The 118,145-nt window shown below is 36.7% G+C and overlaps 13 protein-coding genes across 24 annotated transcripts; 7 read left to right on the plus strand and 6 right to left on the minus strand.

Annotated features, from left to right (window-relative positions):
* Nucleotides 1-1,053: 1,053 nt before the first annotated feature.
* On the minus strand, nucleotides 1,054-43,614 carry LOC111602734 (diacylglycerol kinase eta). Of its 6 annotated transcripts, none has more exons than XR_002751632.2 (12): nucleotides 43,322-43,614; nucleotides 24,444-24,524; nucleotides 8,675-9,526; nucleotides 8,074-8,615; nucleotides 6,833-7,748; nucleotides 6,634-6,768; nucleotides 6,126-6,569; nucleotides 5,012-5,746; nucleotides 3,019-3,223; nucleotides 1,709-2,907; nucleotides 1,257-1,650; nucleotides 1,054-1,198 (listed from the first exon to the last, which is right to left on the minus strand). XR_002751632.2 is itself a non-coding variant. In XM_023319986.2 (12 exons), the coding sequence occupies exons 3-12, from the start codon at nucleotides 9,473-9,475 to the stop codon at nucleotides 1,342-1,344; spliced, it is 5,145 nt and encodes a 1,714-aa protein (XP_023175754.2). In that variant the 5' UTR covers nucleotides 9,476-9,526; nucleotides 24,444-24,524; nucleotides 43,322-43,614; the 3' UTR covers nucleotides 1,054-1,341. The 6 variants fall into 6 exon arrangements, 5 of the variants coding, with proteins under 5 accessions (XP_023175754.2, XP_023175752.2, XP_023175753.2 ...); XM_023319986.2 differs by having other exon boundaries at nucleotides 1,054-1,650; nucleotides 5,012-5,314; nucleotides 5,387-5,677; XM_023319984.2 differs by having other exon boundaries at nucleotides 1,054-1,650; nucleotides 5,012-5,314; nucleotides 5,387-5,746.
* LOC111602695 (diacylglycerol kinase eta-like) lies at nucleotides 23,271-54,086 on the minus strand. The gene is made up of 4 exons (XM_023319927.2): nucleotides 53,737-54,086; nucleotides 48,067-48,180; nucleotides 24,444-24,524; nucleotides 23,271-23,291 (listed from the first exon to the last, which is right to left on the minus strand). Exons 1-4 carry the CDS (start codon nucleotides 53,974-53,976, stop codon nucleotides 23,271-23,273), a joined length of 456 nt encoding a protein of 151 aa, XP_023175695.1. The 5' UTR covers nucleotides 53,977-54,086.
* Nucleotides 54,087-55,891: 1,805 nt separating this feature from the next.
* On the minus strand, nucleotides 55,892-56,898 carry LOC111602714 (pyridoxine/pyridoxamine 5'-phosphate oxidase). 2 transcript variants are annotated; one of them, XM_023319956.2, is made up of 2 exons: nucleotides 56,049-56,894; nucleotides 55,892-55,987 (listed from the first exon to the last, which is right to left on the minus strand). In XM_023319956.2, the coding sequence occupies exons 1-2, from the start codon at nucleotides 56,757-56,759 to the stop codon at nucleotides 55,922-55,924; spliced, it is 777 nt and encodes a 258-aa protein (XP_023175724.1). In that variant the 5' UTR covers nucleotides 56,760-56,894; the 3' UTR covers nucleotides 55,892-55,921. The 2 variants fall into 2 exon arrangements, with proteins under 2 accessions (XP_023175724.1, XP_023175725.1); XM_023319957.2 differs by having other exon boundaries at nucleotides 55,908-55,987; nucleotides 56,039-56,898.
* Nucleotides 56,899-56,993: 95 nt separating this feature from the next.
* On the minus strand, nucleotides 56,994-58,176 carry LOC111602715 (pyridoxine-5'-phosphate oxidase). Of its 2 annotated transcripts, XM_023319959.2 has the most exons (3): nucleotides 58,070-58,176; nucleotides 57,943-58,002; nucleotides 56,994-57,881 (listed from the first exon to the last, which is right to left on the minus strand). In XM_023319959.2, coding segments are annotated over exons 1-3 (741 nt in total). In that variant the 5' UTR covers nucleotides 58,071-58,176; the 3' UTR covers nucleotides 56,994-57,201. The 2 variants fall into 2 exon arrangements, with proteins under 2 accessions (XP_023175727.1, XP_023175728.1); XM_023319960.2 differs by having other exon boundaries at nucleotides 57,943-58,176.
* A 201-nt stretch (nucleotides 58,177-58,377) lies between these two features.
* Nucleotides 58,378-63,725, plus strand: LOC111602711 (arrestin domain-containing protein 17). 3 transcript variants are annotated; one of them, XM_023319949.2, is made up of 5 exons: nucleotides 58,378-59,348; nucleotides 60,411-60,763; nucleotides 60,818-61,589; nucleotides 62,442-62,624; nucleotides 63,559-63,725. In XM_023319949.2, exons 1-5 carry the CDS (start codon nucleotides 59,234-59,236, stop codon nucleotides 63,675-63,677), a joined length of 1,542 nt encoding a protein of 513 aa, XP_023175717.1. In that variant the 5' UTR covers nucleotides 58,378-59,233; the 3' UTR covers nucleotides 63,678-63,725. The 3 variants fall into 3 exon arrangements, with proteins under 3 accessions (XP_023175717.1, XP_023175718.1, XP_023175719.1); XM_023319950.2 differs by having other exon boundaries at nucleotides 62,442-62,555; XM_023319951.2 differs by lacking the exon at nucleotides 58,378-59,348 and adding an exon at nucleotides 59,800-59,822.
* A 2,014-nt stretch (nucleotides 63,726-65,739) lies between these two features.
* On the plus strand, nucleotides 65,740-68,257 carry LOC111602753. Its single transcript, XM_023320005.2, has 3 exons — nucleotides 65,740-65,961; nucleotides 66,042-66,818; nucleotides 67,764-68,257. The coding sequence occupies exons 1-3, from the start codon at nucleotides 65,847-65,849 to the stop codon at nucleotides 67,952-67,954; spliced, it is 1,083 nt and encodes a 360-aa protein (XP_023175773.2). The 5' UTR covers nucleotides 65,740-65,846; the 3' UTR covers nucleotides 67,955-68,257.
* A 1,974-nt stretch (nucleotides 68,258-70,231) lies between these two features.
* LOC111602757 (arrestin domain-containing protein 3) lies at nucleotides 70,232-73,004 on the plus strand. The gene is made up of 4 exons (XM_023320011.2): nucleotides 70,232-70,880; nucleotides 70,946-71,271; nucleotides 71,837-72,479; nucleotides 72,545-73,004. The coding sequence occupies exons 1-4, from the start codon at nucleotides 70,769-70,771 to the stop codon at nucleotides 72,853-72,855; spliced, it is 1,392 nt and encodes a 463-aa protein (XP_023175779.2). The 5' UTR covers nucleotides 70,232-70,768; the 3' UTR covers nucleotides 72,856-73,004.
* A 1,312-nt stretch (nucleotides 73,005-74,316) lies between these two features.
* Nucleotides 74,317-76,412, plus strand: LOC111602752 (arrestin domain-containing protein 17). Its single transcript, XM_023320004.2, has 3 exons — nucleotides 74,317-74,493; nucleotides 75,204-76,178; nucleotides 76,230-76,412. The coding sequence occupies exons 1-3, from the start codon at nucleotides 74,382-74,384 to the stop codon at nucleotides 76,370-76,372; spliced, it is 1,230 nt and encodes a 409-aa protein (XP_023175772.2). The 5' UTR covers nucleotides 74,317-74,381; the 3' UTR covers nucleotides 76,373-76,412.
* Nucleotides 76,413-77,060: 648 nt separating this feature from the next.
* On the minus strand, nucleotides 77,061-79,463 carry LOC111602746 (arrestin domain-containing protein 3). The gene is made up of 4 exons (XM_023319997.2): nucleotides 79,207-79,463; nucleotides 78,044-78,393; nucleotides 77,420-77,975; nucleotides 77,061-77,356 (listed from the first exon to the last, which is right to left on the minus strand). Exons 1-4 carry the CDS (start codon nucleotides 79,316-79,318, stop codon nucleotides 77,178-77,180), a joined length of 1,197 nt encoding a protein of 398 aa, XP_023175765.1. The 5' UTR covers nucleotides 79,319-79,463; the 3' UTR covers nucleotides 77,061-77,177.
* Nucleotides 79,464-80,008: 545 nt separating this feature from the next.
* LOC111602712 (arrestin domain-containing protein 17) lies at nucleotides 80,009-82,360 on the minus strand. Its single transcript, XM_023319952.2, has 3 exons — nucleotides 82,193-82,360; nucleotides 80,474-81,487; nucleotides 80,009-80,322 (listed from the first exon to the last, which is right to left on the minus strand). The coding sequence occupies exons 1-3, from the start codon at nucleotides 82,305-82,307 to the stop codon at nucleotides 80,057-80,059; spliced, it is 1,395 nt and encodes a 464-aa protein (XP_023175720.2). The 5' UTR covers nucleotides 82,308-82,360; the 3' UTR covers nucleotides 80,009-80,056.
* On the plus strand, nucleotides 81,866-85,726 carry LOC111602713 (arrestin domain-containing protein 3). 3 transcript variants are annotated; one of them, XM_023319955.2, is made up of 5 exons: nucleotides 81,866-81,921; nucleotides 83,925-84,071; nucleotides 84,136-84,344; nucleotides 84,637-85,234; nucleotides 85,348-85,726. In XM_023319955.2, the coding sequence occupies exons 2-5, from the start codon at nucleotides 83,954-83,956 to the stop codon at nucleotides 85,566-85,568; spliced, it is 1,146 nt and encodes a 381-aa protein (XP_023175723.1). In that variant the 5' UTR covers nucleotides 81,866-81,921; nucleotides 83,925-83,953; the 3' UTR covers nucleotides 85,569-85,726. The 3 variants fall into 3 exon arrangements, with proteins under 3 accessions (XP_023175723.1, XP_023175722.1, XP_023175721.1); XM_023319954.2 differs by lacking the exon at nucleotides 81,866-81,921 and adding an exon at nucleotides 82,882-83,055 and having other exon boundaries at nucleotides 84,139-84,344; XM_023319953.2 differs by lacking the exon at nucleotides 81,866-81,921 and adding an exon at nucleotides 82,884-83,055.
* Nucleotides 85,727-86,819: 1,093 nt separating this feature from the next.
* On the plus strand, nucleotides 86,820-90,162 carry LOC111602743 (arrestin domain-containing protein 2). Its single transcript, XM_023319995.2, has 5 exons — nucleotides 86,820-87,094; nucleotides 88,680-88,823; nucleotides 88,895-89,106; nucleotides 89,162-89,765; nucleotides 89,821-90,162. The coding sequence occupies exons 1-5, from the start codon at nucleotides 86,980-86,982 to the stop codon at nucleotides 90,042-90,044; spliced, it is 1,299 nt and encodes a 432-aa protein (XP_023175763.2). The 5' UTR covers nucleotides 86,820-86,979; the 3' UTR covers nucleotides 90,045-90,162.
* An 814-nt stretch (nucleotides 90,163-90,976) lies between these two features.
* On the plus strand, nucleotides 90,977-93,319 carry LOC111602747 (arrestin domain-containing protein 17). Its single transcript, XM_023319998.2, has 5 exons — nucleotides 90,977-91,191; nucleotides 91,727-91,855; nucleotides 92,164-92,381; nucleotides 92,444-93,020; nucleotides 93,083-93,319. The coding sequence occupies exons 1-5, from the start codon at nucleotides 91,077-91,079 to the stop codon at nucleotides 93,259-93,261; spliced, it is 1,218 nt and encodes a 405-aa protein (XP_023175766.2). The 5' UTR covers nucleotides 90,977-91,076; the 3' UTR covers nucleotides 93,262-93,319.
* Nucleotides 93,320-118,145: the final 24,826 nt, after the last annotated feature.

Here is a 118,145-nt window from a genome sequence, read left to right on the forward strand (position 1 = left end):
TAACATATATGCAGCTATATATATAATATCTATATATATGTGTGGGTGTGTATATATATTTATAAAGGTATATGGTATGTAGTATTCGTACATTTGCTATATTGAAAATAGGTAACTATCAAAATTTAGCACAATTTCTTAAATATTACACAGTTAGGGCTGAGTAAAAAACAATCAAAAGGTATACCAAAAAGTACTGAAACACAATATTGTGAGCTTCAATGCTAGCTAAATAATTTGTTTTTTTTTGGTTTTGTTTTTGTTTTGTATTCAAATAAATCTCGGGCGCTGGCGCCCCGCACCAGATCGAACCCAACGTACTTAATCTTAAACTTAAGAGCTAACTTTTGAATTAATATAAATTAACATATTAAAAGTTCGATTTTTTGGTTATACACAAAAATGACACATTTAACAGACTTTTCTTTGTTACTTAAAATATTTGCATGGTTAGTTTTTAGAGTGGGCAAACATTTAAATTAGTTGTATTGAACTAGAATTATGAATATGTTAAGGTTGATTTTATCTCTTTGTAAATAGATAGTATTTTTTTTACAATTGTAAAATCGAAAATTGCTTATAAATTTAGAATAATCTTTGTTTTAAGGGGAGTTCTTGCTTTGTGTTTAATGAGGGTTTACAACTTTTGCTAAGCGTAAATTGAATTTCAAACTGTACTTAAAACTAAATGCAATTTGTTTATTTGGTTTAGTGCCACTACGTTTAAATTCGTTTATCTGCCATAATTAAATAATTTTGAATTTTGACATACATATATATTGTTTATATGTATATATTTAGGTACATATTCAAAAATGAAATTCAGTTCACTTAATAATATAAATATTTAGTTATATAAATATGTATCTATATATATACATATATATATATATATATAAATATATATATATATATATATATATGGATACATATTTATATAACTATGGTTTGATAAGACTTTATATATTTATATATATATGTTTCGCTGGAAAAATAAATTATATATATATATATATATATATATATATATATATATATATATATATATGGATCTTGAGTATTAATATTTAAAGTTCTCTTTTTGTTTTTGATATTTAATTAAATACAGATAAATGTTTGCTAGGCTTCTTGCTGCTCACCCAAAATACAGGAAAAATAAACGTATTTGGGAGTTTTATACCTTTTTAGCTAAGCTAGTCTATAAATAGTGATTGTTGTATGCATTTGTCTCATATAAAACTATATCGTTTACCTACCATGCTGAATAGCCACATCTTTAACCGATAACAACTACATTCAAACACAACAAATTTCACTTTTATCTTAGCCTTTGTACCATGCTTAGTTCTCGCTTAGATCTTTAATGGCCTGCAGTATGCGTTTCACGTGGCCCACCTTGACCACGCCCAGATCCTTCAGATCTCGCCTGCCCAGCGTGAGTAGCTCCTTGCCGCGTATATCGTTTTTGAGGAAGCTATCTACGTATTCTGACAGCTGCATCGTCTCTAGCCAGGTGACCACCTCGTTGACGCTCCAATTGTTGGCTGCCTCACGGGTGTTTGTGAGCGGAGGCTTGAACTGCTGCTGGCCAGCAGTGGATCCGGAGCGCAAGCGTACCCAGAATGGACGCGATTTGCGACGTCCATCGGGCTAAGGATTATGAAACAATTATTAAGGAAACTCAATTTCACCAATAAATAATCCTTACCTCCTCGTTGGGCGCTAGTACATTAAAGTAGGCGCGCAGCTTGCCATCGATGCACTTCTGCACGGAGCACTTTTTGAGCTCCATTTCCATGTTAGCCAACGCAGCACTCAGCTTTGTCTCCAGATCCTCGCGCAGAATGAGACTATGACCACGATCTCGCAACAGGGAGCACGCATCATCGTACAGCTGGCGTGAGGAGTCGATGACTTCCACCAATTTGGTGCGCAGAGTGGGACCCTCCAATAATTTGCCCTGTGGATGTATGGACTCCAATGCTTCGCTGGCGCGGCAGGCCACCTCATATAGATCGTGCTGCAGTGCCGGATGTGAAATAATCAAGAACTTAACCCACTTGACCAATGAACTAACTGCCTCGATGAAATTCAATAGCACATAGCATTCGCGCTCTGATATGACATCATCCGTGGAGACAGCGTGCTCAGAGGCAGTCGAGGAGGTGTCGCGCTGTATGGAAATACTGTGCTGACGCTGCTTCTCCTGCCAGCTCTTGAGCGACACCTCCAGGCTGCGATTGCGGCAGAGCATCTGGACGCGATTCTTATGGAGGATGCGTATCATACCCGGTGGCTGTAGCCAGGCCTCGCCATCCACCTGAATCGGTATCTCCTCATCGCCAAGTATATTGATCTGCACGCTTTGGCACTGGGCAATGCGATGATGCTGCAGATTGATCAGACGCGAGGCAGCCATCTGCACTGATCCAAAGACAGCGACCACCTCCAACACGCGATCATCGAAGCTGGGCGGCAGGAAGATGTCCTCCTTCTTGCTGCTGTTGCCCCAGAAATTGGTGCCACCCATGAAGCTGGGTATATTTAGTATAACAATACCCTGGAGCTCTGGCAAAGGTATGCGCTGGCCATCGCACTCGAGCTGCACGCGCTGCTCTAGATTTTTGCAGGTCTTCTGCAGCAGCTGCTTGGAGCCCAGCACTCCGTACCACATATAATTTCGTGCTCGGGAGCGACATTTCTCTGGATGCTCCTCGCGCTTATTGTGAAAGTCTAGGGAGATCTTTGCATCGATGCCAATGCCAAAGTAGTTGTTCATCACACACTTCTCATAATAGCCAGCAAGCAGAGTTTCATCCGGATCCATCAACGGACTAACGGCGGCGCACAGCGTGTCGGCATTGGCCATCAGGCACTTGGATATGAAGCCAGTGCCATTGGCCAGATCTGTAGAAAGAGAAGGTTAGTTTGTAAGTAAGGCAGAAGCAAAAAGAAATAATAATTATAAAAATAAATACATCAAATATAGATGAATAATTATTAATATTATTTACTTACTGGGCCAGTTGGGCAAGCGAACTAAGGGATTGATAATGGGCAGCTTGCGATTGGTCTCTTCTGTGGGGGTCCTCTCTTTGTCCTTGCCGGGCTTCTCGTCCTTGTCGCCGGCGCTGAAGTGCTCGAAGCCGAAGAGTGTAGAGCCCATAAAGAGACTCGACTTGGAGCCCTTGAGTGTCTGGAGATTAGGCAAAGCTTCGTTCGGCTGCAAGAAAGAGTCAGCGATTAGATGTAGCTGGGTGCAATGGGTCATTGGTGTCAAAGAGCAACTGGAAAGTCAGCACTAACTACGATACAAAGAAACATGTGGGTGTGGCTGATTGAGTGTGTGTGTGTGAGCGCTTGGATTGTGGAGTTATGTGCGTGTGCCAGTGTCGTGTAATAAGAGACGCAGGTTTCATAAGTGGGGAGCTGATGGTAAGTTTTGAGCGAAAGGGAGAAAGATAGAGAGAGAGAGAGAGAGAGAAAGATAGGGCACTACTTGGAAACAAAAACGAAAAACTTATACAAAGGAGAGCGTAGTTTATATTAGCTTGTGTTATGGAAATTGTTAAGTAGTTAGTATTTGTTAACGATAGCTTATGTTAATGGGTTTTAGGCAACACTACTTTTCAAGACGACAACACGTGTGTAAATCAAGAAAATCAACTCAAACTGACGCGTGTGCTTTAATCACAAACTGAAACGAAAGCTGAGACTGGCACTTTGTACAGGGGATATTACTAGAATATTTTGTATAAATCGATATAGTTATTTCATTTGCTGGGGTTACGGATATACATCGAACGAACGAACGATCAAATGAACGAACGATCGAACGAACGAACGAGCGCATGGAACGAACGAACTCAGGAACGCAGTAGAAAGGAGAGACCCCGACCTCTGGTTAACGGGCTTACCAGCGGTATTAGCGGCCTAATAAGCGCCAGGGTTGCCAGGCGTATGTCTGGTTCGGCGACGACAAAGAAACGCACACTGAACAGTCCGTAGGTGCGTTTAGTGTTAGTTTTTTGGTTTTTCTTCTAAGAAATTGCATTTTGTTTTCGCAAAAATAAATAATATTATGTGTATGTGTGATTATATATATAAATATTTTATGTGTATATAGAATGTGTATGTGTGAGTGTGTGTTAAAAGCTTTTCAGTGTTGTGAAACTAAAAGAGAAATTCATAGAAGTAGTTGACATAATTTTGAAATACGTACCAATTGATTTGTGCTTTGTAAAACATATATTGTATTTTTATATAAGTTTGTATACATACATATATAATTCTATATATGTGGTATTAGTTGTAGTTTTTTTTTTTATTGATTTTGTGTTATTTTTTATTTAAATAAAATCTGTTTTTCTCAAACGCAACGAGCCAAATTATACTTAATGTGGCAAATTATAGTAAAAACTTATGTGGTATACATTGTTCAATTCACATGGTTCCATAAATTCGAATTTCAGTTTTAGTCGAATATTCAGTACACTTAAAGCTGATTTGATTTGTACTTAAAATCAATTTAAATTGCATTATTTTTTATGAGTAGTGATCTCCTCTAATCTTTCTTTATCAATTTTATTAAAATAAATTAAAATATGGTTGCCTTTATCTATATAAGGAGTGTTTCTTATTTATAAATAAATTGAAAATATTCAAAACAAATGTTTGCCATGTGAATCGCACAAAAAACTACAAAAGAAATTAAATGAAGTTCGTGTATGAACAGATGTAAATTTGCAGCTAGAATACCCCTGTATTCCGTACAGAACTTTTTTTAATACCGCGACAAGTATATGAGAAACAATTACCTAAAATCGCATTTGTGTGTACGAGTATTTTTGATTGGATTTCTGCGTTGCCATTGCTCGGCTGATATACATTTATTTTCGCTTGCTGATGCAGTAGTGCCAACGTAAATCATATATATATATATATATATTTTTATCTATATATATATATATGGTATATGTGGGGGAGTTAACTGTTTTGGGTCAGGACTTACCTTGAAGAGGCTGCCACAGCTAATTCTACGACTAGCCGCTGGTGAACTGCTGAGGAAGCGCGCATGTTCCGGGTCCAATGTTAGGAAATTTGGATTGAAACCGGAATGTCGTCGATCTTTATCCTTGTCAAAATCGCGTACAGCCAAGCTGGGCGCGTGGCTCGAGTGTCGTCGTATCTCCGAGGAGCTCAACGTGCGTACACCGAGCAGCGACGACGAGGTCGCCAATATGGATGATGACGATCCTGTTGGCTTTACGGAATCACCACGCAACGGTGTTGGTGGCCTTACAACAACACTTATCTGTGGATAGTTGGGATTTACATCATCAAAGGATTCTTTCTTACACGACTCATCAAAGGTAATGCGCTTTACTTCTTGTCCATGGCCCGACTTCTTCGTGGGCGATGTCGATGAGACCATTGCCGATTCAAGAGGCTTTGTTGTTGTCGTTGTCGTTGTTGTTGTTGTTGTCGTGGTTGTAGTTGCATTGTTTATATCAATTTTAATTGCAGTTTGCGTGGACAGTTCATCCAGATCGTCGCTAGTCGTAGTCGTTGTTAGATTTCGATACGTTCTTGTTGGGGCTGCGTTTGTGGGCGTATCCGCCTCTTCGTTGTTGGTGTTTTCATTGTTGTCACTGCTATTGCAATCAAGCATTAGCTGCTGTTGAGATACGATTGTTGTTGTTGTATTTGCATTCAATTTCTTGAGTGAGATGCGCTTTTTGGGACGCTTCACGTTAGAGAGTCGACAGGAGCAGGAGATATACATATTTGATATTTGTTTGGATCGATTTTGTTATATATATGTTTATATTATTAAGAGTTCGATTTGGAGATTTGGATTTGGATTTGAGGCAAGCAAGTGAACGTATTCGGTTTGTTAAATACACACGAAAAGAAAAGTTTGAAGAAAGAAGCAAACGGAGAGCAACAAAAATTTTTTACCATAAGTGGCCATGTCTGAGCACTTTCGATAAACGTAACATAGCTATAGCTCTATATATATATGTATATATATATAGATATATATATATAAATATATAAATATATATATATATTTATTTATTAAACTTTACCTACTTGTGGCCGGATCGGCGTTTAAGACGTACCTTGAAACTCTGACGCGCTATATCGTTACCTTCCACGAACTGCGCCAGGCTGCAGTAGCGCGGCGGCTCTCGTATCTTTTGATCGTCGCAACGATTATCGATCTCAAATACGATATTCTCAAAGCCAAATTGCTGTGGGTTATCGTCGCTGTCCATGCGTGCGAGCCCGGCCCTGCGTGGCGGCGAGGAGTTGCGTCGACGTGGATGCGTTTTGCTTTGGGTCAGTGTATTCAAAGATTTCTTACGCGGTGGCTTCGGCGGCCCAGCATGCTCAGAGCAGAGTGTGGTGGTGTCGTCCGTAATGGTGTTGTCTTGCAGCGCATTGGTTATGTCATGGCCCAGCACTGAGCTAATGTCATCCATCAAACTCTCGCCGTGCATGGGCTCTGTTTCATCGCTTGTCTCCGGCGAATCAATGTGCGTAAAGTTGCTCGCATCCAGGTTCTATTCAAGAAGATTCACAGATTGGTGTTAATTATAATTTGCTGGTTAGAGGCCTTCTACTCACCTGTATAATGTCGCCTAGAGTGTGACCCGGTTCGGGCTTATCGAAGATCTCGGATGCCACGCTGCATTCCTCATTGCTAATGGCGGAGAGCACATCACTCGCTTCCCCGCCCAGATCCTCTGAGGATGACTGTTCCTGTAAGAGCAAAAGAAGAGCCAGCTAAGTTTCCTTCTCGACTGATAGTTAGATAATGCCATACAGTGTTGGTCTGGGCATCGGTGTCAATGATTGTGAGGCTTTCGCTCGTATAGACATTTTGGGATTGGGGGGTTACGACAATGCCGGGTACCTGTAGATTACAAGTATGTACCAGAGCACTCTGCGGCTCCAGCGATTCGCACTTCTCATTGACATCCGCCTCCTCTTTCTCGCAATCGGCCTGACTGCTCGCAGTGCGCTCCTTATCCTTGTCCAGCTCGCGTGTCATGTAGTAGGTGCGTTCGAATACCTCGATTGGTCGATAGTTAGACAGTGGATCTACAATCGGCTCGCTTGTTATGATCGGTACACGCAGAAAGTCCACCTTGCGCTCGGTGGGCGTGTTGTCGCCTCCCTCGCTGCTTGGCGACAGACGATTGCCCGCATCATCTATGTTGGCACCGCCGCTCAACGAGAGGCGGCCAATACGATAGATTGTCTCCCCATTGGCGCCCTCCTCCATTTCTTGTATGACTTCAGGGACACCCGAGCTGCGGCGACTGTCCGCAAATTGACGTGGCGCCGGCAAATTGATGCTGTTGAAGAAATTCTCATCCACTGAATCGCGACGCGTGTCTGGCAGCGGGGAGATGCAGGTAAGGCGCGATGTCTCCATTGTTGGCGAGATAATATTGATGGGTGGTATAATTGGCAGCGGAGAGCCGCAGGGCGTCGAGTCCCCTGAGTTTGTAATAGGTATCTTAAGCGCCTCAAAGGGTGTAATTGACAGCTTACGCTGGTAGCGCTTGGGGCGACCCGGCTCCGAGTGTTCCACTACATTGTAAATGGCGCGCTTTACACTATTCGCCCGACATTGCAACGCCTCCTTCTCACTGGAGCGCAGAGAGCGGCTATTGCGTCGCTCCTTTGTGTTAATATTATCCTTTTCAGTTTTTTCAATAGATATATTTGGATTGCTAGAATGCATAAATAATAACATAATCAATATTGTCTAATGATATAAATTTAACCAATTGCATTTCAAATTCAACATTTGCTCCGCGCTACTGAGACGCAGTGCACTGCTTGGCAAGTAGTTCAGCTACACACCAAGCAGTGCAAGGTATATAAATGAAAGTGCAGTTTTTTATAAACTTAAAAGCAGTCAACACTGCTTCATAAAGCTTTCTCAAAAACTTGCAAACAGCCAACAAATTAAAAATTGATGCAATATATATTTGCAATACTGAAATGATGTAGTCTCCCTGAAATAAAATTAAATTTATTTACACTTTCACTTACAGAAACGATGGACGTCCCGATGTTAAGGGCACACTACGCGATATTAAGCTCCTTATAGTGGCTACTAGATCGTCGCCACTGTGCGTACCCAGCTCCTCCTCCTGCAAGGCGTCCAGCAGCATTGTCAGCTTCTGCCTTAGGATGTCACATTTCATAGTCAACTGCTCGTCGTCCTTGTGATGCTCACAGATGCGCGAGATCAGTTCGTCGATGGTGTCACACAAGGAGCGCGTAGATGAGATTAACGTTTGCGTATCGTTCGTCTCGACTATGAAGCGCAAGTGATGGTTGGCCGACGTGACCATGCCCGTGAGCAGAGCCTCCTGTTCCGTGGTAATGGACATCTTTGGTATCTTGGGCACAGTGATGGCTTTCTCGAATACCATAATACTCCAACGATCCAGCATTTTGGTACTGGCCGACTCGTAGCGCTCCAATATTTGGGGCAGGTGGGTGTCATCATCGCAGCTGGAGCCCCAGCCCAAGACCCGTGCCAGATCGTTGCCCGTGCCCAGAGGCATGACAGCCACCTGACATTGTTTCTGTAAGAGATTCAGATAAGCATCGATAAAGAAGCAAAGGTAAGGTAATTATAGCTTACGTGCATATTGAAGCGATCAATCTCGCTGAGCACCCAGCCGACGGAGCCATCGCCGGAGCAGACGAGTATGCGAAACATTTCAAAGTGACGAAACAGACGAAGACCCAAGCTGGGTCCCGTTGATATCAGATCAAATACTTGCGCCGGATTCAGCAGCTGCTTGAAACGTCTCAAAAACTTGACGCCCTGATTGTCGCCGGATTTGGAGTTGACAAAGACGAGCAGCGGAGAAAAGTTGCCCTTCGGACTGACCACATCCCAGGCGTCGTCCGTGCTAATGGAATGCACGCTGGTGGGCGGCACTACAGATAGTTTGGCGGGACCAATGGGACAGGCAATTGCCATTTGCGGTCGACAAGCCACGTGCACCGTGTCCCTACACCAGAGACAGCGCCAATCCTGTAACCGCAACACCGAGCCGCAGGTCTTCTTGCAAACCGCACACATGGCCGAGACGGGCAGATTGCCCTCCATCCACTGATGGGGCATGATGATGCTGCCATCGGGCTGTTCGATTATATCTTTGCCCACCGTCGCCAACGTTGTCCATTTGCAGTTGGCAATCGCTTTGGCCGCACATCGTTTGTGCACCTTGCACTTGCAAACCTCACAGCTGAGGCCATGCGACGTAACGCCAGACAGCGCATCCCGGCATACATTGCAGTAGGTGGGTCGTGCATGGGAGGTCGCATACCAGTGATGGTGATTCGAGAGTATGTCATGCTGATCGATGAGAAAGCTATCGCCACGAGGACGCTGCGGCGCCGTAGCTGTCTTCAGCGATCCTAGCCAATCCTCCATATCGCGTCTGGAGTCGGCGCACAGCACCAGAGAGCGGGTAGGTGTGATTATCTGCAAGAAGGAGAGGGAATTCCTAATTTAGAATTGCTTATGATTCCGTTTACGATTCCGGCTAACTGTCTAGCTTAAATTAGAATTATTTTTGTTTCTTGATTTCATTTCATTTCAGTAGAAAACCCATACTACACCAATATTAAGCTAAGTATTAAGATACATATGTGATACACATACATGTATATATGTATATTTGCCACATGCGAGACCTGCTCATTAGTTGTGTAATCAAAGATGGGTCTATTAGTTTCTGTTTCCTCATTAACATGCAAATAACTCTCATATTTATGTTAATATGCAGACAGGAGCGCCCGCCACGCCTTCTTAGAATGGAATGTGCAAAACAATGCGCCGAGCCCTCAAAGCAGAACAAAAGCCGTATTATTATATGCGTCGGCCACGCCGCTTCCCGCAATTACTGCCACATTTTGTCTGTACCAGCACACTAACAGTGAAGCTAATAATAATGATAACTAAAGCACATCAGTTTTCAGATTATAATTTGCTTGCCTAATTTATGGCGCGCATGTCCTTCACGCAACATGTTCTTGGCCAGCGGCAGACGATGTTGCTGCTCTTTTAGTGGCCAAGTTCATTCGAGTAATTGATGTTGGAAAACTTCGCTTCTATGTATTATTTATTAAATTAATGAGTTAGCATGACGTCTAGCCTTGGCCAAGCCTTGGCTTGGCGAGCCATGTCTGCCAGTCGAGTTTAACTATATTTTATTAGCTAAACGACCAATGAAGACGGAATGAAATTGGCGTTAACTCGAGTAAATCCAAAGAAATCAACCAACAATAGAAAACACAATATACAGCTCTTTAAAGCCTACAGCTAAGTTCATAGGTACAGTTGACCCATTTAACAGCAGGTGACATGCCATGCCACATGCCAATGCATAGTTGATACGCATTGGCATTGGCCACGCATTATCCAGCATATGCGCAAAAGGTGATGACCACGTCAACATTATAATCTACTTTCAAGAGTCGGCCACAGTCCACATGTCGGTGAACTGAGAGCAGAAATGAAATAAGCCGCTACCAGTTAACGTCCTGCGTACTGCGGTCAAGCTGATGGCAAAGGAGACAAGGCGCAGGGGCCATACCCAAGCTGGACTGCATTGTGGCTTACCTCAGAAACTCATTGAGCTAGAAGCAATCGGCTGCAGGTTTGCGCAGCGGAAATCAAAGATGAGAGAGAACTGTTCAAAAGGCTGAGCACGTGACACAACTTGACACGACTCGTCTAGACTAAGCACGACTTAACCCGACCTAACAAGATTTAACTTTGGCTTATGAAATGTGACAACTTAACACAAGCTCAACTTGATATCCAACTACAGAGCGTAACACATACATATATAAAAATATATCGTATGCGACGTTCTGCGACACGGGTCCATCGTTAGCTTGCTTTGCTCAACGTTAAGGTCAAGTGTGAATTCTGATAACAACATTAGAAAGCAATTTGAGCGCTCAAATAGCTTTAAAGCACTGGCTACAAGTAAACCTCATCACTAATTACATTCTGAGGTATTAATTAGACTTAATTCGTCTGCTGACTTTTGCAGTTGACTGCTTGATGCTTACTGGGAATGTTGCAATTAGTATTGCCATGCCACAATCTAACCGCATCAACAGATATTTGCATCAACTAAATCGCTATTCTCTGTGACATTTTGAATTTCGCCCTCTACTTGGCTTCGCCCGAGGGCTTTTGCTATTCAATTAGTGCACATTGCACGTGCCTTCGCTCTGGCCACCTGTCTGTGGCGCTTGCAACATGAATATGCTTTCATGGTTGGCTGGTACCTGCGGTTTAACTGCCAGTCACTCACATTCTCTTTTACCACATGCCAGTCTGGGTCCCTGGTTGCCAGCAGTCTTTCAATGGGGCGGAAATTATTTGCTTTTTGGCCGCTGTCTATAAGTTGGCAGGACTGCATTTTTGCACGGCATTCAATTACCTTTAGACTTTCACCTGTCGACTCTAAAGCTTCATTTCATTACATTTTCTGACCATTTTTAATTTAACTTTGCATTCTGGAAATGAACCCCAGCTTCCCTCTCACAATAGCTTAACTTAGTTTATTATATGTGAAAGATAACTTTTGCAGCTGCAAATTAATGAAATTATAAATCAGCTACTTTATGAATTCTAGATCCGGTTAAGCTTATATAAAGGAAAGGATATAAAGAACGAATGGTTTAAGTAGGTGAAGTTAACGTCATCGATAGCTGTCGAGGATGGAGATGATTCCTCAGTAGAGGGTTCAGGCATCCATTTCAGACTCCCTTTTACTTTCTTTTATTTAACTTTGTAACTTTGTGTTGCCTCTTCTTTTTTCATATGCCAACTGAACCTCTTGTTTCTCTCACCGTCCCTCAGCTGGACTCACGTTCGGTTCCTTTTTCTTTCCAATGACAAACCCTACTCTTTGTGCGAATTTCATAACGCTGAAGATAACTATTTGTGTATGCAATTGTCATTAGTCATTGAATCTCTGCTTTATTCATTCCTCTTTCATAACATGTTGCTAATTAGCAGTTCTTCGAACTAATGTTACATCAACGTTTAAAGTGATTCCAAAAAATCTCTGGTATGTATATATTCTAAATGTCTATATATAAATGGAAAACGGAAAAGTTAAGGGGAAATGTTGCATTTCGTATATTCGGATTTAATTTACTCAAATATTGATAGTCAAGTATGTTTCGTATATTTGAAGAGCTAAAGACTTAAGTTCGTTTTGAACCATTATAATTGGTAACAAACCTGTCGTAACTGAAGCATGGTACTAATATACCCGTTTTAAGATGGAAGACTTTGATGGTCAAAGAAAATGGAATTTACTAATTACTTATTTTTCAAAACTTTCAAAATGCACGTTGAAAATACTTAATTAGCTTAGATAGACCGCAGAGCGCCACAGGGCTTGCATGTGGTTATTTTAAATATTTAAATTTTGCAAAATGCTGTTTGTAACTGCAATGCACTTCAAGTTGTTGGAAATGCAGTGAGTAGCATTAAAAGGGCGAACTAATATCTATATTTAGGAAGGAAAAGTATAAATTATAAGTAACTTTGAAAATATTATAGAATGAACGAAATAAATATAGAAAGAGGTCAACGTGACAAACGAAATTCTGAGTTGCATAAATATAATGATATGAACGAGAGAAAACGACTCAGTTTTATGATTTAAAAATACTGTAATAATTTATGTATAAAGCTGCGGGAAATGTTTGTTTTTAATGAGTTTTTGCTGGAATATTTACGAGAGTTTGCAGAGCTCAAGGAAGATAACTCGAACAAAGTACTTAAATAAGCTTTAATGTATTATATTACAAATTGGGAATTAAGTATATCTGGACAAGATAAATCAACATTTCTAATGCGTTTAAATATTGTTCTTGTTCACAGTTGAGTTGAAAACAATTAGTGATTTTAAAGTATTTCAATTCTGGCAAAATTCGCTTTGCTTAGACGCTGTGGCATTAATATCGAGTGTGTATATACGTTTATCCCCTCTGTGGCAGTAAATGTTAGTATAACTGTATTTAGCTTCCGGCTACAGACACAAGCCGCGCTACGCTCCACTCCCTGTGCACTCCAATCAAAAAAACAAACAAAAAAAAAAGAAAATCAAGGCGGAGTTGGAGAGCTGGAGAGCTGCTGTCAGAATTCATTACGCAGAAGACGGGAGTACATTGGCATTGGTCGTGGCTGCTACGCATCATTTTGCCCCAAAATATTCATGAGTTGGAGCAGTTGCCTCTGAACAAGTAGCAGCAGAAGCAACAGCCATATTACGCATACGCCGAGTTGTCCCCGAACCGTGCTTGAGTCGGAGGTGGGCGGCAAGGCAGGCCGAACGAAATCATATTGAAAGACTTTAGCCCATATCCGAGTATTGCTGAAGACATTTCTCAGTATCTGGTTGTTGTATCCCCAAGTGCACGCACACGTTTCCTGCATGTACGTACATATACAAACCTACATATCTTTTTTTTTCATTATCGCTGAGCCGCCCAGCGCAATGTTGAAATTACTTTTGAAATTTTAATGGCCGTCGGCTATTTCGCCAAAATGCACACACACACAGAGAGACCCATACACATTTACATACATATATACAGATGTGTAAAAACTTTATGACGCAACGAAAGAGGCTGTCAAAATGTAGCACGTGGCGTATGAGTTACAAGCATAAATATTTACAAGTGTGAAGCTTAAAGCTTGATTTGCATTTGCCAGTTTAAGATTTTGAAAGTAATATAAGCGAATTTTAAAAGCTCAACTTGAATAAATATCAAAGCCCAGACCGAGTATCAAAAACGAATGAGAAAAAACTCCTGTAAGTCCTTGTGCCGCCATATCCACAGAACGTTATCAAGCGCATGGCAACATATTATATTTTTTTATGAATTTTAGCTGAATTTCAAAGTTCAAGGACACGACGGTGGGTGCTGGCGTGCGTTACCTGGCATAGGGCTAAACTCGTAAAGAAACAGTGTCTACGTCTCACTTGTTATTATTGTTTCAAATTTCATATACGCCAGCTGCTGTCAGCGCCGCAGGACAATTGCCCTAAGCCAAGCGTTTAAGGAACTAATAATTCCAGCGCTTTGTTCTCAACATTTTTCATGGAAATCAGCATGCGAACATGCCCACATACATATATATATATATTTATATATATAAGTGGGGGCTATATTGAGCACTTCGAAAATGAAATTTATGGCACAATAAATTGAAATAATAAATTTCAGTGTGAGCGAAAGAGATTTCAGAGGGCGAAAAATAAATGAAATGAAGAAAGATTTCGCAACGAGATATGCTAACAACAAATGCAAAATATAAAAATATATATACATTTTATATTATGTTTCGAACATATAAAAATGAAGTAAAAAGTATAATTCAATATATGAAAATTTATTTTTGAATAAAGTTTTTTCATTTCATTCATTTATTAAAAATCTGCTTTCTCTTGTAAATATATTTGTGTTCAACCAAGTTATTCATTAGAATAAAAGCTTTTACAAAACTTCACCATTTGCATTCATGAATCAAATTTGTAAGCCTTTTTGGCAGTCCTGTTTTCGCCCCTTTCCTAAATTTTGATGGCTTTGCTTCTTTATCAACCTAACAAATCTTTCATTGTGTACAAGTTTTCACTTTTATACATCAATCTTGAATCGTCAAGCGGACCCAACGATTTGCTCAGCTGCTGGAAATTGCCTTTCTCTTAGCCTCCATTGCCAGCGCTTTGTTTATTGTTGGCTTTATTCAATTTAATTATTGGAAGGGCATTATAATTATGGCCTGTCAACTACATCATGCTCGGCTATAATCCAGCCAATAATCAGAAAGAAATATTTTATGACTGTAATAATGTTGGATTATAAGTATTTGCGGTGTGAACTATTTGCATTAGACCGTCAATCAACTGTAAGAAACCGCAGCTGAGAGCCTCTGATTGAAATATAATTTACATGTAGCATTTAATACACGATTGTCAAATACAAATACATGTATGCTCCATCTTGAAGTCGGTGAACTTGTCTGAGTCAATCAAGCTGATTGATTGCCTTAACATGCGAAATTTGAGTGTGTTTCTTAAGGGAGCCAACATCAATTATGCAGGGCGGTGGCAGATGTTCGGTAACAATAAAATAAGAGCAACGTCTGTTAATTGCGCCGCCGCACATCATGTCGTATGCGTAATGCGCAATATTTGTTGAACTTCTAATTGAGCGTCAGCGGCAACAACATGCCTGCCAAAAAGTTATAATCAACAACACCAACAGCAAGAGCACACTCACGGCTCAAAGTTTTGCCAGAGCCTTGTCAAAATTGGGCTTTTGTTAATTACGAAGCCCTTGGATAAGAGAAATATTTGTCAGAGCTTCAAGAAATAATTTAAAATTGGATTTGGCTTTGCTTCGAATAGTTGCTGCATGCCAAATGTCACAGACAGCCGTTATAATTTATTTAAACTGATTGGATTTATTTTGAAATGCATCTCTTATAATAAATTCCACATTTCTCAGTTGACAGTTGTTGAAATGTCGAGCTTGGCACAGTTTGTTTGTGAACTTTTGAGGCATCTGATTTGTGTTTTTTTCTATTTTAGTGCAGCTTAGGATGCATGGTCTCAATTGTGGTTTTATTGTGTATACACAGGGGGGGTTAAACAAATTTTTATTTTACAACGTTTTTGCACAAATCTCTAACAATATACTGTTAAACATTCGCAGTCCACGGACTTGGGAAAAATAATAATAACAATCCGATTGTAATAACTTTAAAGCATTCGTCTTTATTTAACTATGCACATTCAAAGCTGCTGCAAACATCAAACAAATAAAGAAATATACAACTATTTTGCTTGCACAAGATCTACATTCTGTTTTTAAGCTGGAAAAAAGAATTTGTAAACATACACCCTCGTACAATAAGCACATGTGGCACATGTGGCACATGCACACACGAGTACAGACAAATAAATAATACTGCATTCAGGAAATGCAACCTTCTGCAGGGTCTTAGGTCGCATTGTGCAGAGTCTCCGATTTGAACGGCTGGCAATCAGAGACCGCAAAGAGCTTGTTAACAGAGCACTTAGCACAACAACAACAGCAACAGACACTCGCAAACAGAGCTCACCAAGCAACTTGAAACGAATAGCTTTATTATATTTGTGTGTGTGTGTGTGTGTGGTTGTGGGTATCTCAAAGCTTGAAGCTGTGAGCAAGCTGTCTGCTTACCTGTCACAAATTTGCAGCTTAAGCAACACGCGCAATAACGTTTCATATGGGAGTAATATATTTGATTTTTTTTTTTTTCAGTTAATATGCGTGTAAATTGGTTTTGATGGCAACAAAAACATTTTAATTAAATACCATATTTTTGCAATAAAATCTACTTTTTTAAACAAGTAAGAAAGCTATAGAAAAAGAAATTTGGAGCCGGTATCCAAAATCCAACAAAAATCAAAACTGCATAAAATATACATAAAACTAAGTACAAAATTTGGAGGCTCTAGCTTTTAAGACGTCCGAAATATAATTTATTAACTGCATTTCAATTATGTTTTTATTCGATAACAATTAAATGCAAATAGTTATCGAATATTTGAAACAAACTCGACATGCACGTGCTATACACGGACCTAAATGCTGATAATCGTATAGATGCTGAGATCGACAGACAGACAGACGGACAGGGCTCAATCACTGCTTGTCGTCCTGATCAAGAATATATATACTTTATGGGATCTGCCACGCCTCCTTCTGTCTGTTGCATATATTTGCACAAAACCATTATACCCTGATTTCCCATTTTCAATGGAATCAAGGTATAATTAATAACAGTTGAGACGCCATCGGGTGCGGCGCGTGCAAAGAACTGAAAGGTAATATATATATAAAATATATATTTCATATTCGTTTACTAGGCTTTCCAACTCCGGCAATAAAATTGTTCAAAATTACGCTCATTTTTGTTCTTTTTAATTGTTGACAAGTTGCTGGCATCAACATTGTTTTAATTGAATATTCATTTTTTTTATTCGACACAGAGCCTTTTTATTCATATATAAAATATATATTTCATATTCGTTTACTACGCTTTCCAACTCCGGCAATAAAATTGTTCAAAATTACTCTCATTTTTGTTCTTTTTAATTGTTGACAAGTTGCAGGCATCAACATTGTTTTTATTGAATATTCATTTTTTTATTTGACACACAGCATTTTTATTCATTGGCCACTCGTGGCATGTCGTGTCCAATTTATTGCTATTTACAAAACGAGAAAGGGGTCTGTGTAACTGGCATTTTCATATTGAGAGGATATCATTATATTTAAAGATATATTTTTTACGTTTCCTATTTATTATATGTATTTCATTGAAAGATATACTGCCTCAAGGAAAATCTTCGATTTATCCACATATAAATATTTAACGTTTTGTTTTTGGCCAAATACTGAAAATCTATTTAATCTTAACTCCGTATTTTGGATCTTACCTTCCAGAGGTCTGGAATACTGTAATAATTTATGTATAAAGCTGCGGGAAATGTTTGTTTTTAATGAGTTTTTGCTGGAATATTTACGAGAGTTTGCAGAGCTCAAGGAAGATAACTCGAACAAAGTACTTAAATAAGCTTTAATGTATTATATTACAAATTGGGAATTAAGTATATCTGGACAAGATAAATCAACATTTCTAATGCGTTTAAATATTGTTCTTGTTCACAGTTGAGTTGAAAACAATTAGTGATTTTAAAGTATTTCAATTCTGGCAAAATTCGCTTTGCTTAGACGCTGTGGCATTAATATCGAGTGTGTATATACGTTTATCCCCTCTGTGGCAGTAAATGTTAGTATAACTGTATTTAGCTTCCGGCTACAGACACAAGCCGCGCTACGCTCCACTCCCTGTGCACTCCAATCAAAAAAACAAACAAAAAAAAAAGAAAATCAAGGCGGAGTTGGAGAGCTGGAGAGCTGCTGTCAGAATTCATTACGCAGAAGACGGGAGTACATTGGCATTGGTCGTGGCTGCTACGCATCATTTTGCCCCAAAATATTCATGAGTTGGAGCAGTTGCCTCTGAACAAGTAGCAGCAGAAGCAACAGCCATATTACGCATACGCCGAGTTGTCCCCGAACCGTGCTTGAGTCGGAGGTGGGCGGCAAGGCAGGCCGAACGAAATCATATTGAAAGACTTTAGCCCATATCCGAGTATTGCTGAAGACATTTCTCAGTATCTGGTTGTTGTATCCCCAAGTGCACGCACACGTTTCCTGCATGTACGTACATATACAAACCTACATATCTTTTTTTTTCATTATCGCTGAGCCGCCCAGCGCAATGTTGAAATTACTTTTGAAATTTTAATGGCCGTCGGCTATTTCGCCAAAATGCACACACACACAGAGAGACCCATACACATTTACATACATATATACAGATGTGTAAAAACTTTATGACGCAACGAAAGAGGCTGTCAAAATGTAGCACGTGGCGTATGAGTTACAAGCATAAATATTTACAAGTGTGAAGCTTAAAGCTTGATTTGCATTTGCCAGTTTAAGATTTTGAAAGTAATATAAGCGAATTTTAAAAGCTCAACTTGAATAAATATCAAAGCCCAGACCGAGTATCAAAAACGAATGAGAAAAAACTCCTGTAAGTCCTTGTGCCGCCATATCCACAGAACGTTATCAAGCGCATGGCAACATATTATATTTTTTTATGAATTTTAGCTGAATTTCAAAGTTCAAGGACACGACGGTGGGTGCTGGCGTGCGTTACCTGGCATAGGGCTAAACTCGTAAAGAAACAGTGTCTACGTCTCACTTGTTATTATTGTTTCAAATTTCATATACGCCAGCTGCTGTCAGCGCCGCAGGACAATTGCCCTAAGCCAAGCGTTTAAGGAACTAATAATTCCAGCGCTTTGTTCTCAACATTTTTCATGGAAATCAGCATGCGAACATGCCCACATACATATATATATATATTTATATATATAAGTGGGGGCTATATTGAGCACTTCGAAAATGAAATTTATGGCACAATAAATTGAAATAATAAATTTCAGTGTGAGCGAAAGAGATTTCAGAGGGCGAAAAATAAATGAAATGAAGAAAGATTTCGCAACGAGATATGCTAACAACAAATGCAAAATATAAAAATATATATACATTTTATATTATGTTTCGAACATATAAAAATGAAGTAAAAAGTATAATTCAATATATGAAAATTTATTTTTGAATAAAGTTTTTTCATTTCATTCATTTATTAAAAATCTGCTTTCTCTTGTAAATATATTTGTGTTCAACCAAGTTATTCATTAGAATAAAAGCTTTTACAAAACTTCACCATTTGCATTCATGAATCAAATTTGTAAGCCTTTTTGGCAGTCCTGTTTTCGCCCCTTTCCTAAATTTTGATGGCTTTGCTTCTTTATCAACCTAACAAATCTTTCATTGTGTACAAGTTTTCACTTTTATACATCAATCTTGAATCGTCAAGCGGACCCAACGATTTGCTCAGCTGCTGGAAATTGCCTTTCTCTTAGCCTCCATTGCCAGCGCTTTGTTTATTGTTGGCTTTATTCAATTTAATTATTGGAAGGGCATTATAATTATGGCCTGTCAACTACATCATGCTCGGCTATAATCCAGCCAATAATCAGAAAGAAATATTTTATGACTGTAATAATGTTGGATTATAAGTATTTGCGGTGTGAACTATTTGCATTAGACCGTCAATCAACTGTAAGAAACCGCAGCTGAGAGCCTCTGATTGAAATATAATTTACATGTAGCATTTAATACACGATTGTCAAATACAAATACATGTATGCTCCATCTTGAAGTCGGTGAACTTGTCTGAGTCAATCAAGCTGATTGATTGCCTTAACATGCGAAATTTGAGTGTGTTTCTTAAGGGAGCCAACATCAATTATGCAGGGCGGTGGCAGATGTTCGGTAACAATAAAATAAGAGCAACGTCTGTTAATTGCGCCGCCGCACATCATGTCGTATGCGTAATGCGCAATATTTGTTGAACTTCTAATTGAGCGTCAGCGGCAACAACATGCCTGCCAAAAAGTTATAATCAACAACACCAACAGCAAGAGCACACTCACGGCTCAAAGTTTTGCCAGAGCCTTGTCAAAATTGGGCTTTTGTTAATTACGAAGCCCTTGGATAAGAGAAATATTTGTCAGAGCTTCAAGAAATAATTTAAAATTGGATTTGGCTTTGCTTCGAATAGTTGCTGCATGCCAAATGTCACAGACAGCCGTTATAATTTATTTAAACTGATTGGATTTATTTTGAAATGCATCTCTTATAATAAATTCCACATTTCTCAGTTGACAGTTGTTGAAATGTCGAGCTTGGCACAGTTTGTTTGTGAACTTTTGAGGCATCTGATTTGTGTTTTTTTCTATTTTAGTGCAGCTTAGGATGCATGGTCTCAATTGTGGTTTTATTGTGTATACACAGGGGGGGTTAAACAAATTTTTATTTTACAACGTTTTTGCACAAATCTCTAACAATATACTGTTAAACATTCGCAGTCCACGGACTTGGGAAAAATAATAATAACAATCCGATTGTAATAACTTTAAAGCATTCGTCTTTATTTAACTATGCACATTCAAAGCTGCTGCAAACATCAAACAAATAAAGAAATATACAACTATTTTGCTTGCACAAGATCTACATTCTGTTTTTAAGCTGGAAAAAAGAATTTGTAAACATACACCCTCGTACAATAAGCACATGTGGCACATGTGGCACATGCACACACGAGTACAGACAAATAAATAATACTGCATTCAGGAAATGCAACCTTCTGCAGGGTCTTAGGTCGCATTGTGCAGAGTCTCCGATTTGAACGGCTGGCAATCAGAGACCGCAAAGAGCTTGTTAACAGAGCACTTAGCACAACAACAACAGCAACAGACACTCGCAAACAGAGCTCACCAAGCAACTTGAAACGAATAGCTTTATTATATTTGTGTGTGTGTGTGTGTGTGGTTGTGGGTATCTCAAAGCTTGAAGCTGTGAGCAAGCTGTCTGCTTACCTGTCACAAATTTGCAGCTTAAGCAACACGCGCAATAACGTTTCATATGGGAGTAATATATTTGATTTTTTTTTTTTTCAGTTAATATGCGTGTAAATTGGTTTTGATGGCAACAAAAACATTTTAATTAAATACCATATTTTTGCAATAAAATCTACTTTTTTAAACAAGTAAGAAAGCTATAGAAAAAGAAATTTGGAGCCGGTATCCAAAATCCAACAAAAATCAAAACTGCATAAAATATACATAAAACTAAGTACAAAATTTGGAGGCTCTAGCTTTTAAGACGTCCGAAATATAATTTATTAACTGCATTTCAATTATGTTTTTATTCGATAACAATTAAATGCAAATAGTTATCGAATATTTGAAACAAACTCGACATGCACGTGCTATACACGGACCTAAATGCTGATAATCGTATAGATGCTGAGATCGACAGACAGACAGACGGACAGGGCTCAATCACTGCTTGTCGTCCTGATCAAGAATATATATACTTTATGGGATCTGCCACGCCTCCTTCTGTCTGTTGCATATATTTGCACAAAACCATTATACCCTGATTTCCCATTTTCAATGGAATCAAGGTATAATTAATAACAGTTGAGACGCCATCGGGTGCGGCGCGTGCAAAGAACTGAAAGGTAATATATATATAAAATATATATTTCATATTCGTTTACTAGGCTTTCCAACTCCGGCAATAAAATTGTTCAAAATTACGCTCATTTTTGTTCTTTTTAATTGTTGACAAGTTGCTGGCATCAACATTGTTTTAATTGAATATTCATTTTTTTTATTCGACACAGAGCCTTTTTATTCATATATAAAATATATATTTCATATTCGTTTACTACGCTTTCCAACTCCGGCAATAAAATTGTTCAAAATTACTCTCATTTTTGTTCTTTTTAATTGTTGACAAGTTGCAGGCATCAACATTGTTTTTATTGAATATTCATTTTTTTATTTGACACACAGCATTTTTATTCATTGGCCACTCGTGGCATGTCGTGTCCAATTTATTGCTATTTACAAAACGAGAAAGGGGTCTGTGTAACTGGCATTTTCATATTGAGAGGATATCATTATATTTAAAGATATATTTTTTACGTTTCCTATTTATTATATGTATTTCATTGAAAGATATACTGCCTCAAGGAAAATCTTCGATTTATCCACATATAAATATTTAACGTTTTGTTTTTGGCCAAATACTGAAAATCTATTTAATCTTAACTCCGTATTTTGGATCTTACCTTCCAGAGGTCTGGAATTTTCAACGCAAAAGCTTCTTGGCCACATAGCCGATAAAAGACAATAGTAAATGTCGGCTAATGCCATGTGTTGGCGCAAAGGCTTGCGGCTATATATCTTGAACACGGCTCAGAACATTTTCGATTAATATTTAAAATACATATTGGTATCTGCTTATGTATACTTTTATTAATGCATTCATGCACGCAACAGCATAGACAACAAGTAAAACAAAGATAACTAAGAAGGCCTGACTAGCAAATACCCTGAAAGCTGATATATTGACAAGCAAATAATTTAGGCATGCAGCAATTTCATTTTTGACTTGTGTTTCTCTGAGGGTATATATTTATAAGTATATGTAATATATGTTCATTGCTTTTTAAATTATATTCTTTTTACTTAATAAACCATTAATGTCTAGATATTTAATTTATATTATTAATAATTTATGTGGCCGACATATATTAAGCTACCTTTTATGTACAGAAGTCTTGGCACCAAAATTCATTTTCATAGGGTATCTGAAGTCTTTAGCCAAAGGTGAATGGCATTTTCCAAAAGCTCAACAAATAACTGCGCTAATTTTGCGCATCAAAAGCTGCGCATTCGTGTATAAAGTAATATAAATTTAAATATTTTGGCTCGATGGGCTGCTTGAGCATAGGTTTTATAGAGGTTAGATCTGGCTGGCTGGGTTAACTGTATATGCAGAAATAAGTAGCTGTATATAGGCAGTTGTGCTGCTTATGCTAATTTGGCATGCAGAGCGCGTCAGATGGAAACATTTTGCTTTGTTTCTGACAACTAATATCGATGGTATTTGTATTTGTATTGGTATCAGTGAAGAAATAAGGGTCATGTTCGCCGCTGCTGCGTCTGTAATTGGGTGTATAAAGGGATAAGATGGCGTTAGGGGATGATTTCCTCTCTCAATAAAAAAAAAGAAGAAACCAGCAAACAATATTTGCATGAGGCCAGACAATAGCAAACAGGATATGAGTTCGGTTATGTTATGTTTGACAAGGCAGACGGCTTCAAAGCCAGTCAGTAGACAGTAGGTGTGAAGCTTTATTTACTTTTGCCTTCCATCTCTTGACACGTCTGGTAAATTGTGAGAGTCTCGCAACTGGCTCTTGAATCATTTAATTTCTGTGATAGCTACAGCTGTTGGCTTCATGAAAGTAAGTCTGACATTTAATAGCGGCCAGAAGTTGCAAATAAAATTTATATGTGACGCAACTGGCAGAAGTTTGCAAATTAATTATTTATTACCATCGAGCGTTTAATTAGACGATAATCTGTGATAGGAAGGTGAAAATTAAGGGCAGGTGTTGTTTAATTACAGAGCTACAAATTTGTAATAGCTTAGGAATTCTTAGAATGTATTGAATAGGAAACATTTTTTTTATTTGATCGGACTGAGTGCAATCTTAGAATGGCTAACTATTCCATTCTGGCCGACATTGATTAAATAATCCTCTGCAAAACAATATTATCAAGAGGGAAGGCTTTGCTCAATTGAAAAAACTCTAAATTAACATGTAAATGTATACTAAACATCTCTCAAAGCAAAAGACATAACGTTGCGCACTCGAACATAAAGCCATCCTATGCTTAGATAATTGTTACACTTGATCACACTTACTTAGGTTTAACATTTACCTACTCTTGGCTTAAACATAAAATTAATCTTTAAGGCAATCATTGTAGCTCAAAAATCTAACAAAGTAAAAAGCCATAACAAAAAAAAAAGATTTCCTTTTTTTAAAAACTTGTCAAGCTGCTTAAGATTTTGCTTGTCCAATTTCATCTCAACCTTATTGCTTCGTTCAATAGAAAATGGCAATATAAATGATGCTATGTTTATATCTGATTCACCATAAAAAGTTTCGCAATGAAAGGAAAGGAATTTTCTATGGCCCATCTCTCAGTCTGACTTCTGGCTAGACTTAATTAAATTAATTTAAATATCATTTTAAACATATATATATATATATATGATAACATACTTTTGTATGTAAAACTTACCTGAAAGCTGTGATTTACGTTCTTAATGCTGCACTCGAAATAACACAGTTCCGAAAGATCAATCTCATCGAATACATCGCACTGCAAATAGCACAAAATAGGACGTAAAAAACTAAATAGTTATTGCTTTAATAGACTTTTTAATTAAATTAAATCTTTTTGTGGATAAATTGAAATTATAGAAAGTTAAATATGAAGTTATTTCTATAATGAAATGTAAATAAACTATAAAATATTCTTTGGCTTTTAACATTTTGTGTGATTTTTATTGAGGTATGAAATAGGCTGTGGCGATGACGGCATAAATGTTACTTGGCAACGTGCCAAAGTCTACTATTTTCCATTTTCTTTGCTATATTGTTGTTTTTTTTTGTCTCTGTTTGTCCTGTTCTTTGGGTTTCTGTTGCTTTCTGGACCTTGCTTTGTTGCTTTATGAAATACACAAAAGAGGAGCCAGCGGCAAATTGTTTGTTATTTTTCTCCTTCTAGCTGGCCTTGTTGTATATACATGTAAATATATATATATATATATATATATATTATTATATATATATTTATATATATATATATATTTAGATATGTGTGAAGGATACGCATACTTGCCAGTTCTTACGGAAATTGAAATGTTGTGCACAAACACACATACGAGCCCACTCATACAGACGCGAGTATTTTCGTGACAACAAAAGCCAAGAGCAACTCTTTTTTGCCATATAATAGGGGAAGTGTGACAATGGAAAACTGAATTCAACAACTTATGCCAAGTATTACATACACAAAACAGTTTTCCATTGGAAATTGGTTTTCTTCAAAAGTTTTCCACACCTTTTCAACAAGAACAGAACTGTGAAGCATGCAAACTTTTGCTTAGCAGACATTTCATTCAATTTTTTTCACCGTGATTAATATTTGAGTTTTGCTTGTTTTGCAGCTTGTTGTCTAAATTACAGTTTTTCTTTGTATTCACTTTTATTTGTTAAGAGTATTTATTTTGGCAACATTTTGAGGCTGCTAAAATCGAATATTGCGTATACACCATGTGTATTTAGATCTGTTATATGTACCTACTTTTTGTTTATATATACATAGGTATAAATAAATAATAATTGTCCCTGTATTTGTCCCTTTTGGTTTTCACTTCTTGGACTCTGCATAATTTATTTCCATTGGTATTTTGTAATGCACAATTCAGGGAAATTTTAAAGAATTTGCGGCTTTCAGGCTTTTGGTGATTACATTTTTCAAAGCTTCAAGGGGAACCTTTTTTCTGAGATGCCTGAACAAACCTTAACTAAAAGTCAACAGTAGTTGCTAGCCGGAAAAAGGTCATTATATTCAGTTATTTATTTACATTTTTCCTTACTTGAGTCTATGAAATTTGCCAAACATAATTTTCTTTAATCAGATTTTTATGCAGTTCAACCCCAACTTTTAATAAAACTGTCAAAAGCAGGAAGTTCTATGAAATGCAATTAATTTCAATTAAGTTTTCACATGATTTTATTTTCTAATGAATGAACATCAATGCGGATATTAAATCGTTTATCGTTAGACTTCTCAGCTCGCTTAAATTAAATAATTATAAATAACTACCAAATTGTGGCTTACTATTATTATTTAAGCTTCTTTTTCCAGCTATAAACATGACATTAAGTGTTCAGCATCAATAAATGACAATGTAAGTGGATATCCTAATGAAACATAATTGATTGAAAACTCTGCCGTCACTCAAACCGTGGATGCTTGAATTCCACAGGGGCAAGAAGTCAGAAACAGCGCCACCAGCAGCGTAATCCAACAGAGTGAGCATTATAATAATTATACAAATACATATGTGCGTGCATGAATGTGTGTGTGTCTTTGTGTGTGTAATGGACAGCAATTTGGAAAATTGCAGGAAAAGTGCGAGGCAGCAAACTGTCAGTGTCAGTCAAGCAGTCAGCAAGGAGTTGGCTGAGTGAATCGTTAAACGCTTCGCATGTTGAGGGAAAAATCGTTAAAAATCAGCAAGGATTTCCAGAGCTTTTCATATATATTGAGAAATGTGGGAGAGTTTGCTTTTCCTTTTTGCCATTGACATGATTGCAGCTTTAATTTCTGGAAACATTCTGTTATCCTGATATTTTGCCTTTTCGCTCTTTCCCCGGGGCCTTGCCTTCAGCTCAGACATTTTCCACTCCAGCGGCTTACATAAATCTTTGCCAAGTCCTATTGGAGTTCTTGCTGCCATCATTATGAGAGTTCACAACAAATATGCCCCGGTTTGCTTTTCTTTGTTGTGTGTGCGGCAGCTGTGGCTCAAGCGTGAAACGCAAAAGAAATCAATAAATAAATACGCGTAATTAAAAAGTAAACGAACTGTTTAAGCATCCCAGACGCAGGCATGAAATGCCAATTCAAATAAAATAAACCACAAATTGTATACCCACTAAGGCATGCGGGGTATTATAAATTTAAAGAATCCAAATGACTTGAAAAAATATAACTGAAATAAAATATATTTAATATATATATAAACAAATTTAATATTAATTGGTAAACAAATTAAATGGTTAACAAAAATATATTCAATCAATACACATATATACCCTGTGATCTTTGAAATAAATTGAAGTATATTAATAATAGTCTTCAGATGCAATGGAACATATTTGTGACCCTATGTGAGGGCTGAATGGGTTTTTATTCATTGTAATCTAACAAAACTAATTTTTTCAGTAGACGAGGAGCTTTCGAGTAGTATTTTAATTTGGCCATTTGATATTATAAAAGGTAGCCTTATACATTGCAGTGACATTCTTAAGTTCTTAAAGACCTAAAAGCAACTTATCTACGCACATCTACTGTTTTGCTTAAAGCTATTTTTGAGCTTTCTAAAATATTATTAAGCAATCTTCTATTGATGTGCATTGCAGCACTCCCCAGGGTATTAAGTAGTCAAACTTTGTTCATTTAAGTTATTTTTTTCTTCGCTTGGATTGGCGGATCCCTTTTGACCTTTGGGAACTGGACTTGAACTCAATGTTAGAAATTTCTTCGGAATTCTTTGGGATTTTCTCGCAGGTCAATCACAAACACATTAAGCAAATTGGTACATTACTTTTTTTGGCGAGGCAATAAGCCCTGGAGGTGAAAAACTTTGATTGCATTATGCCGAGATTTCCTCGCACACACACATTTACACACATACACCTCAAACGAGGGCTAAACTGTGTGGCTTAATCATTAATTTGCGCACTTTGCGACGTCCAGTCCGCCAGCTGGCCCAGCTGTAGAATTATAAGAAATAGAAGCACTTTCCACTTATTTTCGTCCCTTTTTGCTGGCCTCGCGTTTGCCACAGCTTGCAGAAAACTTTTGCTCATTCATATCAATTTCTTTGCATTACTTCTCGGGCAGACTTTTTTCATTTTAATTTTTTTCTCCTCTTTTTTTGCGAAATCACTTAATGGCGCACACATTTCAGCGGAAAATACGCGTGGAAAGGTGGGCGAAAAGTAAGAAAAAAGTAGCCAGGAATCTATTAGAACTGGGTGGAGAAAAAGGAAAAGTGCTGACCCGCCAGTTGAGTGCTGCGAGCAAACTAATTGAGCATAATATATTCAGAACGACGCACAACATAAGAAGTCGAGCTACACTTAAATACCTTATCTTGAGTGTAAGCTAAGGCTCATTCAATTTAATTGCTGTACCGAAATTCTCGAATTTTTAAAAGTCAAAATGAAGGTTAGATGTCCTGATAACAAATGTACTCTAAGTATAAAGTCGTTAAAACACAGTTTTACGGTATCCTCTTCCATCTGCATACGACTAAGAGTCTACATATTTGTTTACTGTTCAGCTGCGACTTGACCGCCAACAAAGCACTCAAATAAAAAGTTTTTGCTGTCAAACTTTGTATAATATTCAGTTTATAGTTTATTTTTTTTTTCAAATGTGTGTCAAAACATAAAGAAAACAAAAAATAAAAGAAGGAAAACATTTAAAAACAGTCTTCGTAATGACCTTTGCCATTCTCATATTTTTTTCAAGAGAAAAAAGTTTTCCAGCAGCAACTTTGGGAAAACTAGCAGAGCAGCATGTACGTGAGAAGTGCTATACAAGTTGTAAATTTGGGCCTTTAAGCAGCTTACCAAAAGGAACAATTTAAAGTGGTAGGACAGCTCTTTGGCAGATGTCGATGTGGAATGCTAAGTATTTCGGGTCTAATTTGCTGCAGCTAGATAGCAAGAGTTGCTCGAAACTGATTGAAGATGAAAGTGGCAACGCCGGTTATGGAGGTGTTGAGGAGGTGGCTCCTGTTGGGCGTGTCGCATTTCGTTTGGCGTGTCGAAAATCGCGTGGCTAGAAATTGTTGGCACTTCAATGGCATTACATTATAATGGCCAGCGCTCAAATATGGCCCTCAAGCAAGTTATTAATGTGCCATAATATTTATATATATATTTATTTTCCGCACTCCGTCGCACACCTGCCTGTGCGTTCAATTTAAATACGCATCCACAATTATAATGACTGTGCACCTTTTGAATACCATTTCAAATTATAATTTCTAAATTAAGCACAATTTATCAAACGAAGGGCTCCGGAAAAAGCGTTTAATGCCAAATTGGGCACTTTAAAAGAGTTACTCAACGCACACAAAAGAGACAAATATATTTGAATAGCAAAAAGGACAAGCCTGAAACAAAGACTACAATACAAATGTAGAACTGTCTGACATTCAAGTAAGTGGCAATGGTATAAATTTATGATAGTAAACTATGCAATTCAAATGTTCTGCTTACTAATAAAGTAGTTATGAGCATATGGATTGCTGCCGTATGTAAGTAAGCCAGGTTTGAAAAAGGCTCAAATTCTCTGCATGTAAGCATTTCCAGTTAAAGTCTAATCCCTTTATCAATTATAAATAAACAATCAACACAGATAAATTTACAATTATCACAAACACGTTAAAGTAAATGGATAATTGAAAAAAATTACAAAGAAATTATTGATATGTCAATCCATACCGTGATAGCCAGCTCATGTGTAGACAAGGCAAATAAAAGTAACAAAAAGAATGGAAGCTGACATAAGAGAAAAACGAAAGCCAACGTCAATTAGTACGCAGTGGGGTGCATAAGCTTTGTGTGCAGAGACCCCCTGTTATGTTAGGTGTGGAGCTTTGGAGTTTTGGAGACACATCTGGCAGGCGATATTCAGGCCGATTTACTGACAATAATTGTGATAAATTGCTGTATACGTTTGTGCCACAATGGTGCAAGTAGGCCGAGCCACAAATTTATTGTCAGAGATAAATGCATTGTTAAGTATACGTCCGTTCGACCCAAACAGCAAAAAATGAAATGAATGAAAATAAGCCAGAGGCAGCTTTGTTAAAGCTGCTGGCCGCTTTAAATTTAAATATATAATATATTTTTTGTATAAGTAATTTTCTGATGGTCCCGAAAAGTGTGCTTAAAATGATGTATTGAGCTGCGCTTCAGCTTTCAGATACATACGCCGTCGCTTGCGTGGTGGGTATTATGCGGGTCGAGTGTGTGTATGCTCTTGTCTAAAGGACCATCCTCATAAAGCCAGCGTACATTCAACTTTACCCTTTGCATGGAACTGCATGTGTATGTGTGCGTTACGTGTGTATTAGTCAGCGAATAAAAATCCATAAATAACACTTAAGTAGTGGCAGCTAACAAAGAAATATGCTCTTGGCTCGCCTTCTCGCATGTTTTTAGCCCTCGGGTTCAACAAGAGCAACAAGAACAAGTTTGGGATATTGCGAACGTTTTTAAGCCAACTTTGATTGGGCAAAGTGTGGTCGATGATTTTTAGCTTTCAGTGCTTTGTTCTGTCAAAAAGAAGGAAATAGCCTTGCTGAGCTCCTTCGCCTACCCATTTCCACCTCCTGGGGAGCTACTTTGAAGTTTTTATTTTGACGCCCTTTGAATGGCATTTTAAATTTTGTAAGCGCTCAAAACATCTTTTTCAGTTGCTAAAAAGTAAAGCCAATCAAATGCACTAAATTCGTTGCGAAGCTTTGCGAAGCTTTGCGAAGCTCAACAACTTTTTAATTTGCCTGCATGGATATACGTATAAAAATATTTGTCTAACAAATAAAGATTAGGGCATTGCCAAAAAAAAAAATGTATAAATAGACTTAACTATAAATATATTATCAATTTAGCGTACCTATTATTAAATTATTAAAAATAAAGCGTCAACTATAGCAATGTCATTTTATATATAATATACAATATGTTTATCATGCTATTAAATGATATCTAGATGTATGTAGGTCTGGAATCTAAAAATTTTACATTTAGTTCAATGTATATTTTATAAAATTTTGATTTTTTTATAATTGAAAATTTTTTGAAATTTAAAATTAGCTTCAAATATTGCAAATATTTGAAAGAAAATTGCCACATCTAAATAGCATATATAGATCATGTGCAGAAAATTTCATTGAAATAATTTAAGTAACATACTCAAGCGTATGAATTTTCTGTCTGCTTATATTAAAATGCGTGTATTCTTCTATATTCAAAGAATCGCATTTAGAATTGGTGTCGTCATTGGTGACGAAATGTAGGATCGTTTGATGCCTTGCGCATGGCATGTTTTACACTTTTTGGTGTAGTCCATCTCCGCGGTAGGAACTTTCTTACTTATTTTTATTATATTTTGTGTTTACTTATATTCTTTACTATTTCAATCATAACATCAACATTTATTTTTTGTTTTTCTTAGCTTTTTGGTCTGCTGTTAAGCACAATTAATTGCATAAATTTAGTCCATTTTGCCCCATCTAACCAACTAGCTTTAATTACTTAATCTCGTTCTCAGAAAGCGCGTATATTGCAATACCAAAAATAATACATTCATGCACACGAACACAAACACACAGCCACTCATACACACACACACAAACACATTCACACACATAGAGAAGGCTTCTCCGTGATTTATGCAACATAATTTATGAGTCTCATTTTGTGGCAGCGAACGAAGTGAAAACGAGTTTCCCTTCTCGGAGTATAACAATTTTTCAAATAACATTTCCCGAGCAGCGACACAAAATACACATGACCTCTTTTTTGCGTTTGATAAAATGATGTTTTAGCTTCCGTACATCCATCCAGCCCGCGGCTTCCACACTCCCTACTGACTCAACTGCCTGCGCAGCCTGATAAAAGGCAGAAAGCTATGCCGGAAATCCTACCAGGAGCGATCAGGCCACCATGGCAGTTGACAGCCCACAAAACTTGCCCATGTGCGTTTGTGTCCGATGCCTTCTCTTGGCATACGTCATATATTTTTTGAGTGCCTGGCACACTGGGCTCTGCTAAATGTTTGAAACATGTGCATTAATTTTTCATAAAGGGTAAAAGTTGCTGCCTGATAGGCCTTCCATCTCAGATTATAAATTCATTATAAATTTAACTTTCACGTTTCGTTTTTTCCAGCTTGCCAAGGATTCACGCATAATGCACAAATTGCAGATAAAGTTAAATAGTAATTTTAAAGAACATGGGTTGCTCAAGCGCATTTTGTCTAATATTTGTTCTATTTGTGATATTTGTCCTAGTGAAATTATTACATTTTTAATTTTTTTTCATTCATTAAATTCTACTTCGATGATGATCTCAAGTAATTGATAAGCAAAAACAAATTTAACTTTCCATTCTATTCACGAGAGTCTTAATTACAATTTAATATCAATATTTCATAAAATGACATATAAATAACTAAATATATGGCACAAATATTCGTGTTGTTGCTGCCCAAGCATTAAAAACAAATTATAGATACGCTTGACAAGATTCTAATCCTATTATGTAGGGCATATGTAATTACATCTTTTGGGTACGGAAAGTGGCATATGTTTGTTTTCAATAGCTGACTTAGCTCTAATCCATTTCTAGACAACGCAAACACATATAGAAACTTTTTAGGCTGGTCATAAATTGTTTATCAGATTGCTGTGTACGTTGGCCACAAAATTAATATTCATAAAGGTCGCGTCATCAAAACTACATAAACCAAATGATGTACAAATCCTTTAAGGTCCTCAACTAATGGCTGAAAAAGCTGTAAGTAATGCGAATCATCTTAAGGCGTGTGAAAGATTTATGTTTATCATAAAGCCGTGCATAAATTTTAAGGCCACGTAACAGGCCACAACGACGTAAGAGACGTAAACCTTAACGTAACACGTCAATGCGAGCCTTACTCGCCTTTAGCCAAAGCCTGTCTGCCAACACCTGATGGTAAAGAGGCACAGGCAGGAGAAGAGTGGTTGCGGCACCTTTAGGCCTGGGTTTGAGTTCGTGCTGTGGTGAGAATGTGCGGGCTCTGCAAACAGTTTGAAAAGCATTTTAGTTTTCGGGTCCTAAGCTGGATCAACGAGCTGTTAATGATTACTCATCTGTTATACCTAAGCAAGCTTTTACCAAACTCCATCTTCCTTTCTCTCGTTTTATTTGTATCTGTCTTATATTTTCTGTACATAGGCGACGTGCAACCTTTTGTTGAGCGCTTCGACAAGGTTTATTATACAGCATTAAAATTAAAAAAGTTCCAATCATGATGTTATGGACTAGAAAATACCCTAAAGCCCCGAAATCGAAATTGATCGAGAGATCAAAGCGAAGTGAAAATTATACTAAAATAAATACTTGAAAATTAACCAATTTTAAAGACTTTAAATATCAAATTACTAAAGAACAAGTAGATGTTGGATGTCTAAGTACGTGTTAGATGACAAAGTTATATATATATATATATTAAAATCAAAAACAGGTAATATTTTCGATTGTAATTGGTCAATTTAAAAAATGAATAAAAAATTATAATAATTTAAATAAAAAACAAAAAATGTTTTTTATTATTTCTACTATGAAATACTTCTATTTGATAGGTGTTTCCATATCTAAATATATATATTCAGTTATATTTGTATTCATTTATAGACTCCTTATAACGTTGTTATACAGTTAGCTTTATGTTTTACTGTAACTCCCTAAGCAGGGTGTAAGCACTATTTAATTAAGTTGCAACGCCGATGTTATTTTTAGTTTTCATGGTCACCTATCCCACCAGCTAAGCTCTCCATTACACCTCTGCTTCTCTACTTGAGGCATTCTAATAAGTTCTGTTCAGTTTTAGTTTTGCATGCAAATGAAAAAGTTTGCATGGTTCATTTTAGAATTGTTTCTATTTTGGTTTTACCTTGTGCCACGAAAACTTTTCTCATTTGAAGCGCGCACCAAATTAGTTTTATTAAATGTGATTCTCTAATAAACTGTTGCCAAAATGACGGAGTGAAGTGCTTTAGTAAATTCAATTTAAAAATCTAATGCTGTTGACATAAATTGATACGAGGGCACTTGAAATATGATTAAACACATATAAAGTTCAACGAGAAAAAACCTGATCAAATTTGTAGCACAAAACACTTTTGATTGATTTACGCAGCTTTATAAAAGAAATGACACTTGTAAGAGGAGAATATACTTTAGTAAATAAATCAATTTGGGCTGTAAGTTGTATGCCTTGTCAACGAACCTGTCAGGACGCAGACTTCTACTAAATAGCCGTATAATTGAAAGCTGACCATCCGACACCCTGCGACTGCGTCACTCGACAACCATTTTGGGCTGTCAATGGTTCAGGCTTCGCTTTCTGGCCCGTCTCATCTGAAACGTTTTTGTCATTTCCCATTTTCCTTATTACGTATCGAACGTAATAATGCGAAAATAAAGCACCGTTTTCCCTTAGCCAAATTCAATAGCCTGCATTTGCCTTTCATTAGAAACCTAAACATTCTCTTGTCGCACGAGCGATTCATTTGGCCCAGGTAAAACAAATTAAGGCTACAAAGTTATTTCGACCCTTTTTGCTTCTTGGGCGTTAAAAGAAATTTCTGCTTCTTTGCATTTTGTGCGCTTATTGTGTATTATTTAAATTCTCATTCTGTTCTTTGAATGTCTTTCGAGCTTGAATGAATTTAAAAAGTTTTTCAATGAATTAAAGTGCGTAAATACAAAACAAAAGTCTTGAACAGAGTAAAAAGTTTATTTAATGTAAAGTATTTATGTACGTAATTCTGTTTCGTTGCAGTTTCGAAGAAAACTTTAATTAAATACAAACTACAATATGTAGAACCTAATTAGCCAAATGCGACATTGTCCACATTGTCAGCACAAAGGTGAAATTCCAGCTAAATCTTCTGGCTGGCTGTCCAGCTATAATTGTGATTATTATTTTTATTTCAGCAATGCTTTTACCAACTTTATTCAGCTATTGTGCTGTAAGCTTTATTGTAACATTTTTTGTTGTACGTCAAGTAAGTACAGTTTGTAGAAATATTTATTATAAGATATGAAAATGTGTATAATAGAAACTGAATCTTCTTTTGTGCCCCAATGAGGATGAAATTTAAAGCTGAATGATTGAGCATGAGCGCGTCTATTTGTTTTGCCTGCGGCCAGCTTATGTCCCAGTCGACCATTCATCAAGGTGAAATGTCAGTTTGGTAGGCCATAACTCACAATTAGATTGCTTAGTCTCGCTTGTCGCCATGTGGATGCCCAACGCTGAACATTTTAGTCTGCCCGCAAATGTATGCTGCAAAAGTGGCCTTGAATGTGTGCCTTGAGTGCCGCCGGATGCTGCCACATGCCTCAATTACTGCGGCGCATTTCTATTTCCTGAATGCGGGCGCCCAATGCACAAGCAACATTCCCTTTGAAAAGCACCTGTCTATTGGATAGGCAGGTAACTGGTGAAGGCATCTGGACATCTGATAAATCAAAACTGACCCAATTTCTCGAAATATTTTTGATCTTAAGTTTTGTGGTAAGCTTAACACCTATATTAAAATTACATTGCTCTACCCACTTACTGTTGACGGCATTCCTTTAAAATTTCGCCTAACCTTTTAGCTTGGCGGTTTCTTCGTCAATTTCTTAAAGTAGAAATTCAGGTGGAAATAGTTTTTGGGAATGTTAAATGTTGACGTTTTCATTCCGTGCCATCTGAAAGTCGCACAAGCAGGGGCACACACACACACACACACACATATGGCTCTTCACTTGTGTTGTTGAACACTTCAACTGTCAACGTCAACCGTCAACTGTTAACCGTCAACGCTTTTGTAGTACATTTAGTACGCTTGTTAGCCAAATGTACCCTTGAGGCCATGCATGCATGTGAAATAGCTTTTCGCTTTTCCATTCTATATGCCTACAGCACTTATATAAGCAAATACTTATATGATTCATATAAATTCACGTCGGAAGCCAAGCTATGGCTGATCTGCTGCTCATGCCGCTTATATATAATTTATGAATTTCATTTAGAGCCGCTCTCTTAGTTGATTGTGAGTTTGCATTTGTGTAAAAATAGTCGTAGATGAAATACCCTTGAGCCCATCGGATTCACCAAGACAGCTTCTCCCACAGAGACAGATGCAAACAAGCCTCACATACTCTGTGGCACATTCCACTACTCTAGCCCCCGCAAGTGTATACAATATAAATTGCAATCAAAATGCAAATGTTGATAAGCAAAGTGCTGCATAATGTGTGAAATAGTGGATAAGTAATTGTGCACGACCGACAATAGACGCGTGCCCTGGCATCCCAAGAAGTTTAATTCATTTTCCAGTTAGTTTTGTATTTAAACCATTATGTGTCATAGCGGCTTAAGAAACATACTCAATACTTAAAATTTCGAAGTACTCATGTTTCTTTTTAAAAACTTGCATGGGCTCTGGACATGTCTTTGTCCCGGCTCGCATGACAGAAACGAAAGGCAATGTTAATAAAAGTTAAAGACAAGACTTTGTCTGTAGATGTCAGGCTCACAGTTGTCATATGCTTAAATGTGATTGGCATCAGATAAATAATTGTGCACAATAAACGTAACAAGCCATTGTGAAAGAACACGCAAGCAAGGCAAAGTTCTCGGCTTAGACGTCTGACAGCAATTTAATAGCTGAAACGAAATATTACGCATACCACGCGTTGTCAACTGCCAATAACCGAATAAGTATACTTATTGATATACAGCACAATGGGGTGCACACACAAGCACAGCTGGTCAATTGTCCTGGCCTGGCCACGCCCCTGCTTAACCTACGCCCTCGATAATATCTATAAGATCTTAGGCACAGCCCCAACCACAACCCCCGTCTTGTTAACGCTTGGGGCCTCAACTAATCTGTCGTTTGTATGCAGCACGCAAAACAGTTCGAGCCAAGAAGAGAAAAATGAAACGTAGCTTCGTTTCTTTTTGCCTAGACAGGCGGAAACATAAAGCGGAACATGCTAGCTGCCAACATGTCTCCTACGTCAATATGATGAGGACACTTGGTCATATCTTGCTGTCCACATGCCCGCCGCTGAACTAAATGAAAATGAACATATTTCAAATAAAACCGTATTTTCAGGCAAAATATGAAATATTTAAAATAATGTAATATATAATATATATATATATGATAAATTAAAATATATATTATATATATAATACATATAAATATGATAAATTATATGTGTTCAAAATTTTGCAGTCTCTAATCTATCTTTACAATAAAGCTCAAGGTGTGGCCTTTATGACACACTTAATAGAAAAAATAAACTCTTTCGTGCTCCCTTCAAAGCCACACAATAGTTTATCTCTTATTCAGACATACAAATATGAAAATGTATTCAAAAAACCAAAAACAATGTAAGCAGTCAAATGGAAAAACAGAAAAAATTGTTTTCAATGTCAGTTACGTGCGCATTTCTCTTCAACATCATCATCATCTAGTCTAGTGTTTGTGTGCGCGTTTTTTTACTAGGCTCGCCTCGGCAGAGATATAAGTTGAAACTGTCACGCATACTGACATGCCTACAAGTCATAGACTCGCATCTGTGTGTCGATACTTGTTGTGCGAAACGCACTCTCAAGGCTTTTCATTCAGTGCACGTGCTGCAAATAAACAAGTTCATTAGGCGAGTCAAGGGGCGTACAGTTTAGGTCCAAATTATGCCCATGTCGGGCACTAAAACTTAATAAAGAGAGAACAAGGCGTATGCAAAGCAGCCCGGCAGACAACATGTGCTCCCGATGTTTATGCTGATTAAACTAACGCCATCTGTTGGTAGGCAGCGCCGACGATAACTTTGACGTTATTAAGCAAACTTAGACGAAAGTATTTATATGGATATATTTAAATAAATATATATTGTATGTAATATCCCTAAACAATGAATCACTTACAACTTTATGCTGTTAAAAAGAAGTATCCTCTAAACAAATATTGAACAAATACAAGAAAGGAAGTAAATTTTTAGACTCATTTAAAAGCGCCATCGATTGGCTTGCAGTCCTACATAGTTATTAAGATAGCTTTTCAGGAATATTTTTTTATATAAAAATTGAAGCTCTTTATAATAGTAGCATAAAAATATATAATATAATTCGAGGTGATACTGTGAATTTAACAGCAGAGTCTGTTTGATGCTGATGTTGTACAGAGTTGCTGAGAGTTGCGAGACAAAGATAACTGTTACTGAACATTGTACCGGGTGTTGCCAAATCAGAATGAGATGAATATTTAGGCCATTCGAACAGGGTCGTTATTATTATTATGAAGCGACTATAAATTGGCATTCTGGAAGTGGACTTGGACTTGTGACCCGGGAAAAACCTTATTAGGCGCATTTGTAGGAGTATAAATTAAAATGCAAGCTGGCTAAACTGACGCGGCGACATATATATTATATATACGTATATATATATATATACGTATATATAAATATAAATATATATGTAAATAAGCTGAAAGATATTTATCTGCATAACAACAAAATTTTATTCAAGACAAATTAATCAACTTCATTCAAGTGCAATTTGCCACTGTTTACACTCAATATGCACATAACTGGAATAAAAACCAACAATTGATCTGAATAATCAAATAATATGCTCACAACAGGAATAAGAATCACCAATTGGCCTGAATAATCGTTATGAATGCGTGTGTGCGGTTGTGTGTATGAGTGTGTGTGTGCGTGTGTGGCTATGCTCTTTTGTTTTAAATCAATGCATCTGCTGCCAAGTGACCTGGCACCCACGTCAAGGCTGTGCCATCGATTTTACCCACAGCCGAAAAGAACCGAATAGGAAAGAAAATCAACAAAATGTTGAGCCCTTTCTGTGGCACGTGACTGTCGTGGCAGCGACCTCATATGGCATTGTGGGCCATAAATTAGGACGCCAAAGCCCCAGCGCACAAAAGTGAAAGTAGCCAAAAAATTACACAGCTGTGACTGGGCTCAGAATGTGTGTATGTATATAACAGATATGTATACCTATATCAGTATACGTATGTCTGCAAAGTTCTGTATGTGCTCATAAGTAAGGCGGTTACTGTAATTCGCAAATTTGCAATTTATTTGGCAAAATATTTAAAATTCGTTTGTAAATATTTATGTATATGCCTGCAATGTGCAATGTCAGCAAGTCAGGCAAGTTTGGCCATGTTTCTTTTAAGTACCCCCTCTGTTGTAACGTCCTTACCTATCCTGCTGCACTCACAGTTGAGTGCGCCTGCTGCTAGTTAAGCATTAAGGCACGTTGCTCATACGCACGGTATGCCAGTGTGTCAGCCAATGTGTTTGTTCATATGTTATGTGTGTTTGCTCTGGGTTTATGTAACGCAATTACGACTCGGCTTATGCAATAAAAACAGCCTCGGAATAAGGAATTTAGGTTGATGCAATCAGCACAATTGACTAGAGACTAGACTCAACTGTACTCGCTTTCTTTACGTCTCATTAATGTATAAGGTAAATAATTGAACATCATTTAGCTCAGGGCTTTTACAGCTCTGGCAATAAAAGTAATATCGTCATCAAGAATGAACTCTGAGTTACATCTAAATAAATAAATTGCTTGACATAATGTATATAAGTTATACAATTTTAATTTGTTTTATTTAAGTTGATATGAATTTTACCAAAATTTCGAGTAGAATTCTGCTGCATACGAAACTGGGTCTCACTCAAATTCGACTTACAATTTGCTTCGTCAAGGCCATAATACATAGTTTTGTATTTAAGTGTATCTAACTAGCCATCCATGCCTTCCTCTTTTCAACGTTTGTCTGTCCTTAAATGCATTTCTCTTATGCATGATAAACTCAGCTGTGATTATCTAACTTTCAACTGACTCAACTTCTACTGGCATCTGTCAGACTTTGTATTTATCCAATTAGATTCGTTTTTCGTGCAGTCTGTGCATTTGTTTTTAATGTTGGCCTGCATTTTATACCAATATGTACTCTAATTTGACCTTTAAAGCAAAAAGTCAAACCAATTTTCGACTGTCTAAATGCAATTTTAATGCCTCGCTGGCCACACAAATGGGTCAGCATGTTCGGAAATTAATTATGGGTATATTAGTTAAATGGGTATATTAGTTACCAAATGAACTATGTATAAAAGTATTTTTAGAGGGACTTTCAGGGAAAAATGGGAAACTTCCTATATCACACCTATTGTGATATATACTAAGGCAGTATTTCATGACTTTGAGCGTTTTCTTTTCTTTTCAGATGTTGCAGCCAGTTTGACGCCCTCACATATATGCCCTTATCAAGGTCCGATGATATTCAATACTTTACATTTACTTGTCTGTTCAATAATTCAGGGCGCATAAAAGTGCACACATGCAATTATAAACTGTGACGTCAGAGTTGACATTCTCGGCTAAATTAGTAAAATGCGTCTGCATATTAAATGCCAATTAAGGGGATCGTGTATTTTCAGGCACGTAAAGTGCATTTGTAATGTGCGGAATTATTGATAATTATATGTGGAATTTGATATGTGCACGAAACATTCCACAGAGAGTAAATAAAACAAATTTAATTGAAAGTTAAATATTTATTCAACTAAGATAAATGGAAATTACAGTTCATATACGTGCACGAATATATGCTTTTATGTATCAGTTGACATAGGTAATAAAAACTTTTTTATATCCCAGCTTAATCTATATGTGCCTCAGCTACTTTTCCAATTCGGCTGTTATTTTGCTTCAGCCTTAATCTGCAATTGCTTAATGTCTTTGCTGACGCTTTACGCGTGTTTCTGTCAATGACTGTGAGCACGGTTTTGCCTAAATAAAATAGGCAATAAAATAGGCAAGACTACTGGAATCTGGCGTCATATACTGCATAATACTCGCTCACGATGCAAGCAGAGTTATATTTTTTTTTGGAAAGTCTCAAGAGGGAATCTGCACTAATTAGCTGCCAATTTTGAACTTAAAATTTTGATATAGGTTTTCTTATGTGTCCCGCCTTTAAGAGTCAATTGTAGACAGTTTTTGGTAAGTCAATAGGCAACTGAACTCGCCAAACTGTGGACGTTACAGGTTTTCCTAGTAGGTGAAGATATATCATTTATGTTCAGTCCTTGGAAGGAGTCCACAAAAACATAACTTTAAAATTTGTTGGGCCTAAGGCTCCAAAATTTTGATAATACAATTTATTTTCATTTCGGTACATCGATCTATTCGAAAATGTCCACAACTGAATTATCTATCGAATTGTTAAGTTTTGAGCTCAAAAACTTTAGAGTAATTAGATTTTTCTGATTGGTCTTCTCCTATGGACATGGATATATAAAATATATATTTTTGTAGGTAGTTTATCTACACGAGGATATATTTCCAATTGATATTTATAGTTTTATAATTATTCCCCATTCGCCACGCTCATTTTGATCATTGATCAGTGCCTAACGTTGGTGTTGTAGGTCTTTAAATGTTTAAGATACAGTTTTACCCGATTTGCTGTGGACGTATATATATCTAATACATTTTTGTTCTTTTTTTTTTAAATTTGACTATGTGCGGCACTTTAACTAAGAGCGTTTAACTGTTCAACCAGATATAGTATGTCCCGATGTACCACGCCCCACTGGGTGTATCGAGAAAATCTTAGCAGACACGAGCCAAATTACCGTCGCATACTGAAACACACACACACACATACGCACAGAACGTAGGGTGCGGTCATAAAATGAACGCTTAATCGCTTTTTGAAAAAGAGAACAAAGATACAAAAAACAAACAAAATACCTTAACACGGATATGTTAATGGACACGCTGCAGTGTGTGTGTACAGGCAGTGTAAACACAATAAACATGCGCAGGATAACAGAATGTATATTGCACGACAACGGCAGGACAACAAGGCCCGCTGCTCGCCATTCAGGGCACGCAACAATTGCACATATAGCATTGCCTATATGCAAAGGACTTTAGGTGTTGGCGCTCTAGTCTATTATCAGCATATACACAAAGGCACACGGTACATACAGGACATGCAGGACTTGCTGCAATTACAAAGCTTATTGTTGCTTTCTGTCTATCGCACCTGCTGCTCAAACACATGTTTTCTTTGCTTCTTTTATCTCTTTTTTCGTTAGTTTGCGCCCTCCATCACTTGTTCATTTTTGCAATTTTTGTCACTTTTTGTATATTTAGCTATTCTCTCTGCGCGCTTGTGCGTGTGTGCATAGAATTTAGGGTAATTATCTCAGTATAAATGTCACTTTAGCTGATTGTTTGGCAGCTCCGCCCATCACTTTTTTGCAGCCCAACAAGCGTATCCCAACTCGAGTAGAAAGTCGTGCGCACTGCCTGCCTTTCTCTATCTACGCTCTTATCGCCTTCATTGTTATAATTAGTCACAGACTGCTTCTGCTGCCATTAGAGCGACGACTTTCGGCAGCCCAGACACAATTTATTAGGTTAATGCCTGAGTATGTGCAAACTGTCAAAATCATATCTTTCCTTCCGTCTTTTTTTGCCTACGATTGGGTTGATTGTACTTTGCAGTAGTAAAAAGACTAGACTAAATGTGCACCTGTGTGTTAACTAACTAACCTGACTTGTTTTACTTTTTATCTCTTTTCATTTTTATTGAGATATTTGGCTTAGAAATGACGTTAAGATGCATGTTTTTCTGCTTAACATTTAAGCAACTGCTCAAACAATTATTTTTGAAACAAATTATATAATATATAGTAAAATTAATAAATACATTATTATAATATATAGTAAAAGATCTATTTTAACAAATATTTATAGTTACCTTACTTAGAAATTACATAAAATTAAATAATTTAAATGAAATTTTTATATATAGCTTACAGCTTTAATAAGTTTTCCTGTCTTCCAAAATATCTATCAAAATTCTGTAGTTGAGAGTTTTATCCTTACTTTTAAATTGGAAAATTCTATTGCATTACTATTTTGTTATGCAACATCATGTTAATAATTTTATATTTTATTCAGCTCTGATAATTCACACTGTATTATTGTCATCTTGGATATTATATGAATATTATCACTACTATTATTCTACTATTATTGTATTTAAATACCTTTATCTCCGTTGACAAATTCCGTCGGAGAAGATTTGGTATTCGCCATTTCTGCACGGCTTTTTATTTTGATTCAATTACATTTTTACACTTCAACATTTTTGCTCTTAATTAATTCAATCAATTCCTGACAAGATTTCGACTTAAACCAATTATTCATTGCAAGCATTTTATTTTAAAAGCACGAGCTGGACATTGATTAAGCTTGACATTTGGGAACAGGCCAGATCAAGTTTCTTAATAAATCAATTAGAACTTTGGGAAAGTGCGAACAAGAATTCGAGTCGCTTTTATAGTTGACTGAGTCCGTTTTCTGCTGCACTTAAGGCTGTGGACCATGACCCAAATACAAGTATAAATAGTCGAATGTGTGTTAAGCATTTCATAAACAAGTTACTTAAATGGGCCTACTTAAATGGAACTTACCTCAACTATGACAAAAATCGCTTTTGTGGCTAGCTATAACGTTAAGCCAGCGATGTATGCTGTTGCTTCACTTTACGATGCATAAAAGACTTTTTTGGTTAGTTTTTAGGGCTTTGGAGCTTACGTCTACACAGGTTAAACGGTCAAATTTGAAGTCAAAGAAACTTTTATTTTGGCACACACATTAAGTTAAAGTCGTTTGGAATTATAACAAAGGTTTCTAAGGTTTCACTAAATATTTAAGAACTTCTTTTTGAGTACTGGTTTCTATATACATTTAATTTTGTTTAGTATTTGTTTATAGTTTTTTTTTTTTGTATTATTTTATGATTTATTGTTTGTTGTTTAGAGTCCTGGTTTGGCTGCCAGTTGATTTGTGTTGTTCCACGTTGCTTCGTTGAGTTTGCACTGAGCTCGTCTTCGGCATGGCAGTTGCTTTTATTGGCCGCCAAACGAAACTCACCACAGACAGACTGGCTGAGTAGCGGCTGAGCCGCCCCCCAAATGTAGGCTAAGGGTGTTGGCAGGACACAAATATTTACAGGTGCGCGCAGCGGGGTGGCTTCAAAGTAGCCGAAAAAAGCTTGCTCTACTGAAGTGGTCTACACTGAGCATAAAACTTTATGAAACTTTCGGTTTTAATCAGATTTAACAGACAAGCAGACAAACGAAACAAATTATTATAAACATAGAGAGAGAGAGAGTGCGAGAGAGAGAGGGGGAGAGAGAGTAAAAGAGAGAGTAAAAGAGAGAGACAGAAAGATAGGAAACGAAAAGGAAAGAGAGGGGGAGAGAGAGACAGATAGAGAGAGACAAAAGCATATTGCTTTAGAAAAAATCAGAGAGATAATAAGAGACAAAAAGATCAGATATAGATTAATTATGATCGAGAATTTATATATTATATATATTTTATATTTGTTAGTGCTTTATTAATAATTAATTATTATTTTTATAATAATTATTGTAATAATTTCATTTATTTAATTTTTTATTATATTTGCTTTTAAGTTTTTTTTAATTAATTAGTTTATAATGCTTATAATAATTACGTTAATTGTTTAGAAATTATTGAAAATAAAATAAAGGCATTATTTAATAAGTCTCAAATTTTTAATTGATATTTGTTTTTATTTTAGTAATTATTTGGTTTATTTATTCATTGTACAATTATTATATATTTAACTTAGTTATTTTGGCTTCGTTGCGTGTAGTGCGCAGTCTGGCAACGCTGCCTGAAAGCTTACGTTCCTGCCGCTCTTTCTTTCACTCTCTCATCAAAGCAGAGCTTTTACGTGTCAAAACAAAAACGCACACACACGTGTACACACACTGGCATGGAAGCGAGCACATGTCAACGCCGCTTAGGTGGGTATCGCTACGATTTACAACTGTGGTGAATAATGAAATGTTGCTTTTGTTGTCGTCCCGGCCGCGTGTCTCGTGCGAGGAACAGAAACAAGTAGTAAGAAAAGCGTGGCAATAAGGCAAAGGAAAAGCAGCAGCAGCAGGAGCAGCCGCAGCTTTGGGCACAACAACGTGCAAAAAAGGAACGCCGAAAAGAATGCAAACAAAAATTTGCGCTTTTACGATGGCGAACGCCATCATTAACATAGGCGTAATTTCAACGGGATCTGGCATACCTCATCATTGTCATCGTTTGTGAGTTGAGAGCGTTATCTTTTTGCTCTGTTCCTCAGCCTTTATGAGGGTCGTAGTGCTTAGGCTTAGGCTAAGGCTAAGACTCGGCGACTGCCCTTATTTTGCTTTTGTTTGTGCAGTTTTTGCTCGCAACTCAACAAATTACCGAGCAGTTAAGCCACTCGGCACAACGTGGCGTATGCGTAATTATAATTGAAAATTTCATGCCGTTTAATGAGTTTCTAAGTGCCTAGGCAACTCCATCGTCATCAACTGTTGCTGCTGTTTTACAAATTGCTATTTGCTACACAATATTAACCTTGAAATATAGCCCCAAATCTATTTGTCAAGCGTTAAATTACTTTTATCTGTTGTGCTCCACTCAAATGACAAATGCCGAAATGCCGAGAGAAAGAGCAAGACTTAAAGAAGGCTACTTGTAAATCAGCTTAGTTAAAACAAGAATTACAGTAGGCTGGGAATTAATTAAAATTTAATTAATCGTATTTAGGATATATCTAAATAAAGGCATTATGTAACGACATGTAGTCTATCTTTTAAGCTACACAACAGTTGACTGAATAACATCCCCCGCAAGTGCTAAAAACGACAACACGCAGCTACGTCATCTGCTGCTTTGTTCACATGACGTATGCGCAATATTGTTATTGCACTTTCATAACGCAGTCGAACACAAATGTTTGACACAAGTGCCTGCATCTATTTTCGGCCCAATGCAATTTGAAGAACTACTTTGCTGTTGTTATCGAAAGCAATCAAATTAAAATCAGTCACAGGTAATTCACATGAAAGGTGAAACGTCGACGAATATGATATGCTTGAAAGTCGAGCACTTTGATGTGAGCGAGCGTTCTGTAAACGTGTTTAAAGCGTTTTACCAACTGTAATTCCACATAATTTATTGGACACTTTATTTACAAGAATAGACAGATACGAGATAATTAAGGGTATCTGGTATTAAATGAATTTTTTATTTAATTGAAACTTTCGCAGTGGAATTAATCAGAAATATTTTAGCATATTTATAATGATTGTTACCATAAGCCATAAAAATATAGCTATAGAGTGGAATACATTATTCAGTTTGAGATGACAGTTTATTTTTTTTTTTTTATAGTAGAAGACTTCTAATGCCTTGGTAAATTAAACAATAAATTTGTTTTTTTTTTATTTAAAGTAATTTTTCAGGTAAACTAAATCTTCTCATATAGTTTTTAGCACTCTTAGAGTAACAATAAATTTTTTTAGAATAGAGTGTAGCTTTTACTTTTGCTACAATTCATCTTTGTTTACCCCTCTCTGCGCCTAGCAGCTGCGACACTTTTCTGCCAAAATTTCACTCTCCATTATGCTTGTGCAATTAGCAGGTCATGTCCTACTCAATTCAAGCAGAAAGACCTTGGGCATTGTATTGATGACCCCATTTGGGTAACACTTGTACATAGCTGCGTTCAACTGATAAATGGGTAATGGCAACTGGTAACTGGTAACTGGTAACTGGCAACTGGGTGTCATTTCAAAAGTAGATTTGTCTGCTGATTAGCTTCATTCTGTTGATTAATGTCCTGGGCAAACAAATTAATAATTTGGTGTTGATAAGTATTGGAATGGAGGTCACCTCCTCTAATTAAATCGTTTGCGGTAATTGAATGAATGAAAATGTATTTTGAATGTGTCTGTGTTCTTTTATGTACATTTTTTAGTCAGCAGCAACTGGTAGCCTGCTGATTGAATTATATTCTCACTCATTTTTGTCGGTGCACACAGAGTGCACGCAATAAAACAATTTGGCTGCCTGTCAGAGCATCTGTCACCTGTCATGCTCGTAGCCCCAACACTAATCTAATTTCTGACTCGCTTTGTAGTATTTTGTCAGTGTTTGCTTTCAAGTTGCGGTAACTTTATTTCGTAATTGGAGGCGCTTGAAGCGTACAATAAAAATGAATCTGGCAAATGCAAAAGGTCAGCTCACACAGTGCCTGTGTAGTACCAATCAGTGTCAGCTGCATGTTTTTTGTTTCCTGTTGCAGCAATTCCTAATTGGCAGGAAATTGCATGTGCCTCAAATAACGAATTCTAAGTACCCCGACCTATAGCCCATTTCCAGCGCAGCATCCGGTTGCTGCGTTACGTATACGCAGAGTATCGCAGCGCAGCTGTTCAATTGGCAATTAGGCAGAATTAATGTGAGTGCTGGCTGGAATTTGATTATTGTTCGATGCAGTTAACAAAGGCTACTGTTGTTTTATATTTCGAAGGACACTCGCCAGCAGATTGCAGCGGTTGTTGTGCTTTGCCCTACTTTGTTGCCAACGCAACGAGTGGCCAGGTACCTGGCCATATTTTCTGCCTTAAAGAACATGTATTTAAATACTAAAGTTTTGTGTTAATATTTAGTGTAATGGAAATATAAAAATAAAAAAATTCAATGAAGTTTTTGCTTATGTCAAGATAAGTCTAAAGCTAATTTTAAAATATATTTTTCAGATTTCAAAGATCTACCTTTAAGTTCAGCAGATAGTTCGCACAAAATCTCCTTTAATGTCAAATATTTTCAATTTCATTCGATCTACAGTCCTAAAATTGTTTTCTATTGTCCTGAATTTTATTTCGCTTACAATATCGTAAAATTGGGGTGAGTTTCGTTTTAGCAATTATTTAAAAAAATTACAAAAAAATTTTTGTTTTTAATATATTTTCAATATTTTCCAAATATAATTTTGCTTTAAGACAAAATTTAATTTTTAATAATTAATTTACTGGATTTCTTTTAATTTTAATTTCTCAGCTTGCCAGATAGTTTCGTTTCAAGCATTCGAATAAAAATAAATATAAGCTTAAAGCTTTTTAGAGCTTACAAATTAGTTAAAAATAAAATAGGCCATTTTTTAGTTTATATTGTATATTCAAGTATTTTATTTGGAAATAAAAAAAGAAAAATGGTACTGAGGTGAAAAACGTTTTTATTGGTATAAGTATAAGGGTACAATTTAAAATACTTAACAATTAACAACAATCAAATAGGAATGGAAAAAAAAAATATATATATATTATAATATATATGAAATATGCGATGGTCTTACCTTGGCGTTCTTGGCATAATATAAATGACTGCGCTTTAGACGAAAATAACGACGACGCCAGCGCTGAAAGGACCAAGTGTGCTTCAGTAAATAGCCCTCTCTGATGATGGCCGCCTGCATATTAGAGAGAAACACATAAAGAACAATAATCAATGTGAGAGTAGTAGGCAATAAAAGTGGTCTATTAAATTAGCCAAGCAATTAGAATGCAGCTGGAAGTCATTGGCCAACGGGGATAACGAGTGCAGTGACATGTAACGAGTCACAGAACAGGCGGTCACAGCACATGCCATGGCATGCAATTCCCAGCGCTGTGTCAATATTAATTGGCTGCAGGATAACAAAAGCAGCTGGCTGTAGCCGGCAATCAATTGTGCAAACAAAGGACACTTTCACACACACACACACACACACACCTCGTTAAGTGGACTTCTATTTGTAATTTGTATTTGCTCGCTGAATATGAAAGTGCGAAAAGGCGTTGCACAAACAGCGTCACAATTTCGCAATAAGCGCATTCAATTATATTGACAAATAAATCAATTGATTAGATTTTCAGCTGGGCAATCAAAATGCAATTGGACTTCAAAGCAGACCCCGGTCCATAAGGCAATGCAATTTGGCCCCGGCTAAGCGGAAACTTGCGCAATTCCAGTTTCGACACAATTTTTTCTTATCCTGCCCCTTCCTACCCCCTTTTATGCGAAGTCACAGACGGAAACGGAAATGTTTGCTTAGCTGCATTTGATTTATTGGCTTGGCCTTGACTCGGCTGCTTTTTCCCAAGCTTAACTTTATGGCTTTACCAAGTGCTTTGACCATGAGAAAAGTTTATGCTTCTTTAAAAAATCAAAAGCCATTTCAGATTATGATTTGAAAATGTTTTCGACTTATGCCGTGTTGGAAATGCATAACAGGCAGTGGAATCCAATATGGAATCCCATTAAAAGTCTAAATATAGAGGGCGATCAATACTTATCAACCTTTACCGACTCTTAATCTATGCATCAATCTATCTGTCGAATGCATCAATTATGTATCAAGTTCGACTTTAGTAGTCGGGGGTAACAGATTACAAATGATTTGCTCTTAATATATTTTTAGTATATTTTAAGACTCACAAGTCTATTTGTATCCCCTCTACAAGCACATCGATTATCTTCCTTGTAGAATCGAACTATAAACTAAAGATGATATAGTTTTTTGGCAGACTCGGAATATATATATTTTAATATATATATTTGAAATGCATATATATTTATATATATTTTAAAGTCATCTATAGAAGAAGTCAGTGATAACTTACAGATATAGTTTTTTCAATTATCGAAGTCAGCAATAAGTGTATAAATAAATATTTATGTATAGCCGTGGCATTCGTGTATACGGATATGTAATATATATATATATAATGCCATCTACATCATCTATATACAATAAAGTATAGTAATACTATAATTGTTGCATATTATAAACAATATAATAACAGAACTTTGCACACTATGCATACTTACAAAAATAAGTATACGAACAGACAAATGCAGAGCAAAACGGACATTCCATAAATGAGCTTAGGTTTTTCAAATTGTTAGGTAATTGTTTGTAATATAATAAAAGTTAAATAACAAGCATTTCCCCACTTTGATATTAATATAGCATTATTTTTAATTACGTTTTCTAGATACGTCAGTTTAATAGTTTCCATTAAAATTTTAAAATAAAACTTTTAGCAAACTTTTAAGCTACAAACGAGGTATTCCTCTGTATTCGCTTTAGCATATTCAATTTTTTTTTAATTTTTCTTCATTGGGGCTTGGTTGGCTTGTGCTCACCAGAAAAAATAATATGGCATACTTTATATGTTTCAATCTATTAAGTTGGCGTATAAAATTATTATTTTTTATATACGTATACATGAACCTATTAATAACAGAGAGTTGTTGTTGGTGCTAATCTACTGCTCGGGCTTTAAAATATTATTCGTAATATTTCGCCTTAAGCTTCATGGCGCTTCATTTTTATTAGAGACCTGATTCCAATTTAGTTGATATATTGCTGTGCTTAAAATAAAGATATGAATTTCACTTATTATTCTCTTCTATTAAATTGCCAGCAAAACTCACTCATAGCAGGGTTGAATGAACTTTAGGCCTGCGGCCTTCAATGCCCAAAATTGAAAATTTGATATTAATAAAAACCTCCTTCAATCTCAGTGACCGAATCCGCTATTCGTTTCCTTGTCTCCGGTCTTGTTTAGTTTAACTAAAAATCAAAGTTTTCCGGCTTTCATTTCAGATCAGCTCACATCAATCAATCATTATTTTCGTTGGCCACACATAAGCTCGCACAATGCTTATCATGCGGCAAATCACGCAACACATCACGTATACGCCAAGTTGCCAAGAAAGAAAGGCAACACCAACACCATCAGTGCAACGAGCCTTATGATGATAAACGTATTTGAAATTTTCGTTAGCCGGTTATTGATTTTAAGTTAAATAAACGCCGGTCCAGGCCATAGACACACGGATATAGATACAGACTCACAGCCAAAGATACGCCTATAATGAATTGTTGTATATTTTTTCTACACACTCGCACACGCAGACACATTTCTATACCCACAGAAAGAGAGACATCGTAAATATAACGTAGGCTTTTCAGTCGACTTTGCGGCTCGCTTTGATTATTTCAACTTACGCTTTGCTGCGTTATTTATTGTATTCTACTTTCCCGGGACTTTTACTTTATTTACGAACGTAGAGCACAAAGCACAACATTAAATTACATCTGAGGCAAAATTATATATATAAATATATATATGAAATTGCTTTTTGCAGTCACGTGAGGTTCAGGCGCGCAATTGACTGTGTAAATAGTCGTAAATATTTTAAACGACGCCAAAGTTTCCTTTGCAACACACACACACAAACGCATATATACACATACTATATATCTCGGCAGTGTGCCTGAGCGTCTTGTGTGTATCTTGAAGATACTGCGGCAAGTCCACAAGTGGCAGAGACTGTGCACCACAAACAATAACAAAGCAGTTGAACGAGCTGCCGCTGTTTTTTTTGTTGTTCTACCCTAAATGTTTGGATGTGAGCCAGAGCTGAAAAGAGGACTCAGCGAAGAACGAGTGCGTCGTCATTGAGTTAAAATTCAGCGCAGGTTTTTGTCTCCTCCGATGAGGGTAATTTATTAAGTATCAATGGAAACTTTTAGAAAACAATTTATCTATTATTAAAGCTAGCCTCAAACATGATGATTGCTATAAATTATGTTTTTTTTTTTTTTGCTATGCTGTGAAAGGGAGCTGAGAATATTGAAATTATACCTAAGTACCAAAAGTGTTTAAGTGTTTAAGTGTTAACTTCATGTGCTCAGGCTTGGCCATACATATATATTTTTAAATATATATAAATAGATTATGTATTTAGCTTATTTTAAATATAAAATAAATATACTTGGTCTGTCATATATGAACATGTAAGATAACAAAAATAAAGAACTACATTTAAATATGTTTAATACAGCCTGAAGGTAGTATAAAACTAAGTTTAAAGCATACGCTCATTAATTTATTTTCATATATTTAAGAATTTATCTTTGACTCCGTTCTTTTACTTGCATTTTCCTAATTTCATTCATTTGTAAAAATAATCAGAAGACAACTTAAAACGAATTAACTTAATTATGCATGTAGTTGTCAAGCAAATGAATAAAACCTTTGTTTTCTTAATTTCTGCCACCTACGACACTGCGAACACAATTAATATCTATTGTCCGTGCTGTTCATATTAATGTTCCTATGAACATATACATATATATATATATATATATATATATATATATATATATAAATATATATATATATATTTATATTTATATATTGACATGAATGTGTGTGATAGACAACGACATGAGTTTTGTTTTGTGTTGTTGAGTTCGCGACCAACTGGCATTAAGAAGCTTTTGTCGAGCGTTACCTATTGTTTTCTGATTTGACATATGTAAAACCCTCTCATGCCACGCAATGCTACCCCATCCGTGGGCACCGTTTGGCCCGCTGATGGCGGAGCACTTGACTGCAGCTTGTCACAATCAGGCTAATGTATTTTGTGGGCACAAAAGCTGAAAAGAAGTTGGAAAAACTGAAAATAGAAATGGAAATGGAAATGAAAACAAATAAATAGCATGCATTTCCCATCAGGAAAGCGATAAATGAGCGCGATTTTGAACCAAATTGCAGCGCAAATGCAAGAAAACTTTATGAATAATTAAAGTTATAATACAATTTTTTCTTATGCTACGAATGGAGTATATGGGCCAATTAATAATTGTAGATATATCTTTTACTCTGCTGTGCAGTTTAAGTCGAGCTATAAATATTTTCCAGACCAACTGGGTTAATAACAGCAACCCTTAGTCCGCTTCGGCGGGTGCAACGATGCGTATGATTAACATAAAATGGTCATATTATTCATACAACGCGTTGCCCGCCTGAGCCCCAACGCGAAGGGCAATGAATAGAGGAATGAAAAACGACTATATACTTATATATATGTGTGTATGTATAAATATATATAATGTATGGGCCCCGGCACAACTTAATTAAGGCGCTCGTTTGGTTTTGAATGCCGCCCTGTTGCATTTTGAGGTTTTCGCCTTTTTCGCCGCGGCTTAAATTTCTTTCATTTACGGGTTTTGACTTTGCAACTATGCCAACTTTTAATTAAAAATTATAAAGACCAGATTTAAAAGTCCGGTTTCTTGACGCACAAAATTAATTCCGACTGTTCTTTTTTACTCTGAAAGCCATGAGAAAAAGTGTAATTAAATCAAATAATGAAAGAAGCCATTATTAAAAATATAACAGATATAATTATAATAATAATTAGTTTTCTAATTTAATTGCATAATTCGCAATTTTTATACTTAATATAAATATAAATATAATATAAAATAAATAAAATGAAATAATACAGAAAAATTACAGCAAATATTAAGTGGTAAAAATGTTAGAATTTCGAAAATTGGAAACAGTTGAATAAAATATATTTTCAATATATACATTTTTTTATAGAGGACATATTTATTTATGTTTTTGCAGGCTAGAACTAAATCTTTTTACATCCTTCAAGTCTTTCAAATTATATAAATATATAGTATATTAATATTATATTTCATATAGTTATGACCTGCTTTTAAGTTAACGTTTGCTTAGCCCAATTTTTGGGCTAACTTGTTTTATGGTTTTTGTAACCCTTGACCTTAGTTTTCATAATTCGCGCTAGCAATGCAATATAGGCGATAGTCCCCCATGTCAGGCATATACTCTAACTGGCAAAGCACGTTTGCTTATGCGACCATTAAAATATTTACTAACCACTTGAACCCAACAACTGTGTGCTGACCTTTAGCTAGAGCACAAACACAAGCACAAACACTCCAATGTAGCGCTTGCCTCCCTGCCCTGCTGGCACATCGCCCGCGCTCTGGTACTTCTCATCTAGTTCATACATGTACGACAGAGTGCGTCTGCATGGCAGGGCATGTAACTTCCGCTCCAGAAACTTTAATGCTGACGTGCTGCTTCGACTGCAGCGCAAAGGATAATAAACAACGAGAGGAGGCAGAAGAAGAAGAGCTTAATAGGATACCTACCATATTGTTGTTGCGCTTGCTGCTGGTGGACATGCGTCGATGAAATATGCGCGCCGGCTCCGTCTCAATTTCGGACTCTGTCTCCGAGTCCTCGCCATCTCGGCTTATCGAAATGATCGGTATGATGGGCACGGGGGATACGCTGCCCGAGCTGCAGGCACTGCTCAGACCGCTGCTCAAGCTGCGCTGTCGCGGGCTCAAGTTGTCCACGTGCAGCGTATTGGGTTTTAAGTTAGCCATTGTTCAGAGTTGTCGTTTAACTTTCGCTTTGTAGTCGTTGCTGCAAAGCAAGTTTCACGTTGCACGTTTCGCGCTCAACGTTTTAGCAGTCACGTTGCGGAGCTCTTTACAGTTATATAAAATGAGAACCCTTTGTGGGGTACCCGTCAAGTAGCCGCAGGTGGCCGTTTGAGCTGCTTCTGTCGCCGCCGTCGCTGCTGCAGACGCTGTCGCCGCTTGTCATGCTGCGCTGCTTATGTAAAAGTCCACTCACACACATATACAGCTTGTTTGAGCAACTCTCACACACGTACACACACACACACACACACACCACATACACATACACATACATAGAACGAACACGCCTTCCGTTACTTTTCAACAGTTATCCTGCTGCTCTGCTTTGAAAATACGTTAATTTCAATTAAAAGCTTTATTAATTATAATCTAAAGTGTATACATTTGCAATAAAATTAGCAAAAATATTTGCACACCAAATTGTATGTACGTATATGTGGTAATTATATTGTATATTATATATTTAATTAAGCAACACTAACTATTTTTATTTTAATTGGAAAAGCCATTTATCTAACGCACACTCATTAAGCTACACTTAGAAAAAACACTAGCAAAAATGTTCGTACACAAAAAGCAGTTCATAGTTCCATTTAGTTCAATACAAATTATTTGCTTTTAGCGTTGTTTATGGAATGTACAAAAATTTATGTTGTTATGCCGCTGGAAATTATTGCTGAATTTTGTGCTAGACTTAAATTATCGTTGTAGAGCTGCTGTATATTTCGCTGGGTGACCTGACTACGAGCTGCGAACTGCAAATTGCGAACTGCTTGCTGAGCCTGAGCCGCGCGGCGTACTGAACGAGTCCGCAACCCTCACTGCTGGCGTCCAACGAACGCGGCGTAGACTTATGCTTGCTAGTACGAGCAACGCACGCCGTTATCCTTTGAGGGTTGCCAAGTTGTATGACTGCACAAAACAATCAATTAATGCGCGTACTTTAGTTGTTCACTATTTAAGCAGCCTGAAAGTTGAATTGCCTTAAAAACTTTATACACATATAATTTCATGTGATAATTTTTTAGTTAATAATTAAAATTTTATTTAACACCAGAAATATTATTATCTCCATTTTCTAATCAATATGGAATTTAATATTTTATAACATAGGCAACTCTACACAATGAGAGCACAATAGCCTTCATCCAACAAGTTTTTGTGCTCTCTGCCTTTTCCGTAACCTTCTTACAGTAGCACACAGGCCCCAACCCAAGTTAAATATCCGCTCTCACTGGCCTGCTCTCTTTGCCGCACATAGCGTGTGTGAAGCTTTACAAAGCGGCCGCCAAAAGCAAAGCTTACAGGCATGCAAATGAAGCGAGCAAAACAAAAATACGCAAGCCGAATAAAATGTAAAGCGTAAATGGCAACAAAGTAAACAGTAGAGGCCTTATACAGGAGGGAGATACGGAACGAACAAAGCAAGGACGGTGCGGTTCGCCTACACAAAAAGTCACAAGCCGCTAGGCAGACAGTTATGGGCTAAGCTTTTTTCTCTTGTTGTTCTTTTTTCCGGTGTTGCGCTTTGCATGGGCTTTCGTTATTTACTTTGCTGTCGACTTGCCTATGCTCACTGTTGATATTGTTGTTGTTTTGAGACTTGCACATCCCGTGGGGCATTACTCTTTGCGCTTGGCTGCAGTTCCACAATAAAGTCTCTATCCGAGTGCGTCTATATTTACGGGTGCGAGTAGGTGTTCTGCCACCTGCTCGCAGTTATTAAATTTTAAATTACGTCCTGTTCGTATTTCATTTGTAGCGGCACCATTTTCAATGCCCGATTTCAGATATAACCTCAAATCAAATATTGAATTTTTAATTTTTGCACATAGAAATTTATTTCGAATTTATTTACTACAACTAACACAGATTCTCAACTTTCCTAATTATTGCTGCTATCGAAGACCCAATCGTAACGATCCGCTTTGACAGTTTCATTTCGCATGCCCTAAATCAATGAAAATCAATTAGTGTTTGGAGAGTACTGTACCAGAATTACCTCGACTTACACGCGGCAGCGTGAGACAGCGTCGAAAACGCATGCACTGCCTTCCCGGCGTCTTAATGCAGGTGCGACAAAACTCATATAGAGTGGGAGTTAAAAGGAAGCCGCCCCAATTTGGAGGCACAGGAACTTTTGGAAGGCGATGATCGCTGATGATCAGAGATAGATACTTCTTGATCTTGCCGAGTAGACTGTGTTTCCTAGTTGGTATGCCGTGCATGCTAAGTTGCATTTCTCGCGGATAGCGGCTGAACTGCAACTGCGCCTGCAAGGCGGACACCGGACTCACAGTCCCGGCAATGTGAACGCTGCGCTCCAAATGAGGCCAATACATCTGCAATGAGACGTGTGGATTGGAAAGGATCTCGCCCGCCAGGCGACTGCCCAGCGCCGTATAGAATGTTAGTCCAGAGGCGTTTATCTGCTCGACGCTGGTCATTCGCGTGACCGGCTGCCCAGCCTCATCCACCGTGGCCAAACAAGCCACTCGCGCATTTCTCTGCGGCTCCATTTCTAGTGCATGCGACAGCCAATGATGCAGTATGAGATACGGCTCACGTATGGCAATCTTGTTGTGCCAGCCGTCCGACTTTGGTGAGGGATCGTCTTTGGCTACATTACGCATCGCACATTGTCCACGGCTGCGCGGCGACAGCAAATGCCGCGCAGCTGCCACACCCCGGAGCCTCTGCCTTATAGCCGGTCTGAGTTTCATCTGTTATAATCACAAGTGCACCGTACCCAAAGGGATTTAACTTTTTTTTTTTTTAATTTCAAATACAATTTTGAAAGCTAAGCAGATGCTAAAGCCAACTCATATCATTTGACTTGAGTTAATCAAGTGAGTTTTGTATTGCTACCTCTAAAATGGGAAAAGTCTATATAGTGTCGAGATTATATATAACTTATGATTTACTCAACCTAAAATAGATAAATTAGTTTTGAATCCATATATTTAACGACCTATATTTTATTCTGCATTTCTTTATAATCCACTTAAAGCATCTCCTCTTAGATCTCTGATATTTTACTAAGTTTTCTTAAATTTTTATCTTTTAAACTTCATTAATCATTTTGGAAGACATAACAATTGCGCAGCACATAAATCTCATCTGTTCTCTGTCTCTCTCTTTCGCTGTCTATCTCTCTCTCTCTGTTTAGGGTGCCAATCGCTCGTAGACCCATTCATTCTCGCCCTTGTGGACTAACTCTCCATCCACCTCGTCTAAGACTCCGGCACCACGTCGAAAGCATATGCGATCGTGCAGGCGATCCGTTTGTCCCTGCCAGAACTCGATGAGCGATGGACGCACTAGGTAGCCACCCCAATTGGGTAGTGGCACCTCACCATTCTCGCCCAGTGTGGCCTTGATTCCGGCTTCCACCTCGTCCAGATAGCTGCGTGAGCGTATGCGCTGGCTCTGCGGACTAGCAGCGGCTCCGATTTGACTGGCGCGTGGACGCTCGTGGAAATATTTAAGCGATGCCTCCTTAGAGATCTTCTCGGCGATGCCTTCGATGCGGATGCTGCGACGCAGTGGCATCCAGTAGATAGCAATGGCAACATTGGCATTACTGGCAATCTCCTCGGCTTTGCGACTGCCATAGTTGGTGAAGAATGTGAAACCCTCAGCAGTAGCCTCTTTTACAAGGACAAAGCGATTGGAGGGTTTGCCCGCAGCATTTACCGTTGCCAAGGCTGCGGCATTTGGTTCGAGGATCTCCTCGGTATTGAGAGCGTCGCTTAGCCAGTCGCGGAATATATAAAATGGATCTTTAACCTTTATGTTCTCCTCCAGAAACGCATCCTTACGCTCACGGTATTTCAAGCGCAGCGCTAAAAATGTTTAATAATAGAAAGTTCTACAAAATTGTAGTCGGCACAATCCAAATCTCACCTGAAAGTTGTCCGACAGCAGCTTTTTGGTTCATGGTGCGCAAAACTTGCAAAAGTCTCACTGTGGTTGGAAGGGGTTGTGTAATATTTAAGTGGCGTTAGTTTTACTTAAATTAGCAACAACGTACTTGTCAGAGGTCAATTTTATTTATTACACTGAAGTACTTTGTTTATTATTCGCCGTAATCTAGCGATAAGTAAAACAGCTGCTGAAATACGTAGAGTTGCCAGCCTGTCAATAATATAATTACTTAGAATATACCAAAAAATACTAAAAACAATAAAAAGCCACTGTTGTTCAACAGTTGTGTGAATGTGACTGCTTCGTTGAATTAATCCTAAAAGTAGGCCATCAATTTATTAAATATTATTGTTAATAAAGTACATAAAAACGAATATAAAATATAAATATATTTATTTATTTAATCGTATTGAAATACAAACAAAAAACTAAAACTTTAAAAACTCCGCGAAATTGTGAAGAAAGAAAAACACAAAGAGCGCATGTGTGTGAGGCACTTGCGAAACAGAGAGCGATAGCAAGTGAGAGCTAATACTTCTGTTTGTTGTTTTTGTGCGTTTCGCGACAAGTCTGGATGGGTGCTTTTGTCCTGGCAGCTGCATGACTTCCGAATGCGAACACAACGAGCTCACAGAACAAATTCAACAAGAGCGACAGCTGGACGTGTGCGAAAGCAAAGCGCATAGAGTGCGGAGCGCAAGCGAGAATATATAGAGAAAGGCTAAAGCGGGGCATACACTTTCACACACATACACGCACAGTCACAGACACAAACACAAACACATATGAATAGAAATTAATAATACAAAAATAAGTTGAATACGAAAAAGCTTAAATAACAGTTATTTATAGTAACGCGCTTGATGTGATTGTGCGTAAAAACGGCTTGCGACTTTGTGCAACAATAAAGTGGGTTAAGACGAAAGCTTTACGGGAAAAAATTTCTTTTGAGGTCGCTCGTAAAAGCGTTTTTTGCCATTGTTGTTGTTGCTGTTGTTAGTAGTGAAAAAAGCGTTACAGACATCGGTTGCATGTGTGTATGCGGCGGGGCAGAAGTGAAAAAATGCAGTGCAGCAGCAAAAACAAAAACGAAACAAAGCAAATGGCTTGATAGGCAACTAAATATTTAACAATTTTTCAATTCAATTGTAACATAACCAAAAACGAACGTGATATTTTACAACTGTGGCCTGCTTTTAGCACAGTACAAAACACAAACACACACATACACATAGGAACACACACACACACGCAAACTATATAGCAATATATGCCCATTGAGTGCCTTATATCATTTGATAATAATCCACAAGGTGTCTACTATGCCGGACAGGAACTATCTGGTGTTGTTGATCTTAGCGTCGATGCCACCAAGCGCATTAAAGGTATGTCAGCTTGTCAATACCCTACACTAACCTAACCTAACAGCCACACACACACATGACTCATGCGGCGTATGAGTAATATATTGTTTTACTCACATATTACATTTGCACCGAAAGCACATTTCAAACGTCGAAGGACACGCGCTGTGTTGTTCTTATTAAAACTTATCATTAAACAATTGTCGCCATTTTGAATATGCTATGCAATTAATAGTTGTTGTTATAGCTCTTGTTGATGACATTGTTGTTGTTGTTGCTGCTGTCACCGCTGAGTTGACCAGCTCGTTACCGTTATTTGCACGCTGCACAGTTAGTTGTTTGCCTTGCACTCTTTCGCTCTCTCTCTGTCTCTGTCCATCTCTCTGCCTTGCTCTCGCTTACGCTGTCGTGTTTGTTGCTGTTGTCCGTTTGTGTTTGGCGTCTGTTTTGGCATGCCGCCATTTTTTATTTATCCATGAACTCGTTAAAGGCGTGGTAAGTGCAATTCATTTGTCGTTGTTGTCGTTTTCGTTGTCGTTGTCATCGTGGTTGTTGTTGTCATTGCAGATGATGACGATAAAGTTGTCCGTGTGCATTTTAATTTTGTGGTAATAAGTTTTTCGTCTGACATTTCACTTGATTAGTTTACTGAAAGGTTGAATAGCAAGGGAGAATGAAAGAGAGAAAAAGACGAAAAGTGGAAATGAAAAGAAAAACTTAATTAACCAGAATATAAAATCTTTCAAATACTAAAAAAGATATACAAATGTAAAGTAAGTCTCTTAAGTGATGTAGATATTCGCTTTCGGTGTTCTGAAGATGTTGAGAGGAATCCTATATAATTTACAGTTCTTTGCTTTCATTCAGATATAAAACATTGCTTATACAACATCTAAGGATTGTGTCCTTCAAATAGTGTTTAGCCTTTTCCGTTATTTTTTAAGGAAATTAACGTCATAGCACTCATATTCTATTTGCATCAGTTCATATCATCTTAGCCTTCCTAACCTGAAAGGTATTTTATTATTATATTTGCTTCATCTGCCATCTCACTTCCGCTATTTCTGTTTCTCACTTTTACAGGCATTCATGTCACCGTCAGCGGTTATGCCAAGATACGCTGGATAAAAAAGGGATATCCGCGGGACAGCGAACGCGCCATGTGCCGTGCCTATCGATCTTATCTGTCATCGAGATCGTATGTCCTTGGCTCCTGTGCGGGCAACTCGTGCATCGATTGGCTGGCCGGCGAATATTCGTACACGTTTCATGTCATACTGCCCGATAATCTGCCCACATCCTTTGACGGCAAGTATGGCCAAATACACTATGAGATCATAACAACGATCGAGCGATCGGGTCGCTATCCGAAAGTGTTCAAGCTGCCATTTACCGTGATACAACCATTAGACCTAAACGCCGATGCCATCTACAGAGTACGTAGAAATCATAACTATATTTGCAGATTGATGTATGAAGTATGTTCTTAGGTACCTCTGGAGATACTCGATCGCAAACGCTTTTGGAGCTTTTGCTGTCCAACCGGGCCGCTCACAGTGAAGTTCTCGACACCCTACTGTGGCTATGCACCGGGCCAGAAGATTCATTTTGTACTGTACATCAATAACGAGTCGTCGATTGATATAACCGAGTGCGAGGTGAAACTGAAGCAGGAGGTTAGCTATGAGTCGCACGATCCGCAACATGAGTATCGCTATGACAAACACCTGATAGCTTTAAAGCAGTTCGGCAACGTGTTGCGATGGTCGAGAAAGGTGTATAGGGGCTTTTTGGATTTGCCTTCGATACCACCGACATCGGTGAAGCCGACCTGCCCCATTAGCGTTAACTATTCAATTAAGATCATTGTGAATCCAACCGAGTTCCATTGGAAACTGAAACTCAAAATTCCGCTGACCATCGGCAGCATACCCATCATGGATGGACCCGATGCTCTGCTCCGCTTCAATCGTCAGCAGCAGCAGCATCAAGTAGTTAGCCAACATTTACAAATCTCAACGCAGCAGAACCAAAGGCAGCAGCGACCACAGCAGCGCGGCAGCCTACAAAATAGCAGCAACAATAGCAGCAACAACAACAACAATCAGGCAACACAGGCCATGCAACGCTCTGGTGCAATACTGCCGGCCCAATCGAGTCCCTCATCAATGCCAACGACTGCCGACCTGAGGCCAATGGCCGCCATGCCAGCGATATTAGTGACCAGCGATAGCGATAGTCCCCCAGATTATATACCCATGAGTAAGAAAATAAAAAAGCTAAACTATATAGATATTTTAGATATTTATATTTCTATATAAGAAATTATGATTTAGTAAACCGCTGAAGATTCAATTCTGTATTAACTTGAGCATAATTAGTGATTATTTTTCCAAAATATATACTACTATTAGGATAGCTAAGCAGTGATATACATATTTATTGTTATAAAAGGAAAATTTTGATTACTACATTTTGATATTTGAAAGGATTTCATTGTTAATGAACAATGAAACAATTGTTCATATTAACTATTCATCAATAACCTCAAGCTGGCGCATTAAGTTGTTGCAGTCAAAATATTATATATCCTATATATCCTATATTTAAATAAATATAAATATATATCCTATGCTAATTATCATGAAAAGTGAGGATACTCATAATTAAGGCAAGCATTGCAGACTAGCTGAGATCTTTACAAGTTTTCAGAAATTATAAAACTTATAAAAATCCTTGTAATACTTAAATTTATTGCTAAGGCCTATAAGATTTATTACAAAGGAACCTAATGAAGAACCAAATTATTCTACATGAGCTTAATGATAGTGTAAAGAATAATGATTAGGGTAAAGAGTTGACTTTGTTTAAAACTTGATGAAAAAAAAATTTTATATACTAAAGATCAATCTATAAATATTTTTAAGGTATAATCTTTTGCCATAGCGTCGGAGCAAAGAACAGCAAAAGCAAAGCTAACGAGGGTACAAACAAAACACTTAATTTTTTTATAAAAAGCATAGATATATAAATACTAAAATTAATTCAACAAATAATTTATTATATCTTGCAAATTTTAACCATTCCTTATTTATATTTCATACAATTTTACAGTGCCGCCCTCGTATGAAGATGCCATGGCTCTGAGCGAAAAGTTTAGCGATGATATCGAATTCCTGACAAATGTTAGCATGAGCAGCATTTTGTCCGCTCAGGGCGACGTAACAAGTGAGCGTGAGCCCTTTAAACCGCGTTACCCGGTCTATTACGATTACGAGACACCGACCATACCGCCCGGTAGTGATGATTCCACTGAATCCGACACATAAACCTAAATTGTTATAAACAAAAAAAAATGCATAAAAAGAACTGTTAAAAACGAAAATCGAAAGCAAAGCTACACAAATTGAATGGCTGAGTGGCATTTTATTCAAATCTATTTCTTTTATTCCATTCCATTTTCAAAGTAGTTAGAACAATTTTTCTATAATCTCAAGAGCTGCAAGGCGATGGGTAAAAGCAAAGATGCCTCAACTAAGTCCGATTGAAAAATCTTGATTTATCAAGATGTACGTAATATGAAGTATACGTCTAGTTGTCTGCTTGACAAATAAGAATTTACTTTTTGAACTTATTATACACATCATATAGCTAAGTATATTCTAAAATTATGTGTATTATCTACTCTATCTATTCCTAAGTGTTTTGAAGACTTTTCTGATTCGTTCCGCTTCTCACATCTGTCCTGAGCTTCAAGCCCCAATGCCTTGCAGATCATATCGAATAACATTTTATTCCTTTAACTAAATGCACGTCGTATATATAAATATATAAATATTTACATTTATGATCTATATTCCATAACAAAATCTATTCATATATCGATAATAAGTATGTATGCTCTGTTTGATTTTATTCATTAACAACTTTTTGAATTGATAAACCAAATATATATGATATAAAAATGATATTGAAATTAGCAAATAATTAAATTTGTGCTTAGCAACTAAGTTGATGATATAATTTAAATAATATTTTTCGATACGCAATAAGTGTTTATTCACATTAATTAATTAGTTTTGCATTTTTATTCTGGAAATCCAAACAAATTTCTTCTAGTTTTAAGCCAAGCCCAAGGCTCTCACAGATATACTCAATTTGTAAATTTATTCTTTTGTTACCGCTTCCCCCAAACCCCGTGCCCCATATACATGCTTCATTTGAACAACAGAGACGCTCTACAGTGAACCCTCGAATACGCAAAATCGATACGCAGCGCAACAGGAAACGGATGAGAATGGAACGCCTGCCCAAGGAACAGCGGATCTATTGAACTGCGAGAAAAAGTGAAGCCACAGCAAAACAGCAAAAACAACAAAAACATATTTAATCAAAATCTCAAAGTCGAATTAGTCTAAAAAGAAAATGCAGAATTTCTTGGCGCATATATAGTTTTTAAGTCTGATCTGGATAAAATATTTTAGCAGTCTAATGAATCTCACAATAGATAATTATTTTGCAAACCGGTTACATAAAAAAACATTCATGTGGAGCGCATAAATTAATCAAAATCTAATTAACATTCAATTAAGCAATGAAATGAAACTATTTTTATTTTTCCATATTTATTATATTACTTTGATTGGCAGACCCTAGTTCTAATGAATGTAAATCAATTGTTAATTTGATTTTTAAAAGGAATCCTTACTATTTATGATATACGATGATACTTACCCTATAAAGTAATTAACGTAGTTAAACCGTACTTAGTCAAAACATTTAGGATTAAGCGAAATATATAAACAATTTGCACAATTTTACCAAAACAACAACAACAACAAACTTAACATTTTCAATGTTTATAATGTCTATTAAAGAAATTTACACTAAAATTAGCCAAGTATTAAACTATATTTAAATTTCAAATTGATTTTATGTCCAACTCCCAAGTCCTAATTAAACGTATTTCTCAATATATATTTGTCTGATATTTATCTACCTAGCACATCAGCATCGTACATAGTATAATGTATCTAAATTTAGTTATCTTTACGGTAAATTCGAAAAACTATTATATGTTTATGAACTCGTGTATACTTCCCCTGATTTGTAACCAGTCTAACCAGTAACTAAGCTTAAGCAATATTCTGTCTTCAATTAATTCAAATTTCAACCAAAATGGAGCGATATATATAAATATATATATTATATGTATATCCAAATTTATGTGTTTTTTTTGTTCAGCTCGTTTCAAGTGAGCTCAATGAACTATTCAGACTGGATTCTGGAGCAAACCGTTGATTGGGTAAGTGAGGTACTTGCTTTCAAGTATAAACAAATCTCATTGTCATTATCATTATGTAAATAAAACGAGCATTGCTAAGGCGGCAATAAAGTTTTATTTGTGGGTATTCAAATTTTATTTTAATTCCAAATGTCTTTTTATACCTTAAGTTAGAACTTAATTAAGTTAGAACTTATAATAAATTATTTATATTCCAGTATAATATTTAGTCTATTATATATATTTGTTTATCTATTAATTAAAATCAGGCTAATTTCATGTCAATCACATGACAGGAAATATATAAAGCAGATAGATGTGCTAATCAGCTCTAGTGCTTACAAATATAAGTTAATTTTCAGTATATTTCAACAGTGGCTGAGGTATAACAATACACAGCTCTCACTGTCTATTCGAACACAGAAATTAGAGAAACTTAACTCATTAAATTTGATGTGTGAGTGAGCGTAAGCATTTGCAAACAATGTCTTTCAGAAAATTTAATAGGTTCCCATAGGTTTTTAAATTATATTTTATTATTATTTATTATCTTTTAAAATGTATTCTTTTACAAAGCTACTAACTATTTAATACCTATTATATATATATATATATATTAAATATATAAATATTATTATAAAAAAGGTCCCTAATGCTAGATAGTTAATCGAAGTTGTGAAAAAGTTTCACTTAGTCTGTGAAACTCAGCTAAAACTTCAACTTTAACCCTTGTGTGAGAGAACGTTCAATTAAATTTTTTTTTAAATTGAGCTATTATCAAATGAGAGCAGCTTCAAGTTGAAGACTTTTTATTTTTCCTTCAGTAAGTTGTCAAAAAAAATTACTTTTACTGGCATCGTGAAAAACAGGTGCACAAGCTATTTAAACCTGTTTGTTTAAACGCATTCAGGTTGGCTTGTCAACAGGTTGTGAAAAATCTAAGACAGAAACCACGGCTAATCTCCAATAAAAATAATATTCTTTTATATAATAGCGTGGAGGGACTTGGCGCTATCGTAAATTTAATTTTATCTTTAGCTTTTTATATTTTCATAAACAATTGAAAAAAAAAAAGTTGCCAAAGTTGTTGTCGTTGTCGTTGTCGTTGTCGTGTGTCGATTGTCGTTGTCGTTGTCACTCGCGCATCGTCTGCTGAGCAGCTCGCACTTCAATTTTATCGCGTGCCGCAAATGAGCTAAGTTTTTGCTTATTCTAAAAACCCTGTAATTTGGATAATGCCCATAAATTGTGAATTTCATTTGTCGCGTGTTTCAGCGGTATATTACACTGGCGAACAAGTTTCGGGTTTCGTAACTCTGATCGCTGGCAAGAAGCAGCTGCATCTGGAAGGTGAGTTCAATTGGCAAATGTTTTTACTATGTTTACATGCCTCTGATAAGACTCGATAACGTTGCTCTCAACTTGAACAGCGCTCAGCATCAGCTTAAGATGTCGCAGCACAGTTTGCTGGCAAGAGGTAGACGGCTGCTTGCACCACGTCGAGCATAATGACAGCGAAGCGACCATGCAGCCCGGCTACATTAGCTATGCATGCAACAAGCTGCACTGGGAGCAGGCGCAGCAGCTGACGCATGCACTGAACCTGCCTTCGGGTGGCAAGAAGCGCTGCAACTTTGGCTTCGAGCTGCCTTGCGACTTGCCTGGCAAATGCCGCTTGCCCCTAGGCTCCACTAGCTACACGTTGCAAGTGCTCTTGCAACGTCGTGGCAAACATGACAAGCATTTTGAGCGCAGTTTGTGTGTTCAGCAACGCATTGAGCTACTCGATTTGCAACCTGCCACCAGCTCTAGTGGCAGCTTGGAGCTGTGTTTGCCACGCAGCATCTACGCACCTGGCCAACGGGTCAGCTACCAGTTGCATACCACAGAGCCACATGCCACTTGCCACACCCGCCTCTGCCAATCGATTACCTATCGCAGCATAGAACCCGCACTTAAAGAGAAGCGTGTGCGTCGTGTCCTCGACGAGAACTCAGATAGGACTGGTGTCCTCCATCTGCCGCTAACTGCGCCAATTATGACTAAGCTGCCAGGCGAGCCCATCGAGATAACCTATTTTGTGGAGGCGGCCAGCACCAGCTGCAGTCAGCCATTGCGTTTGCCTTTGTGGGTGGGCACAGTGGCGCCACCTGTTGACGTCATAGCGAGTCTAACAAACGGTCCTACGCTCGGTTTCGTCAATTTGGGTGAGTGTTTGACAGACTTTGACGCATGGTTAAGCGATGTTTACACAAGTCTTATACTCTGTTTCAGAGTCTTGGCTTATTTTATACCCTACGCCCATTGAAAATGGCAATTCAGGGTATATTGGTTTTGTGAAAATGTATGTAATAGACAGAAAAAGGCGTTGCACAGCAAATAGTGTATATTTATTAGTGATAAGGACGATGAGTTGAATCGATATAACCATGTGTGTCTATCTGACCGTCCGTCTTTCGGTCCGTATGAACGCAACGATCTCGTAGGTCACAAAGCTAGAGAATACAAATTTTAAATTAAAATTCTCGTGAATACTACATTCAGTAAAAATCGATAAGAATCGATAATTCTGCTTTGTTTCTTAAGCATAGTTTGAGTACCGTAATTGTTACAGACTTTACAGACTTACAGTGTATGCTTCTGTGATGAAAACAGAGATGTTTTATATTCTGGATTTTATATATATATATCTCCCTTTCTCTCAAATTCACAAACTTATTTAAAATACTAGAGACTTGTGTCTTGTGTCTTTGGTTTGCATGTCTTTGGCAAATACATACACATATATTTCATTATTAGTATCTATAGTCAAAGCGCAGCTCTTTTGGGTATAATCTAGTCTAGCTGTCTTAATACTTAATATGCATACTTAATATGCACCATTTTAAATAATGTTTAAATAAAAGCCATTATTCTATATTAATTTAACTTTATGTATTTCTTTACGTAGTACATTTTCACCCAATCAATTATGCTATTATCCTCATAAATATGTACTAAATCTATAATGTTCGTTGACTATTCCATAAGAAAGTTGCTCAAAATCAGATGTTATATAAATGGATATAGCATATAGATCTATTACTCATTTATATAGGTTTTTAGTCATCGACATTGACATACTAAAGATTTATCGTTTTCATTTTTTTCAGCTTTGTGTGAAAATGATTCGTTTTCATCAATCAATCAACAGCTGCCGCCACACAGCTGTTCCAAAGAACTCTATGTATCGAGCATTACCAGGCACGGCGAGCAGCTTAAATTGTTGAGACGCCAGAAGAGACGATCGTACGTGCGTTTAGCTTTGCGCTATTTCTGTATAAATCTGTTACCTGCTAATTAACAAAGGTGTTGTGAGCTGCAAGTATTCAATTAATTGAAATCAATACGTGCAGCTCTTTAAATATATCAGTTCAAGCGAAATCATCGTGAATAGTTTTCCTGATAATATACTATCTAGCCTGGATTGAAATTTATTTATATCGCTTATATATACACATTTTGGGCCAAGTTATAGAATATCTGCATATTTGCAAAGAATTTATCAACGCTTGATAAGTATTCGCATAAGCAAATAATACTTCACTGATTAAATTTCATTAACAGTCAAGTTCGTATATATAAAGCCCTAAAAAGTTGCAATTATACAAACTTTAAATAAAATTTATGATAATCATATATATATATTTTTTTTTTTTGTACTATTTTAAAGAGTTAAATTAATCAAATTAAACTTATAATTAATATTGATATTAAAATAATGCTAATCATAAAAATAGTAAAAAAAGCATTAACCAGATCCTCATTCCTCTTTCTTCTGCCTAGCAGTTCGGAACCAGGCGTAATACCGCATAAGCCTTGAAAGTAAATCCCTTCTATATGGTGTAACTGATCACTGTTATCTGTCATCTGCGTTTCTGCGTTTCTGTGTCCATGTCCCACCTTATCACAGTTACAGACTGATTTTTAAGCATTTTTGCTGTTGCACATTCGCTGCATTGGGGTCTGCTTTAACTTAATCGATAATTTGCCATATCTGTCCTTTCTGCTATCCAGCTTTAGAAATAAAAGAAAGGTTTTCCACTAAATGCAGCTTCGAAAAAAACAATGACTCTTTATTTTTTTTATTTCTTTTAGCCACTTTTTATTTAGCCACTGCTCTTCATCTCCCGTACAACATTTATGATCATTTTGGTGTTCAGGAGGCCATAATCTTTCATTAAGGCTGCCTTTTGTACCGATAGTATTAGCTTCTGCCTAATTTGTCCTTACCCTTATTGTGCTTTGTATCCATATCTCAGATTACTCGCCTTTACATCTCGTATTATCTGAAGTATCTGTTATTTGGGTATCAAGCTCAAAGCCCTGGGAGCTAATCTACGCGTGGACCATGTGTAAGTTTTCGTTGCGGCGGCACTGATGACCGCGATGTCAAATGCATATCCAATAAGCTATCTTCTGGCATTTGCAGCCCTATCATATTTCAGAGGCCTGTTCCTAAGATCGACTCATGTGTATCTACTCCGCTTATTTCAAGCATTTCACTTTCTTTCGACCGTTTCCTTGCTAATAGTCGCTTTTGTTTCCGGCTCCAATTTGCTTTTATCCCAAATATACGGGGACGCTAAGAAGTTTCGCCGACAGTTAATCTGAAAAGTGTTTGCAATATAGTCAGGAGCACTGATAGTGGAGTCCTCCAATCTTTTATCAAATCAGCAAATCTTCTATTGCATCTATTTAATTTTAAAAATATTTATGTCGTTGCTGCGTGGGAGGGACCAGCTGACTACTGTCATGTTGCTGAATCGTCGGCTTTGCTTTTTACTGTTTGTTGAGTGATAAGCTGGAATTCCTTCTGCTGCACTTGCCTTAGGATATTTTTTAATGCTTTGGGCCTGGTCCTGTGCAATTTTCAATTCCAGTCTGTTTTTGTATGTTGCCAGACTTCAGCTTGCATCTTTGTAAACTGATTTTATAGAATCACAAAACCTGCAACTTGCTGTAGCCTGTTTGGTGCACTAACTTTTAGGCAGCACTTATAGGCCGCAGCGTATATCGACATTCAGGATACTCACAGCTGTTAACTTGGCTCGGATGTGCAGTTCACTTTTGAAGATGTCACACTACAGATTTATGTTCTACTGAATATCATATAGTTCACCCTGCAATGGAGCCTATCGTGGAGGCAGGGAGAGGATTGGCTACTGGAAGTCCGATCATCCATTCCATCAATGATAATGATAAATATATTGAAAATTATAGTAATAATATTGAGATTGATAATGGTGATATTAATGACAATAATTTTGATGATGATGACAATACTTAATAAATAACAGTTAAAATAATATCTAATAACTTTAACAACAGTTAAACTTTGGGATTAACTTTCTGCTTTTTTATAGAGCAATAATTGATTTGCCATTGATTTTTATGCGTCCATAAATAAGCGTAGCCCCATTCTATCTGTTGTGCTTGCTGTAGGGCCCTAATCAAATACGTGAAGCCATATTGTAGGAACGGGTCAAGGCGAGCTCATTGCCACAATTATCTACAGTAAATTGAGTAAAGCAAGTGGGCTATCAGAGGAGCTATAGCAGTGCTCGCTGAGGCTGTAAAACGTTGTTGCCACGTTTTGTGGCAGCAATGTTGGCTAGCTAAATGGTGTGAAGCTCATTTAAATCGAGCCTGCGTCTATTGCCGCCAAAATGTGTACAAGCTGCGAGTTGAGAATTGAGAAATATGAGAATCAGAATGAAGCTGACCTCGCCATTGGGGCGCAGTTGATGTCGCCTTAGTTTTTGTTTTGTTTTTGTTTTGGGCGCCGCACAAACAAAGAAACTGAAAGGGACGCAAGCAACAAAGCGTTGCTCCATTTGGTAACGCATTTTTGCTTTGATTTATTTGACCAGAAGCAGACAGTAGACGGTTACACAGACGCATGGCGCCAACTTATTGATTCGCGCCCCCATTCCAGCTTTCCCTTTGGCACAAGGATGCTGCGAGCGAATGAGAGGGCAACACAGACGCACAACAAAGGCGCAGCTCAGTGCGCGTCTGGCTGTGCCAAAGTTCGGTTGTGTTTTTATTATTCCTGTCGCTTTGTCCCTTGTTTGTTGGCCGTGTAATGTGAAGTGCATCCTGGCATTTGTTAGCCATGCCCACCACCTGTGTTTTTCAGCTTGATCGCCTGAATCCCGTCTACAACAGCGGCGAATACATCAGCGGGCGCATTCTCCTACGCACGGATAAGGTGAAGCGCGTGAATGGTGCGTGTTGTCCTCACTTTCAATACCAATTGGCCAAAACAAGCTCTCAATTCCCATCCTTGCAGCCGTCTATGTTACTTTGGAAGGCGAGGCCAAGGTGCAATGGTCCATGAGCGGCAAGAGTGAGACGTCGAACTATTCGGGCCACCAGCAGTATCTACACACACGCACCAATGTCTTCGACAACTCGCTATTCCGTGCCGGGGTGCATGTTTATGTGTTGACATTGCGTATACCACCCGACTGCCCAAGCAGCTGCAAGGGTCCGTATGGCTATATAGCGTATAATATATCGCTGACCATTGACAAGCCGTGGGGCTTCGATGAGATCTTCCGCAAGCCCATAATGGTAGTCCAAACATTGGATCTTAACTACAACTCGGAATTTGCGGTACGTTTTTCCCTTTAATCTGACGTGAAGTGACGTGGCACGAAAAAATTATGCACATTTCATTGGTGGGCATTCAGTGAGAAAATAATTAAAGGAAATATATAATCGAGTAAAAAGTTTTATAGAGATTAATAGTGGTATACTATTAGCTGTGTGTAAATATAAAACTGCTGTCCATATGAATTATATATGAAATTCTTAAATATTATAGAACGCAGCTGCGTAAAAAGTAATTCAGATGAAAGCTAAAAGTATAGAGTGAAACTTTTTGGCCGTATTGAGATAGCCAGGAAATTGAAAGACACAAAATATAAATCGGATCAATAGATTTAGATCTAATCTTCCAAAAAAAAAAAAGAGCAAGATTTAAATAATGATTTGATCGAGCTAGAATTATGTAAAACTTCGAGACTTATCCAACAAATCCATAGAATACAGAGCTCTGATTTTTAATATATTCAATTTAGTGTTACATCAAAGATCTTACATATAAGAGATTATTCATTGATTGAATATTGAAACATTCAATGTTCATTCAGTAACCTCTAATGATATCCGTCTGCAGCTGCCTGTCAAGGATGAGAACATCAAATACCTCTGCCATTGGCCATGTGTTTCTGGGCCTATTAGCTCCAGCCTGGCGCTACCCGCCTCCGGCTTTACACCGCTGCAGGAGGTGCCTTTCACCGTGGAGATCGACAACCAATCGCCGCACTACGACATTATTGCCTTAGAGGTGTCCATAAAGCAGCACTTTGTGTTCCTCTCGCGCAAGCCCGTCAAACGCAATTTCTATACGAAGACACTTTGCAAGGAGATCATAACGGATCGCACTCTACGGCTCTCCAAGCGAATGTACGAGTCGAGCATTTGCGTACCCATGGACACGCCACGCTCCACGCTGAATCCCAACTACATTGTGTTTCTGCACTACACGCTGCAGGTGAAGCTGAAGACCGGCTACTTTCACTACGACACGGATCTCTCCGTGCCCATTGTGGTGGGCACGACGCCACTACAGCATCTGCATGCCATGGCCTGCACCCGGCAGCCGGCTCGGCGCACGCCCACGCCGGAGCGACAGCGTCTGATCGAGCGGGTGCAGCCACGACCCGCAACGGTAGAGGAGGAGACGCCCCAAGAGGCAGCAGCCGAAGAGATTCATCAGACGCTGGAGGACGATGAGCCGCCCTCATATGACAGTTGCCGTGAGTGAATCCGCCACATCTTTCCATTTCGCTCATTTACTCTGTAACTCTCTGTCTCGCGGCAGTGCCGCCTTCCTTTAGCTTTGCTACACTCGCTGGCAGCCAGCAGACGCTGGAGAGTCAGCCGCGCATTCACCTGCCTAAATTTCCGGGCTTTAGCACATTGTTGGGTACGGCGCCTGCGCATGATCTGGTCCTGGAGGACTCTGGCCTAGACATGCATCACTATCGCTCCTATGGCTCGCTGGATACGGATCACACGGGTCGCAGCCTCGATACCTTCGGCTCGCTGTGCGGTCCTTTGTCTGAGCAGTGCGAAATAGAGCAACAGGAGCGCGAGCAGCAGCTGAATGCTACGGCAGAGCATCAATTTTAAATGCAAGTGTCTTAAAATCCAAGGTGGTATAATACGTAAGATTGTACTAGGCATAAGAGTATAGAGTTAAGTAACTTAATTATATTTTCGAATGTATCATAATCCGTCTTATTGGAAGCCCTCATAGCTCAGATATGCGTATACATTTATATATACAAAGATATATATGTGGGATATATACTATACTTTACTGCCATCCGAAATTCAAAATTAATCAAACCGAACTTATTTTGTGCCAGAAAGTTGTTTATTGCATATTATTCCATTGCTATATATCTAAATCTATGTGTAGCTATACCTAATATTTTTAAACTAAGACTTGTGCGTTCATAATTGGACAATAAATACGTATACAATGAAAAGTTCTAAAAATCTGAGTTTTTTTTAATTCATTAATTTTATTAAAAGCGAGAAAAATAATACTAATAATAATGATAATACAAATATCAATAATAATACTAATAATAATAATAATAACAATTATAATAATAGTTATAATAATAATATTATTATTAATAATGATGAAAATTCCATGTGACATGAATACTGATACTATAAAAGGCGGCCTCTTAAGAAGTTCACAGCTTTGAGTTGAGCTGATAGTTGCTTTTTGTTGAGCATAATGAAGTTCTTAATATGAAGTTATTTTTTATTCTTTTTTGGATTGATGAAAGATATACAGGTTAGTGCCTTGCTGCCTTTCAGGAACTTTACCTAAACAGAAACTAATAAAAATACTTTCTTTCGAACACAAAATACGTTCCTTAGGGAAACAAAGAGTTATTAGGTGTAATAATCAAGGCTTAAGGACCATTTGATATATTCTACCCAGTTTAGTAGGTCTTAAGTATAGTTTTATATTTCAAAATTAATATTTGTTCACATAATTGAAATCAAGAATAACAAAATAAGCTTAGATATAAACAGGGGAAACTAAAGTAAATATTTTGTATCTAGAGCCTAATCATTTGGGACTCAACATAGACCTGCCAAAACATTGCAAACACTTAAAAGATAGTTGCATTTTTTTGTTAATAATAATAATAATTATTAATTAATGTATTAAATATATTGAAAGAATGGATCGATTTTTTATCAATATGAAATTGAGTTAACTTTAAGTATATATATATATATATATATATATATATATATATATATATATATATATATATATATATATATATATATATATATATATATATATATATATATAATTAATCTAATAAATATATATATATTTATATATATACATATATAATTTATGAGATCTTTTCGATTCGCCTAAACATATGCAACGCTTAGCAACTATGACAATTATTTAATTAAATTTGCCAATTGTTTACGACAAGTAAGTGCTCGGCGCTGGCACCCGCAGCAGGGCGAGGGAGAATGCCGATTAGATAAATACACTAAATAACAGACCAGTCGACATGCATGATACCGATAAGGCCTGTTTAATAGGCCAGCGTTTGTCAACAATACGGCAGACAGAACGCGCCAGCCGAACGGTACAGAGTTTCATAATGAGCCAAATCTGTGACATCCAATTGGAAAGACCCAGTGGGGTCTACTATGCCGGCGAAACGGTCAATGGACACATTTACTTAACTCTAACGGAGCGTGCCCTAATCAAAGGTGAGTCACGGAAAAATCTTTCGATAAGGCAGCGCTCGAGGCATGAATCATTCATTGATCCAATCAAATCGAAACCAAGCAATCAAAAGATAAGGAAATGCATAATGTAATTCGTGAATTTAAGCCAGGAATATTGGCTTATTAGGGAAGCTGAAAATCACCAACTCCGAATGTATATTTAAATATACATACCACACTCTAATGTATAGCAAAATTCCTATTTATGGCGTAAGCTTGGACATGTTAATATATATTTAATCAGGTATAGCAGACCCTGATAAAGTGCTAATGAGAGATAAGTCTGAAATATTTTGTTTGTATACTCGATCACAAGGTGTAGAAATGTATATTGTCTCCTGCATATTTCGAAGTCACACACACAACATTTTGGTTAGAATCAGAATGATATACTTTTGACCCTCCCTTTGAAAGTCTAAACAAGCATAGTAATTAAATATAGTATATATCTCGCTGTTGGTTTATTAAAGTTAGAGATCTGATATTAGGTGTTAGCACTCTTGCATTTTCGTCATGCTTGATTAGCTGTTAAGACTCGCGTAACAAATCGATAAAATCGATAATAATTTTCATAGTTTTGTATCATGAAATATTCAGGGTAGAGCTCCGATTAGTTCCATCACACATTATGTCCACAGGGGATATACAAAATTGTGACTTACTTATAAAAGTTTTTCCATAATAATTTTCAGTGATTTCCTTGGAGTCGAATGGCTACGCGTCAACGTCGTGGGATACGCCAAAGAAATCAAAGAAGGATAAGACGGGTCGTCAGCCAGAAGTCGTTACGTCTGTTAGCTATGCCCAGCGTGTCGACTACTTTGCCAAGGTGGATTACTTTGTGGGCTCGGAGGCGGCGCTGCCGCAGCTAATGGCTGCTGGCGCCTACCGATACGACTTCAGTGTCCAGTTGCCAGCGAACTGCCCCAGCAGCTTCGAGGGCTTACATGGCCACATACGCTACATGCTGCAGCTGCATGTGCAGCGTAGTGCGGAGCAGCCAACGGAGCCGAGCTTTGTACGACAGCTGCAGGTGCTGAGTTGTACATCGAGTCAACAGTTGCAGCAGCAGCAACAGCTGGGCGAGCAACCTAGTGAGATGAGCGCCGTTGAACAGAAGTCGACGTTGAAGTTCTGGCACCGTGCGTTGCAGCTGCAGCTTGATATACCTCGCTCGAGCTACGAGCCGGGCATGGGCATCTCAGTGCACGTACGGCTGCACAACGAGCAGGAGCTACCTCTGCAGGAGATCGTCTACAAGCTGAATCAGGTAACTACGTATGTGGGTAACCAGCTGGATAAGCCCAAGCGCACAGCGCAGCAAGTGGATCGCCGCCAACTGGTCAGCAGCAGCTATCAGTTAGTCACGTGTCCGCGCAACGAGCTGCTCAACTTTCAGCATCTGCACACGTTGCAAGTGCCACAGGCGTCGCCTACGCTGGGAGCTAACGTGTGCGCCTGTCTGCAGCTCGGCTACGAACTGGAGGTTCTGGTTCAGACTAAAAAGCCGCAACGTTTTATTTCGGCACGAATGCCAATCATTATATATAAGACACCAAGCGCAACGCAGGAGCCAGTGGTCATCTCCAGTGCGCCGAGTCGCGCCCCGGAAGCAAACAGCTTTATCCCAGCTGCGCCTAATCTATCCGCCTCCATGAGCTCGCTGGGTAAGTCCCGACTGATATAATGTATATATATTTACTATATATATTTATTAGCTTCCCATTTCCGCGAAGCCGACTTCATGATTGCCACCAATCTGAACAAGGATAAGCACGCGATGTCTGGGGAACAGCTCGATTTTAGACCACGTTATCTCTACTTTGAAATGGAACATGCCGAAGCAGAAAAAGTTCTCTAGATCTGTACTATATATACAAACATTAAATTTAGTCTTTTATTTATTAAATGTAACTGTATTTTATTATTTATTTCATAATTGCGCTGCTACCCGCTCTGCGTCCGAATCAAGCATCAATTGGGTACATGTATCATCAATATATACTAAAAATCAACGGAATCGATATATATTTTTGTGAAATTTATAATTTTTTTGAACCAACATTGTTCAAAGACAGCCGCAGGGTTACCTACAAGCAACTGGCATTTGCCCAATATTCATATTAAACCATTTAATGAAGTTGACAATCTTAGATCACCTGAAGAAGACGCTACAACTCTCATCCACCTTAACTTTGCCCGAATTATGGAATAGCTTGGAATTCATTGATTGATCGCTACGAGAACCTGCGCTATTTGGTGTTGGATACATTCACTGTGTAGACCAAAGTTGTTGACCAGAAACCATCTTCGTTGCGCTCTTTGATGAGTGGAGCAGGTGAAGTGACTCGGGCATTAAATGCTTCTACACAAACTATTCATAACTGATGGCTGAACTCCTTTGTGTTCCAAAACGTTGATGAGAAAATTTGAAATGTTTCTGAGATCGACGCTTTCACTATCAGCATGCTACAAGATTCTTAGCTTAATTAAAATAATAGTTATTTTATTGGTATAAAATATATATAAATTACATTCGCAATAAGTCAGAAGCTTTGAGTAAACACTGGTAAATGCAGAACGTAGAAAATAGTTGCATAATATCCAAATATTTGTAGGTAAGGAGTATTTTTGTTATTCTTATATCAAAAGAGTTTTATGTTAATTTATTCTCGTGCAGGCGCACTGGGCACTTGCGATGCATCCATAGGCGGAGCCGAGGGCATTGCGAAGTCGGTGTACATGGGGTAGCGAGGTATAAAGTCATCGGTGCGATTATGCTCATTCACATCTGTATCCACAAACTTGTCTCCAATGTTCGTGGCCTGCTCGAACGAGGGAGGCTCTGAGAAGGAATTGGAGGTGGGTTTATTAGAAGTTGAAGCTATATTCGACGGCAACCACTTACTGCAGGTGTCATAGCTCGGTGGCAGATCGGCAGCAGCACCTGTGGGCGTATCTGGAGTCTGAGGTATCCAAGTGGCGACATTGTTGGGGTTTTCGGCACTCTGAGCCAGTGGAATGGTGCCAACTATGATGGGCATCTCGATTTCCGAGTCCGTGTGACAACCTCCTGTTTTAATGGCCATCTGGATTTGATAGGATACGTTGATGATGCGTTGATTCCGGGATGAAGGCGGCACAGGTGGTATCACGAGGCTGGCATTAATCAAGCGCTTGGACAAACGACGCACATGCTCCGCCTGGTACTCCGAGCAGAGAGTATTTTTATGCGTGCGAGATTTATAAGAGGGCGTGCTAGCTCTAAACTCGTAAATCTGTATCAAGGATATTTTGATGCCTTCCAAATCGTAACCGTGCGACTGATTATCTATATGCAGGACATAGTGTATGCGCTGACCCGGCGCATAGCCGCCAAAGGGTATAGTCAGAGTTGAGATGACGGGGCCCGAGGAACAGGGCCAGCAGCAAAAGTACTTGATGTCCTCACTCTTGAGCGGTACCTGGAATGATTATATATTGAAAATTATATAGTATATTAATTGCTTAAATAAAGAGTTAAGGTACCCACTAGCATCTCGGGATACATGTTGAGGTTGTAGGTCTGCAGCACGGTCAGTGGCTGCTTGAATTCATTGTTGAAACGCCACGAACGATCTACTACGAGGGACAACTCGTATGCGATCTTGCCATACTTCTCCACGCAGGATGTCGGACATTCCAGTGGAAGCGGTATACAAAATGTATAGGTGTGCATGCCTGCCGGTAGTTCGCTCTCGCCAATGACGTCTGTCCGTGTGTATAAATATTGTTCATTGCCACGAAAATATTCTGTATAGGATTCCGATCTACCGTTGACGGTTCGCGAGCGATGCTCCTCCCAACGCACCTTCGCCGCGCCCTCGAACAATATGTAAACGGCTGCAGAGATAAAAGTGAAAATGCAACTCGTGAAACATGACTGAGCTGAGTATGAATTTGCTGAGCTTTGTCTTTTTTCAATTCACGCTTTGTGCCGTCATTCGCCGGCTGAACTTTGTTTACACGACTCGCACAGTGGTATTCATCTGCTAGACATTGGAAACTTTTATTCAAATTGCAACATACACATATGTTATTCATTATTATAAAAATTAATAGGAAGTTCTTAATATAATTATGTCTTTCTTATACATAATAGCTAATTATCATATATGAAATAAATAAATTATACTCGAACTATTTCAAGGTTTTATTTATTTTTAAATTAGAGCACACTGTCAACAGCGTGCCATAATGCTGAATCGTTTGAAACTCGTTTCTAATCAACTATATGGATACAAATTTTTGTTCACTCTTGTAATTGTTTTTTTGTTTTGCTGGGCATTATCATAATTAGATTTGCTTGCAAAAACAAATGAATCATAATAATAATCTATAGAGCTCGAGTTCTGACAAAACAGCGGAACACATCCCAAATAATCATTTGAGCTTTATATAAAAATCAATTTGAAATACAATTTCTTCCCGTTGCTTGCATACTTTTCGAAATTACTAATAAAGTCTTCATATTAATAATATTAGGACATACTCAAACTTACAATATGAATAAATAAATGTGAATAGAAGCACATGAAGTGCGGAAATAATATGTAATTTTAAGTACTTTTTAAATTTAATATTATTTTTTAAAGCCTACATATTTCATTATGTTAATGTTGTAGTTATTATATACAAAAATATTTTTAACATTACCATTAACGGACTTGTTGCTCGTTGTTGTTAAATTAATGCGGCCATTGATTGTCTCGCCGCTATAGTACACCGGATTGGGCCGATCGAATTCAAAAACACAATTCGATGGCATAGCGAAAATCTAATTTTAATAATATGGCAATGCCTTAAACGTACACTGTTTTAGACAAATTATATGTTATATCAAACATTTTTAAAGTCACTGGAATATCAGCTATAAATGCAAGAAAGCACGCGACGCAAAATGGCAGAAAAATATACCTCGACAATGAACAGTCGGAACACAAATAAAATGCTTCAGTAAAAAATGAGCTGAAAATAAAATGTTTGAGAGAGCGGAACCATTGTGACATCATAAACGAGTGACCAAACCAAAACAAAAACGAAAACGAGAGCGCATTAATGAGTCTCTCAAAGCGAATAGTGAGAGAGCCAGACAACGAGAGAGAAAGAGAGCGAGAGTGAGCACAAAAAAGCTTTAGCACTGCTCGCGTCATTTGTTAAACTTTTCTGTAGACTTTGATGTTGTGTAAACATAAACAGATGATGTAATATTTGGCAAACAGCTGTGTGATAATAACTACTGCATCTTCATATCTATCAACTATGAGTTGACCTTTTCAACTCTGAATATGCTAAATTAAAAATGTATTTGTGTGTGTATTTTTTAAGCGTAGATAAGTTTTTTATGTTGAATTATAAACTTTGTGAACTTTTTCATATAATTGTTTATTTATCAAACACACGGATATTTTGCAAGCAATCTGGCAATCTGGCTTGGCTATAACACAATTTTGCGCTGATTATAATATAAATACTGTCGCGATAAGATATTGCATTTGATAAGCTCTCAAATCTCAACGGGCGATTCCACGAATTCTTTTTCCTCACCGCTCAACTTGCCTTGCGGTGCTTCCTTCTTGTCCGAACGTTGTTCGGCTCGATGACGTCGACGACGGCGTCTCTTTTGCGGGGGATTCGGTGGAGGAGACTGGAATGTATCCACATCAAAGACGGGATACCGCGGGGTGAACCGAGTAGCCTCACTAACCGTATTGGCATCCGTATCGGCAATGTCGGCGGTCATAAACATGGCCTGCTCGTAGGTGGGTGGAGCTGTAAAAATATGCGTGGCGGATATTGATTAGAGTAAGAGAGATCTAAGGGTAAGGTAACGCGAATAATGCATCAATAATGCACTTTCTGAGCGTGCATAAGAGTATGGTCATTATAACAATAAACATGAGCAGATATATATTTGACTTACGCAGATCTGGTGCAAGGTTATCCTCGATCTCAAACTCATCGTCTCCATCCTCGGGCAGCTCGTAGTCTTCCAGCTCCTCTGTCAGCTCGTAGCCGGGATTGTTGACACCTGAGGCCAGTTCGATGGCCCTGGCCGAGGTACAGGGCAAGTCCCGTGGCACGGATGCTACACCAAACCTAGAGGCCGGCCCAACCGTAGCTAGCGGCACATTGCCAATGGTGATGGGTATAATTACTTTGGGATTAGCCATCAGCCAGTTCATCACGGCCACGATGCGCACCTCGTACGAGACGCGAACCACCTTACTAAGGTGCTCGCAGGTGGGCGCTGTGGCTGGTATGCGTAACGATTCAGTATAGGATTTCTGGCAATTGTGGAGCACGCCTCCACCTTCACGCTTGGTCAGCAGAATCTTCTCGGAGACGATTTGCATGGCGGGCATGTCGGATGTGTAAGTGGCATGCAGATAGATCATGATCATGAGTTTCTTGCAGTCGCTGCTGGAATTGTTGCGTACATCCGCATGGACTAGCATAAACTGGCCTGGCACATAGCCCTGCTGCTGCAGCGTCACCTTCATGTGGACCAGCTTGGTGTGCATGAAGCAAAAATATTCCATGCTTTCGCTGGTAGCTGGTTCGCGGAGCATTTTACTCTCCTGGTTCAGGTCGAGAAGCTTGAGCACGGTGAAGCCCACGTTGGTGGTGCGATTGGAAGCGCCGGGGCGTATAAACATTACCTTGGCCACGTAACGTATGTGTCCATAGACACCTTCAAAAGAGGACGGGCAATGATTGGGTATGGGACAAGCAAAGGTGTATGTGTAGGTGCCTGCTTCAATGTTAGTCGTCGGCGCCTGCTCCGAGCCCATCAGATATGTAGTCGATGCTATATAATCCTCTCGACCCATAAAATAACGCTTGCGTCCCGGATGGTGCTGGGTAGTGGGCACGGCACGTCCATGTTTACGTCGCCACTGAGCACAGGCATAGCCGCTGATTTGTAGCTTAATGCCTAGAAGAATCAAGGTCAAAATATTAATATTTTTCCATACATTTTGTACATAAAGTTAAGAAGTCACAAAAGATGTCAATGAATAAATTTTACATTGTAATTTACAAAATGAGCAAATAATAAGTAAAAAATTAAATATTTAATATCATTCAAGTTGATTTAAATTTGCTTTTATGATTATCAATAAGTAAACATTTTATAATATTTAATAATTCATTTATAGCGAATTATTCTTCTTAAAAGCTAATTTAGAAAAAACTTTCTAGAATGTCAAAAAATACATCAAATTATCTGTGGAAAATAAAAATAAATATATCAAATTTTAATTTCAAAAGGTTTTTTTTTCAACATTTCCCAGTTATTTCTCTAGATACCCATAAAATGACAAATAAGTTTTGGCATTTCCTGATGCAAACTCCACACCTTATCATGAGGTAATTCCCCTCGCGTTTTTATTGAATAATACACTAATTTTTTGTGCTTTTGTTTTTTTTGTGCATCGATTTGCGTTCCCTGCGGCTTATCAGTAAATTACAAAAATAATGGCATAAAAAGACAAAGCGAAAACAGAGAACAAAAGCAAGTCAAATAAATACAAACACAGATTAGATAAGAGTCAGATATAGGAGAGGTGGACTGCATAGACTAAGTAATTCATGTAGTCGAAAATCAAAACAGTTCTTACACTAGAAATGTCCGACATACCTCGCAGTTTTTTTGTCTTATTCAAATTGACTATCACCTTTCCGGTAACCACTTGGCCGGTGAAATATGTTCCATGTTCATTCTGATCGAAGGTTATTTGGCAATTATTTGACATTTCTCTTGCTTGAGTACTACGGGGGCTAACAGCGCTCCGAACCCGTTCGCTGCTAAATGTTCACTGATCTAGTATTTTTTGACTACTAATATGATATAATAGCTGCCAAGTGCTATCTTATCTAGGAAAGTAAAAAAGTATATATGTATTTATACGCTCTGTAATGCCATGCGTGATTGTCTCAGTTTGGCATTAATGTGCTTTTCAGTGAGAGTCTATGGATCACTCAAAATCGTTAATTATTTTTAACAGATTTGTGTAGGCTGAAAGACCCATAAATATAATTCATTTTTGCATACGTCAGTCAGTCTTTCGTCATATATGTATACACTCAATATTACAATATTTATTATATATACCCAGTTTTTTTATCTGAACAGCTTATCTAAATTTATTCTTGAGTTTCGCTTACACATGTCAAATGTAACTAAATGTATTTTTTTTATAAATAAGCACATAATTCCAATACTTTCGTATAGATAAGATAAATGTTGTCAATTCCGGTTATGCGACAGAATAAAAAAAATGTTTTAAATTCAGTTCGATATTTGCCAGCTAAGCGAAACGCAAGCAAAGTCTCTTTGAATAAATATTTATTGTTTATTTGAACAATAAAATATTCTCACTACTAAAATGGTTTTAAACTGTGTAATTGATTTCAAAGATAATCCATTTGGCATTTACTATGCGGGCCAAGTGATTTCTGGCAGTGTATCTTTGAATTCCGATGAAGAAAAGCTAGTCAATGGTAAGTTAGTAAAATTGCCATAATTGAACAATAACATAAAGAAACCATCAAAAAAATTTCAGTATAAACGTGATATAAATTTCAAACTAAAATGTTTTTTTTTTAATTATTTTTTTTTATATGATTCATGTTTATTTTTGGCTATCTATTAATACATTTTGTTATCTAAAACTCAACTTTTTATTTGTTCCAGTAATTTGGAATATTCATTACAGATAGTCAATAGCAATTTATTCATTATATAAAATTATAATGTATTCAAAAGCAAGTAAGAGTGACTTATTCGAGACGCTCGGCTTGGAGATACCCTCACCACGCAATAGCTGCTAGCCTAATCATTCTACGCTTCTTCGACACAAACACACACAAACAATACATGCTCACACATACGCATGCATAAGCACGCGCTCTGCTTACTGCGCAGTTGACGCAGCGGCTGCGCGTGTGCAGTTGGGGCATTCCGTTGGAAACTGAATTGTTGAATGACTCTTCTTTTAAATGGGCTTTCTTATCGATATTTCCAGGGCACAATTATGATATCCAGATGCATGTATTTACCAACGTACGAGTCTCTAGTATTTGAAATATGTTTTTTTGTGAATTTAAGCGGAAAAGGACGAGGTAAAATTTTAAGTTCGTGACTAACGAGATCGTTGCGTTTATACGGACGGAGAGACGGATAGACGGACATGGTTAGATCGACTCAGCTGATCAGTAAGATATACAGTTTATAGGTTATGGGGTCCTATGTCTGTTACATACGTTTTTACAAAACCATTATAAAAATGTAAAAATCTACTCATAAATATAATCATCATTATATAATACTAATAACTAATTTAATTTTTCAATGCTCTAAATATTTTCAGCTATAATTCTAAAGATAAAGGGCTTTGCCATGACATATTGGACAGAAGATGAAACTGATGCAGACAACAAGACCACAGAGGAAACTTATAGTGGACACGAGGACTATATTCATTCCAAAGTTGAGCTCTTAGTAGCTGAAAGAACAAGTAAGTCCTTCTCCAATGCAATTCTATATTTATTTTGAAATGTTATTTATTTATTTGACTCCAGAAGTCGCCCTTGCGCCTGGCACCCATGTCTATAATTTTGCCTGCCAAATCCCCGCTGTGTGCCCCTCGTCCTTTGAGGGCACTCACGGTCGAGTGCGCTATACGGTTATCGTTAAGGTCATAAGGCCCTGGAAGTTCGATCTGACCTATTCGCGTCCCTTTACCGTGCTGAAAGTTATGGATCTCAACAGGGAAGGTCTTTTCCTAAGCGTAAGTACAAGTAAATAAGCAGACAATGATAATAATACTAATCAGAAGTCTAACTCAACTAAGTCGGAGAGTAAGCAGAATGAACTGAGTTAAACTTTGTTAATGTTCATTTTTTATACTTATAATATATAAACATATATATTATAAATGTAAAATATAAATTAAATTGAATTATTATAAATTATAATTTATAAATAGCTATTCTAAATGAGTTTTGGGTTACAAAACCTTGAGCCTTCCCATTAACACAATTGTTCCTTAACTAACGCGCTGCATTTCACATTCTGCTTAGACACCTGCCCAGTCGGAGGATCTGAAGACCTATAACTGCTGGCCCTGCCGCTCGGAGCCATTACGGCTGCAATTGTCGCTGCCGCATCGCGGCTTTGTGCCTGGCCAGACGATACCTGTGGGCGTGCTGATCACGAATGACAGTCACATAGGAGTGGAGCAGATCGAAGTCAGTTTGGTGATGATGGTGCTCTACTATAGTCAGCACAGTGTGGAGACAATCAGCGAGCGATTCGTGGTCAGCAAGAAGCAGGGCGAGGGCGTCACCAGAAACTGCAAAAAACAGTTCATCTTTGACCTGCCCGTGCCTGCAACACCACCCACCTGCTTCGACTTATGTCGTATCATACAGATTGCCTATCAGGTGGCCGTAGAGACAAAGGTTAAGGGTTGGCACCTCAACGAACGGGTGCACCTCCCCGTGACCATTGGCAATGTGCCATTGAGCAAGCAACTGATCCAACAGCCGCGCTCCATGCCAGTGGAAGTCGAGGTTGTTGCCCAGCAGCTGGACGAGAAGGCATTGGTGCTGCTGGATGAGGCCGCAGCTGCTGCTGCTACACCCACCGTCAATCCCTGGGCAGCGGATGCTTCTATTGGTGGGTTAATAGAAAACCAGAACTATCGTATATAATATCCAGAATCCAATTACAATATGAAACAAGACAGAATGCATCGTTGCTAATAGCTGAATATCTTTTACATATTACAGATCCGCCCAGCTACGCAGAGGCAGTGCACATACGCGCCGGACCCATTAAATCAAACGTTAAGCCCGCAGCCAACAAGCCGAGAAAGAGCCAACAGTTCAGTCCCTCGACAACGCAGACCAAGGAAAATTGCGCCTTTACGCCGCTCTACGCTGTGTTCCACATAAACAATCAAACGGAGAATGCGAAAATGGAAGATATTGATCGTAGCACCTGGATCTGAGTACGAAAGAGAATTGTTTAACTGAAAACTGAATTGTAAATAAAAGCGAGACCTTCGTTTAGATTTTAGTTTAAAGAAAATGCTATTTTGTTTGGGTTTTTGTTTTCGTCCAATTGCTAAGCAAAGCAAGCCTCAATAAAGGTTCTTTACAGTCCCACGCACGAAACCTCAATGTTTATTTACCTCAACTTTCACATATCATATTACATATCATATCGAATTTGTAGCTTAGGTATCTGATAACAATTTTATTGATGGAGCATTCAACTAACTTTCTATATTTTATTTTTTCAAATTAAAGATTTAAAGATATGTATGTATTATTAAATAAATGTGTATCTAAAAATTTAAATAGAGATATATAAATAAATTGATAATAACATTTTTGGAAACAATATTTTTGTATTTATTTGTGGTATATTTTGTTTTCTAATATGTATAGAAATTAATATTAAAGAATATTAAATACATTTATTCATTTAAGCGTCTATTTGTTTTGGTAATACCCTGAACTTTGCTTAAGAAAAGAGGCATAAACATTGAAGTATATGCACATGCTGTATACATACATAAATATACTTCAATTTAATTCCTCGATTGGCCTTAACTACATACAAATAACGAACTTCCCAACTCTGTCCCCAAGCATCATATAAACCAACTGATTTTGAAAATATAAAATTCCTTAGTTTTTTGAACCAGTTTAGAGTATACTGTAGTTGGGCTCTCTTGTCTAGAGCATAAGGAGAAGCATGAAAACTACTTTTACATTTTCTGAACTTATAGACATGTTACAGCTGGACACGAGGCTCAGGATGTGTTCTTGATTAGTCTACACCAGTTATTACAATTTTAATTTTAGTTCTAGGAAGAAAAATATATTAGCAATCGTATATAATAATTATATATATAAACGCATCTTACTTTGTTTCTATTTAATTAAAATATAAATACAAAGTGAATGATCTAGCAGAATTCAAAATATATTCAAAATATGTAAATATAGAAGTTGTTTTAATTACCCCGAAATTGAATATACCTCAATTTAGTGTAGTGTGCACAGCACTTGGGCAAAATATTTAATTTACAATTGACACGGCGATAAGATAAAAATGGTCGAGGCGAAAAAAAATATATATAAATATGAAAGAAGACAAAAGAAACTGCAAAAGTTTGTTCCACTCTCAGTTCGTTTCAAACGTGCCAAGGGGAATGTATGGAGCTTGCCAAACTTGCTGGCGTTATGTGAGAAATAAATAGCGAACCGCTTGGTTTTTAATTACAATCCAATCAGTCGTGTTTGGACTCCGATAGCGACAAGTGCGAAGTGCAGCGATTCGGTGGCGGTGGCGCAGTAATAAATAATTACACTTACATATCGGCCATAAACCAATAGGCATATACATATATAATGGGTGTTACCTGCATAATCAACTTCGATAACAATCCCCATGGCACCTACTTCGCGGGTCAAATAGTGTCGGGCCAAGTGACCCTCAAATTGGACAAAATAAAACTGGTTAAAGGTAAATAAAACCCGGCTAAGCATAATTTCGTGCAAAATTGTATTTAGGTTTTTTTAAATTTACCGTCAAAAATGTTCTTCCCCATGACTCATTCTTATCTTATCGGCAGCTACATATATCAAGAGTTGTTCAAAGTGGTAAATTCTGTAGGATAGACCCAGGCAATAGAAAATGATTCATGTGAACTTTTTCTCACCTGGCACGCGCTAAATTCAGTAGATGATGATATTGATCGACGTATGGTCAAGAAATTATCATTATTTTATTTATATAAAAACACACTCTTCAGAATTTATACAAAGGCTTAATTAGTTATCAGTTCTATAAGTTATTATAGGGAAGTCACCTTCGACTTTATTTGTTTAGTTACAATATAGAACTTATTGTGAAAAAAGAAATCAGTAAAAACTTTCCGATAAGTATTATCATTTCTAGGCAAATATAGCAAAAAATATATTTTATTCTGTTACTTTGTCCTTTTGAAATATTTTTAAAGATCTCCTTTATCTGAGCTGCATAGAACGAAAGTTTGATTTTTAAATACTTTTCAATTTTCCGTACACATATCTGTCATGTATTGATCGATATAACTGACATTCCATGCACATATTTTAGAATAGTTCCACAAAGTTTCGAGATGTATTTATGAACGAAATAATCTTTACAACTGAGTAAAAGAAAAGTATTTGTATATTCAAGACTTGTTAGTTTTGTATTTTGCGAATCATTGTTGTGATATATATGTATATATATCCGCTATTTATATTAGAACATATAAAGAATATGTGTACATAAGAAATCGATTATAAATAGTAATACTGAAAGAATTATTTACTATAGATTCAGCTAGGTATTGCTCTCGAATTGTTAGCTTGTCGCTCTGACGTCATGTGTACAAAAATGCAAAGCATCAGAAGTGAGAATAATGCAAAAAATAAATATACAATTCAGCTACTTAAAGAGAAACGCTTCTTCTTCATTTGTTCGCTGCTGCCAATTAGCTAAAACAAATCCAAAATAAATTCTTCATGTCAGATTCATCATGCCGGCCGGCTGCAGTGAGATGCAGCAGGCAACAGTCGGCAGCAGATTTTGGGTACGATTTTGTAAAAATATAGGCAATAGGAAGATTGAGGCGTGACAGACCCTTTAAAGTAGATATAGTTTTAATCACAACAGCGAACTGGGTCAATTTAGCCATATTCGTTTGCTTCATAAACCACAAAAACTACAGAAATTTTAACTGAAGCACGAGCTTATCATTTTTTTTGATAACTCATATCTTTTCATTAAAATCGATCAGAATTGATCATTTGACGCAGATTTCGAATATTTCGGATGTCGTATATCCCTCCCACACTAAAGCCATTGGTGCAGTCAATTGAAAGAATATATAAAGAAAGCAGATATGGCTGGCTTTGTGCTATACCTTTGCTTATAGCCTTATTTGTTGGCTTAAATACGAAGGCCTCTCTGTTTTTTCATAGGTATTGCAAACTGTTAAAATATTGATTAAGTTGACTTTTTGTTACAATATATATGGCTTATTACATTATTAATTTTTTTTGATAAACTTTTTTGACAGCTCTAACATTAAATATAAGTGGATATGCTGAAACACAATGGTCAGAATCGACTGGCACTGGCAAGGACAAATCCTCAGACACATATTACGGGCGAGAGGACTACATAGCCTCCCAAACCTATCTGGCGGGCTCTAGTCAAAGCAGTTAGTAAATCAGCTTATACATAAGAGAATTTGTTGTAACTTCTCTTATTTATATACATTTACGTGTATAGCACAAATATCACTTGAGCCTGGAGTGCACGTTTATAACTTTAGCTGCCAAATACCTGCCACATGCCCCTCCTCCATCGAGGGCTTTTATGGGCGAGTGCGCTACATGACAAAGGTGGCAATGGTCAGGCCCTGGAAATTTGATCAGTATTACACGCGTTGCTTTACGGTGCTTAAAATCATGGACCTCAACTACGACACTCCCCTGCTAAAGGTGAGTTGCTAAACTTCTTCAAGTGATGTTTAATTTTATGAAATATAATCATTAGATGCCAACGCAAATAGAAACTCAGAAGGTCTATTGTTGCTGGCCCTGCACTTCGTCGCCAATGCAATTGCAGATGTCTTTGCCGCAAACGGGTTACGTCTCTGGTCAGATAATACCTGTAGGCATGCTGGTAACCAACGACAGCCATATAGCCGTGGAGCTGCTGCAGGTAAGCCTAGCGATGATGGTCACTTATTATGCGCAGCATTTGTCCAGAAGCAGCTCCCGCAACGAGCGCATACTCGTTAGCAAGCTGATGGGTGATCCAGTACCGCATCACTGCAAAAAACAGTTCACCTATCACCTGCGTGTGCCCGCCACGGCGCCCACTTGCTTCAATCTGTGCAAGATCATACAGATCGCCTACCAGGTGGAGGTGGAGGCGCGCGTCAAGGGCTGCCATCGCAACCAGGTCATCAGCATACCCATCACCATAGGTAGTGTGCCGATGCTAGCGTATCCGCCAATGCAGCCTCAACCACGTGATTTGGATGAACAGCCAACACAACCACTAGATGCCAAAGCTTTGGGTGGCACAGCGGACCTGGTGGCCACTGCACCACCTCCAGATATCAATACGCCATGGGCTGTGGATAGCAGCATTCGTAAGTTCTTGGTTTCTCTTCAGAAAACTGTCTCTAATTATATTTGAATCCTCAGCACCGCCCAACTACGAGGAGGCTCTTCATATGCGCGCTGATATGAATACGATTAATAGTGTGCAGGCCACTTTACCACCAAATACCTTGAGTCTGGATGAGCACGGCTTCGCACCACTGTACCCAATATTTAATATTCCAAGCCCCACAGCCCCTTCAGATAATGCGGATCAGAAAGGAATTCCAAATGCTGACATGAATGCCAACAAGGGCACTTGGCTTTGAACAAAGCTGAGTATAAAAGACAACCTCTACAGGCTATAATTACTAACTGTTACTTGAGCTTAATCTAGTCTGTATTCAAGTGAAACATGCATGACGAAAATAAAAAATTATATTCAATTTTTAAGATATATCATTTAAAGCTTTGAAAGGTTTATACAAATTTGCAAAGCGATATTTGGGTTGGAAGAGTCGTGTGAAATGAGATATGAATGTGATATAAATAAATGCACAATAAATTCAAAATAAAAATATCTAATCTATTAACTTTTTAGTTAGTATTTGTTAGTTAGTATTTGTTGTTGTTAAAGAACGAAAACAAATGATATACTAAAAAAGAGAAAACAAAAGACATTCTATTTATCTTTTAACGAATTTGATTCATTGATGTCAAGCTGATATTATAAATATTTAGAATTGAATAACAAAAAAAAAAAGAATATATATTTATAATATATTTAGTTTAATGTACATTTTAATTTACCTTACCTAGTATATAAAGTTCTTATCAGGCATTTGTTTAGACAAAAATTTCTAAATAGAGCAAAATAATAAGAAAAAAGTTTAAAAATAAAAGTTTAGCTGTTCAACTAGTAAATAGTAAATGATAGTAAAAATATAAAATATTTACAATATAAGATAATTTAGCAACTTTAAGTAAAGCTTCTTGTCTTGCTAAGTATTCTTTCTGATTATGCGAAGGGGCATTTGCCCTTATCATACGCATGAGACCACTGTCAAGGTCTGACCGCTTGTGATAACTTGTCTGGAACTCAACTCTTATAAGTTCTGGTTCCAATTCCATTTCGTAGCTCTCATATGAAATTTACTTGCTCACAGTTACTAACGTACGGTGCTTTCCGGTCTTATCGCTTATCTAACTCAACTTGAACCACCAATAGAGTCCACCATCAGTAGCAACCCAACTTAATTTAGTCGCTCGTCGTTGCCTGGCCTAAATGCATTGCCCACGGAAATTAGTTAGCTTGGAAACTTAAGAATTAGTCATACAGTGCGAGGTTTACGGCCATCGAAATGGTTGTTACGTGCGAGATTAGCTACGATAATAATAAGCATGGCACCTTCTACGCCGGCCAGCTGGTTAGCGGTTGTGTGACCCTCAAGTCCGACAAAATCAAGGAAGTGCAAGGTATAATAACTATCAATATGGATATAATTATATATACAGCCAGAGTCAAGTGTTGCGGCTTTTACGCATCGGGAATTTGAATGCCCGTCAAATATTGGCACTATAAAGGCTGGAAGCGATAACGATAACTGATAGTCCAAATTAATATATACTAGTATATATGTTTATGACGACATTGATTCCAATTTTCGTGTGAGGAATGCGAAAAGTTGAAAGATAAGAATTCTATATAAATAAACATGAGGTCTTGAAACAAAAATTCTTCGACGAGCGATATGTATTAAGCTATTACCTTAGTTCCTCAGTAGTTTCCCCGGTAACGCCAACTAAACTGAATTTCTTATCAGATTGATTAAATCATTAACGCTATTAGGCAATTAGTGATCCTTTAAATGGGTCAATATATTATATAAAAAAACATTATCAGGTCTATTAGGCTTTACAGGGTGCTTATCACTTGTCTGTTTATAGGGCTTATACATTTATATCATAGTATTATATCATATATCATATATCATATTTATCTTCACGACAGCTGCGCTAGTTAAAGTCGTTGGCTACTCTATAACAAAATGGAGCGAAAGACGTCTGACATCAACAAAACTATACGCTGGCCGAGAGGATTATCTAGCATCGCAAACATATCTGCTTGGCTCGGAGCAAAGTAAGTATAAGAATTGTAAATCAAATGACGGGAATTCTAAGCAACGGAACAAGGAATGCTAGTTGAGATAATGGAACCTATATTTAGCTAGATTAGCTCTATAAGCTACAATTATCATCATTTCAGCTTCACGCATTGAGCATCAATCATAGATCATTCTGTCAATCATTGGTATAGATTCTTAGGCAGTGGCGTGGCCTACTTCAAGTGCTTTTACCGGCCACAGTTAAGAGTTTAAACTATGCATTGATTATTAAACAATCAGTCAGTTAATCAATTTTTATGTACTGAATAATCTATCCCATTAGCCAATGACAGACATACCATACAGGCGGGTGTGCACAACTACAATTTTGCCTGCCAGCTGCCTTATCAGTGTCCCTCGTCTTTTGAGGGTCGCTATGGCTGCATACGGTATATAGTCAAGGTGCTACTGATCCGGCCTTGGAAGTACGATCAGGCCTATACACACGGCATAACGGTGCTGAAAATGATGGATCTTAACGTAGAAACGCCGCAACTTAGAGTGAGTACTACACAAGACTTCCTCTCGCTCAGTTTGATATGGTCGATTGATGTATATTTCAGTTAGCTGCGCACAGCGAGAATTACAGAACCTTTTGCTGCGGACCTTTAAAGACGGCTCCCGTCAAAATGGAGCTGCATCTACCCCAGTCGGGGTATGTGCCCGGCCAGCGTATACCTGTCACAGTGGTCGTGATTAATAATAGTGGCGTATCGGTCTCTGAGCTGCGACTATCGCTGGTGATGCTCGTCCGGTATTTCAGTATTACGCCCGAACACTCACGTGTGGATCGCATTGTTATTGGCAAGATCCAAGGGGACTCTGTGCTGAAGCGAAGCACGGTTTCCCTGGCCATTGATATGGAGGTGCCCAGTACGCCGCCCACCTGCCTCAACGTGTGCAATCTGATACAGATTGCCTATCAGCTAGAGGTGGAGGCATTGATTAAGAGCCTGCAGGAGCATCAGTTGATCACCATGCCCATTACGATTGGCACTTGGCCGCTGGCATTGAAAACCTCCTCGGGAAAGGATGTTGTGCTGCAGCAGCCGCCGAGGCGCAGTGCACGCTACGAATCACAGACAGATGAGCTGCCCATGGTCACGGCACTAGAGAATCAGCTCAACTCTCAAGATATAAGTAAGCTTTTCAAGTACTCCTACCAATCCATCACTGTTCAATATCTAATTTCCACTCCAAAGCTCTGCCCAAATTTGTGGAGTCGAAGCACACGGTACGCGGCAACATCAACGAGGAGGAGCTGCATGCCTTCGGAGTTAACGAATTTGCACCCTTATATCCTGTTTATGACATTCCAAGTCCTCCCTCCGTTCTTCCGCACAACGGTTACATCAATAAAAGCTTTCAAAAGGAAACTTGAAAGCGCTGGGATTGTTTTTGGTAAAGCTCGATATTTTGATTTTGTTTTTAAATATAAACTAAGCATTGTTGAAGTTTTGTTGCGTTTGTAATGAATTCGAAGCATGCTGACAGTTCTATGTACATATGCTTGCGTCTGTGGCTTAGACTGTCTAGTACAATATGGTTGGAAAGCTTGGTAATAGTTTTGTCATTGACTTTTTGGGGTGGCAAAATATTGATACAGCTTGCTTATAACAGCCTTCAGTACAGCGCGCTGTTCCCACTATATGCAACTGCTTATTTTTATAACACAAGTCACTGGTGTTGTTGAGGGTGTGAAGATATATAACAGTTTTTGTTAGGGGTTGAAAGTGTCTTTAACCAAGTTCTGAACCTTTCTTAAAATGTTATACACATATAAGAGAACGTGTTACTAGAACAGTATAACACTTAGGTTTGTATAACAAATGTGAGTATAAAAGTAGAAAGATTTTATTTGAAGGGAAACCCAGATAGAACGCAATGTACTAAATGTGTATAGCAAATATAACTGTTTTTGTATAACTGTCTGGTATAACAATTGAAAACGGCTTTCGTATATATATCAGTTTATAGAGAAAGGCCTCTGAATTTTGTATAAGACTCGTATTGTATTAGCATAAAGTAAAATATTTTACTGCTTGCTTTGCATGTCCCAAAAAGTACTGTAAAGTCCATTAAATGGATTCCACGGAACACACACTGCTTGGTTAATAAATCAAATATAAATTATTAGTTAGGTAAATTTGTAAAAGTAACTTACATTATTTATGTATGCATGAAGCTTACGTACAACTGATTTAATTAATTTTCATTTGCGTTGTAAATTTCTTTAATGTATGCCCTTTAAATGGCACTGAGTGTGAGCGTATTATCTATTGGCTTACCCATGACAACGAGCACGTCGCTTGTGGCTCTGGTTTTAATCTGCCCAGACTACTTTGATATTATCAACATGGGTTAGCATAAAAGTTGAGACTAAGCCCCAGCCACGTACTAACTGTTGTTCGAGCTGGAAGCTTCGGCTCCAGCTCCTGCTCTTGCAACCACCCCAAGCCTTAACCCAAACCGACGCCCCACATAAACTAAATGCTAGCTCACAACATGTTTAGTTTTTATTGTCACCTCAAATACGGAACTACGGGGAGGATTTATATTCAGTTAGGACGCGGTTTAATTGTCTCTCTTTGGTCCTCAAATTTGTTTGTGGGAAGGTTTTTATCCTTATTTCTTTTTTTCTATGTTGTATGTATGGTTGTGTTCTCTGTGCGTTGCGGTCAGTGGCAGCCACACTGCTGATGCCTCAAACTGAAATGCAAATCTGAAAATTTTGCAAGCATTGCCTTTTTTTTGGAAAAAGTTATAATCAGCTTGTTGAGATTAGAAGTGCAAGCGTTTAAATGACAGTTTGTTGTTTATGCTGATATTAGCGAAGCACATTTGAACAAGCAGCTGCTGTATGTCCTAAAAACTTAAACTGTCCAAAGGTTGCCATGAAACTATTATTATAAAATCAAATTGAACAACAAAAAAATTTTGAAGTTGCTGGTAAATTTAGATGAGATATTTTCAATCAGTACAAATGGTATAAAAAGATTTATTATGTGGAGCAGGTTGGCTTTCTTCTGATACATAATGTTAGGGTAATAAAGATGTTTAGGAAAAAGGTTTAGCGTTTTCATGAACTACAAATATTCCGTTCAGTATAGGGTATCTACTAGTCGATTATGAATAAACGGTTATTCAACTTTTTCTGGCATGTTGTCTTGTTTGGAAAACTTATTTCAGAAGCTATTTAAAGAACCACACTAGCTTTTTTCGAGTTAACCAAATGCGTTTAAATATTTTTAATAAAAGTTCAAAATAAAGTAGTCTTCGTTATTAAGTACAGTATCTGCGGTTCCATATAAAAGCGTAAAAAAATGTTAATTATGTGAAAAAAACAGGGTATCTGAGGTCATTCATTGCATAACTTATTTATTTATTTATTTTTTCTAACCGAACTAGCAGACTTCATTTTATTTAAGGTCAGAGCACATCTACTGTCTACTGCCCATTAAATTTCATTTAAGGCAATCCTGACATCGTTTAACTCGAGTCAAGTTGAGAGTGCGTGGCAACTCTGCCCCATTAGAGGGTTGATAAAGTTAAACGCCTTTAGTCACTTTACGAACATAGTTACAACATTTAGTTGGCGCCAAATCCAGTTAGTCAAATATGCAGCCGTTATGGGAATGTTCTCGTAGGCCCTACGCAATTTCCAACGAGTACAGGCGCACCCACACCCCCACACAGCAACACACATACACGCACAGGTTTCAACTCGGATTCCATGCTGTAAGCGTCGAGTTTAGCTCCGACATGAAATGCTGCAGCAGAGTGCGTGTAAATAGCTAACATGACGGGAATTTGGCCGTAATTGGCATTTCGAATTGGCGTTTCGGCTTCCAAAGCTGGATAAACAAAATGGGTTTTGTCTTGCGGCTTGTTGCACTTGTAGCAACACTTGCAACAAGCTCACCTGTAGTGCGCATAGTTGCGAGTTTCAGTTTGAGCTGATAGCTTGCTTTTGTTATTCAGCAAAGGCAAGCGGATGGCCCTGAAGCCCTTGCCATTTAACACATAGTCGAAATGCAGCCCATTAGACCTAATGTTTAGTGAAAATATATATTTAAAATTTAAAATGACTAAAAGTTTATTTACTTTAACCAGATAATGATGTGATGTTTAAGTTTCGATATACTCATATATATATATATATATATATATATATATATATATATATATAAATATATACATATATATATATAAAGATAATAAAGTCTATCAAAAGGCTATCACAGGCTATTTTTATTGGATCTATCTGCCATGGCTTCATCATATTTATTTATACACTTTTCCTATGCTTCGAGTATTTGCAATTCCTATTTATAAATTGTCGATTTCATAATATTTTTTTTTCGAACGATACAAGCTCCACAAATATGCTTTAGCCCGGCCCTAATCACTGCAATGGATTTATATATAATTCAATTTAGATTTATAGGATTCTGTTTTCAGATTTATTTATTTCACACTCAAGTGCTAGCAATTGATTAGCATACTTAAATTGCTTTTACTTTTCACCACGCACACACCTATTGGTAAAAGTCAGCTCATATGTGCCCTGATAAACATGTTCAGGTTGACATGCAGCAGCAACAACATGGGACTACGCCAACAGTGGGAAAATGTTTTACATATTCGATTTGTTACTGAAACGCAGCTTTGTCCCCGTTTATCCATCTACTTTGCACCTTTGCGCCGCAAAGCGCTCTACTATTCTTTTTTTGCCAGAAATTCACACGTGTGCTTGGGGGTGTGTGCCTGTGTGTATGTGTGTATGTTGCGGCTTTCACGGCTCTGCTGGCTGAGTCCTGCCTGAGTCCTTGTTGCCGTTATTTGCGCATTGTGTTTGAGGTTGAAACGCGTGTGGCAACAATCAGAAGTGAGTCTGCCTGCGTGCGTGGGTTGCTGTGTGAATGTGTGTGTATGGGCGTGTGTGCGCGTGTGTGTCTAGCAATAAAGATGAGTGGGCACTTGTTGTTAGTGCAGCTGTTTTGACGGGCAAAGACTTTGACGTGTCTACAAGCCAAAGCAATTATCGATAAGCATTCGAAAGCCATTGTTCCATTTGCTAATCAAATCGTAGCCCAATTGAAATACCCACAGGGCATTCAATGCAAACACTAAGTCAACATCAAGCTGGTGTCTCATTCATTCGCAATGATGCCAAAACAAAGCACACTTAATCTCATTATGAACACTCTTCGCAGCACCCGCTAAAAGCAGTTTCTATAAAAACTAAAGGATTTTTTTTCTTTTACTCTCAACTAATGGCGAAAAGTTGTCACGCGCGCGTAATTTCAAACTTCATTGTCACATCACACAGACAAGGCGAAAATAACAATGAGTTGGTCGTTGGTACTTGACTAATAGATACCCTTTAAAATAGCCATCGTGATAAACGTATGCTGTAAACCTTAAAAAAATTCTGGCTGTAGCAACTCGACTATAAGACGACGCTTAGTCAGGGGTTTTTAAATGGAGTTTTAAGGACGCAGTGCTTGTAAGAGCTCGACTACATGATTTTAGCATAATACTGCAAAATAAATCCTTTGGCAATAATATATCTGATACATATTTTACATAGTAAACAAGCTGCTAAATAGGGAGAAATATTGGACCGAAACAAATATGGTTTCAAAATCCGAATTAACATAAGACATCACACTTGTATTCTTTTAAATTTAAAACAGGGTATAGAAACTAACAACAACAATGTAGCAGAAAAACTGTCAACTGGCAAGGGTTCAGCCAAGTGGGCTGAAAACAAAAGTTTTGCGTTAGAAGCACACGTTGCGCTTGTCATGGGAAATTTTAAGCTACTTTACAGAGCCGCAAATTCAGGCTGGATAAGAGCCAGGAAGTCAATTCATGCCAGGCCAAAAGCAGCCAGCCAGTTGGGAAACAGATACGTGCAGTGGGGCGGGGCAAGTTACATTCAATCAAGTACAGGTAACACATGGCCAGCTGCAAAGTTTGACTCGCTGTCGAAGTTGAAGTCGAGGTCACAGTTTATGCCAGACACAAAATCAGTGCAGTTGCAGCCAGGACTCCCATTCTGGCATAGGTGCAGCACTGTGTCAGCGTGCAAAATTTCATAAATCAAAATAGTGCAACGACTCAAGCAACAATCGAGCGACAGAGGAGTGAAGTAAAAGGGGCTGCAGTCTATGTGAGTTGACCGCGTAGCTCAGAGATTCAACTTCTGCTCACGCCACAGTAATTGCTTTATGCTGTGAAGCGTGACGCGGTCAACAACGCAACGTGAGCAAACCATTTTTGATATTACACATTCAAACTCAGCATACATACTTCTACACCCATACATGTGTATATACCGGGCTCTCTATATAGACATAGCATGTTGGGCAACATGAAAAAGTTAAAAAGTTTTATGATATTTTAGCTATTTGCGCTGCATGCGTTCGCCTGCTGGAGCTTTTGCTGCCCTCTAGTCCTAGAACACACACATATTCTATAGAATATGTTGCTTAGAGTGCATTGATTTTGTAAATGGATAACAGAGCAGCCATTTACTCTGCTGCACGGCAAATATCCTTCTCAAGGTGCTCTTCGCTGCCTGCAGAAATTGTTTGCGCGCTTGTGTGTGTGTGTACTCTATAAATGTTTTCGTATAAAAAATTTAATATTTTCTTATATGTTATTTTAGAAGAGGGTTTTAATTTCCTGTGTAGAAAAAATCGTATCTAATATATATATAATTTAATACTTGCAAGCAATTTAATAATTTAATTAATATTTTTTAACAGCGTTGAAAATTGGATAACTAGACAATTTAAAAGAATTTAATTGTTAATTTATAATATTTTATATCTTGTTGAGTTTAAAATATCCATAAAAATATTTTCAAAATGTAAAAAACTATATAATAACATTCATAAAAATTTAATGAGTTTTAATCTTTTTCTATTAGCTATAATGAAATAACTTGAGTTATGAATACATTAGTAATTAAATGTAAACAAAACTTTAATATCAATTAACTATCAAAATTAGTAATAATTGCATAATTTGTCTCATTACTTTTGACATGCACTGTTTTTTCATGCATGTTTCGAATTATTCAAATGTACACAGACACACACAAAACAAATGTTGCTGATAAAGCAAGTTAAAGGAACATCAAACGGGGTTCAACACCTGAAACAAAAACAAAAAACTGCATAGAAACTAATAAATTAAAAAGCTGGCGGCAATGAAAATATCAAAATATACAATCCATTTCTTTTATACAGCAACAAAATTTGCAAACACACGAATACCAGTGCAACAATTTTTATATGGTGCATCACACATACCTATTTAGACAGACATATTCAGACAGACAAAGCTAATATGCACTTTCTTTGAGAATTTTGCGCCACAGGCAAGAACCGTGCTGCCACCTCACACACAAATCTGTGCGTATTATATTTCATGACAGATTTATGCTAAAAAGAGAAGATATAAAAAAGCAACCATCTATATATATATATACATATATATATAGTATATATAAGCCACAGACGACGTGCTGATGATATCGGGCAGGTGGCGAAACTTTATTGCCCATATGCCCCCATACGGCAACTGGAGTTGCCAAAGAAGAAATGCTTTCACAGAAAAAAATAATGTATATATATATAAGTATATATACGAGCTGAGGGAACAATTTGCGAAGCTGTCGCTCTAATTAATGGAAGACTGCCACACAGACAACAGCACAAAGGAAATTTTGCTAATTAAAAAAAAGAAGCAAAGTCAGAATTGGTCATTAAAGCTTAACTGACGGCCCTAATACACTGTTTACAGTTGTTATTATTATGATTATGTTTAGAACTTTAAGCTTGAAATAAATCAAAGAAATGTACCTTAGACTGAAGTTATACAAATATTTTCCATATATACATATATTACTTAAGGCAAGAGTCAAATTAACGCTTAGCCAAGCTCAAATATAATTTGTAAGCATTCGAAATACTTCGAGAGCCAATTACTTAGCTTCTTATCAAATTTTAGCACTAGGTCTGACTCAGAACATGTCTTAGGTTTTACTTGAAACTACTATTAAATATTTTATAACAAAATATAATTCAATTTTATATATTTGACAAATAATAGAACATATTATTATGAAATTGTTATATAATTTCCATTCATATTAGATTTATTAAATACATTTTATATTGGGCACCTGATGAACTGAAATCTATGATACATTCCATCTCTATCCATCATTTAAATATATCAAATATAGTTATATATAAAATCAGGAATGCATCATTTATGCTTCGTACTCGAACTAGCTATAAAGACAAAACCAATATACTCTCGACCACAATGTGAACAGTGTATGGAAACTGCAACAGTGAGAACTCCGAGAACTATTGCACGGATTCAACTTCTTTAACTGCTGGGCAAAGCGTAAATTCTCTTTGCAGATTTATAAAGTAAATTGTGCAAACATATATTTATATATATATATATATAAATATATATATATACATATATACACTGCGATATATAGAGATGTTTGTGCAGCTTGGCCATTTCTTGTGATTATTTCTAACAAGGTGGGCCCGCGTTGCAGCAGCCATACAAATTGCTCGCGGCCTGCAAGTAATTGTCACTGCTTCGTCGCTTTGGATATGGACTTGAATTTAAGATTTTGGACGCGAGATTTCGTTGGGCTTTGGCACAGCTCGACATCATTAAATGTACATAATGGAATTGCTGTGATTTGTTTCGCCAGCTCAAGATTTATTATCTCACTCGGCATTTTCCAGCCGAAAAAATCGGCTTTATGTTACGCTTGCCTGATGACTGAGTGCAGCCAGACGAGAACGAGGATGAGAACAAGAACGACAGGACACGAACATAAGACGCCAGCTCTATCTTTCATTCCCCCCATAAACATTACAATGACAATCAAAGTCGCTTACACAAGGACATTTGTGAGAATTTATTGCAATTGCAAAACTTTACGCATTTAATTTGCGCAAAATTTGCTTATGATTCGAAATTGAATTAACCTGATGAAAACTTTGGCTTCATCCGGGTTGTTCTCACATACAGAAGCGCCTTTAATTGATTTGAATTTGGCAAAGATTTTTGGTAACAATTTTTGTTGTAAGAAAACTTCAAATTGGAATGAATTTGACATTTATTTAATTTTGTTAATTTTAATAGTTCGCAATATATTTAATTTTTAAGCTTAACTTTTAATGTTCTTTGTAAATATTAAAATTCAATAAATATTTTATTAAAATACTGTTGTTTTTATCTTATATTGAGTTGTTTATTAGGCCGAAGTGTTCTCTATATGTATATATATATATCATAGGAAAACATCTATAAGGAAGTCTGTCTCACATACACTCTGCTTAACTGTTTGCTATTTGGTTTTCTTTTATTTTAATATGAATAAGTTTCATTATTTCTATACAAGTAGAAAAGTTACTTGCAAATTAAAAACAGTTTTAAATGATGTCCCCACAACTCTTTTTTCTTTTATTTAAGCTGTATATTCCCACTGTACTTCACACATATTATTCATTAGGTAAGTTTCTCCTATATATAATATATATTTTTATATTTTTTTTCTAAAACACCCTAGCATTCGACAAGCCAACTTGTATTTGATGTTGAAGTTTTGCTGTTGTTGAAGTTGTCATTTGCATTTCTGGCTTTTCTCCCAGCAAAGTTTGTGCAGAAGTTTTGTTAGGCATCACATATGCTTGAGATGAGATTGTGGGACTTCATTTTAATAAAATATGTTGGCTTGGACTTGAGTAATGGCTGCAATAGTTGAAATTAATTGCTTGCAAAGCAATACAGACTCAATGACATGATGTTAGAATGCTCCAAGGTGAATTGCTTTTAGGTACTTCGCAAATAAATTAAATGTTGACCATGACTATAATCTGTCACAGAATCCATTTGCCTTTCCGGTCCAGCTGTGAAAATTGCTGAGATAATGTCGCACGAAGTTGACTCAAAACTGGGAATAAATGAGAATATTTTATAATGTATTCATAAAAAATATGGGTTTTGCGACTTGCCATGCCCCAGTAAGCATAGTTAGATAGTTTTTCGGTCAGTCTTAAAAGAGCATCTACAACTTAGCTGTCAAACTATGCAAGATATGGCTTTCAACAAGGCAAAATATTCAAAAGTACAACTCTCTAGTTTCAATATGCTCTGAAATGTGATAATTGGTTAAGTTTAAGTTAATTCAGGTTATCCTCAAATAAATGTAGCAAACTGCAAGTCTCTACCTTCATAAGTGCCGAAATGCTTTATGTTTATTTAGAGAATATGATTTGGAATCAATCCAATATACTCCATTAACTTCGTGAGCGAGTTATTTTTAAATAAATCGTTTCACTTTTGTTCACTTCAATGTAAATGAAAATCTGCTTCTTCATCATCGTAATACCCAAATGCTGTTTGTTAATTTCTCTTAAGCATGCGAGAATTTACATTTAAAATGATCAATTTTTAATTCGAATTGGTTTAATTACTTGTTATTTTTGTATCTGCGTCAGATTTTTGCAATTTACAAATGTTAAAGTTAATTATATGTAAAAATATAACCTATATCCTATATAGCAATATATAGCTCTATATAGCTATATAGCAATACAGCTATATATATATATATATATATATATATATATATATATATAAAGCTATATAAATAGCTATATAGCTATATATATATATCTATATATACATATAGAGCAATATAGAGCTGTATAGAGGGATATTAAGCGGTATATAGCGATATATAGTGATATAGAGCGATATATAGCGATATATAATGATAGACAGGGATATATATCGATATAAAGCGATGTTGAGCGATACTATGGCAATATAGAGCGATATATAGCGGTATATAGCGATATAGAGCGAGATATAGCGGTATATAGCGATATATAGCGATATAGAGGGATATATAGCGATATAAAGCGATATTGAGCGATACTATGGCAATATAGAGAGATATATAGCGGTATATAACGAAATATAGCGATATGTAGCGATATAGAGCGATGTAGATTGATATAGAGGGATATATAGCGATATAAAGCGATATTGAGCGATAATATGGCAATATAGAGCGATATATAGCGGTATATAGAGATAAAGAGGGATATATAGCGATATATAGAGATATATAGCGGTTAATAGCGATATCGAAGGATATATAGCGGTATATAGCGATATATAGCGATATAGAATGATATATAGTGATATAAAGCGATATTGATCGACAATATGGCAATATAGAGCGATATATAGCGGTATATAGCGATAAAGAGCGATTATAGCGGTATATAGCGATATATAGCGATATAGAGCAATATATAGCGGTATATAGCGATAAGGAGCGATATATAGCGATATAGAGGGATATATAGCGATATAAAGCGATATATAGCGGAATATAGCGATATGGAAGGATATATAGTGTGGTATATGGCAATACAGACCGATATATAGCGGTATATAATGATATAGAGGGATGTATAGCGGAATATAATGATATAGAGGGATATATAGCGGTATATTGCGATATAGAGTGATATATAGCGATATTGAGCGATATATAGCGGAATATAGCGATATAGAGCGATATATAGCGGTATATAGCGATAAAGAGCGATATATAGCGGTATACAGCGATATATAGCTATACATAGCGGTATATAGTGATATATAGCGATATGGAAGGATATATAGTGTGGTATATGGCAATATAGAGCGATGTATAGCGGTATATAATGATATAGAGCGATATATAGCGGTATATAGCGATATAGAGTGATATATAGCGATATAAAGCGATATTGAGCGATAATATGGCAATATAGACCGATATATAGCAGTATATAGCAATATAGAGTGATATATAGCGGTATATAGTGATATATAGCGATATGGAAGGATATGTAGTGTGATATATGGCAATATAGACCGATATATAGCAGTATATAGCAATATAGAGCAATATATAGCGGTATATAGCGATACATAGCGATAAAGAAGGATATATAGTGTGACATATGGCAATATAGACCGATATATAGCGGTATATATCGATATAGAGGGATATATAGCGATATATAGCGATATAGAGGGATATATAGCGATATAAAGCGATATCGAGCGATAATATGGCAACATAGAGCGATATATAGCAGTATATAGCAATATAGAGCAATATATAGCGGTATGTTGTGATACATAGCGATATAGAAGGATATATAGTGTGATATATGGCAATATAGAGCGATATATAGCGGTATGTAATGATATAGAGGGATATATAGCGGTATATAGCGATATAGAGTGATATATAGCGATATAAGGCGATATTGAGCGATAATATGGCAATATAGACCGATATATAGCGGTATATAGTGATATAGAGGGATATATAGCGATATGTAGCGATATATAGCGGTATATAGCGATATGTAGCGATATATAGCGGTATACAGCGATATATAGCGATATATAGCGATATATAGCGATATAGAGGGATATACAGCGATATAAAGCGATATTTAGCGATAATATGGCAATATAGAGTCTTATATAGCGGTATATAGTGATACAGAGGGATATATAGCGATATATAGCGATATATAGCAGTATATAGTGATATATAGCGATATATAGCGGTATATAGCGATATAGAGGGATATATAGCGATATAAAGCGACATTGACCGATAATATTGCAATATAGAGCGATATATAGCGATATAGAGGGATATATAATGGCGAAATAGAGGGATGTACAGCGATATATCGCTATAAAGCAATACAGCTATATAGCTATATGTCGATATATATATATATATATATATATATATATATATATATATATATATATATATAAAAATATATAAATAGCTATATATATCTATATACATTTATATATATAGAGCGATGTATGGCTGTATATAGCTATATAAAGTTATATAGAGCGATATATAGCGATGTATAGCTATATATAGCGATATATAGCGGTATATAGCGATATATAGCGGTATATAGCGATATAGAGGGATATATAGCGATATAAAGCGACATTGACCGATAATATTGCAATATAGAGCGATATATAGCGATATAGAGGGATATATAATGGTGAAATAGAGGGATATACAGCGATATATCGCTATAAAGCAATACAGCTATATAGCTATATGTCGATATATATATATATATATATATATATATATATATATATATATATATATATATATATAAAAATATATAAATAGCTATATATATCTATATATATATATATATATAGAGCGATGTATGGCTGTATATAGCTATATAAAGTTATATAGAGCGATATATAGCGATGTATAGCTATATATAGCGATATATAGCGGTATATAGCGATATATAGCGGTATATAGCGATATAGAGGGATATATAGCGATATAAAGCGACATTGACCGATAATATTGCAATATAGAGCGATATATAGCGATAAAGAGGGATATATAATGGTGAAATAGAGGGATATACAGCGATATATCGCTATAAAGCAATACAGCTATATAGCTATATGTCGATATATATATATATATATATATATATATATATATATATATATATATATATATATATAAAAATATATAAATAGCTATATATATCTATATATATATATATATATATAGAGCGATGTATGGCTGTATATAGCTATATAAAGTTATATAGAGCGATATATAGCAATATATCGCTCTATATAGCTATATATAGCTATATAGACCGATATATAGCGATAAAGAGGGATATATAGCGATATATAGCTATATATAGCGATATATGGCTATATACAGCGGTATAGAGCGATATAAAGCGATATATAGCGATATATAGCGATATATAGCGGTATATAGCGATATATAGCGATATATAGCGGTATATAGCGATATAGAGGGATATATAGTGATATAGATCGATATATAGCGATATATAGCAATATTGAAGGATATATAGTGTGAAATATGGCAATATAGAGCGATATATAGCGGTATATAATGATATAGAGGGATATATAGCGGTATATAGCGATATAGAGGGATATATAGCGATATAATGCGATATTGAGCGATAATAAGGCAATATAGAGCGATATATAGCGGTTTATAGCGATAAAGAGCGATATATAGCGCTATATAGCGATATATAGCGATATAGAGCAATATATAGCGGTATATAGTGATATATAGCAATATTGAAGGATATATAGTGTGATATATGGCAATATAGAGCGATATATAGCGGTATATAATGATATAGAAGGATATATAGTGTGATATATAATGATATAGAGGGATATATAGCGATATAAAGCGATATTGAGCGATAATATGGCAATATAGACCGATATATAGCGGTATATAGCGATATAGAGGGATATATAGCGATATATAGCGATACATAGCGGTATACAGCGATATATAGCGATACATAGCGGTATGTAGCGATATAGAGGGATATATAGCGATATAAAGCGATATCGAGCGATAATATGGCAACATAGAGCGATATATAGCGATATAGAAGGATATATAGCGATATAAAGCGATATTGAGCGATAATATTGCAATATAGAGTGATATATAGCGGTATATAGTTATATAGAGGTATATATAGCGATATATAGCGATACATAGCGGTATATAGCGATATAGAGGGATATATAGCACTATAAAGCGATATCGAGCGATAATATGGCAATATAGAGCGATATAAAGCGATATATAGCGATATATAGCGATATAAAGCGATATCGAGCGATAATATGGCAATATTATAGCGATATATAGCGGTATATAGTGATATAGAGGGATATATAGCGATATATTGCGGTATATATCGATATAGAACGATATATAGCGGTAAATAGCGATATATAGCGATATCGACTGATATATAGCGATATAAAGTGATATTGAGCGATAATATGGCAATATAGAGTCATATATAGCGGTATATAGTGATATAGGGGGATATATAGCGATATATAGCGATATATAGCGGTATATAGCGATATAGAGGGATATATAGCGATAAAAAGCGATATTGAGCGATAATATGGCAATATAGAGCGATATAAAGCGATATATAGCATATATATCGATATATAGCGATATATAGCGATATATAGCGATATATAGCGATATATAGCGGTATATAGCGATATAGAGGGATATATAGCGATATAAAGCGACATTGACCGATAATATATATAGCGATATAGAGGGATATATAGCGATATAAAGCGATATTGAGCGATAAAATGGCAATATAGAGCGATATAAAGCGATATATAGCAGTATATAACAGTATATAGTGATGTATAGCAATATAGAGGGATATATAGCGATATATAGCGGTATATAGCGATATATAGCGATATATAGCGGTATATAGCGATATAGAGGGATATATAGCGATATAAAGCGATATCGAGCGATAATATGGCAATATAGAGCGATGTATAGCGATATAGAGGGATATATTGCAATATAGAGGGATGTTTAGCGATATATTGCCGTATATAGCGATATAGAGGGATACATAGCGATATAAAGCGATATTGAGCGATAATATGGCAACATAGAACGATATATAGCGATATATAGCAGTATATAGCGATATATAGCGATATATAGCGATATATAGCGATATATAGCGATATATAGCGATATAGAGGGATATATAGCGATATATAGCGATATATAGCGGTATATAGCGATATAGAGGGATATATAGCGATATAAAGCGATATTGAGCGATAATATGGCAATATAGAGCGATATAAAGCGATATATAGCAATATATAGCGATATATAGCGATATATAGCGGTATATAGCGATATATAGCGATATATAGCGGTATATAGCGATATAGAGGGATATATAGCGATATAAAGCGACATTGACCGATAATATATATAGCGATATAGAGGGATATATAGCGATATAAAGCGATATTGAGCGATAAAATGGCAATATAGAGCGATATAAAGCGATATATAGCAGTATATAGCAGTATATAGTGATGTATAGCAATATAGAGGGATATATAGCGATATATAGCGGTATATAGCGATATATAGCGATATATAGCGGTATATAGCGATATAGAGGGATATATAGCGATATAAAGCGATATTGAGCGATAATATGGCAATATAGAGCGATATATAGCGGTATATAGCGATATAGAGGGATATATAGCGATATATAGCGATATTGAGCGATAATATGGCAATATAGAGCGATGTATAGCGGTAAATAGCGATATATAGCGATATATAGCGATATATTGCCGTATATAGCGATATAGAGCGATATATAGCGGTATATAGCGATATAGAGCGATATATAGCGATATAGAGCGATATAGAGCGATATATAGCGATATAAAGCGATATTAAGCGATAATATGGCAATATAGAGCGATATAAAGCGATATAAAGGGATATAGAGGGATATATAGCGATATATAGCGGTATATAGTGATATAAAGGGATATATAGCGATATATAGCGATATAAAGCGATATAGAGCGATATGGAGCGATATATAGCGGTATATAGCGATATAGAGCAATATATAGCGGTATATAGCGGTATATAGCGATATATAGCAGAATATAGGGATATGTAGCGATATAGAAGGATATATAGCGATATAAAGCGATATTGAGCGATAATATGGCAATATAGAGCGATATATAGCAGTATGTAGCGATATAGAGGGATATATAGCGGTATATAGTGATAAAGAGGGATATATAGCGATATATAGCGGTATATAGTGATATAAAGGGATATATAGCGATATATAGCGATATAAAGCGATATAGAGCGATATGGAGGGATATATAGCGGTATATAGCGATATAGAGCAATATATAGCGGTATATACCGGTATATAGCGATATATAGCAGAATATAGGGATATATAGCGATATAGAAGGATATATAGCGATATATAGCGATATTGAGCGATAATATGGCAATATAGAGCGATATATAGCGGTATATAGCGATATAGAGGGATATATAGCGATATATAGCGATATATAGCGGTATATTGCGGTATATAGTGATAAAGAGCGATATATAGCGATATATAGCGATATATTGCGGTATATTGCGGTATATAGTGATAAAGAGGGATATATAGCGATATATAGCGATATAGAGCGATATAGAGCGGATATAAAGCGATATAGAGGGATATAGAGGGATATATAGCGATATATAGCGGTGTATATTGATATAAAGGGATATATAGCGATATATAGCGATATAAAGCGATATAGAGCGATATGGAGCGATATATAGCGGTATATAGCGATATAGAGCAATATATAGCGGTATATAGCGATATAGAGCGATATATAGCGGTATATAGCGGTATATAGCGATATATAGCAGAATATAGGGATATATAGCGATATAGAAGGATATATAGCGATATAAAGCGATATTGAGCGATAATATGGTAATATAGAGCGATATATAGCAGTATATAGCGATATAGAGGGATATATAGCGATATATAGCGATATTGAGCGATAATATGGCAATATAGAGCGATGTAAAGCGATATAGAGGGATATAGAGGGATATATAGCGATATATAGCGGTATATAGTGATATAAAGGGATATATAGCGATATATAGCGATATAAAGCGATATAGAGCGATATGGAGAGATATATAGCGGTATATAGCGATATAGAGCAATATATAGCGGTATATAGCAGTATATATCGATATATAGCAGAATATAGGGATATATAGCGATATAGAAGGATATATAGCGATATATAGCGATATTGAGCGATAATATGGCAATATAGAGCGATATATAGCGGTATATAGCGATATAGAGGGATATATAGCGATATATAGCGATATATAGCGGTATATTGCGGTATATAAAGATAAAGAGGGATATATAGCGATATATAGCGATATTGAGCGATATATAGCGATATATTGCGGTATATAGCGATATGGAGCGATATAGAGCGGTATATAGTGATAAAGAAGGATTTATAGCGATATAAAGCGATATTGATTGATAATATGGCAATATAGAGCGATATATAGCGGTATATAGCGATATAAAGCGATATATAGCGGTATATTGCGGTATATAGTGATAAAGAGGGATGTATAGCGATATATAGCGATATATAGCGATATTGATTGATAATATGGCAATATAGAGCGATATATAGCGGTATATAGCGATATAAAGCGATATATAGCGGTATATTGCGGTATATAGTGATAAAGAGGGATATATAGCGATATATAGCGATATTGAGCGATATATAGCGATATATTGCGGTATATGGCGATATAGAGCGATATAGAGCGGTATATAGTGATATAGAAGGATTTATAGCGATATAAAGCGATATTGATTGATAATATGGCAATATAGAGCGATATATAGCGGTATGAAGCGATATAGAGCGAAATATAACGGTATATAGCGGTAAATAGTGATAAAGAGGGATATATAGCGATATATAGCGATATATTGCGGTATATAGCGATGTAGAGCGATATAGAGCGATATATAGCGGTATATAGCGATATAGAGCGATATATAGCGATATATAGCGATATATAGCGATATAGAGGGATATATAGCGATATAAAGCGATATTGATCGATAATATGGCAATATAGAGCGATATATGGCAGTATATAGCGATATAGAGGGATATATAGCGATATATAGCGATATTGAGCGATAATATGGTAATATGGTGCGATATATAGCGGTATATAGCGATATAGAGCGATATATAGCGATATGTAGCGATATATAGCGATATATAGCGGTATATAGCGATATAGAGGGATATATAGCGATATAAAGCGATATTGATCGATAATATGGCAATATAGAGCGATATATAGCAGTATATAGCGATATAGAGGGATATATAGCGATATATAGCGATATATAGCGATATAGAGGGATATATAGCGATATATAGCGATATAAAGCGATATAGAGCGTATAACGATATAGAGGGATATATAGCGATATAAAGCGATATTGAGCGATAATATTGCAATATAAAGCGATATAGAGCGGTATATAGCGATATAGAGCGATATATAGCGGTATATAGCGATATATAGCGATATATAGCGGTATATAGCGATATAGAGGGATATATAGCGATATAAAGCGATATTGATCGATAATATGGCAATATAGAGCGATATATAGCAGTATATAGCGATATAGAGGGATATATAGCGATATATAGCGATATATAGCGATATAGAGGGATATATAGCGATATATAGCGATATAAAGCGATATAGAGCGTATAACGATATAGAGGGATATATAGCGATATAAAGCGATATTGAGCGATAATATTGCAATATAGAGCGATATAGAGCGGTATATAGCGATATAGAGCGATATATAGCGGTATATAGCGATATATAGCGATATATAGCGGTATATAGCGATATAGAGGGATATAAAGCGATATAAAGCGATATTGATCGATAATATGGCAATATAGAGCGATATATAGCAGTATATAGCGATATAGAGGGATATATAGCGATATATAGCGGTATATAGCGATATAGAGCGATATATAGCGATATGTAGCGATATATAGCGATATAGAGCGTATAACGATATAGAGGGATATATAGCGATATATAGCGATATTGAGCGATAATATTGCAATATAGAGCGATATAGAGCGGTATATAGCGATATAGAGCGATATATAGCGGTATATAGCGATATATAGCGATATATAGCGGTATATAGCGATATAGAGGGATATATAGCGATATAAAGCGATATTGATCGATAATATGGCAATATGGAGCGATATATAGCCGTATATAGCGATATAGAGGGATATATAGCGATATATAGCGATATATAGCGATATATAGCGATATATAGCGATATATAGCGATATATAACGATATAGAGAGATATATAGCGATATATAGCGATATATAACGATATAGAGAGATATATAGCGATATATAGCGATATAGAGGGATATTTAGCGATCTATTGCTGTATATAGCGATATAGAGGGATATATAGCGATATAAAGCGATATTGAGCGATAATATGGCAATATAGAGCGATATATAGCGGTATATAGCGATATAGAGGGATATATAGCGATATATAGCGATATATAGCGATATATAGCGTATAACGATATAGAGCGATATATAGCGATATACAGCGATATTGAGCGATAATATGGCAACATAGAGCGATATATAGCGGTATATAGCGATATAAAGCTATATATAGCAGTATATAGCGATATATAGCGATATATAGCTGTATATAGCGATATATAGCGAAATATAGCGGTATATAGCGATATAGAGGGATATATAGCGATATAAAGCGGTATTGAGCGATAATATGGCAATATAGAGCGATATAAAGCGATATATAGCAGCGTATAGCGATATATAGCGATATATAGCGGTATATAGCGATATATAGCGATATATTGCGGTATATAGCGATATAGAGGGATATATAGCGATATATAGCGATATAGATGGATATATAGCTATATAAAGCGATATTATAGAGCGATATATAGCGATATATAGCGAAATATAGCGGTATATAGCGATATAGAGGGATATATAGCGATATAAAGCGGTATTGAGCGATAATATGGCAATATAGAGCGATATAAAGCGATATATAGCAGCGTATAGCGATATATAGCGATATATAGCGGTATATAGCGATATATAGCGATATATTGCGGTATATAGCGATATAGAGGGATATATAGCGATATATAGCGATATAGATGGATATATAGCTATATAAAGCGATATTATAGAGCGATATATAGCGGTATATAGCGATATATAGCGGTATATAGCGATATAGAGGGATATTTAGCGATATATTGCTGTATATAGCGATATAGAGGGATATTTAGCGATATAAAGCGATATAAAGCGATATTGAGCGATAATTAGGCAATATAGAGCGATATAAAGCGACATATAGCAGTGTAAAGCGATATATAGCGATATATAGCGGTATATAGCGATATATAGCGATATATTGCGGTATATAGCGATATAGAGGGATATATAGCGATATATAGCGATATAGATGGATATATAGCTATATAAAGCGATATTATAGAGCGATATATAGCGGTATATAGCGATATATAGCGATAGAAAGCGATATTGGCAATATAGAGCGTTATATAGCGGTATATAGCGATATAGAGCGATATATAGCGAAATATAACGATATATAGCGATATATAGCGGTATATAGCGATATAAAGGGATATATAGTGATATATAGCGGTATATGGCGATATATAACGATATAGAGGGATATATAGCGATATATAGCGATATATAGCGGTATATAGCGATATAGAGGGATATATAGCGATATAAAGCGATATTGATCTATAATATTGCAATATAGAGCGATATATAGCGGTATATAGCGATATAGAGGGATATTTAGCGATATATTGCTGTATATAGCGATATAGAGGGATGTTTAGCGATATAAAGCGATATAAAGCGATATTGAGCGATAATATGGCAATATAGAGCGATATAAAGCGATATATAGCAGTATATAGCGATATATAGCGATATATAGCGGTATATAGCGATATATAGCGATATATTGCGGTATATAGCGATATAGAGGGATATATAGCGATATATAGCGATATAGATGGATATATAGCTATATAAAGCGATATTATAGAGCGATATATAGCGGTATATAGCGATATATAGCGATAGAAAGCGATATTGGCAATATAGAGCGTTATATAGCGGTATATAGCGATATAGAGCGATATATAGCGAAATATAACGATATATAGCGATATATAGCGGTATATAGCGGCATATAAAGCGATAAAAAGCGATAAAAAGCGATGAAGAGCGATATATAGCGATATAAAGCGATATAGACCGATATATAGCGGTATATAGCGGTATGTAGCAATATATAGCGATATATAGCGATATATAGCGGTATATAGCGGCATATAGCGATATATAGCGATATAAAGCGATATTGAGCGATAATATGGCAATATAGAGAGATATATTGTGGTATATACCAATATAGAGCGATATATAGCGATATAGAGCGCTATAGAGGGATATACAGGGATACATACCGATATAGAGCGATATTAAGGGATAAAAAGCGATGAAGAGCGATATGTAGCGATATAAAGCGATATAGACCGATATATAGCGGTATATAGCGGTATGTAGCAACATATAGCGATATATAGCGATATATAGCGGTATATAGCGGTATAAAGCGATATATAGCAATATATAGCGATAAAAAGCGATAAAAAGCGATGAAGAGCGATATATAGCGATATAAAGCGATATAGACCGATATATAGCGGTATATAGCGGTATATAGCGGTATATAGCGGTATGTAGCAATATATAGCGATATATAGCGATATATAGCGGTATATAGCGGCATATAAAGCGATAAAAAGCGATAAAAAGCGATGAAGAGCGATATATAGCGATATAAAGCGATATAGACCGATATATAGCGGTATATAGCGGTATGTAGCAATATATAGCGATATATAGCGATATATAGCGGTATATAGCGGCATATAGCGATATATAGCGATATAAAGCGATATTGAGCGATAATATGGCAATATAGAGAGATATATTGTGGTATATACCAATATAGAGCGATATATAGCGATATAGAGCGCTATAGAGGGATATACAGGGATACATACCGATATAGAGCGATATTAAGGGATAAAAAGCGATGAAGAGCGATATGTAGCGATATAAAGCGATATAGACCGATATATAGCGGTATATAGCGGTATGTAGCAACATATAGCGATATATAGCGATATATAGCGGTATATAGCGGTATAAAGCGATATATAGCAATATATAGCGATAAAAAGCGATAAAAAGCGATGAAGAGCGATATATAGCGATATAAAGCGATATAGACCGATATATAGCGGTATATAGCAAAATATAGCGATATATAGCGATATATAGCGATATATAGCGGTATATAGCGGTATATAGCGATATAGAATAATATAATGCGATATATAGTTATATATAGCGATATATAGCTATACATAGCGATATATAGCTATATTAAGCGATATTGAGCGATAATATGGCAATATAGAGAGATATATTGCGGTTTATACCAATATAGAGCGATATATAGCGATATATAGCGATATATAGTGGTATATAGCGGTATATAGCGATATATAGCGATATATAGCGGCATATATCGGTATATAGCGATATAGAATAATATAAAGCGATATATAGCTATACATAGCGTTATATAGCTATATTAAGCGATATTGAGCGATAATATGGCAATATAGAGAGATATATTGCGGTTTATACCAATATAGAGCGATATAAAGCGATATAGACCGATATATAGCGGTATATAGCGGTATGTAGCAATATATAGCGATATATAGCGATATATAGCGGTATATAGCGGCATATAGCGATATATAGCGATATAAAGCGATATTGAGCGATAATATGGCAATATAGAGAGATATATTGTGGTATATACCAATATAGAGGGATATATAGCGATATAGAGCGATATAGAGGGATATACAGGGATATATACCGATATAGAGCGATATAAAGCGATATAGACCGATATATTGCGGTATATAGCGGTATGTAGCAATATATAGCGATATATAGCGATATATAGCGGTATATAGCGGTATATAGCGACATATAGCGATATATAGCGATATATAGCGATATATAGCGATAAAAAGCGATAAAAAGCGATGAAGTGCGATATATAGCGATATAAAGCGATATAGACCGATATATAGCGGTATATAGCGGTATGTAGCAATATATAGCGATATATAGCGATATATAGCGGTATATAGCGGTATAAAGCGGTATATAGCTATATATAGCGATATATAGATATAGCGATATATATATATATATATATATATGTATATATGTATATAGCTATATATAGCGATATTGAGCGTTAATATGGCAATATAGAGCGATATAGAGCGGTATGTAGCAATATATAGCGATATATAGCGACATATAGCGATTTATAGCTATACATAGCGATATATAGCTATATAAAGCGATATAGAGCGATAATATGGCAATATAGAGAGATATATTGCGGTTTATACAAATATAGAGCGATATATAGCGATATATAGCGATATATAGTGGTATATAGCGGTATATAGCGATATATTGTGATATATAGCGATATATAGCGATATATAGCGGTATATAGCGGTATATAGCGATATATTGTGATATATAGCGATATAAAGCGATATAGACCGATATATAGCGGTATATAGCAATATATAGCGATATATAGCGATATATAGCGATATATAGCGGTATATAGCGGTATATAGCGATATAGAATAATATAATGCGATATATAGTTATATATAGCGATATATAGCTATACATAGCGATATATAGCTATATTAAGCGATATTGAGCGATAATATGGCAATATAGAGAGATATATTGCGGTTTATACAAATATAGAGCGATATATAGCGATATATTGTGATATATAGTGGTATATAGCGGTATATAGCGATATATTGTGATATATAGAGATATATAGCGATATATAGCGGTATATAGCGGTATATAGCGATATATAGTGATAGATATCGATATATAGCGATATATAGCGATATAAAGCGGTATATAGTGGCATATAGCGATATATAGCGATATATAGCGATATATAGCGATATATAGCGATAAAAAGCGATAAAAAGCGATAAAAAGCGATGAAGAGCGATATATAGCGATATAAAGCGATATAGACCGATATATAGCGGAATATAGCGGTATGTAGCAATATATAGCGATATATAGCGATATATAGCGGTATATATCGGTATAAAGCGATATATAGCGATATATAGCGATAAAAAGCGATAAAAAGCGATGAAGAGCGATATATAGCGATATAAAGCGATATAGACCGATATATAGCGGTATGTAGCAATATATAGCGATATATAGCGATATATAGCGGTATATAGCGGCATATAGCGATATATAGCGATATATAGCGATATATAGCGATATATAGCGATAAAAAGCGATAAAAAGCGATGAAGAGCGATATATAGCGATAGTAAGCGATATAGACCGATATATAGCGGTATATAGCGGTATGTAGCAATATATAGCGATATATAGCGATATATAGCGGTATATAGCGGCATATAGCGATATATAGCGATATATAGTGATAAAAAGCGATAAAAAGCGATGAAGAGCGATATATAGCGATATAAAGCGATATAGACCGATATATAGCGGTATATAGCGGTATGTAGCAATATATAGCGATGTATAGCGATAAAAAGCGATGAAGAGCGATATAAAGCGATATGGAGCGATATAGAGGAATATAAAGCGATTTATAGCTATATATAGCGATATATAAAGCGATATTGAGCGTTAATATGGCAATATAGAGCGATATAGAGCGGTATGTAGCAATATATAGCGATATATAGCGACATATAGCGATATATAGCGGTATATAGCGGTATATAACGATATATAGCGATATATAGCGATATATAGCGGTATAAAGCGATATAGAGTGATATATAGCGGTATATAGCAATATATAGCGATGTATAGCGATATATAACGATATATAGCGATATATAGCTATTTAAAGCGATATTGAACGATAATATGGCAATATAGAGCGATATAGAGCGGTATGTAGCAATATATAGCGGTATATAACGATATATAGCGATATATAGCGATATATAGCGGTATATAGCGGTATATAACGATAAATAGCGATATATAGTAATAGATATCGATATTAAGCGATATATAGCGATATATAGCGGTATATAGCTGTACATAGCGATATATAGCTATATAAAGCGATATTGTGCGATAATATGGCAATATAGAGAGATATATTGCGGTTTATACCAATATAGAGGGATATATAGCGATATATCGCGATATATAGTGGTATATAGCGGTATATAGCGATATATTGTGATATATAGCGATATATTTCGATATATAGCGGTATATAGCGGTATATA

This window comes from Drosophila hydei, unplaced genomic scaffold, assembly GCF_003285905.1.
Source record: "Drosophila hydei strain 15085-1641.00,03,60 unplaced genomic scaffold, DhydRS2 tig00000063-arrow-pilon, whole genome shotgun sequence".
NCBI classification, from domain to species: domain Eukaryota; kingdom Metazoa; phylum Arthropoda; class Insecta; order Diptera; family Drosophilidae; genus Drosophila; species Drosophila hydei.

Coding starts and splice junctions, on each gene's coding strand:
- LOC111602714 (XM_023319956.2), bottom strand. CDS start 56,759: ATGAAACTCAGACCGGCTATAAGGCAGAGGCTCCGGGGTGTGGCAGCT. Junction 55,988..56,048: donor GCTGTCTCACGCTGCCGCGT/GTAAGTCGAGGT, acceptor TCATTGATTTAG/GGCATGCGAAATGAAACTGT.
- LOC111602695 (XM_023319927.2), bottom strand. CDS start 53,976: ATGGCTAACTTAAAACCCAATACGCTGCACGTGGACAACTTGAGCCCG. Junction 24,525..48,066: donor ATTATGCCAAGAACGCCAAG/GTAAGACCATCG, acceptor TGCTATTTGCAG/TGCGATGTATTCGATGAGAT. Junction 23,292..24,443: donor ACGTAAATCACAGCTTTCAG/GTAAGTTTTACA, acceptor ACCCAATTACAG/ACGCAGCAGCGGCGAACATG.
- LOC111602743 (XM_023319995.2), top strand. CDS start 86,980: ATGGGTGTTACCTGCATAATCAACTTCGATAACAATCCCCATGGCACC. Junction 87,095..88,679: donor CAAAATAAAACTGGTTAAAG/GTAAATAAAACC, acceptor CTTTTTTGACAG/CTCTAACATTAAATATAAGT. Junction 89,107..89,161: donor ACGACACTCCCCTGCTAAAG/GTGAGTTGCTAA, acceptor TATAATCATTAG/ATGCCAACGCAAATAGAAAC.
- LOC111602734 (XM_023319980.2), bottom strand. CDS start 9,475: ATGGAGGATTGGCTAGGATCGCTGAAGACAGCTACGGCGCCGCAGCGT. Junction 6,570..6,633: donor CTCTAGGCGACATTATACAG/GTGAGTAGAAGG, acceptor CTTCTTGAATAG/AACCTGGATGCGAGCAACTT. Junction 1,651..1,708: donor TACTAGCGCCCAACGAGGAG/GTAAGGATTATT, acceptor CATAATCCTTAG/CCCGATGGACGTCGCAAATC.
- LOC111602753 (XM_023320005.2), top strand. CDS start 65,847: ATGCCCATAAATTGTGAATTTCATTTGTCGCGTGTTTCAGCGGTATAT. Junction 65,962..66,041: donor GAAGCAGCTGCATCTGGAAG/GTGAGTTCAATT, acceptor CAACTTGAACAG/CGCTCAGCATCAGCTTAAGA. Junction 66,819..67,763: donor GCTCGGTTTCGTCAATTTGG/GTGAGTGTTTGA, acceptor CATTTTTTTCAG/CTTTGTGTGAAAATGATTCG.
- LOC111602747 (XM_023319998.2), top strand. CDS start 91,077: ATGGTTGTTACGTGCGAGATTAGCTACGATAATAATAAGCATGGCACC. Junction 91,192..91,726: donor CAAAATCAAGGAAGTGCAAG/GTATAATAACTA, acceptor TCTTCACGACAG/CTGCGCTAGTTAAAGTCGTT. Junction 91,856..92,163: donor TCTGCTTGGCTCGGAGCAAA/GTAAGTATAAGA, acceptor CTATCCCATTAG/CCAATGACAGACATACCATA.
- LOC111602711 (XM_023319949.2), top strand. CDS start 59,234: ATGCCCATTGAGTGCCTTATATCATTTGATAATAATCCACAAGGTGTC. Junction 61,590..62,441: donor CCCAGATTATATACCCATGA/GTAAGAAAATAA, acceptor ACAATTTTACAG/TGCCGCCCTCGTATGAAGAT. Junction 62,625..63,558: donor GACACCGACCATACCGCCCG/GTAGTGATGATT, acceptor TTTGAACAACAG/AGACGCTCTACAGTGAACCC.
- LOC111602746 (XM_023319997.2), bottom strand. CDS start 79,318: ATGCCATCGAATTGTGTTTTTGAATTCGATCGGCCCAATCCGGTGTAC. Junction 77,976..78,043: donor ACATGTATCCCGAGATGCTA/GTGGGTACCTTA, acceptor TAATCATTCCAG/GTACCGCTCAAGAGTGAGGA. Junction 77,357..77,419: donor ACCGAGCTATGACACCTGCA/GTAAGTGGTTGC, acceptor ATTCCTTCTCAG/AGCCTCCCTCGTTCGAGCAG.
- LOC111602712 (XM_023319952.2), bottom strand. CDS start 82,307: ATGTCAAATAATTGCCAAATAACCTTCGATCAGAATGAACATGGAACA. Junction 81,488..82,192: donor TAAGACAAAAAAACTGCGAG/GTATGTCGGACA, acceptor TGATTCTTCTAG/GCATTAAGCTACAAATCAGC. Junction 80,323..80,473: donor TAACCTTGCACCAGATCTGC/GTAAGTCAAATA, acceptor ATATTTTTACAG/CTCCACCCACCTACGAGCAG.
- LOC111602757 (XM_023320011.2), top strand. CDS start 70,769: ATGCCCACCACCTGTGTTTTTCAGCTTGATCGCCTGAATCCCGTCTAC. Junction 70,881..70,945: donor TAAGGTGAAGCGCGTGAATG/GTGCGTGTTGTC, acceptor CCATCCTTGCAG/CCGTCTATGTTACTTTGGAA. Junction 72,480..72,544: donor GCCCTCATATGACAGTTGCC/GTGAGTGAATCC, acceptor GTCTCGCGGCAG/TGCCGCCTTCCTTTAGCTTT.
- LOC111602713 (XM_023319953.2), top strand. CDS start 82,941: ATGGTTTTAAACTGTGTAATTGATTTCAAAGATAATCCATTTGGCATT. Junction 84,072..84,135: donor CTTAGTAGCTGAAAGAACAA/GTAAGTCCTTCT, acceptor ATTTGACTCCAG/AAGTCGCCCTTGCGCCTGGC. Junction 84,345..84,636: donor GGGAAGGTCTTTTCCTAAGC/GTAAGTACAAGT, acceptor CATTCTGCTTAG/ACACCTGCCCAGTCGGAGGA.
- LOC111602715 (XM_023319959.2), bottom strand. Junction 57,882..57,942: donor TGCTGTCGGACAACTTTCAG/GTGAGATTTGGA, acceptor AAACATTTTTAG/CGCTGCGCTTGAAATACCGT.
- LOC111602752 (XM_023320004.2), top strand. CDS start 74,382: ATGAGCCAAATCTGTGACATCCAATTGGAAAGACCCAGTGGGGTCTAC. Junction 74,494..75,203: donor GGAGCGTGCCCTAATCAAAG/GTGAGTCACGGA, acceptor AATAATTTTCAG/TGATTTCCTTGGAGTCGAAT. Junction 76,179..76,229: donor CGCCTCCATGAGCTCGCTGG/GTAAGTCCCGAC, acceptor TATATTTATTAG/CTTCCCATTTCCGCGAAGCC.